Source organism: Suncus etruscus, chromosome 10 (assembly GCF_024139225.1).
Source record: "Suncus etruscus isolate mSunEtr1 chromosome 10, mSunEtr1.pri.cur, whole genome shotgun sequence".
Taxonomy (NCBI): Eukaryota; Metazoa; Chordata; class Mammalia; order Eulipotyphla; family Soricidae; genus Suncus; species Suncus etruscus.
This window is the reverse complement of record NC_064857.1, coordinates 75,687,479-75,831,657: the sequence shown is the minus strand read 5'-3', so window position 1 is coordinate 75,831,657 and position 144,179 is coordinate 75,687,479. Positions and strand designations below refer to the sequence as shown.

The window sequence follows — 144,179 nt, the reverse complement described above, 5'->3', positions numbered from 1 at the left end:
AGAAATATCCTGTATAGAATGGAAACCAGTTAATCCAACACTTCTAGAATGAAGAAACTTACAAAGGAGGAGCAAACAAAATATAATCTCTTTTGTGTCCTCCAAACTTTTGCAAGATGAGTGGTCAATAAAGAAGCTGCTGTACCAATTCTCAGAGTTAATGAACCCCCAACACAGCAAAGATGCAGAATCACTCTCTCATGAAACAGAAAATAGTTGATTACTTAAAGCTGGCAAGGCTTATAAAAGCAAAAAGGTTTTCATTCACTTTTCTTTCTTTCTTCCTTAAGAACTCCCCATAATCTCTTTTTATTCTACCTAAGTATTTTTCTATAAAAAAAAAAAAGAGAGAGACATTAAGGGGCCAGAGAGATAGCATAGTGGTAGGGCATTTGCCTTGCAAGCAGCTGATCCAGGACGAACGGTGGTTCAAATCCTGGCATCCCATGTGGTCCCCCGAGCCTGCCAGGAGTGATTTTTGAATTTTTGGTGTGACCCAAACACAAAAGAGAGAGAGAGAGAGAGAGAGAGAGATTAAATAATCTAATGTTTATAAAACTGTTGATTGCAAACATCTATGAAATCAGTTCAGTGATTCTTAATCGGTAGCTTTCTCTAAATAAGATAGAAAGAAATGGAATGAAATGGATTAGAATATATCAGAGCATCAATCACTGCAAGATAATTATGTTTCACACATGATCTACTTCCATTTATATATCTATTCAGATATGTATGAATATGAGTATTAGATTATAATATAAGTCGTATTTCTTACTGTGAGTTGTAGGACATTTAAAAGTAGCATGCATCCTGTGATTTCATCATATATGTGAGCACATTAAAGTTATGAGAAGTAAAGCAACTTGTCCATAGAAATAACCTTAGTGGCAAAGCTATATTTAGAATTCAACAGCTCTGATTCTATTCACAGTTCTTGGCACTCTACCAGCGAATTTTGTTGAAAAACAGAATTATACCTCATTTCTACCTTTAAAATAGCACATGCCTGCCTGTAAGATTTCTGCAACAATGCATTTTCAGTAACACCATTCTTCATCTTAAACAAAATTCTAAACAAAATAGAAGCATTGACCTTTGCGGAGATCTATGCCCGACAAACATGAAGCCAGAGGCAAAACCTGCAGGTATTTTATTTTTTACCTTGTAAACTTCCTCACTAAATATGACAGGAGGGCTTAGAGCCACAAGTACTATAAAATTCCTGTTAAGCAATGTAATTCATAAACAGGTCCTACTTACAAAATAAACCTTGCTCTCGTGTTTTCTCCTTTATGATCTAATTTTCTTGTCCATTCAGAGTTCCCTCACCACCCCCTGCCAGGTCAAAGATGACTTCGGCTGCAGTAGTGACCTTACTTTTCAACCAAAGAGAGCTTGTTATCAAAAATAACAATGTGAGCCTAAAGTTTACTATGCCTTTAAATTGCACAAAATTCTTTTAAGAGATAGAAATGAGAAGAAAGGCACATATAGCATGTTGAGTTAAGCTGTGTACTGACAAAAGTTGGTGGAATCGTGGAGGAGATAGATGTGGATTCTCTTTCATTTTGTTTTATTTCCTCTTTTAGATCATTTGCAAATAATTATGTCGAGAAAACCAGGCTATTTAAATTGAACTCCGAGCTTACTCCCAAAAAATGTATGCACATGTTCTGAAGCGTATTCTCTAAAACAATAATAGGCAAATGGGAAATACAAACTGGCAGGTGTTTCAAAGACAACTTTTATTTTTGCTTTGTTTATTCCCTTAGGGCAACTTTGTAAGCCATCATTTTTCTTAGAAGATGCCTTGCCCCTAAAGTGATCCACACACAGGCTGTAATAATAAAATGAAACAGATGCAATTCAGAATATATGTACAAAAAAATGTGGAGTGGACAGGATAGATTTTATAGGCTCTCATGGTGCTGACATGAGTGATGGGAAGACTTTCCTCTGAAATGTTGCTTTCCTCTGACTGTCACCTCCTTGGAAAAAGAACTACACAACTCGGTGCTCATCCAGTACTAAACTCGGGACCCTCAGAGCAATTGAATTCATTCACTTGAAGGAAGAACCGTTCAGAAATAATTCATTAGACTCTCATGAGCTCCAGGAAAGGAAACGCCTGCTTTAACCTTTATCTTTCATGTTTGCTTTTAGTTCTGTTTATTTGCTGAATGAAGGATTGTTGTCTAATGAGTTTGTTGCTTTGCCCCTATTACTTAAAATAGTTTTTGTCATATAGTACATGATTAGTAAATGTTTGCTGTTGAAAATCCCATTGTACAGTAGAGAAACAAGGCATAGAGAAGCGGTGTTTATTGTCTTTGGCCAACTTCAAACGGCTAAGATATAACAGAATCCAGATTTTTAAAAATGAGTTCACAAAACAGATATATTAGCTCATCCTCTTTTTCAGTGATGACCTGCCCCCAGCTATTTTTACATCTAGAGGACATTTTTTCCAAACACCCATTTTTAAGGTTGCCTGATTTTTTTTTCTCATTTAAAGGTTCTTTTCCTAAGAGACTATTTACATTCTGAAGATATAACAAAATAATCATAAACATCCCATTCATTTAAAAGTTACCACCACTAACATTTTGGTGTGTTTCAAAATCTCTGATAATTTTTATTACTATTATTACAGAATCAAAAGATATGGTATTAGGCATATTTTGTTTGGTTTAATATGATTTGAAGTTTTTGTTTGGTTGTTTTGTTGTTATTTTGGTTGGATTCACATCCACTGGTGCTCAGAGTGTACTCCTAGCTCTGTGCTTTTGCAGGGCCCATGGGATGCTATAGGGTTCTAGGGATTTAACTCGGGTCAACCATGTGCAAGGCAAGTAAGTACTTTACTGGCTTACCTATCTCTCCAGCCCTCACTATCAGGCATTTAGAGCTTATAACAAATATGACAGAGCATTGTACCCACATCTGGTGGGGGTTTAGGCCATACCCAGTGACGCTCAGGGCTTAGTCCTGGATATGCGCTCAGAAATCGCTCCTGGTTTGGGGGGCCATATGGGGTCATAGGCAATGCCCTATCTCTGCTCCACCACTCCAGCCCCTCTACCCACATTTTTTATATCTTTATTTAAACACCGTGATTACAAACATGATTATAGTTGTATGATTACAGTCATGTAAAGAACACCCCCCTTCACCAGTGCAACATTCCCACCACCAATTTCCCAGATCTCCCTCCTCCCCACCCTCCTACACCTGTACTCGAGACAGGCTTTCTACTTCCCTCATTCATTCACATTGTTATGATAGTTTTCAGTGTAGTCATCTCTCCAACTGCACTCATCACTCTATGTGATGAGCTTCATGTCCTGAGCTGCACCTACCAGCCATCATCTCTCTTGTCTCTGAGATACTGTTAAAAATGTCTTTCATTTTTCTTAAAGCCCATAGATGAGTGAAACCATTCTGTGTCTTTTTCTCTCCCTCTGACTTACTTCACTCAGCATAATAGATTCCATGTACATCCATGTATAGGAAAATTTCATGACTTCATCTCTCCTGATGGCTGCATAGTATTCCATTGTGTATATGTACCACAGTTTCTTCAGCCACTCATCTGTTGAAGGGCATCTTGGTTGTTTCCAAGATGTTTCCATAGAACAACATGTAGGTGAAACACTCCAGGACATTGAGACTAAAGGCATCTTTAAGGAGGAGACAGCACTTTCCAAGCAAGTGGAAGCAGAGATAAACAGATGGGACAATATTAAGCTGAGAAGCTTCTGCATCTCAAAGGAAATAGTGCCCAGAATACAAAGGCCACCCACTGAGTGGGAGAAATTATTCACCCAATACTCATCAGATAAAGGGCTAATATCCAAAATTTACAAGTTACTGACAGAACTATACAAGAAAAATACAACTAACCCCATCAAAAAATGGGGAGAAGAAATGAATAGACACTTTGAAAAAGAAGAAAGGCAAATGGCCAAAAGGCACATGAAAAGATGCTCAACATCACTAATCGTCAGGGAGATGCAAATCAAAACTACTATGAGGTACCACCTCATGCCACTGAGATTGGCACACATCACAAAAAAGGAAAACAAGCAGTGCTGGCGGGGATGTGGAGAGAAAGGAACTCTTTTTCACTGCTGGTGGGAATGCCGTCTACCCACATTTTTAAAAGCCCTTCCCAATAATAAGAAGTGTGTAGCTACCAATAATTTGCTCAATGCCTGTTAGATGCAGTGTTATATCAAAGTTTTATAATTGGTTAACAACATAATGTTATAATATATTATATCTTAGAGAAGTAGAGTATATCCTGATATTGTTCCCTATGGTCAAGATTCAGCGACTTTCCATAACCACTCATCCATGAGCAAGGTCCATTTTAAGAGTATAGTTAATTTGAAAACTTTATTAATACATTTAAATCATGTTGAAATGAATCTCTTACCTAAAAGAAGGATTGGGACTATGAGACATATTAGGAATGTCATAATATATCAGGTGACACTCATGCATTTCTCACTCCAGACACAATGTTTTCTCCATGTTGCTTTCTGTCAGTCTAGGATTCACTAGTACACAGGGAGGCACTAAGAATAATTTTCAGATAAATTTTGATGGTTTCCCAATTCTATTCTGAAAGTAGACTAATCAGCAAATTGGAAAATAAGATCTAGATCTTCAAGAATACTGAGTGACCAAAAAAATATGATAAAAACCTGGGAGGCTAGAGTAATGAGAAGGGCAGGAAGAAATAAATTTATGTTGTTCATTTCTAAACAATCAAATAAGGTGTCCATCCAATGAGTGAGAAGCCATGGGCAACTTTCAATGGCAGAGATTAGAATAAAACCCCAAAGTTCAATATTTAATAACTTGCCTAACCAAGAGGAACTGAAATTGCCTGGCTACATAATTGGAGTCAAGTTATAGGAAAATTGAACCAGTATGGAGATGTCACAGAAATAAAGGCAATAAGGTCAAGAGCAGATGACCTGAGACAGAATCAGACCTGTCGTCTCCAATTTTCTTTACTTTTTACCATTATCAGTTAAGCATTTTAAGCATGTGCTTCCAAATTGGTATTTTAGTATAATATATATTTCACTATATTAATATATTACAAACCATATGCACAAAATAGATGCCTTTGTAATGAGATGAACTATATTTAAAAATAAGTGTTAATATTCTTCTTCCACATGTCAATGAATCATTACATATCCTAAAATATATTTACTCTCCTATTTAGAAACCTGTAACAATGTATAATCCACAGAGTTCATGATTTTTAGCTATTATGCCTAATATTTTTCAAGTCCTCTGTGACTTAAGTTGACCTTGGCTCATAGTAGTTTCTAAATTTAATTTTTTTTGATTGACTACATCTAGATTTCTTTTTCACAAAGCTCTTTTTTATACAAAGACAATGCCCAAACTTTGAGGCAGGGTATCTCTCAGAAGCTTTACTCATGCCAGTCCCCAAGTAGGCACTTCTCCTTTCAAACATTAAATGAATAATTAGTTAGGTGCAGACATTAGGATTCAAAGAGGACACAGAAATAGTTGATCGAATCATGAAAAGAATCATCAAAACAGTCATTTAAAAAAAATATTTTAAGGAAACACTTTTTCCAAAATTTTCAAAACTGAATAAAATGTTTCAGAAATCGGGGCCGGGAAGGTGGCGCTAGAGGTAAGGTGTCTGCCTTGCAAGCGCTAGCGTAGGACGGACTGCTGTTCGATCCCCTGGTGTCCCATATGGTCCCCCCAAACCAGGGGCAATTTCTGAGCGCATAGCCAGGAGTAACCCCTGAGCGTCAAATGGGTGTGGCCCAAAAACCAAAAAAATAAAAATAAAAAAAGTTTCAGAAATCAAACAGTGTGGCACAGGTATGAAATTCATGCACACAACAATGGAATCAGATCAATGAATAAATCCAGACCTCTAGGGTTATTTGTTTTAGAGGGTGCTAGGACAAACTTGTCTCTATACTGTCTCCTGGCTGGAAACAATCAGAACAATGAGACCAACAAATATAGGTTAATATAGCAATTCCACACTGGCAGAAGTTGAGGCTTCTGGATGCATCATTAGGCAGCTTCTTCCAATTACTCCAGTTAGTGGCAAAAGGTTCTAATCTTTGGGTAATTGGAAATGATATTCCTGATCATGCTCCCAAGGTTCTAAGTTCTTTTTTGCAAAAGAAATAAGTCAACATTTCTATCTAATCGATGCTAACCCTTTGTCATATAAAATATGGCTCTGAAGAATGATATGTTCACTCAGTTAGAACCCACTGAAGTAAAGGCCTCTGACCCAGAGATACATTTATGTCTCCCAACAAGTTCCCTGCGGATGAGTATCTGACAATATAGTTCAAGCCTAACCTATCCCCAAATGAAGCAAAAATCAATAGTTTTGCTTCCTATCTCCTTCCAAGGAGTTCTTAGACTATTCAAACAGGCCGTAAATGATTAGAGATCAACAGGGTTATCACCTGTCGGCACTGAAGCTACATGTTATAAGGATTTTAGTCACACCCCCAACAACCACTGGGGGTAAAAGTCCCCAGACACAATATATTTATGCATAAATCCAAGCAATCAAACGCATAAAGTCCTAAACTGAGAAAAATAAAGAAAACACAGAGAGAAGCTTTCAGAAGCTTTTCTGCCCTCATTGGTCTTAAACCAAAGCGCATATATTCATTAACCATCCATATAGTGCCCACACACAAAAAAATGTTTTACTTTCTTTTATTTTGTGTTTGACATTTCAGGGACTCAATCAAATGTATATTTAATTCTGAAATACTCAAATAAATGTGAATGTGATACTGTTTTTAAAAACTGAATAAAGGGAATATTTTGATCAAGTTTCCCATCTCAAGGTGCCATTTACTTCACACAGGGAATAAAGAGAAGCACTTATCCCATAATTCTACAAGTCGTTCATGAAGAAATGCTTCTTGTTAATCCTATGCAAGAGAAATCCGTTGTTCCTGCACCACTGCTTATTCCAGCTCAATTATTTTCAAAGTTTGTCGACCATTATCTTTTATTCTCCTAGAGTCTGTCTCCCAAAATCTTCTCAATGTCAACTCTATTTCTGGAATCCTATGGGATACTGGTATGTTCTTTTTAAAGAGCATCATTACTTAGCAGCTACAACCAAGAGAGGCAAACACCCCATACTGTTCAGGAGAAGGACCTGGGTGCCAATAGCTCTACCTATAGATGATCTATTTTTAATTTTACAATCATAGAATATGTATGTATTCCTGCTAACAGATCCTTTTCTTTTAAGTATAAAAGTGAAAGAAAGTCATGAGAAACACAAGAACAGATTATCAAAGCCTTGCTTGGGAGCAGCTGAAACATAATGAAGTGAACCATTGTTATTCCACTCTTGGAATCACAATAAACAACTGGTTTATTTATTTATTATTTATTCAGAGAGGTAATACGGTGGTAATGCAAAGAATAAACAACAAAAGGAAAATTAATTTTACCTCTTCCTTAAAACAAAAACCAATAAATTTTAGACCTTGGGACCCTGATAGAAGTTAGTATAGATACAACAATAGGAATAGAGAAAGAACCGTATAAAAATACATTGGGGGGGCCCGGAGAGATAGCACAGCGGCGTTTGCCTTGCAAGCAGCCGATCCAGGACCAAAGGTGGTTGGTTCGAATCCCGGTGTCCCATATGGTCCCCCGTGCCTGCCAGGAGCTATTTCTGAGCAGACAGCCAGGAGTAACCCCTGAGCACTGCCGGGTGTGACCCAAAAACCAAAAAAAAAAAAAATACATTGGGGATAGAGAGATAGCTCAAAGGGATGGAGTTCATATTTGTATGCAGGAAGCCCAGGTTCTTTTCATTGTTGTTGTCTTTTATTGCTTTTTTATTGGGGGGGGGCACCTGGCAATACTCAGAAGTTACTTCTGGCTCTGCATACAGGAATCATTCCTAATGGTGCTCAGAGTACAAAATGGGATGCTGGGAATCAATCCAGGTCAGCCATGTGCAAGGCAAGTGCCTTACCTGCTGTATATCTCTATCTCTCAAGTCCTGGGAAATCCAGGTTCTATAGCTCATACTACATAGTCCTGTGTGACCCATAAGTACTAAGCTGGAAACTGTGGCTCAAAACTTTCTTTTAAACATATGAGCCCTGCTGGGGCCAAAGGTATAGTACAGCAGGTAGGTTATTTACCTTAGACACAGACAGCCCAGGTTCTATCCTGGTATCTCATGTGGTCTCCCAAGCCATGTCAGGTGTAATTTCTGAGTGAAGAGCCAGGAGTAGACCCTGAGTGTTAATGGGTTGACCAAATCCCTCCCCCAAAAAAGTGAATTCTCCTTATGAGAATCCTTTTACTAGAAGAGGCTTTCTGCCTTTTATTTTCTTTCCCCTAAATAAAACCTTATTCTGAAAAAATATTTTAGAAATCAAAATACAAAAACCTTCAGAGAATAACCACAATTTATATAATGGGAAAACTACATTATGTATTATTTATATAAAGGCCCAGTGAGACAAAAACAAGGTTCCTTCTCTTATTTACTCATCATTCTTAGTGAGGAAACATTTGAGTTTCTCCCACAACCCCACTATATTACTTTTGACAACTGTACACGATATTTTCAATGTATATTAAAACCAAGGTTGTTTTTATTTCAAAATGTGGGTTGGGTTATTCTGAGCTAACAATATCTGCCTAAATTTCTGAATTTAAGACTATCTCAAAGTCCCAGAGAGAAAGGTAGAGCACTGGTTTTGCATGTGGCCAACCACGGTTCGATCTCTGATACCACATGTGGTCCCTTGACTTGGTTAGGAGTAATCGCTAAGCATAAAGCCAGAAATAAACCCTGAGCACAGCAGGTTGTAATCCCCAAAACTATAAATAAATTAACTCATTTATCTATGATATATAGAATAACTGGACAAAGTAATGCAATGTATTAAATGAGTGATAACACAATCACCCTTAATCCCAGAATATAAGAGAGAAGGAAAGAACTTGAGTGGGGGAATGAGACACTGGTAGAATTAACCAGAAGAAAGCATCAAACCCAATCCAAAAATTAGAAGAATTGATGAACAGAAACTTCCTCAAAGAAGAAATACAGATGGCCAAAAGGACATGAAAAATGTGACACAATAGGGACATTAAAGAGGTATCATCTCACACCACAGAGACTGATTCACCTCAAAAAGAACAAGAACAACCAGTGCTGGTGTGGATGCAGGGAAAAAGGAACACTCATTCAATGCTGGGGCCGGATGTCAGCAGATCCAGCCTTTTTGGAAAACATTATGGTTATTCCTCAAAAAACTAGAAATTGAGCTTTCATATGGCCCAGCAATATCACTTCTAGGAATATACCATAGGGGTCCAACACAATGCAAAAATGCCATCTTGGGGCCGGGTGGTGGCACTGGAGGTAAGGTGCCTGCCTTGCCTGCGCTAGCCTAGGACGGACCGCGGTTCGATCCCCCGGCGTCCCATATGGTCCCCCAAGAAGCCAGGAGCAACTTCTGAGCGCATAGCCAGGAGTAACACCTGAGCGTCACAGGGTGTGGCCCAAAAAAACAAAAAAAATGCCATCTTTACTCCTTTCTTATTGCAATACTATACACCATATTCAGAATCTGTAAACAAACCAAGTGTCTGAGAACAAATAAGTGGATAAAGAAACACAGTGTAACACTATGCAGCTGTTAGGAAAAATGAAGGCATGAAATTTGTTTAGACACAGATGGATATAAAGTGATTTTTTGGGGTTTTTTTTTTTTTTTTGGTTTTTCGGGCCACAACCGTTTGATGTTCAGGGGTTACTCCTGGCTAAGCGCTCAGAAATTGCCCCTGGCTTGGGGGGACCATATGGGACGCCAGGGGATCGAACCGCGGTCCTTCCTTGGCTAGCGCTTACAAGGCAGACACCTTACCTCTAGCACCATCTCGCTGGCCCCTATAAAGTGTATTATACTGAGTGAAATGAGTAAGAGGGAGAAGGATAAGCATAGAATGATTACACTCATTTGTTGCATATGAAAAAAAGATAGAATTTTATTGATTGTATTAATATTCAAAGAGAGACAAGGGCCAGGAGAACCAGTCGATGATAGAAAGCTTGCCACAAATAGTGGTGGGAGTGCAATTAGAGCAAAGAAAGGACCACCATGGCAATGACAGTTAGAAATGATCACTCTAGACAAGAACTGGATGCTAAAAGGAGATAAAGTGATATGCTTGTTACCCCTTCAGTAACAATATTACAAAACACGGTGTCTAAAAGATAAAAGTGGGGAGAGAAAGAGAACAAAAATATCTGCCACAGAGGCAGGCAGGGGAGAGGGCTATGGGGAGGGTTGGAGGGAAATGGGACATTGATGGCAGGAAATGTGCTCTAGTGAAGGGTGTTAGACATGGTATATGACTTACAATGAATCATGAGCAACTTTGTTTTTGTTTTTGTTTTAGGGGGGGCCACACCCGCATTGCTCAGGGATTACTCCTGGCTGTCTGCTCAGAAAAAGCTCCTGGCAGGCACGGGGAACCATATGGGACACCTGGATTCGAACCAACCACCTTTGGTCCTGGATCGGCTGCTTGCAAGGCAAACACCGCTGTGCTATCTCTCCGGGCCCCCATGAGCAACTTTGTAACTATGTATCTCATGGTATTTTAATTAAAGAATTTATTTATAAAAAATAAATTGATCTGAGTAGAAGAAGAAACTGACAAGAAGTAATGGGGAGTAGGGTGCTTGGGTGTGGTACAGGAGTGGTCTGATCAATATTCTATATCCACAAAATCAACACACTGAAAGCCAGAGATCCAAACCACAACAACCAAACTTAAAGAAACTATGGTACATATACACAATGGAATATTATGCAGCTGTCAGGAGAGATGAAATTTTCCTATACATGGATGTACACTGAATCTATTATGCTGAGTGAAATAAGTCAGAGAGAGAGAGAAAAAAGCAGAATGGTCTCACTCATCTATGGGTTTTAAGAAAAATGAAAGACACCCTTGTAATAATAATTTTCAGACACAAAAGAGAAAAGAGCTGGAAGTTCCAGCTCACCTCAGGAAGCTCACCACAAACAGTGATGAGTTTAGTTAGGGAAATAACTACATTTTGAACTGTCCTAATAATGAGAATGTATGAGGAAAATGGAGAGCCTGTCTAGAGTACAGGCGGGGGTCGGGTGGGGAGAAGGGAGACTTGGGACATTGGTGATGGGAATGTTGCACTGGTGATGGGTGGTGTTCTTTACATGACTGAAACCCAAACACAATCATGTATGTAATTAAGGTGTTTAAATAAATTAAAAAAAAAAAAAACAAAAAACAAAAAAACAAATACCAAATAAATATTTTCTTCCCATATCAAAAAAAAAATGTGCCTGGAGGAGGGATGATACATAAAAGAACAAGTGCATGTAATGTGTTTCCTGCCACAAGTGTTAGGATTGGAAGAATCTTTCTGGTTCATCTAGTTGTTCCCTTTAGTGGGAAGTTCAGTGGAGTCTTATCCTGTTTGCAAGGTTCTGCATGGTAGTAGTTTTGTTTTGTTACTTTTTTTTTCTGTTAGTTGTTTTACTTATATACTTGCAGTTGGTTTAGTCTATATTTTTGAAAATAGAAACATCAGGACCTGGAGTGATAGTGCAGTGGTAGGGCGTTTGCCTTGCAAGCGGCTGACCCAGGAGAGATCTCGGTTCGATCACCAGCATCCCATATGGTCCTCCAAGCCAGGAGCAATTTCTGGGCACATAGCCAAGAGTAACCCCTGAGCGTTAGTGGGTGTGGTTCCCACCCAAAAAAAAATAGAAACATAAATGCATATTTTATGACTATTTTATTAAAATAACTTGGTTATTTTTAATGTACCTATCAAAAACACAGGCTGGAGAGGTAGGAACCTGGGGACACTGAGAGGTGGCAGTTGTGGTAGGTTGGTGCTGGAAAATAGTATGCCTAAAACTCAACTACAAATAACTGTGTAAGCCACCGAGTCTCAATAGAAAATAAAATTTAACAACGAAGAAGGTAACCTCCAGAGGTTAGGGGAGGGAAAGGAGCTCTCAGAATCTGGCAGAGCCTGGACACCAAGACCAGCCAAAGTGCCATTCTCCAGGGGGAAGTAGCAGCCCGCCCTCCTCTCCCCAACATCAAATGTCTCCCTCCTTTCCCAGTGCTACTCTATAAGCTTTTAATCTGCTCCCAAGGTCTTTTTACATTGAGTTTGGTATCTAATAACAAAGATGTGATCCTGGTTCTTTTTCCTAAGCCAAACATAGGGAAAATTCTATTAAAAAAAAAAAACTAAACTAAACCTTGTCTGCCTATAGAGGCTCCAATTCATGATTTACCAATTATAGAGAACTAGTTTGTGTCTGAGAAATCACTTCTAAGTTGTTGCTCAGTGTTCTGCAGGAATATATCTACTTCCCCTTGCAGGCTTTTACCACAAAACAGGATTGTAAAGGCTCAAATCAAACATAATACCCCTATTACTATTCATCAGGCTAAAGGGTCATTTTTCTCGAATTCATCTTTAGATGTCTTCTCTGCTAATTCAATCTCAGTGCAGTCCTAGGCTTCACAGGGATAAGAAGCAATAGACTTTCATAAGTTGGTAGATGAATGAAAAAAAAAAGTCATTCTAGAATGTGGACTTAGAGAAATTAGATCAAAATGGAAAAAAGATCTGAGGGAAATGGTCAAGTGTTCTTTAAGAAATGTATTAATAATGTGCCCCCAAACTACTATCTGTGCAATCGTTTCAATTTATGGCATATATGCCATCTCAAAAATTGGACTGTGAATCAACATTTGAGTCAAAGTCTATTTCACATGTACCTCAGGGCAATTTAAAGAAATAATTTAGTAAATTTCCTTGTACAGCAGAGACTCTTTTATGTGAATAATCACGTCCTCATTTTACATCTTCCAAGTTGGAGTTTTGTCAAGTTTGCTTAACACGGGCAAACTGCATCTTGGATTTCCTGCTAAGAGAGTGAAGGATGGAGGAAATGTTTGTACACAGGCTGCCTTTGCATTAGGTTCATGAGATGGTCTGGCCTACCTCTGATGGCTTCATAGGTGGACCAGGATTTCAGGATATAGAGGGGGAGAGGGAAATCTGGGATAAAAAAAATCTGGTGAAATGAAGACTGAAGAAAAAAGGAATGGGATGGAACAGGGGAGGGTACAAAGGAAGGAGAAAATAAAAAGAACTTTTTCACTGTTAACCACCTTTAAAGATGCTGTAGGGTATTTCGAAGGGATAGAGGGAGGAAAGAATAAGAAAGAAAACATTTAGGAGCTGGAGCAGTGGTGTAAAGCAATAAGGTGTCTGCCTTGCTGGCACTAGCCTAGGACGGACCTCAGTTCGATCCCCCCGCGTCCCATATAGTCCCCAAGCCAGGAGCGATTCTGAGTACATAGCCAGGAGTAATCCCTGAGCATCCCGGGTGTGGCAAAAGAAAGAAAGAAAAGGAAGGAAGGAAGGAAGGAAGGAAGGAAGGAAGGAAGGAAGGAAGGAAGGAAGGAAGGAAGGAAGGAAGGAAGGAAGGAAGGAAGGAAGGAAGGAAGGAAGGAAGGAAGGAAGGGAGGAAGGAGGGAGGGAGGGAGGGAGGGAGGGAGGGAGGGAGGGAGGGAGGGAGGGAGGGGGAGGGAGGGAGGGAGGGAGGGAGGGAGGGGGAGGGAGGGGGGGAGGGAGGGAGGGAGGGAGAGAGAGAGAAAGAAAGAAAGAAAGAAAGAAAGAAAGAAAGAAAGAAAGAAAGAAAGAAAGAAAGAAAGAAAGAAAGAAAGAAAGAAAGAAAGAAAGAAAGAAAGAAAGAAAGAAAGAAAGAAAGAAAGAAAGAAAGAAAGAAAGAAAGAAAGAAAGAAAGAAAGAAAGAAAGAAAGAAAGAAAGAAAGAAAGAAAGAAAGAAAGAAAGAAAGAAAGAAAGAAAGAAAGAAAGAAAGAAAGAAAGAAAACACTTAGAGCTAGAACAGGTAGTACAACAGGTAGAGTGTCTGTCTTGTCCTTGCCAATCCTAGTTCAATTTTCAGTATCCCATACAGTCCTTTGAGCACCACCAGGAGTAATTCTTAAGTGCAGAGATAAGTGTAATCCCTGAGCACTGCTTGGTGTGGCCAGACAAAAAGAAGAAAAAAAAAAAGAAATTATTTAAGCTAAAACTCTTTAGTTTTAATGCACCATAAGTCATTAGAATTTTGTCAGCATACTGACTAAGGAGACCTGTGTTGGGGCACTGAGTCTCCTGCCAGGCCACTGACTGATGGCAGTGCTGCTGCCCCAAGGGACAAGGATTGCTGGTAAGTTGTTTCTAAAAAAAAATGCTGAGGCCGGAGAGGTAACACAGCAGCGTTTGCCTTGCAAGCAGCCAATCCAGGACCTAAGGTGATTGTTTCAAATCCCGGCAATTTATATGGTCCCCCGTGCCCGCCAGGAGCTATAGATAGCCAGGAGTAACCCCTGAGCACCGCTGGGTGTGGCCAAAAAAAATGTTTAGTGTGTCTCCTCCAAAACTGAATCAGCATTTGGGTTCAATTCTCTTTCAAATGTACTCCCTGAATAATATATATATATATATATATATATATATATAGTTTGATAATATAGTTTCAGAATAATATATATAGTTATATATACGTATAACACATAAATAGTTTGAGATAGAAATGAGGGGAGAGAAGTACAGTTATGGCAGAGAAAGGCTCACCATGACAATGGCAGTTGGAAATGATCACTCTGGACAAGCTCTGGGTGCTGAAAGGAGATAAAGTGATATGTATGATACCTCTTCAGTACATAGCAAACCACAATGTCTAAAAGGAGAATAAAAGAAGACAGAGAAAAGTGTCTGCCGTAGGGACAGGCTATGTGTGTTTGGGAGTGTGGGAGGGTAGGTAGTAGGGAAAGTGGGGAAATTGGTGATAAGAAATGAGCACTGGTAAATGGATCGATTTGAAACATTGTATGACTGAAACTCAACCATCAACTTTTTAACTCTGTATCTCATGGTGACTTAATACAAAAATTCTAAAAAAGTTAAACATAAATGAACCCCTCTTGGCAGTATAAAGAAATAATTTAGTCAATTATATTTATCAGCAACTTGGAAAAATAGGGTTGAAGTCTTTCAAGGTCAACAAAAGTCTTGTGAGGGAAGAAAAATGACTGGGAAATAATAGGGAAACTCTGAGACTGTATTTCCTGCTGCTCATGTTTTCTTCTGTTGTACTCCTATGCCTACCCAGGTGGAAGTAATTCTGTGAGGTCTCAGCTTGCAGTTTTACACACATACACAGAGTCACAGGAAAAGGTGCATTTCAGCCAGGGGAGCTGAGCAGCTTCTAGAATCTTACTGAGCCAGCCAAGCTTCTTTTTCTCTGCTGCTTTCCCTGCCACTTTTATTAGCCAGAGATTAACATAAATCACCTGAGTCATTCCATATGTGGTGCCAGAGATAGAACCTGGGTAGGCCATCTAAAAGTCGTGTCCTTTTTTGGGGTGATTGTTCTGGTTTCCTCTCTCCCCCCACCCCGCTTTTTAAGTAGAAAGCTGCTAGGTTCTACCTTTAGACCCAGCCCAATATTAGAATTTCCATCAAGTCAGTACCACTACCTGAGGGTCAGGATCATATTGTAATAAGGGTACTTGTGCTAATTAACTCAGAAAAGGTGAAAGGAAAAAGGAAAGTGACTTTACAGTTATATGACAGCACATCTGCACTTCTGCTAAGAGGAATGAGATAGCTCTGTTTGGAGCAAGCAGTCAGCTACAGTGACATTTGCTGCAGAATTTTCATAGCGGCAAGGAAAAAGCAGAGCATGCTAGGATGGTCAAAGGTTTTAGCTTTGATCTCATGCAACAGCTTTCCACTGAGTTGTGCTATGCCCACTATTTCAACAGAATAAATGCAGTCTCTTATACTCTCTTCTTCTCTTGAGATATATCTGGAACAATAGTGAGGTATTGGATATGTAAGGCTTTTCTTTGAACTAAAGGCAAAGGGAATACATCAGCTCCAAAATACCTTTGACTCCAAGCACCAAATCTACTTTGAAACTAAGAGGTCATAGTTCTACATCTTTAGAAATATATTTACTTAAAAAAAAGATGGGGTCAATTTTCTAATAGCCATGTCCCCAAATAAAGGCATAGAAAAAAATTTCCCTGAGGACAATTTTCTATATCTTGATTTTCTCAACAGCCTAAGACAAATTCACAGTTCATATTGCTATTATAAAACTTCCATCTTCTCACAATCAGTCATAATAATCACCAAAATTTAATTTCCCCAATAGAAGTAAATAAGCAAAAAGCAAAAGATACTCAAAACCGAAGTATGGTCACTTAGAAATTGCAGGATGCTCTTTTCAAGCTAAATAGAAAATCTTGACATAAAAATATATATATATATATATATATATTTAATTAATATTGTCCCAATGATATGTTAGGGGAAAACTGAATATGAAAGCAAACACTTTTGCAAAAAGGCATGCTCTGCCTGTTAACTATGCATTTATTTCTTCTTGAAATCACCAATATGACGTATGTTTTGTACTTCTAGGGAAAGCTCAGGTTACACAAAACAATTTCTGATGCTAAATGCTCTTTCCATGTCTACAAAAATGTCTAGAAGTGAAACTCTAAGTGAAATCATTAGAAGAATATACATATTCACAAGGATACATATCATTATAATATATACTAACATGCCCTGCAGATGCTTATAAATATCAAAGCCATCGAGATAAAGATACTAGTACATAGTTTTTATGTTACCTTTCTTGTTAAAGAGATCTTTATTATAAAGCGTAGGCAAGCAGAGTGATTTGCAATAGATAGAACATAACTGCCCTCTGGTGGAATGATAGGATTAGCATTGCAGTCCCAGCTACTCTGATTCCTGTAATAGGAATTTGCTTACGACTAAAGGAATACTTTATTGCACTAGTGGAAAAATAAGTTTCCATCCTGGCTGGATATTAAGCCGTGCTAGGACAAAAACACCTATGGATATGTCTTTCAGAATAACTAAGTAGACTGCATTGTTTTGGATGAACTGAAGAAGGCCTGAGAATGAGCTCACCTCTGGGAAACCAACCAGCCCATATACTTTGTCGTGGAGGCAGTGTCCTTGAATCTGGAGGGGAGGAATATTTTAAAAACTGCAGGTACAAGTCCTCACTTAGCCACTCTTCTGAAGCATAGTTCCAGTCTCATATGAGGGTTTTCACAAACTGAGGTTTATTTATGGAAATGAGATACATTTTATTCAGGGGAGCAGATGATAGTACTATCTCAGAAACAAGGAAGCATGACATAAAGCTGGAGAAAGAAGTTCCCTCATTTATCTATCCATAGAACATCACAGCACTACATCATGAAGAGGATGTCCCACAAATGGTTAACATGAAGCAATGGTTGAGAAACAATTTGGATTGAGCAATGCATGACTTCAAGGGCACCAGCAGATGTTGAAACCAAGGTCAGATCCACCAAAAGCAGCACCACAAACCTTGACAAAAAGTGGCAGGATGAGGAGTCCATGAGAATGCCTTGTAGGGGGTGTTGAAAAGATTATCTTCAGAGCTGGGAAGTAACTCAAAGTGTTGGAGTGTGTGCTTTGCAGGTGTAAATCCAGGGTTGCCAGGGCTTACTGCTAGCTGTGTTCAGCAATCACTCTGGTCTTCTGGAATATTTGAGGTGTTAGAGATAGCCTGGGTCAGCCATGTACGAGGCAAATGCCTTACCCATTATACTATATCTCCAATCCCTAGAAATATTTTTAAGTCAGTTTCTTTAAACACGGTGGTTATAAATTTGTTCACAATACAGTCGTGTTTCTTTTTCAAAGTTACAAAGTTGTTCATGGTTGAGTTTCAGTCATATACTGTACAATGCCCTTCACCATTGCAAATATATTTCCTGCCACCAATGTCCCCAGTTTTCCTCCTGCCCTCCTGCTTGCCTTCTCTCCTTCCTGTTTCTGGGGCAGACACTTTTCTATTTTTCTTCTTTCTCTCTCTCTTCCTTTTTTTTTAAAATTTTATTCTATTGAAACAATTGTGATCAACAAAATTCTTCGTAGTTGAATTTGACATATACAATGAGTCAGGGCCCTTCCCACCACCAGTGTCAACCTCCCTCTACCAGTGACCCCAGAGTGCATCCTATACCACCACCCTTTGCCCCAGCCTGCCAGTATAACAATCCCCTTTAGATTGTTTGTTAATATTGTCCTCTTTAGATTGTTTAAGTTTAGGTCCCTTGATTCTATTAACTTCTATTCTATTGACTTCGGCTTGAATATTGAGTTCTGCCCTTATTTATTTCCCCACCAATGCATCCAAGATCACTTGGTCCCTGGACCCCAGTCTTTCTTTGATCCTTTCTTTTTAGTTTTACAGGAAAATGTAGGAATATGTGGGAAAATAAAGTAATCAATGTCCCAAAGTTCTATGAAAAAGGCAGGAGCCCCAATTTAAAAGATAATATATTTTAGGGGCTGGAGCAAGCTGTAGGGCATCTATCTGCCTTGCATTTGCTTACCTAGGATGGACCATGGTTCTATCCCCCCCGCTTCCCATATGGTCCCCCAAGCCAGGGACAATTTCTGAGTGCATAGCCAGAAGTAACCCTTGAGCATCACCAAGTGTGGCCCAAAACCAAAACAAAACAAAACAAAAAGATAAGATACTTTAAAAATCCAATAATAAAAAGGTGTGTATGGCAGGGGTTTGTTTGTTTGCTTAGGCACAGCAAAATATGGGGAAAATAGAAAGAAAAAACCTTTCACCTAAAAACAGGGAGACCTGGGGCTGGCGAGGTGGCACTAGAGGTAAGGTGTCTGCCTTGCAAGCGCTAGCCAAGGAAGGACTGTGGTTCGATCCCCCAGCATCCCATATGGTCTCCCCAAGCCAGGGGCAATTTCTGAGTGTGCTTAGCCAGGAGTAACCCCTGACCATCAAACGGGTGTGGCCCGAAAAACCAAAAAAAAACAAAACAAAACAAAACAAAACAAAACAAAAAAAAACAGGGAAACCTTACCCATGAAACATCCTGCCATAAGACTAACTACAGGCTCCTGGCATACTAAATTGTCTAATCCCAAAGTCTTTCTCTGTGGTCCCTGTAAAAGTTCTTCACAATCACAGTTGCCACAGTCAGGTTTCTGTAATTAGAGATCCTGGTTTCTGTACAGATCCTATGTCAAAGTCAGGGTGACACGGAGTATCTTCTGGTCCTAAAAGTATTATTTAGAGCAGAAGTGGAGATATTTGACTAAAAAAATATCAATCTTGTACACAATCAGGAATCTCTCAGCCATCTCATGGAATTTTGCCTAGTCATAACTCACCTATAAGCAACATAAATGTAGTGACTGATTAACCAGCAACAGTTTTGATGAACAGAGATATAAAGTGAAGGAAACAATGAAGGACAAAACTAGAGTTTGGTGAAGAAGAGAACAGCCTCAGGTACGAGAGAATTCAAAAAATCAAGTGCATGCTCTGCACCAAGGAGGCCTAGATTTGATCCCTGGCAGAACAAAAATCAGTGTCCAGTGAATCTTTCCATACCACATTTAATTACCTTCTACAGTGCCTTGCCAGAGTATAGAACTAAAGCATCTCTAAAATGCCTATTTGGTGGCAGGAGCAATTATACAATGGGAAGGGTACTTGCCTTGCATATAGCCAACCAGAGTTTGAGCCCCAGAATCCCATATAGTCCTCTGTTCACCTCTAGGAGTGATTCCTAAGTGCAGAGTCAGAGAAAAAATTCCTAAGCATGGTCAGGTGTGATCCAAAAAGCAAAAACAATAAACAAATAAATAAATAGCATACCTATTTTCATATTTTCTAAAACACAGAAAACAAACCACTTTTTAAAACTCATAACAGACACCAGTCTCACCTTCATTTCTCCTGCTAATTCTATTGTTTCAGAATTCATAAAACATCCGAATACCACAGAAATTATAAAAATCAAAACACTAGGTACCTGTAATAATTATATTCCTGTTCTAAGTTTTCTAAAGTAAGCATGTGTCTTTTAATATTCAAATTAAAAAGGCAAAAACATGTCTGATTTCCTCACAATTTAATTTTTTCCCAAAACCATTTTATTTTTTGTTATTTTTTATTTAAAGCATTGTAATTTACAGAGTTATTGATAGTTAAGTTTTAGATAGACAATGTTTCGGTACCAGTCCCACCATCAGTGTCAACTTTCCTCCACCAATGTTCTCAGTCAGAGTCCATCCCAAACCTCAACCCCGACCCAGACTGCCATCATAACAGACTTCTTTCTAAGTTTGGTTGTTAAATTTGGGGTCTCATTATTTCATTGTCGTTGACTTGTGTGGCTTAGATATTAAGTTTTGTCTTATCTTTTTGGTTTTTTTTTTTTTGGGGGGGGGGGTCACATCCAGCAGCGCTCAGGGGTTACTCCTGGCTCTACGCTCAGAAATTGCTCCTGGCAGGCTCCGGAGAGCATATGGGATGTTGCGATTAGAACCGCCATCCTTCTGCATGCAAGGCAAACACCTTACCTCCATCATGCTATCTCTCCAGCCTCAGTTCTATCTTATCTTAATACCACCAATACACGTGAGTCCCATTGGCTCAGATATTTCACATCTGACTTTCTCCTCTACCACTTAGTTTCTTTCCTTCTCCCAACCATTTTCATCAATGATTTTTTCATTTCTGGTAATTTCTGAATGACCATCTTCATTACCCAGGCCAGTCCTTCACATACCACATTCTTTATCTCCCCATTTTATTTTTATTTTTGGGCCACACCCAGCAGTGCTCAGGGTGTGCTCCTGGCTCTATGCTCAGAAATCGCCCCTGGCAGGCTCAGGGGATGGGAGGTTGGGATTCGAACCATCGACCTTCTAAATGCAAGGCAAACACCTTACCTCCATGCTATCTCTCCGGCCCCTATTTCCCCATTTTTAGTTTCCCCAATACAAACAGTGCTCTGAGTCACTTTCCTCACTTTCCTTTTACTGTCTCCTGTGAATGTCTTTCTTTCCACCTCCTCTGCCACTATCCCAGTTAACATCCTTAGGGCCTTATGCCTCAATAACTGTGATTCCTCTTAGCAACTTCCTGAAAATAATGTATCACCCTAATTTTAAAAACTGATAATCAAGAGCTGTAAGGACCAGTCCATGATATGAAGCTTACAACAAAAAGTGATGAGTGCAGTTAGAGCACTAACTGCATGACAACTACCTTGACAATGATAGCAAGAGAAATAGAATGCATGTCCTAAAGAAAGGCAAAGGAGGAGGGAGATAGGGAACTCTGGTGGTGAGAAACTTACTTTGGTGAAGGATAGTGTACATTCTATGACTTAAACCCAACTATGAACATTTCTGTAAACACAATGCTTAAATAAATTATTTTAAAACAAAATAACAATATTAATAATTTCTCAGTCCAGAGAGATAAGGGGCAAGAGTATAATGCTTTGCTTTTAAGATACCTGTGTTCAATACCCAGCCTCATGGTCCCCTAGATATAGTGGTCCAAAAGCAAACCCCCCAAACAAGTATTTACTTGACTTTCAGTAAATTACTCTACTCCATTGTCACTAGTCCTCTTTAGTTCTAAGTTAAAACTTCAAATGCTCCAGTCTGACAGTTAAATCTTCCCCCTTTCACTTGCATTCTCTACCTACTACATGCACCACCCATCTTCCTCTTCTGCACCTCCCTGACCCTCTGCTTTAAACAGAAATTTCCCTAATCATTCATTATACAAACTCTCTCATCTGCCATCTTCCTATTCATGCCCATCCCTTGCCTACACCACAAACTTCTCTCCTACCAAATCCTCAGCTTGAGTCAGGTCAAAGTCCAAGGTGTGACTTCTTCCCAATCTTTCTCCATGAAGCTGGCTCTTCTGAAACTAGGACATCTAAAGCCCACATTCCACAGGGACAATCTCCTTCAGCACCACCCTTTGCCTTATTCCTGCAGCACAATCCTAGACTGTACCCACATTGCAAAGGGAATGTTTCAAGTGGGTTATAAAATTAAAAAATCTTACTTAAAATAAAACACCTCAGCATAAATCTTCCTTTATCATGAAACTGTACATAACTGTCTCCACATGGGAACTGGATAATTTTTCTAAATCCCTCAACACCCAACATTAGCATTGCCTCTCATAGCAACTAAATACACTTGAAAATCAACTGGTCTTGTTGTTGACAACAAGCAAGATGGACTTGCCGTTTTTTGGTTAACACCAATCTACCCACTAGGCATGGGGAACCCATCATTTTTCTGGCTCCTTCACCACCCTCTGCTTTCCACATTCAAAATCTAGCCAGAATACATACCCAAACTCCTTCCACTTTTGTGGAACACCGACTCTTATCCTTCTTATCCCAGTGAGGAAGGGTTTCTTGGTGTTAAGCAGAGTCCAAAACAGCTCTATTAGATTTCAAATGTCTTTCCTAGAAGCTTTTCAGGAACTAACTCATGACAAATTAAAGTTTGTGCCTGATGACATCCCTTTCTTTTTTTAGCACATTCACTGTCTCCACCTTCTTCAAAACAATTCCTGAGTATCTCTATGTTGTAGTTGTACATCTGCTATTAAGTTGTAGTTATGTAAGGTGCTGTTGACCCCAAAAATGGCCACATTAGGAACTTAGTATTTGGCAGCAGAGGGATATGCCCCATTAGTGTCCTGCACACTTTCTAGGTCTCAAGAAATGCAACACATGCCAAGAGAGCAGAGAACAGAGAGTAGCTCATTCTGATGGGGAAGGTTCAGAAAAGAATTACTTAACCTGAATGATCAAATAAAAACTAGGAAGAAAAGGGACATGTAGCAGATAAGTGCACAAGAAGAAAAATGTTCTTTAAACATGATTAATTAAATTAAAGATTAATTAAACTGTTAGGATACTGAATCAAAGGATGGGACCACACAATTGGAGTAAAGCTGAACAAAACTTTAATTCGTCTACAGACAGCTCCAAACTGACTGTCAGCATTTGTCTCTCCTGTGAGACAATGCCCAAGGTCATTAATGAGATTATATATGGAGGGGATATAGGGAGGTTCTAGCTTTTTGATAATATTTACAATAATAAATAATAATAATAATAATTTACAATAATAGGCTGTTGTTTAGGGTACCTTCCTACTGCTCCTTGGTGTTATTTCCAGTAGCTTGTGGCAGTGTTAATGGAAACAGGCTTGAGAAAGCTTAACATGTGGCTTACATGTGGTCCTTACAAAATGGCATCCCTTCTTGTTCAGAACCTAAGAGAAGTCTAACAAGTGGTCCTTACAAAATGGCTTTCCTCCTTGTTTAGAACTCAGGACCCTACAAAAAACATAATAATACATTGGGTTCAGAGCAATAACATAGCTGGGAGGGTATTTGTCTTGCAAAGGGTCAACCCAGGTTCAATCTCCAGCATCACATATGGTTCTCTGAGCCTGCCAGGAGTAATTTCAGAGGGCAAAGCCAGGAGTAACCCCTGAGTGCTGCTGGGTGTAACCTAAATAAATAAACAATAGTAATAGTACAGCAGGTTGGGGATGTAAGGGTTCCACTTGCCATAAACCAACCCCTGGAGAACGGGTCTGAAGCAGGATCACCATAATAAACCATAATAAGCCAAGACAGTCAAAAGAGAAAAGACATGAGGATCAGGGGTTTTTGAGCTTTATAAACCAAGAGTGTGCCAAATAGACCTTTCTCTGCAATCTTTATTGACCAGGCTCAATCACATGGGGGGGGGGGGGAGGCAGAAGTTATTAACAGACAAAAGTACTTATCTCATGTTATTCAAGCCTCGTAGGTCTCTACATCTCAAAAGGGGTGAGTGAAGGCAAGATGAAGCTAAGGCAGAGTCTTTATTTTGGGTAAAGTGGGATGTGATCTCTGATGTAGCAACAGGGCACTTGCCTTTCACATGTCTGACCCAGGTTCAATCCTTGGCACTTCATATAGAACCAGGAATAAGTCCTAAAGATTGCCAGATGTGCCCCCCAAAAATGTTTTAATTAATTATTTGAGAGTATAAAGTTCATGCTAGGAATGAAGCCTGAAAACATGAAAATATAAACTACCTCTAGACAGCCTTGGCTAATGTACTAAGATGCTAGGGCTTTACCTTATAGTCAAAGAGAAATATAAAGATATGCAGCATTGAGGAATTACGTGAGTTGGGTTTTGTTTAGGAAGCATGTTAGTGCAGAGAGCTACAAGATGTATGTATCAAGAACTAAGGGCTACTTTTCTACAAGAAATTAATTGGAGAGCAAGTTCACAGTTTATATCTAAACAGATGTTTACACATAATGGATGAATAGAGTAGTTGTGAGTTTCGGGGTTTCTTTATAGGAAGGGTCCACACCTAATGGTGCTCAGGGGCTACTTTGAGCTTTACTAGGGGTCACTCCCAGCAGCCAGGCAGTTCCTGAGATGAAACTGGGCTTTCACAAATAAAACATTTGTTTAGCCCTTTGAGTTTTCTTGTATGCCCTGGAGTGGCTGTTTATCAGAGATTCTAAAGATGCTACAGCCATCCCTACCTAATTATCATCCATCTACTCACTTGGCACCTCTCCTACATGCTCTGTGTTACTACTGGTTGGCTTATCAGGAGAGAGAAGGAGTGATGGTACTGGAGATGGAGACACAGATGGAGGAGACAGAAAGAAAGAGAAGTTTGTAGGAAACTATAGAAGAGTCAGTTCTGGGGATGGTGGTGTCCGTCTGGACTTTGCTAAATGAGAAGGATCTATAGGAATTTCAGAAGGAAAGCTCTCAGTGTTAGAAGTCAGCGGAGAGACAGGGGTACTTTTAGCATCTGACAAGGAACTAGAACCAGAGAATGAAAGGACATCATGTAGGAAGGACAGCTAGCAAAACCAAACGGAATCCAGGAAGGTAGGAAAGGCCTTCCAGCAAGACCTTCCTGGAAGGCCGGATGGTGCATCACACCAGCTCTGAGCAACCACCAGCTCAGGAGGGGGAATCCAGGGGCACATTCCACATTTGGGCCCCAGAGCAGACTGTGAGTCACAGGGAGGGGTGGTGGCAGCATCGGGCTGCGGGGGTAGGAGGGCATCCATGTGAAGAGCAAGCCAAAAGGGCAGTTCCCAAAAGGGCAGTTCCAGATCAGAGGGCCCGGGCAGACATGAGGAAGCTGAGGCATGAACAAGTGTGGCCACGCAAAGGAAAAGGGGCAGGGTTAAGGGGTGAAAGGGCGGGCAGGACACTCAGTGAGCCAGAAGCCTAACTCACTCTATTGGGATGAAGGGGCATTTCAAAAAAAGACCCCTCTTCATTTCAGTGTGTCCTTTGCTTTATCTCTTTCTCTCACCCACTCCCCAGAGTCCCAGTGGTCCTCAAATTATGGCCCGCGGGCCACATAATGTATTTGTATCTGTTTTGTTTCTTCATTGCAAAATAAGATATATGCAGTGTGTATAAGAATTCAAAAAAAAAAAAGAATTCGTTCATGGGCCCGGAGAGATAGCACAGCGGCGTTTGCCTTGCAAGCAGCCGATCCAGGACCAAAGGTGGTTGGTTCGAATCCCGGTGTCCTATATGGTCCCCCATGCCTGCCAGGAGCTATTTCTGAGCAGACAGCCAGGAGTAACCCCTGAGCACCGCCGGGTGTGACCCAAAAACCAAAAAAAAAAAAAAAAAAGAATTCGTTCATAAGTTTTGTTTTTACTATAGTCAGACCCTCCAATGGTCTGAGGGACAGTGAACTGGCCCCCTGTTTAAAAAGTTTGAGGACCCCTGCCCCAGACCCTCAGACTTCCCTCTCCTATGATAACGTAATGAGAGTAGGGCTTTCACACTGGAAAGAAAAAGGCAAAAAAAAAAAAAAAAGCCTTTATGTACATAAAAGGAGACACACATATGCACACACATGTGCACGCACGCACACACACACACACACACACACACATGCATACAGGCACTCTTCTAGAAAGTAAAGAGAACTCGGTTAAGTGAAATGAAAAGACAACAGGTATCTGTCTACCTGGCAAGGCGCTTTGGAAGAGCTGTGGGACAAGCAAAGCCAGCTCTGAGATTCAAACAGAAAAAGTGAAAAAATTCAAACTACTTGAAAACAGAGCTCCTAGCCCTAAATTTCAAATTAGAGCCGCTTTTGATTGCAAATGTTGAAACTGACATGAAAGGCAAAGGATCCTCAAGAGGGTTGTTTCTGGGGGCCCCCCATCAGTGGCTCAGCGGGAGCGGGCGGCCCCCCCGCCACAATGAATTTGGGATGAAATCGAGATAAAGCTGTGATTGAAGCCCTGGGATCCAGCGGAGGGCAGCGGGCCTTTAGTTCAACTGCACAGACCCCTACAGGTTCTCCCTTAGTTCAGAGCCTGCGGGATGCCCGGCCTGCGGGATGAAAGGAAAGGGGGGACCGCTGCTTTGCTTTTGTAAAATCCAAAGGGCCCTGAAGAGGAAGCAGGCAGGCTGTAGCGCCAAGCGCTTTCATTAAAGCCTGCCTTCACAGAGACAAACTGTCGGTGAGTTTGCTGCCACTCCCAGCGCCCCGCAGTTAAAGGCTCCCAAGTCGGCCAGACCGTGTGCAAGCCAGCCTTGGCCTTGGAAATAAGCATCTTTCATTTCCCAGCACTCAGCCTAGAGGCCTACAAACCTGTCTGGGTGTCATTGCAGCTGGGAGCTCATGCCATGTCCCTCCCTAACCTGTCCTCTTGACTCATGCCTCACCTCAGAGACCAATTTTAAAGTCTCTTTAAACAGAATCATCAATGTGACTGTGGGGCACAGTGGAGGGATTGGAGGTGCTGACCTTGGAGATTATCTCCTTAGAATCCTTTCCTTGGGAAAATAAACCAGGATCCAGGACAGGAACGATGGCACAGTGGGGAGGGTGTTTGCTTTACACGAGGCCAACCCTGGTTGGGTTCTGGCATCCCATATACTCCTGGCCACTGCCAGGCGTGAGTTCTGAGGGTAGAGGCAGGAGTCAGCCCTGGGCACCACCAGGTGTTTCAGAAAAAGAAAAAAAAAAAAATAAGCCAGAATCCTTTTGCTTGCTTTGCAGTGTTTAGGAATAAAATTTAGGATTCCCACAGTCGAAGCACATGTTTTACCCACACCCCTAACCCTGATTCTGTTCCCAGAATCTTAAGGATCTACTTTTGAAATCTTATATTTTTTATTTTTAGGGAAAGAGTAACATCACACCCTGGCAGTGCTCAAGCCTCACCCCTAGCTCTGTACTCATAAATAACCCCTGGAGGTACTCAGGAGAACAAATGTAATACCAGGAATTCCAACAGCGCCAGCCATGTGCAAGGTAGGACCCTACCCACTGTATTATCATTCCAACCCCCGAAATTTTTGTTTTTAGGTGCATAGAGATTTGCTCCCATCAGGAAGGAAGGAAATCAAATGCATGGAACACACAGTAAGCTGGGTCTGCAAGTCTGATTCAGTGAGCAAGTCTCCAGGTACATTCTAAGACTGCAATAAGAAACAAGTCCCCCTGGGGCAGACAATCCAAACAGTCCCCCAGAGCTAGGATTTCTTCTCTAAATTTATATGTTCCAAAGTATTAACAGAAAATCTACAGTGTTACAAATAGGAAAAAACAGAATAGGCTTTGAAAAGACAATAACTGGATCAGCAATTCCACACTTCTACATATTTTATAAAGAGTATAAAAGCAAGGATTCAAAAAGCCATCTGCACACCTGTGTTCCCTATGGCACTAACTGCAATTGAGAGTGGTAAAAGCATATCTAACTGCCCAGTGACAAGTGAGCAAACAGCCAGAATTCAGTGTAGACACCAAGTGGAACATTACTTGTTTATAAGGATCAGTGGAAGTTTGCCATTAGATCGGACTAGAGGAAATCTTGTAATGTAAATAGAAAGAGAAAGACCAGATGACAGGAGGCATGTGGAGATATAAAGATGGGAACCCAGAGATCAGACAAGGGCTAGTCCAAATCCTTGGATTTGTATCAGAGATCTGAGGTTCCTGTAAGGATTGTGAGTGTGAATGGATAATGCTGCCAGTGCCTGATGCATTGTGGGAGGGATATTGACCTTTGGTGATGGGTGAGTGTCACCACTTTGTTTTGAAGAGATGTGACAAAACATCCCTGAAACATGAGCCCTGATGTGAACAATGTTCCTACAATAGCAATTCAAGTAATACAAAATAGAATAACAGCTGGCTCATTGGCAAAACATTATGGAAAGGGGTGTGTGTGTGTGTGTGTGTGTGTGTGTGTGTGTGTGTTTGAGAGAGAGAGAGAAAGAGAGAGAGTCCTTAAACCAGCCTAGAATTGCCAACTAGCTTTGCCCACCCAGGACCCTTCTGATTTCTAAGTGATTCCATTGCACTTAACCATCGAGCGGGGGCTCTATTATGTGGAGAGGGCTCTGTTACACAGTGCTCCAGAGGGAAAGCCCACCAGCCTTGGAGAAGCAGCCCCTTTCCTGAGTTTCTCCCCCCACAACCAGCGAGATTCTGAGCATGCAGGGGTTGGTGCTCATTGATTTTGCTGTAATTGTCCCAACAGGAAGAGAGCTTCCTTAAAGCTCTTCCTTGGCGCTGGTAATCTCTCCCCTCACCGGCAAAGCCAGGCTCTCTGGAACACAACCTGGGAAGAAGCTGAATTTACTAAAAAGTGGTAAGTCTGAGAAACATAATCTCAGATAAATCTCTTAATCCCTATAAACTATGGAAGAAGCATTTTTCAGCTTGTATATACATATAGATAGATATAGATACAAGATTGGACAAAAGTGGAGGACATGATTCTCAATCAAGATGCTTGATTTGATACCAGACAAAGAAACATGGAAGGTCATGAAACATTCATTATCTGAAGCTAAACCAGTGGTCCATCTCATAAAAAATTATAGTCGTGCCTTCAACTTTGTCCCCGACAACATCCATTCAGAATTTCAAGCTGTCATTACAACTGATAATCCATGGATTGGGCAGTGATCCAGTTTGCTGGGTGGCCTGGCTCTAGTATTAGATTGACAGATTTCACAGCAAAGAAATTCCCTCCTCTGTTATCTCTCACTCCATTAGAATTTCAAATATTTCTTCAGTGGACCCAAAGAGCATCATAATTATTTCCTAAAATTTCCTGTTCCCCCCACTGCACATGTCATTCAGAAAGTACCGCAAGAAACTAAAGAAAAGGAAAAAAATATATATAGATAAGTACTTGTTGGCCTGGGGAGATGGTTAAATAGGCTGAGTATATGCTTTGCAAGTTTAACCCCCAGCAATGCGTGGTCTTCTGAAGCACTGAACCGGGAGTGACTCAAACGCTAAACCAGAACACAGACCAAACACAGATCAAAAAAAGGTAAACACATGTTGAACAAATCCACCTGACTGTTCAATCTGAGAAATAGCCCCAATTAGATAAAGAGCCCCAATTCCAGTCCTAAATACGTGAAGATTACTTGTTTGGTGCTTGATTTGGGGGCCTCACTTGAGGGTAGTTCAAGCTTATTCCTGGCTCTACATGCAGGAATTATTCCTGGAGTGCTTTAAGGACAAATGAGGTACAGGAGATGAAACCCAGGTTGGCCATGTGCAAGTAAGTACCTTCCCCACTATACTATTTCTTCCACTTCTTTGTACCTTCAAATCTTTCTTTTTACAAGACCACACCTATTTGGGGTTTCGAAAAATAGCAAAGCCAATACCTGCTTCAAATTATAGCTACATGTAGAAAAATTGAGAAAACAAATTAATTTTTAAATATTAAAAAGATACAATTTTTACTTACCTTGTGTTTCAGTTTAATGTTGTTAGCTAAGCACTAAGTAATAAGGCATTATTTATCCTCTGGGATTGAAAGGTAAAAAAATATATAAATATGCCCAAACAGGGCCATAAAGTATAGCTAACTCTAGTCTCTGCCCCCCCCACCAAGCCCAGGAAACACCTTTAATCTTTTGGAATGGAAATAATGGCCTGACCTATTTGAAGAAGCCAATTGACAATAATATTGCTCCTGTAAAGCCTACAGGAAATTAAACATTCTCTACAGAATGCTTTCCCTCTAAATGTTGGGTCAATATAAAATAACCATGAGCAAGTAGAGAGGTTGGGAAAGTTGCAGAGGGAGGCTGTTATTTAGGACTAATCAGTGATCCTTAGCAGCACAACAAAAAGTTTGTGATTTTCAGGGCAGGTGTCATAGGACATCAGTTAAGGTGGTTGCCTTGTATGCAGCCAACCATGGTTCAGTTACCAGCATACCATATGGTCCCCTGAGCACCACCAGAAGTGATTCCTGAGTGCAGAGCCAGGAGTAACCCCTGAACACTGCCAATGGTGATCCGAAATCAAACATATAAAAAAGGTTTGTGATTCTCAACTCACCACAACAAATATGCATGACCCCTGATCATCGCATCAGGAAAGGGAACTGAAGAGAAACAACTTCATATTGTTTTGTTCATTTGTTGGGGGTGAGGTGGGGAAGAAGTTTCTCAAGTGTGCTCAAACTAGCGGTTCTTAGTCTATCAGGCTATATATATATATATATATATATATATATATATATATATATATATATAGCTATATAAAAGCTTTATTGTACTTGTGCCTCAATGATGCTGAATCAGGGGGAACCATAAGATACCAAGAATCATACCACACGAGATACCATACATAGCATGCACTACGAGAGGGCCACGAGAAAACTCTCTAACATATACTTTATCTCTAGGTTATTCCTTCTTTTAGGAATTGAAGCAAGTGACCAGTCAGACCACCGAAGCAGTGCCTGTGATGTACAGACTTAAACTACAGGCTCTATTCTTCGAACACATTCAACCTAACCAGCATTCCCTTGCTATTCTCCCCTCTCTTCTCACTACTTTTTTTTTTTTAATTCTATTCCTCTCTTTACTTTTTCCCCTTTCTCTTCTCCTTTTCTTTCTAAGGTATTTTCTCTTTCCTCTCACTGCATACCCCTCCCATATACCTTCCCCTGTCTCCCCTCTGGAAATCCAACTATCCCTTCACCCCTCAATTCCATCCAGATCTCCCACCATATTAAAACTCTTCACCCTCAATCCTTAATCTATTAGGCATCAAGGCCGACCTCCTACCCAACGAAACAGTACCCAGCACCCAGGCGAGGGGACACCCAGTCAAACCCACACCTCGTCTCCTGCAAGAAAAGACAGCCAACTCCCTGCGGACTCATGCTGTGCGGCCTTCCCTACCAACTCCCCCTAACGTGGACTGTTTCTTGAAACCGGATCTAGGTCCAAAAGTATCCCCAACGCAAGAACTCTTCCAAGACCTCCCTGCCACAAATTTTTACCAATCTGAAGAAGGTCAGGGGGTGGGATAGGAAGATGCCTGGGAACCCACACACCACAGGAAACACCCAAAAGACAATGGGAAAAACTGTACCTCCAACATAGGCATAAGACTGGTAATACACCACCTCTTTACCTACTCTCCCCCAAATGTAAGGTAGTCTTTTGCACCACTTTGGTCCCTTAAAAAACCTCACTAACTCACCTTAAATTTTTTTTTAATTTTTTTATTTTTTTTAATTAATTAATTTATTTTTTAAATGTTTGTCCTACATATACATTTGTGAGCGCATACATTTTTATTTCCTTTTTTTTTTTTTTCTTTTCCTCGCTTTTGGGTATGTGACCTGTTTCTGTTATCCCCTCTGTCCACCCACAAATACACAGACATTATAATGTAGCACCACTTCCCCCTGCAAAGGCACACCAAATAAAGGGGAAATCTTACATATAAAAAAAAAGAGCTCTTGTCTACTAGAGATGGGAACTCATAGTTGTTTACAAAACAGGGATATCTCCTACCTTGAAAATATGTCATGTGGAATCAACTTAGACCTCAGGTGATCAGATACCATTCATCCAGCCTTGAACCCTGGATCCCAGACATAGAAACGGCACAGTTCCTCACAACAGTGGCAAGAAACAAATCCCAGCCGGGACTGCCTTAATACTGCGGGGTCAACAACAAGGGCCAACTCTAACATGATTTCCTGACAATGAGGAAAATCTGAACATCCTGACCTCAGAGCAGATTAACCTACCTTACCAGCTAACGACAAGACACAACCAGAAGTCTCGGCACCCTTTGGTAGGTCCAAAAGCCAAGATCGTGATTTATAGTTGACTGGCTGCTAGAACTACGACCAGACGGTATACATCTTGGGACCAAAAAAAAAAAAAAAAAAAAGCCCTAGTTTAGGGTTTGAACTATGACCTGCACAATAACCAGGATCCCCAGTCCCAAAGGTCCGGCAGAGAAAATTGTAACGGAACAGGGCTTTTGGAAGCACAAAGAAAGATGCTATCCTAGGTGCCACCCTAGGATCAGGGCAAAGACCAAGATCACCAACCACAGAAGATGGTTTAAAATGATACGGAGGTAACAGAACCTCTAGAACCACAAAGACTGACTTCATCATAAGTCCCACCTCAGGAGCTGTGCAGATACTGAGACCTCTAAACACAGAACAGAAGTCTTCCACACACCAAAAAAAAAAAAAAAAAAAACCCACCACCGGGAGAGTAAAGGCTCCTGAGCAAAGTCTAGTGTTGATCCCATGACAGTATGCTCCAAGGACGGAGAAACCCCATATCTCTTAGGCCAAGTGAATTCCTTTTCGAATGACCCCACTATTTACTGTGCCAGGGCAGGAGGGAAAAAATAAAAATACAAAAAGCACAAAACCTTGGTTATTATCTATATATTTTTTACCTCCATTTATTATTGTTGTTATTATTTTTATTCACCTATCTATTTTGGTCGATTTCTCTGTTTGGGAGTGATTATTGAAACTGTCCCCAACCATACTTATATTTTCTCTTCCTTTCTTTTCTTTCGTTATGTGCTATGCCATGTTTCTCATTTCAAGACCATGGTGTGTTTTTTTTGTTTGTTTGTTTTTGCTTGTTTTGCTTTTTGTTGTTTGTTTGTTTGCCTGTTTTTTTTTTTTTGTGGTGCTTATCGATACAGCTCAAGCCCTCACTAGATATTTGACACTTCTTTTGGTACTGGTGGAGTGTTTCACCTTCTTTTTCTCCATCTCTCAAAACGATGATGAGAGCCTCTAGAAGGATTCCGCCCAGTTTCGGGGTATTAGATCCTTACCCCAGTTTATTACTTTTCTCTTTTTCAAACAAAACCACGCAACTTGAACTAGCTAGTCCTGCCTCCAGTTAGAGGGGGAACTAAGGGAGGCATCAAGACCAAACAGGTGCAAGACTACTAAGTTGTGGGTTAGATAAAGAGGGGACCACATATTCAAGCCGACCTGGGATGAGGGAAGAGGAAATGGGAGGTAGGACAGAAATGGAGGTGTAGGGAGGACAATTTGGTGATGGGAATCCCCCCTGATTTTATGTAAATATGTACCTAAAATATTATTGTCAACACTATGTAAACCATTATGATCAAAATAAAAATTAAAAAAAAAAAAAAAAAAAAAAAAAGATACCAAGAATCAAATCTTGATCAGGTGCTTGAATGAGTTCTAAGCACTATACTTATCTCCCATCCCATACTTTTTTGAAGTATTTTTTACATGTATTACTAGAGTGATTGATGACTCTCATACAGTTCAACTTACAGTGATTAGTATTCATACATTTGATTTAAACTAAAGGGTTCAATAGAAGGAATGATGGGCCTGAAAAGCATAATGCCAGTAAAAGGATTCAGAAAAAGAAAGTAAACATCTTATGATTTCACTTTGGAAAAGAAACAAAAGAAATACAAACTCAGGCCACAAGAATAAAAGAGTGGTTCCAACAGGGAGGAAGGAGAAAGGAAAAGTTGATTTGAGAATCTACTGTAGGGTGATGGATAGAAACTAGACTTCTGGTGAGAATAATGGACTATATACAGATAACACATCTGTACAGCAAAAATCTATATCATGTCATGCTTGGAAGCTTCTCCTGGCTCTGTTCCTGTTTTACTCCCATAGTGCTAGGGGACATACAGAGCAGGAGATCAACCAGAGTTGGCCACATACAGGCAAGCACCTCAACCCATGTACTATCTCTCCAGCTCAGGGTATAAATTGGATCCCCCAAATCACCTGCTCCTTTCTCCTCCCAGCACCACAGGCAGAACCTTGATTGTCCCCAGCAGCTGGACCACTTCATTGTGGTACTGCATTTCTGAACCCCCAAACAAATACTACTAGGCTAAGGATCAGCATGGGTAAGCCCAGGATTCAACAAACACTGCTAGAGAGACCTCTATGAACAGAAAAGGAAAGAAATTAAAGAATTCACTTCATGTCTTAAAAACAAAGAAATGTTTATTTGTAGAAATGCATGCAAATCTACTGAGGGAGGTAGAGAATGTTCTTTTTTAAGGTTACCCAAACATTCAAGAGGCTTTTGTATCACTTTTCACACTTTTTTCCCAGGGTAAGTTCAGGTGCAAGTGTCAGTATTATGTCAAGGACTGTGAAGATGTCTTCTTCTATAAGTTCAGGTAACACCATGAGTGTAGAATCCCCTGACATAATATAAGAAAGTAGAGTTAGTGGCATAGTGGTTTGTACCCTTCTACAAGTGGTTTGTACCCTTATATTACCTGGACCTGAATCCTCCTGACTCTACTATCTGCTGACTTGATAACTTGAGTTACTTTACCCTCATATGCCTTAGTTTTCTCATTTATAATTATTATCTTTTCACAATATCCCTGAGTTGTGGAACTCTTTAAGTAGCACCTGGAACATTCTGAGGCCTGTGCAATGCTTTGTTTGTGTATGTTGGATGTAGGTAGAAAAACTGAAATCCTTATGACTTGGAAAGGAATTTTGAGATAAATGATCAAGAATGCCCTCTACATCCATCAGTAGACCCTAACAATGTTTGGTATTTACAATCCCTCTAAGAGACAGAGGTAGTGTGTTCATCTGTAAACACAAATTTCTTATATAATTTCAGTACATATATAAACCCCAAGTAGTCCATGAACTCTAGACTAAATAAGAAACCTTGCCTCCAAAGGTTTTTCCTTTATATTTCCCCCATATCTTGTTGTGCCTATGCCAAAAAAATTTTTTAAATAAAATTTTTTTAAAAACCTGCCACACACACTTTTTCTTGATTGCATTTTTTAATCTCTTATCTTTTAAATTGGGGCTCCCGCCTTTTTCATATAACCTTGGGACAGGGATTACTTTATTTTACCATATATTCCCACATTTATCTATAAAACTAAGAAGAAAGGAATAAAGAAAGGCTGGGCTCCAGGACCTAAGTGGTCTCAGATGCATTGGTGGGGAAATAAATAAGGACAGAACTAAATATCCAAGTCAAAGTCAATGATAATAGAGTCAAGGGACCTAACCTTTAATAATCTAAACTTAAAGGTGTTTTTTTATACTGGCAGGCCAGGGGGCAAAGGGCGGTGGTATAGGATGCACTCTGGAGCCATTGGTGAAGAAAGTTTGACACTGATGGTGAGAAGAACCCTGACTCATTGCATATCTCAAGTTCAACTATGATATGAAGAATTCTGTTGATCATAATTGTTTCAATAAAATAAAATAAAATATTTTGTTTCTATAAAATAGTACCATATTTTTCATACCATAAGACCCATTTTATTCCCCAAAAATGCATTTTATGAAATGAATGCTGCCTGGAGCTGAAGGCTGAGTGCAGGGGAGGAGAGCATCTAAACACTATGTGTTTCTTAAGGTCAGGTTCATTTTATAGAGTAAAAAATACGATATTTAGCAATAATAATAAAAATAATAGAATGCTCATTTAAAAAAGGAAAACGAAACCTTACCTAAAGCGGAAATCAGGCTTAAAGTAAATATATATGCAATGAAACACAAGGAAGATTCATATAGATTATATGTCAGCATGGAAAAGGTGGTATCAAAATTTAAGGTGCTAGAGACAGAATTTTGAAAAACCCCATTCATGAATGCAATTCCCAACACTTTCTTGGATATAGGAACATTAAAATGTAAGTTAAGATGAGAGAACCAATATGACTGGTCCTTTTAAGAAGAGAAAATTTGGACTCAAGTGTATCAAGAAGAAAGATAGGGGCTGGAGAGATAGTCTGGAGGTAAGGCGTTTGTCTCCCATGCAGAAGGTCGGTGGTTTGAATCCTGGTGTCCCATATGGTCCCCTGAGCCTGATAGGAGCAATTTCTGAGCATAGAGCCAGGAGTAACCCCTGAGTATTTCCGGTTATGACCCAAACTCCCCCCCAAAAAAAATGAAATATAAAATGATGATACTGGAAGGAGGTCATCTGCAAGTCAAAAAGAGAAGAAACTAAGAATCCATCTGCTAACATCTTTAAAAAAAAAAAAAACTATTTATTTATTTATTTATTTTTGTGATTTTTGGGCCACACCTGGCAACGCTCAGGGGCCATTTCTGGCTCTGCACTCAGAAATCACTCTTGGTTCAGGAGAAGATATGGGATGCCAGGGATCAAACCCAGGTCTGTCCTGGGTCAGCTGCATGCAAGGCAAATGCCCTACCACTGTGCTACCACTGCTGACATCTTGATCTCAAATTTCATGATTCCTGAGTTTATAATAGAAATAATTGCTGTTTAAGCCCTTGGTATGGTGCTTTCTCAGAGCAGTTCTAGAAAAAAAAAAAATAGGCAGCATAATAAAAACAGGATGAGAACAGGAGAATACACTGTACCAAAGAATTGTTTTGCTTTTTTTGTGTGTGTGTGGTTTTTGGGTCACCCGGCAATGCTCAGGGGAAACTCCTGGCTCCATGCTCAGAAATTGCTCCTGGCAGGCACAGGGGTCCATATGGGAAGCCAGATTCGAACTGATGACCTTCTGCATGAAAGGCAAGCGCCTTACCTCCATGCTATCTCTCCAGCCCCTGTACCAAAAAATTAAAATGGTTGCAGAAAGAAGAAAATAATATATTGTTCCTTTGCACGTTGATGAGCAAAGATCTTGAAAGGAGGTGAAGACAAACAATTTTTAAGAAGAATTCAACTAAGTCCTTGTTTGGAAATATGAAACTATTATAGTGGGAGACTTTATAAATATCCAAGTAAGCCAGCAATAACTATAAACCTTTTCATATGTATTTGTGTCATAAAAGATGAAGACATCATAAGCAAGTAGATACAAGTATGAATGAAGTGGATGTAAGTATTTGTGGGTTTTTTTGTTTTTGTTTTTGTTTTTGTTTTTTTTTTGTTTTTGGGCCACACCCGCTGGTGCTCAGGGGTTACTCCTGGCTGTCTGCTCAGAAATAGCTCCTGGCAGGCACGGGGGACCATATGGGACACCGGGATTCGAACCAACCACCTTTGGTCCTGGATCGGCTGCTTGCAAGGCAAACACCGCTGTGCTATCTCTCCGGGCCCAGTATTTGTGTTTTTTTTGTTTTTTTTTTTTTAAAAATAACTGTGATTGTCTGTTGTGAAAAACCTGGATCAAGTTTGACTGGAAAACCAAGATTGTTTTACAATACTCATGTTATTGCTGAATGTAATTGAGATTTGGGGCATGGTTGCTGTCAGGACAGGCAGAGCAGACATGAATGCTGACACCAAATGTTAATTTTAGGAAATAATAGCCCAGTTTTGTGTGTCAACCTTAGTTGTGAAACCAGCATAGAAGCAGTTAAGAGATGGTCTTAAGAACAAATTTGCTGAACAGATTGTCAAATAAACACAGGACCCTGGTGGCAGCAAACATCCACTGTATCATCACATGCTATTGGTTGGAGGCGGAACTAGATTATACACCTTGTCTCTTGGACCCCAGAAAGAATCCAGTTCCTACTGGAAAAGCTATTAAAGTTGGGCCAGACAATTTATCCATTTATTAAACAGTGATGTGTGTGTGGGGAGTAAGAAAGGAAAATCCCAAAGCAATTTGCTCTTGTGCTAAATTCCCTGTACAAAGTTATGGAAAGCTATTTCCTCCATTGTTAGGGTTTGAGTTGACACCCGTGTTGGTGCTGAGAATTAAAGACCACCTCCGATAATGCAAGGTGCAAAAAGAAATTTATTCAATTAACTGAGGTCCGAGCCTCATCCAACTGAGGGAGTCTTGGTAAGAACCCCAAGTCAAATCTTCAAGCAGTTTATATAGAAATCACAAACAGCAACAGAACAATCATTTCATTATATAGATGTTTTAATTAATTACTGATTTTTCTGGCTCAACTTTGGTTGTCTAGGGATACTCTGATTCAAACTTTGGATGTCTAGGGACACTATGATTCGATCCTTGGCTGTCAATAGATACCCTGATTCAAATCCTGGCTGTCACTGGTTGCTCTGATTCAAACTTTGGTTGTTAGGGAGCCTTTTCAGATAGAACATTCCAAGCTCATTCAACCCCTACTTCCTTATTCCTGGAGGGCACCAATTTTGGTTTTATTTCAGAGTTAACCCTGTCTTTCTGTCTTCAGCTAGGAATGGAAAAATACACTTTACTAGGGTTTGGGCTTATCTTAGTCTAGAGTTTTTTGTTTGTTTGTTTGTTTTGTTTTTGATTTTTGGGTCATACCCCGTGGTGCTCAGGGGTTACTCCTGGCTCTACGCTCAGAAATCGCTCCTGACAGGCACAGGGATGCCGGGATTTGAACCACCGTCCTTCTACATGAAAGCCAAATGCCTTACCTCCATGCTATCTCTCCGGCCCCAGTCTAGAGTTTCTTATTATGGACTTGGGTGGGGGGTTGGATCTTGATTCTTACACAATCACATCAACCTCTTTTACTCTACATCTCTGCTACCTAGAGTAAGAAGGAAGCATCCAGGACTCCTTGGCCCCATTTCTGTAGAATAAAAGTAGGTGCTGACAACTGGAAATGGTAATGTACAATCATTGGAGACTCCAGGTCTCATGTTCCACATAAATATTTCTTGTAACTTTCCATTCCATCTGTCTCCTAATGCAAAGAGATGTTCCATAAACTGTGGAACTGAGGTGCCAATCATGGACAAGAGAAAATGAACAAATTGTGTGTGATCCCTGATGGCCTCACATTTAGATCACTAAAACCAGACCTTGCACAACAGTGTTAAATTGTATGAAGAACAGGTTTGCATGCCTCAGTGATTTTTATCAAACCACTGGTGTCAACACGATTCTGCCTGACAGGTCCTCATCTCCCTCACTACACACACAACACTGTGTCAACTTTCAGGCCAGAATGAAGCAAAGCCCAGTATTCTGCTCTGTGTTTTTGTTTGTTTGTTTGTTTGTTTTGGTTTTTGGGCCACACCCAGCGTTGCTCAGGGGTTACTCCTGGCTGTCTGCTCAGAAATAGCTCCTGGCAGGCACAGGGGACCATATGGGACACCGGGATTCAAACCAACCACCTTTGGTCCTGGATCGGCTGCTTGCAAGGCAAACGCCACTGTGCTATCTCTCCGGGTCCTCTGCTCTGTATTTTAATGAAGTTATTGTTGTTGATTAGAGAGAATAGAACCCAAGGCCTCACAAACAAGGCAAGTGCTCTCCCACTAAACTCCACAGCCACCCCACTTTTCTTGGCTTTTAAAAACTCACTTCCTCCATGAGTCCTTTATAAATTCTAAGCCCCAATCTGAGAGTCAGTTTGTCTGAGGGGTCAAGTTCACTAACTTGCCAGATTGCTTACACCTAAGGGAGGAAAAATCTGTTTCTCTGCGCACCAGCTCTTGTCTCTGGGGCAGGTTAGCCAATTTTGTCTCAGATTTAGACTTAGAACAGACTTAGAACAGGTCTGGAAAGAAGGTTCTTCATAGTACTGATAGAGAAGAGGAAAGATAAAGGAAGAAATCACAAATGCCTTGGGCTTAAGCCTGACCAGAATTACATAGCAGCTTTGGAAAAGAATCTGGACAAAAGTCAAAGTACAGAGAAAGCAACTTTGAAAGAGTTCTTTTAGAAACTCAGGGCTGTCTCCTTGACACCTCTGTCACCGACCACATTTCATTTTAAGTGTTCCAGGGACAATGATGAATGAGCTGGCAGTGCTCATCTTAAATTTTCTTGAATAAAAACAATTCAGAAACTAGCATGCCTTCATGCTTTACATTATTTTTAGAAAGAATGTAGCACTCAAGAAATATATTCAGTTGATGACTTACTCCCAAGAATACAGAGTTTCCCATTTTCCTGGCCTGGGTCATTACCTCGGCGGCCCAGCTGAACCTGAGTTATCTGACAGCCTGTAAAAAATGAAGGTAATGAGGCTACCTCTCCAACCCAAGGCAAGAGGAGAGAGGTGGTGGAGAATAAGCAGGCCATTTTCGCCAGATGCAGACTGCTGACACAGCAAGCTTTTCTAAACTCTACACTGGGCTTCTCTCTCTCCCTGGGACTAAGTCCTCTTCTTCTCTTGAACTCTGATATACATTTCTCCCTTAATTTTTTTCTTTTTGGGCCACTCTGGCTGTATTCAGGGCTTTACCACTAGCTCTGCACTCAGGGATCACACATGGTGGGACTTGGAGGACCATATGGAATGTAGGGATCTGATCCCATCAACTCCATGCAAAGAAAGCACAGTGCCCACTGTACTAGTTCTCAGCCTTCCCCACTTGCATTTCTTTTTAATGTTTTCTTGTCCTGCCTACTGTATTCCGGCCCCTAAGTATTTATAAAAGATAACAAAGCCAAAAAAAATTAGCCAAATGATCCAGGTTCAACACCCAGCACCCCATATGGTCCCCGTGAGCCCCTCCAGGAGTGATTCCTGAGCACAGAGCCAAGAACATCACCCCAAAACAAAAATAACAACAAAAATCTACTTTCTCTTCCAAGTCCTATTTTTCTCACCTCTTTTCATTCTTTTTTTTTTATCGAGTTCTTCTCTCAAGCTCCCTGTTTCACTTGTTTTGGTGGAGGCCTTGTTCTGGGGTTTTGCAGAAAAGTTGCCCCAAAGGTCATTCTGACATTGGTACAATCAATTCCCCTCTAGAACACTGAGGCACTTCCTCATGCTGTTCTTTGTGGTAGTATCTTAATGGACCCCCAAAATTCAGACTGACATGGACTCTGGCTACAGGCAGGGGAAGGTCTCAGCCTGGCTCTTATGCCCATCAGCTGTGTGGCCTGGTGGACAGACCTCAAAGACTTAGTTTTCTGGTCTGCTAAACATTGTTCCAGTCTGATGGGTAAACTCACACCCATATTTACACTGAGATAATGTAAATATCCAAAAAGGGGTCTACTGGCCTACTTCGAAGAATCCTTGTTTATTATTTATTATCCAATAATCAGTAAGATTGGATAAGCCTGTGTTGTGGAAATAAAAGTGGTTCTAACAAGAAACAGAGTAATATTATCATGTAATGCTGGTTGTCTGCCCTGTGCTCTGTGCTCATGGACAGACATGAGGCAGGAAGACCCAGCTTCACTGAAGTTCATCTTCCTTTCCAAATGCATCTCCATTACATGGTCACAAGGTTAACCTTGGGCTTTTGCACCCTTTTGTTTCCTTCCCCCTAGCCATTTGTCTCTTCACAAGCAGTTCTAAATGTAGTTGAATCTTTGGTGGGAAAAAAAATCTTTGGAAAGTATATCACTGAACCAGACTGTAGGTGTGCACTTAACAGTCCTGCCTACTCAGTTCCTATTATTTAATATCCTCTTCCATCATGAGATTAAAGAATGGTCTTACCCAAACCATCCAACAGAACAAAGAAATTAGTCTGCCACCAAGGAAAAAAAAATAAGACTGAAATGTATATAATAAGAAGCTCCTAGAAGATCAACTCCACATTTGATTGCCACTGATTGATATGTCCAACTGGAAAGCTAACACTTCACAGAGCTTACACATGGATAATCAGTAAGAAGCAACCCCCCTCCAGATACAGGAGTAAGCTCAGTTTTGTGGATCAGGGTTATGGGAGATAGTGCAGGCAGGAAACACTTCTCCCCATAATTTGTTCCATGCTAGGATGACCAGAGGAATTCTGAACGCATAAGATGGAAGTACTTAAGGTCACTCTGAATACTTGAAAAGAAAATGTTAAAATAAATATCAGGATTAAGTTCTTGGGGTTTTTTGTTTTTGTTTTTGTTTTTTTGTTTTTTCGGGCTACACCCATTTGATGCTCAGGGGTCACTCCTAGCTAAGTGCTCAGAAATTACCCCTGGCTTGGGGGAACCTTATGGGACGCCGCCGGGGATCGAACCTCGGTCCTTCCTTGGCTTGCAAGGCAGACACCTTACCTCTAAATAAACCTTAAATTTCTACTTTAGTGTGTTCTGTTCCTCTTCAACCCCCCAAAACGATGATTATCAAGCTGACAACATGATTATATTATAGTGGGTTAGATTACAGGACAGATGATGTCTTAACAGGGCTAAATTGTAATAGTCTGTGCAGTGCTCTAGGCTTACTCCTGATTCTGCTCAGGGAATCCTTCCTGGTGGGGCAGGAGGACCATATGTGGTACCAGAGATATGAATTGGCCACATGCAAGGCCTTACCCACAATATATTACCCACGACCTTACCTGTTCTCCATGCCAGAATATTCTGTACTTTCATTATTGTATTCAATCTTGAGCAGATCTGAAGGCACATGAATACAATTCACTGAAGCAAATACAACAAGCAAATGTTTACTTTATAGGAGGGTTAGAGCATTTTCTTATCATCCTGACAATATGTGTTTTCACCCCAGATATGCTAACTCTATTCTAGAAAAAAAATAGCAAATAGTCTCACTGAGTTGGTTAGCTATCTTTATTACTAGTCAAAAAAATTCTAAAAAAGATGTTCTAATATGATATAAAAGAATATATTTTCTTTTTAATAAAAAGAGCCTAAAATACTAAGGGAAAGGTAGGAAAGACTTATAGTTTTCTAACTGTAATAATTAAGTACTGTTGTTAAGGTTTAATGGAAAGCATTACTTTTTCTCTCCAGGAGGTAAAATGTTTTCAAGATTACTCAGTCTGTGTCCTCATTGTTTATTCTTACACCATTTATTTGCTGCAGATTAAGAAAAAAGAAAGCAATTAAGGTCTTAATTGTCTGATATAATTTGTGAGCAAAGAGCAACAGAATATGTTCTTGCTTAATTTTATAGGATGCAAGGAAGAATTTTCCCCATGTAAGAATAAAGTGGATGGAACTAGATTGATAGTACAGTGGCTATGTCTCCTTAAATGTGATTAACCTGGACTTGAGCCACAGGATGCAGCACTAACAAATAAACAAAGAAAAGGAATAAAGGTGAACAAGAAGGTTTTAGTACAATGGCAACTAAGGGCTAAAATCTGACCATTGATTGTATGGTCTAAATGGGAGTTGTCTCAAACACCCTTGGCCCCAGAGTATAGCAAGAAGAAAAGAAACTGAGTAGAAGGGCCTGGAGAGATAGCACAGCAGTGTTTGCCTTGCAAGCAGCCAATCCAGGACCTAAGGTGGTTGGTTCGAATCCCGGTGTCCCATATGGTCCCCCGTGCCTGTCAGGAGCTATTTCTGAGCAGACAGCGAGGAGTAACCCCTGAGCACCGCCCGCTGTGGCCCAAAAACCAAAAAAAAAAAAAAAAAGAAACTGAGTAGAAGAGGAGATACACAAATATGAAAGGATGGGAGCCAGGGGCCAAGTGGTCTCAGGTGCATTGTTAGTGTTAAAAATAGGACAGAACTAAATATCCAAACCAAAGGCAACAACAATGGAATCAGGAAACCTAAATTTTAACAATCTAAATTTAAAATGGGTCTGTTATCCTGGCAGGCTGAAGGGCAGGGGGGTGGTATGGGATGTACTTGGGGAATATTCATAGAGGGAGGTAGAAACTAGTGGTGGGATTGGCCCTGATTCAGTGTATGTCTGAAACTCAACTATAAAGGACTTTGTAAATCACAATGGTTTCAATAAAATTAAAAGTAAAAAGTAAAATGCTCCATTAAAATATATATAGATATATAGATAGAGAGAGAGATATTGTAAAGGAAAAGTTTCCCCTGGATTTGCTAACTGCCCTAATCACCTACCCCCCTTCACAATTCTGGGAACTTAAGTTTCCCCTAAGTTTCCTGACCGCCCTAATCATTCACCTCCCTTCACAATTGTGGGAACGTGTAAACCCAGTTATAGTTTAACTTTCTTTCTGTTCCTACATGGTTTTAACCTGGTCATGTTAACCCTGTAAGCTTGCACCTGTACCTTGCAAAAATGTGATTGAGCAAATGCCAGATGTCATGTACTTCCTAAAGCCAATCAATCTACTGTACCTTTCTATTGTTTGAAATACTATATACAGCTTGTATGCTCATGGCTCAAGGCTGGCAGATTCTGGCTTATGCTGGATTCTAGCACAGCCCCTGCATGCTTGTAAGAAAATAAACCCTCTGCTATTGCATGAGATTGTGGTCTTGGTGTCTTTGAATGGCGCATCATTCTCCTGGACTTAACAATATGACCACTGTAGGAAAATGTTGGATTGTGGAATTCCTTTGAGGCCACACCTAGTGGTGCTCAGGGCTTACACCCGGCTCTGTGCTCAGAGTTCACTCTTTGGGGACTATATGGGCTGCCAGTGCCAGTGATCAAACTATGTACAAGGCAAATGCTCTCCCATTTACTCAGGGATCACTCCTGACCAGGCTTGGGTAACTATTTGGGCTGCTAGCGATTAAACCTCAACCAGCCACATGCAAAGCAAGTGCCTTAAGCATTGCACTAATGCTCCAGACAAATGCAGAAACTACTCAGTAACACCAAACCTGACTTTCTGAGCCATAGAAACAGTGAGGATGTAAATAGACAGGGGTTTTTTTGTTTTGTTTTATTTTGTTTTGTTTTGGTTTTTTGGATCATACTCAGGGATACTCAGCATCTACTCCTGGCTCTGTACTCAGGAATTATTCCTGGTAGGGTTTGGGGAACCATATGGGTGCTGAGGATCAAACTCAGGTCAGCAAATGCAGCTGGAAACACCAAGGGCAGGAGAGCAGCGAGCAGCCGCTCTGGTGGTTCAGGCAGGTACAGGGGCAGCAACTGCATCCATGGCAGAGAAAGGGGAAACTGCCTGAGAGGTGTCAGTGTTCCAAGCAGTGTCTGGTTTGGGAATGTGCCAGTCACTTAGTAATGGCTGTAAAAAGTTAGGACAGGGTGATAGTACAGTGGGTAGGGCTTTTCCTTTCATGTGGCCAACCTGGATTAGTTTCCCATTATTCCATATGGTCCCCTGAGCTTTCCAGGGATAATTTCTTTTTTATTTTTTTTATTTTGGGGTCACACCCGGCAGCACTCAGGGGTTACTCCTGGCTCTATGCTCAGAAATAGCTCCTGGCAGGCTTGGGAAACTATATGAAATGCCAAGATTCGAACTACCGTCCTTCTGCATGCAAGGCAAACCCTACCTCCATGCTATCTCTCCGCCACCCTCCCCCCAGGAGTAATTTCTGAGTGCAGAGCCAGGAGTATCCTGAGTGCCACCAGCTGCGGCCCAAAAACCTAATATACATACCTAATATAAAAAAGGGAGAAAGGGGCCGGAGAGATAGCATGGAGGTAAGGCGTTTGCCTTTCATGTAGAAGGACGGTGGTTCAAATCCCAGCATCCCATATGGTCCCCCGTGCCTGCCAGGGGCGATTTCTGAGCATAGGGCCAGGAGTAATCCTTGAGCGCTGCCGGGTGTGACCCAAAAAACAAACAAACAAAAAAAAACAAAAACAAAAACAAAAAAAAGAGGGAGAAAAAAAGTTAGGAAGGGGCCAAAGTGATAGTAATGACTCAGGTTTGATTCCTGGCATTTAATAGGGTCCCCCTACGCTCAGAGCCAGGTGTATCCCCTAAGTGCTGCCATGTGTGTCCCCAAAACAAAAACAGAATAAGAAGCAGAAAAGACGGGAGCCAAAATTATAATACAGTGAGTAAAGCTTTTGCCTGTGGGGTGGACCTGGGTTTAATTCTCAGGACCTCATATGGTCCCCTGAGCCTGCCAGAACAGATTCCTGAGTGAAAAGCCAAGAGTAAGCCCTAAGCACCACAGGTGAGGCACCAAAAAGAAAAAGGAAAAAAAAATAAGTGGAACCAGAGCAATAGTACAGCAGATAGGGTGCTTGCTTTGTGTGAGGCCAATCTAGGTTTCATCCCTAGCACTCCAGATGATCCTCCAAGCACTGCCAAAAGTAATTCATGAGTATAAAGCTAAGAGTTACCCCGCAGCACCACTGAGATGCAAAAAGCAAAAAAGAAAAATAAATAAAAATAAAAAGTTTGGGGGACCGGGCGGTGGCGCTTGAGGTAAGGTGCCTGTCTTGCCTGTGCTAGCCTTGGATGGACCGAGGTTCGATCCCCCGTCGTCCCATATGGTCCAGCAAGCCAGGAGCGACTTCTGAGTGCATAGCCAGGAGTAACCCCTGAGCGTCATCAGGGGTGGCCCAAAAACAAACAAACAAACAAACAAATAAATAAATAAATAAATAAATAAATAAATAAATAAATAAATAAATAAATAAAATTAAAAGTTTGGATCTGGAGCTAAAGAAGTAGTACCAGAGATAGAACACTTTTTTTTTTGATATCTTTATTTAAAAGCCTTGATTACAAGTATGATTGTAGTTGGGTTTCAGTCATGTAAAGAACACCCCCCTTCACCAGGATAGAACATTTATTTACCTGGCAAGTGATTGACCCCAGCTTGATCCCTAGTACCATATATGTTCCCCCAAGTAACACTGGGAATAACCGGAGCACAGAAACAGGAATAGATCCCGAGCATTACTGTACATGTGTGTTTGTGTGACACAAACAAAAAGGGAAAAAATGTTTCAAGGTCCTGCCATGATACCTAGAGGAACACATCAGAAAGCCACTGAGGATGGCACCATCTGGCAGGCTTCATGACTCAAGAGACATAATCCATATAGATGGTCGTGAGATGCTTCCACAGAGAATGCGTCTTACATAAGGGAGGCTGAGTTGGATGCCCAATAATTTCAAAAACAAAACACAAACCCAACTGAGAAACTCTTCTGGAGTAGCGGTCTCCAGACACCAGTCAACCCTTCAAAACCAACAACTTAAGCCCCAATTCTAAGAGCATTGACTTATAAACTAGATCAGAGGACTATTATATGTTATCTGCTTAGTAATACACTGAAAAATGGAAATTACAAAAGGCTCAAATGACAGGTATTTGTCTGCCCCACCCCCTGCCCATTATGCTTTTAAATCTGCTCTCTGCACCCCTGCTAGGAAACCCTTCTCCCCAGGACAGTGGCCCAGCTACATTTTACAACCAGACTCCTCTGTAAATAAGTTCACAAAAAAAAAAAAAAAAAAAAAAAAAAAACAAAGTGGAAAGTTAATGCAAACCTAGAGATAAAAATAACTCCTGACATTCTGGGAAGCCACACTCCTGCATCCACCTTTCATAAAAGATAACTAATCTCAGGAGGGATTTCTCAGCACAAGAATTCACATGGGAAAGAACACGGTGTCCTGTAAAAGAAATTTCACTTTGCAGCCAAAAGTACAGGTGCCGGTCACACTGGACTGGTTGGACTCAATTTCATTGAAAAAAAAATGCAGAAAAAAAGCCACTTAGAATAGGAGAAAAGAGAATAGGTCCAAAAGCCAAGATCGTGACTTACAGATGACTGGCTACTAGAACCACGACCAGACAGTATACATCTTGGGACCAATAAAAAAGCCCTAGTTTAGGGTTTGAACTATGACCTGCACAATAATCATGATCCCCAGTCCCAAAGGTCTGACAGAGACAATTGCAACAGAATGGGGCTTCTGGAAGCACAAAGAAAGACGCTATCCTAGGTGCCATCCTAGGTTCAGTGCAAAGACCAAGATCACCAACCACAGAAGATGGACTAAAACGACACTGAGGTAACAGAACCTCTAGAACCACAAAGACTGACTTCATCATAAGTCCCACCTCAGGATCTGTGCAGATACTGAGACCTCTAAACATAGAGCTCTGATTGTATCACCCTGGACAGAGCAGAAGTCTTCCACACACCAAAAAAACACCACCGGGAGAATAAATGATCCTGAGCAAAGTCTAGAGCTGATCCCATGACAGTATACTCCAAGGACGGAGAAACCCCGTATTTCTTAGGCCAAGTGAATTCCTTTTCGAATGACCCCAATATTTACTGTGCCAGGGCAGGAGGGGAAAAAACAAAAATACAAAAGCACAAAACCTTGGTTATTATATATATATATATATATATATTTTTTACCTTCATTTATTATTGTTATTATTTTTATTTACCTATCTATTTTGGTCGATTTCTGTTTGGGTGTGACTATTGAAATCGTTGTCCCCAATTATACTTATTTTTTTCTCTTCTTTTCTCTTCTTTCGTTACGTGCTAGGCCATGTTTCTTATTTCAAGACCATGGCATGTATTTGGTTTGTTTGTTTGTTTTTGTTTTTTTTGTTTTGTTTTGTTTTTCGTTTGTTTTTTGTGGTGCTTATCGATATAGCTGGAGTCCTCACTGGATAATTGACACTTTTTTTGGTACTGGTGGAGTGTTTCACCTTCTTTTTCTCCTTCATCTCCCAAATCGATGATGAGAGCCTCTAGAAGGATTCCATCCATTTTTGGAGTATTAGACTTTTACCCCAGTTTATCTTCTCTTTTTCAAGCAAAACCATGCAACTTGAACTAGCTAGTCCTGCCTACGGTTAGAGGGGGAGATAAGGGAGGCATCAAGACCAAACAGGTGCAAGACTACTAAGTAGTGGGTTGGATACAGAGGGGACCACATATTCTAGCCGCCCTGGGGGTGAGGGAAGAGGAAATGGGAGGTAGGACAAAAACAGAGGTGTAGGGAGGACAATTTGGTGATGGGAATCCCCCCTGATTTTATGTAAATATGTACCTAAAATGTTATTGTCAACAATATGTAAGACACTATGATCAAAATAAAAATTATATTAAAAAAAAAGAATAGGAGAAAAACCACTTAGAATAGAATGAAGATAAGCCTCAAAGGCTCTGGGTGTTCTGGAAACAGAAGACACACATCTATCTCCCTCTGACTTTACTGACTTGAATCTCAATAATTCCCAGTTTTCTTTGGTCTTAATATGATATTAAACAGTATGTGTCTACTTCTTGGCTTAAATGCACATTACCAAAAAGGAAATCCATCAGCAAGGGCCAGTGAGATAGCACAGCAGGGAGAGTGTTTGTCTTGCATGCAGCCAACTTGTGTTTGATCCCTGGCATCCCATACAATTCCCTGAGCACTGCCAGGAAGGACATCATGTCATGTACATTATGAGATGCTTTAAAGTGAAATCAAAACTTTGGTCCTTCTGTGACACACATGCAAAAATAAATCATAATTCAAGTCATTGGGAGGTAATTTGCATGTGCTTTTAGAAAAATCGAATCTAACCAAAGCCAGATATTGGTAAACCATGGCTCCTAGCCCACTGCTCTGTCAACCTTGCTGAATGTGGTCAATATAAGCAGCTTCCTGTAGACTACACTGGGGTACACTTTGTTGAATGATTACCTCTATACCTTACAAGATGGGCAGGTAGAAGCTATGACAGAGCCAGAGATGGTACAGCAGGTAAGGTTTTTCCCTTGTATTTGGTTGATTTGAGTTTTCCTGCCATATAGGAAGTACTGCCAGGAATGATTCCTTAAGTGTAGAACTTTGAGTAACCCGAGCATTGTCAGTGTCATCCCCACACTAACCCCAAAAGCTCTGACATTCTCTGAAGACATGGAGGTTAGTGTTGTATCCTTCTGGTTCTCTCCGCAGAAACTTCTCACTTACTCACCACTAAGGAGACCTGGCAGAGGGATGACCTGTGGAGCAAACCATTGTCACGAGAAGACCTTGGAAAGCTCTGAGGCTTTAAAACACAAGTGGAACACAAGTGGAAGCCCCTCATGTCTGAAAAACACTTATAAAGTCACTGAAGACTTAGACATTTTTAAAGTCTCAAAATTTATTGCTGTACATCTTCGCATAGCATTTACTATGGGAATACTAATTGTGCAAATATTTTTGTTTTGGGGCCACACCCATGGTGGCCTCAGGAGTTACTCTTGGCTCGGTGCTCAGAAATCGATGCTGGCAAGGGCCAAAGTGGTGGCACTAGAGGTAAGGCATCTGCCTTGCAAGCGTTAACCTAGGACGGACCGCGGCTCGATCCCCCAGCGTTCCATATGGTCTTCCCAAGCCAGGAGCAATTTCTGAGCGCATAGCCAGGAGTAACCCTTGAGCGTCAAACATGTGTGGCCAAAAAAACAAAACAAAAAAAAGGAAGAAATCACTCCTGGCTAAGGGTACCAAATGGGATGCCAGGAATTGAACTTGTGTCCATCCTGGGTCAGTCATGTGCAAGGCAAATGCCCTACCATTGTGCTCCCACTCCGGTCCCCAAAGTGCAAATATTTATTTTGAACTCTGTAGCAGTTGAGATAACAAATCTTTTGGATATCTCTTGAAGTCATTTAGGAAGATCTACATTGCTTCATACTGTATTATTTTCAAAATTCAAACAAGTTATGTTCGAAGAAATGACATAATGCTTTCTCAATCTTGTTTCTAAAACAGTAACACACACCTTGGAAGCCACTGGGGACATTCCATTCCTGGGTAAGACATAACATCTTGCATTTTCAATGGCAAGACTGTCCATTCACAAATTCATTCAACCAATGTCTTTTATTGACAAACTGTGATATGCCAGCCACTGTGCTAAGCTCTGAGGATGAAAAGATGCTATTGTTGCTTTCATGGGCACTTGCAGTCTAAAAGGAGAAACAGACATGCAAAAACCATGTACAATAAAATGCAGTCAAATGTTTCTGGGGAGGGGGGATTTGCAAGTGCAGTGGGAGATGGGAGATGGGGGGAAAAACTGAGTGGAGAAAGCAGGAACAGTGTCAAAGAGGAGGCTATCATGACGCTGAGCCTGAATCAATGATCAGAAACCTGCCTTAATTACAGGCAAGCCAAGATTGATTTAGGGTAAGGAAACAAGTAGGTACCAAGACATGGAGGCCCAACAGAACTTTTAAGGAGCTGGTTTTATTTTTCTTGAGCCAGAGTGAAATGGGGCAAGTGGTAGAATGAACAAGGCCAACAGAAAGGTGTGAGGTCTTGAAGAGATTTCAGAATTGTACCATTTAGTCAACAAGGACCAAATAAATACTTTGTGCTGGCACCAGGTTTAGCAGTAGTGTTTGATCCGGTCATGAGATACACATCTTCACCCTCAAGAACTTACAGCCTAGCAGAAGCAAAAGGTCCACAGGTAAACCAAACAAACTGAGGTTTCAACACTGTGTGCTGAAGTAGAAAGTCAAGTGTGGGGCCCAGAGAGACAGCACAGCGGTGTTTGCCTTGCAAGCAGCCGATCCAGGACCAAAGGTGGTTGGTTCGAATCCCAGTGTCCCATATGGTCTCCCGTGCCTGCCAGGAGCTATTTCTGAGCAGACAGCCAGGAGTAACCCCTGAGCACCGCCGGGTGTGACCCCCCCCCCCCAAAAAAAAAAAAAAAAAAGAAAGTCAAGTGTGAAGCGACAGAGTAGTTATGAGCGAGTACCGGTGGGAAATGGTGTTCCACTGACGTAGCACAGGGCTGGGAAAGGCAGTCTGCTGCCCAGGGAGCACCCTTGGAACCAGGTCCGAAGCTCAGCACTCACATATGGGAGCTCCCCTTCTCCTCAAAACCCTCTGAAGTAGGTCTGATTATTCAGACTTCACTGATGGTCAGGTTCCAGGAGAGGAAGATGCCTGATGAGTCATATAACTGGCAGACTAGGATTCAAAAATGATTTCTCTTCGTGCCCAGGCGCTCACTCTCATACCAGATTCTGAACTACACACAAAAGCAAGAGGGGCCCTGAACTAGGTAATAACATGGTCACTGAGGCTGGGCCCAGCTGTTGATTCCATGGGGGTGGTGAAGAAGGGTGGAAAGGGATTGGGAAGGGAAAGGAAGCTGCTGAGTGGGAGGCAGTGGCTGAAGGTCCAGTCATAGTCCTAACACAATTGGGAGTACGTTGGGGCAAAGAAAAGGACTGTGCTGGGAATCCTCCTGAGCATCTGTGATGGACAATAGAATGAGAGTGGTTTTTCTCCAGAGTAGGTGTGAAATGGTGGTGGGTTTGTGGGCAAGATGGAATAGAGATCATTTGAAAATTAACATCCTGTGGGTGTATCTGAAATTGCAGAAGGGGCCCCATTTAACAGCTTTCACACCTTGTTCTCCACCTGAATAAAGCAACTAAGAACAGAAAGCCAAGTTGTGTGTGTGTGTGTGTGTGTGTGTGTGTGTGTGCATTGTATTTTTGCTTTTACAAATGCAATTTATAAAAGTGTGTATGTTTTGTGAGCGTGTTTTATAAAGAGACTAGAGGATTACCAAAGTGAAATAACCCCAACTGTCAAATCGGGAACTTTGGGGAGCCAAGGAAAAGTTCGGGACATTCATTCCAGACCATTTCTTTAAAAGAAATTAGCATTTGCTTCCCAGACACCTTACCTGGACAGTCAGCCTCCACCAAGAGTTACCACCAGTCTGCATGTCTATCCAGGGCCCATTCAGGACCCTGGTAGCCTGAGGCTTAGAGCAGAAACGAGGACTTCCCATAGAGTGTGACTTATATGTGGTTTGGCATAAGGTCAGACAGCAGACCCAGCCCAGCCTCAACCCAGCCATTCATATTGTTTCGACTATTTTCCTTTCCTTTTTTGGGAACTGGAAAGGTACCAAAGGTAGTGATAATAAATGGTCCTAGAAGAGTAGAGTGATACTCTACTCCTAAAGAATTAATCCCATCTTTGATCACATCATTTCTGGGTCTAACGTTAAAAGAACCCGGCACTAGAGAGAGGTGCATGAACCAACCTGCCCCATAAACAGTATCTTGCTCTATCGTTCAATTACTTCAGTTTGCCACACTTACCATCACCCTCTTTTCCTTGGCATCACATTGTTTGATTTTTAAAACTTATATACTAATTCTAGGCTGTTTGAGGAATCAGACTTCAAGGAATTGAAGGGATAATGAAGTTGCACTTATGAGGTTCAATGAAAAACAAAAATGTTTGTTACTACTCTGGAAGCTGGGTTCTGATTAATAAGGTGTTACAGTCTGGCTAGAAGCATTAATAAATAATAATAAAGAAAATCTGCCTAGAAGCTACTCCCTAAGGCAAATGGCCTGACCTGAACATATACAGAAGTAGCAAGTGAGTGGAAATGAGAAAACTTTAATGTTCCTGAGAAAATAATAATTAATAATAATAATAAAAATTGGATCTCTAATAACATCCAAACAGTACTTGTGCACCTAAGTCATATCCAAAAAGAGAAAAACAAAACACACCATATTTTTACAGAACTAAAAAAAAAAAAAAAGTATTATTTATAGGCACAGAAAAAATAATTACACATGCTAGATAACTCAGAAATCTGGTGAAAGCAGCACAATCCCACATACTGTAGATGCACCACTCTTTTCTGCCACCTCTGGCTCAACCCAAAGACTGCGGGGATGGTGGGAGGAAAGTCAGGAATCCTAACATGGGGTCCTTGGCTGTGTGTGCTCCTTGAAAGAAAGAATTCCAACCAGTCTGTGAATATAATCATTTATTTTTCTTTACAGTGATGATGGAAGAATGTACAGGTGTCCTCTTTCCATAAAGTATAAAAATCTATTTATATACAGTGAAGTCACAATAATCTTAATTTGGGAAATTTATTTGGTACTCCTGGTCTGTTTCTATGAAAACCCTGGGGAAAAGCAAATCATTCGGGTAAGTGCTACATAACCAGTAGACTGACTGCACCTGGCATCAAAAGCTCAGCCTCTTCTTAAAGGTCCCGCTTGCTATTACAAAAACTGAATTTTAAGTCCGAGGACTCAAAATAAACATTTTTTTGAATAATAGATATGTACATCAAAAATACATCTAGAAAGGCATTGGTTAGTGCTATTAAAAGCTCTATGTGCTCGGGTACATTTTTTGTTTTTTTTTTTGACAGGCAAAACCCAGTAGAAACATTTTTGTTGTTGTTCAATTCTAGGAGTTTGCTCTTGGGGAAAGTCATCCAAAGTTACCTGTAAAAAAAAATAAACAAATGTAAGTGACTCTGGTTCCTCAGGTGAGAGATCAGTGGAAATAAGAATTCAGATGTTGGCTTCAGGGGCTGGAGAGATTGCACAGCAGCATTTGCCTTGCAAGCAACCAATCCAGGACCTATGGTGCTTGGTTCGAATCCCAGCGTCCCATATGGTCCCCCGAACCTGCCAGGAGCTATTTATGAGCAGATAGCCAGGAGTAACCCCTGAACACTGCAAGGTGTGGCCCAAAAAACTAGATGTTGCCTTCAAACACTTCAAACCATGTTTCTCAGACCTCAATCAGCATTTTGTGAAGAAAAAGTGCTCAACATACCCTCTCATTGTTTCAGAGTCTTCTTTTCATAATAACCTGTAACACTCATTTCATTTTCCAAGTTAATGAACAGACATTCATACCCCTTGGTGTGCTTATGCAAATATTTGGTCTATAATTAACTACACCTATATCAACATAAAAGAAAAGTCAAAGGCCATACAAATGAAAACCTGGTAGGTACAGACATGTACAAATATATGCCAGTATCATACTAATAATTAAATTTACTTTTGAAATGTTCAGAACATTAAGAGATCACAGCTGTGCTTTTGCAGTCTTTCCTATTGTTCAACCAGATTGAACAATTTTCAACCAGGTTGAAAATTATTCTGTGCGGCTGAGAACAGATTGTGTGTGTGCATGACACGAGACCACACACTGAGAGTGCAACACCTTAGTTTTTCTGGTGAACTGTCTTTAGCAATCATTTAAAATGTCTGCTAACATGGGCACTTCTCTATAAATGCAGGCTCTTAAGTAACATGGCCAAGCTTCAAATCTTATTATACACATTTGAGGAACTAAAGGTCCACTTGATGAAAACAATCAGTCATGCCTGCTGAGGTTGGTATACTAAAAGACCTACATGGAACTGCAGTTTCTAGATTCTGTCTTTTACCAACCACGCAAGCTTGAACGTGGCAGACTCTTGATCCAGCAAAGTGGCTCCTGTCAAAGGTTACTCTCACCAGCTAATCAGGGTAAGGTGGCAGGACTCTGTTCATTCCAGACTTTAGGAGTAAATGGGGCTAAATCCAGTTAAATTTGACTTCTGATAAACAATATTTCTTACTCTTCCATATTTGGTATAAAGGCCAATCTAAAGATGTCACTCTCAAGTATAAAAAAACCATGTATTTAGTATGCATCTTTCCCTTACCCCAAATGCCAAAATAATGGCTACATGTATTAAGAATATAAGCAGGGCCTGGATGACAGGACAGCACAGAGTCTGTTTGCCTTATATGCAGCTGATCTGAGATCTGTCTCCAGCACCTCATCTGATCCCCTGAGCACCACCAGGAATGGTTTGTGAGCTTATAGCCAGGAGGCAGGTGTGGTCCCCTACCCCACTCCCCAAAAAAACATAACTCAAAAAAAAAAAAAAAACCCCAAACAAACATAAACTCCAATCAATCAACATTAATTTGCTATTATTAGTCACTTTGTCCCAGCTTTATATGAGCAAAGGGCTACCTAGTCCCTACAACATGCACTTGCCTATCTGAATTAGGGTTTCACCTTGCTATCAATCTACCACATACCTGTGATGCAAAGAAGAACCTAATAAAGTCTCTAACAAGATGAACCTGGACTATGAAAAATCTGTTTTCAGTCTGCAAAGTTTGCAAAAGCTTCAGAGATTAGAGGAGAAGGCCTTGAAGGACTTTAGAGATCAGGACCCAAGGCCTTTGGACCAAAAAAACACTTGCAGCCTTCCCTGGGGAAGACGCATAAACACACATAACCAGTGAAGCCCCTTGAACACTTCCTTGCCGGAATGGAAACAAGATTCTCCATCCACAAGCATCCTCTGTCTCCAGAAGAGAAAAGGGTTCCACAACACTGCACTTGATTTAAACAGATCTGCAGGGTCAGGACACCGAGACAGTAATGTCTAATCACTGTGTGTTTAAGTCGAACACACATTCGTCTCATTCCTGGAGCAGAGAGAGGCTTTTCAGAAAAGTCTCTTATGGGAACCAAAAAGAGTTTCCCCCATCAAACTCACGGCCCCTGTACTCAAGACTTTGTGGCTCAGGTGAAAACCATCCCGTCACTGACCCCGATACGCACCACCTAATCAAGTCTCTTCGAGTGCATCTCAAACCTCCCCCTTTTCTCTTGCTCTACACACTGGCTACAACACCACTGGCCTGGTAAAACCACCAGCATCTCTTGCTGGGCAACAGTAGCCTCCTAACCTAGCCAGCCTTCCTGCAACTACGCTTACCCTGCCCCAATCCTTTCCTCACAACAGCCCAGGCAAAGTTGTAAGCTAGTAAATATGATTGGACACTTGCCATGGTTCTGAGTGCCATGATCAAAATCCTTAACGATAACCCACAGGCTGAAAGGTAAAGTTCTTCTCTCATAGATGTTCCCGCCCACTAGCTTGCAAGCACACAGCTTTGTCCCTTAAAGGGACCCTAGACTCTAGCACTGCTCTGGAGGGAGCACTTTCCAGCAGCCCCTTTCTTCCACAGGCTGCATGACATCTGCCATCAGCTCTCCCAGCACCTGTCTTATTTCCTCTCCTTCTACATCATAGGTGTTGTCACCCAGTTATGGGGGCATTTGTTTGACAGACACTATGGTAAGTCTTGTGAGTCAAAAGTGTCCGCTGCTGCAAGTGGCTCTGAAGCAAAAGAAAGACTGTCAAGGATGAGACCAGAAAGGGCCGGAGGAAAAATCTACAGATACCACCAGGGGGCAGAATTGTCCTCCATGCCTGCGCATTCTCTCCAGGTCTCTTTTCTCTCCCGAACCACTTTGTTCCCTCTAAGCTTTGGCTTCAAAAGACACAAACAGCTGGTTTATAGATGAAGGAAAGCAAGGAAGCCTGTGGAACAAACACAGTGGACCAAGCTGAGTACCAAGACACCCACGTGACCCCTTGGAGAGTGGCACGGCATTCTCCAAAGTCAGGTGGAATAGGGGTTATGAAACTCGCACATGGGATCCATATTTGTACTTTTTGTTTTATTTCATGGTCATACTTGAGGATGCTTGAAGGTTATTCCTGACCTGTTTGGGGGTCATAAGGTGTTGGGAATCAAACACAGTTCTGCTACATACAAAGCAAGCTCTGTGTGCATTGAGTCTTTTGAGCAATCACTCCAATCCCAAGACTTGCCTATCTATTTTTTTAATAAATTATTATATTTTGAAATGTCCTTCCTATTCTCCCTGTCATCTAAGCCAGACCAAAAAAAGAAAAGGATTAATTTTTCCTACTTTGTGGCCAAATCTTCAAGTAGGGGGCAAGACACCTATCAAAGAACTGCAGAGAGAGACTACAGAGAGCACAAGGGTCAAAGGGTCACATGCTTCATCACAGGAGCCCAGGGTGAAATCCTGGCACTGCAACCCAGCAGCACCTAGGGCCCAAGCACTGAACCACTGCAGGCCCAACCTGGAGTGGCCAAGAATAGCCCAGAACCCCCTCAACAATGCTTAGGAGACTCTCCCCAAAATTAAAACAATAAAATAAACTGAATCTTTTTTTTTTTTCTGGTTTTTCGGGCCACACCGGTTTGATGCTCAGGGGTTACTCCTGGCTAAGCGCTCAGAAATTACCCCTGGCTTGGGTGATATGGAACGCTGGGGGATCGAACCACGGTCCTTCCTCGGCTAGCGCTTGCAAGGCAGATACCTTGCCTCTAGCGTCACCTCGCCGGCCCCAAATAAACAGAATCTTAATCTGTTCCCTGCTTTTCCATGAGGACACCTGGGAGATTTTTCTACCTGGAATTAATAAAGGCAGGAAACCCCTGACTCGTGGCTACGCTGCAGAGTGTGAAATACTTTCTGGCATCATTAGAACAAAAGATGCGAAAGCTACACGTGCTCCTTAGATCCAGAACAGGGCCAAACTCCACACAAACCTTTTTTTTTTTTTTTTTTTTTTTGTTAAGTTTTTGGGTCACACCCAGCAGTGCTTAGGGGTTACTCCTAACTCTATGCTTAGAAATAGCTCCTGGCAGGCTCGGGGGGCCATATGAGATGCCGGAATATATACCATCGTCCTTCTGCATGAAAGGTAAACACCCTACCATCATGCTATTTCTCTGGCCCCAAAACTCCACACAAATCTATGCAGAAGGTTGACTCCACCTATGACTCCACCACAGAGACAGGCTACCAGGCCAAGAAGTGAGTGAACTGACTTTTATCCCAAATCTGTCCCTTTACCTGATCATATTTTTAGGATTCATCTCCACTGTCCATTTCTATATCCATCTCTTCCGTGTCGGCCGCTCGGGACAAGATGTCAGCCATCAGGGCTTCTTCCAGTTTCTTCCGTACTTGCTGCACTCGTTCTTCCTGTTTCCTTCAACAACGAAAGAGCAAAAGGACACCAGTAAGTGGGATATGGCCTCCAAAATTCATCTTAAAAATCTTAAAAATTAACAAAAGGGGGAGGTGTTAAGAGCATTTATGTAAAGGTTGCTGCTAATTACTCGGGAGTTGAGCCCAAAGAGACTCTGCAATAGTTAGTATCCCACCGCTGTGGAATCACTCACTCTAGTGGCCTGGGCTTCAAGTGCAAGAAAAATCCAGGGGGTGAAGATTTGGAGCTAAGGCTATAAAGATCAACTGCTCTCCAGCCGAACTGAGAAGTAGCTTTTAGCATGTACTGAGACTTTCTCTGTGGCCTCTAAATTGTAAGGGGAACCCAAGAAGAGCATTATTAAAGATGAACCATTTGATGAAAGGTCAAAGAGGATATTGGGATGCACTTTCTACTTATACATAGGACAGGGCCAGAGAAGCATTTCTAAGATGATTCTTGCAAGTCATGGAGTCAACAGAAACTCAAGCGCAGAATCCAATGGAGAACAAAGGAAAGGGAAAAAAACTAATGGGGAAATGTTCCAGAAAGCAGAATCAACAGATTTTCATGACATAGGATCAGGTCATCACACTGTTTCTCCCACTACTGATCTTGTCTCTGGCTAAGTGACACAGCTTATGGCAAATGGCTTAGTGGTTTCCAGCTCCTAATAAGGGAGCTGCCTATCTACCCAAAAAGCCTCTCAGACCACAGGGGAAAGCTGGAAAGCAGACCTTAAGTCCAGCCATGGGTGCTCTTCTGCCTTGGCATCCCTGCCCCACCCAGGAAAGCTGACAGCAAAGTATCTGTGCCATGTAGTAGGAAGAATTCTAATACATTCCCCAGAATGCCCCTTCCCTCTGACTTAACTACACTGCTTTATGAGCCCTTCCCCTTAAAGATGGACAGCATTTATGACAATGACAGGCAGTCAGTGAACTTCCATGATTTGATCCTAGTCAACTGATCTTGAGTTAATCAAAAGAATAAAAGATAAGTGATCATCAAGGGTCTGACCCACTGAAAAAAAAAAAGGAGTTTAAGAGGGCAGGGGGCCTTTTCTGAAGGAGGCTGTAGTAGAAGAATATGTGCAGAGCCAGAGAGCAAGCAAGAGCAAGGAGGTACTAGTCACCATGTGCAGGGACCTTAGTACTCCAGCTACAAATAAGTGAATATAGCAATAATCCTAGATTAGAAGAAGGCCCCAAGCTCCAGAAGGGACTAGAGTTCAGCCAACACTTTGATTTCAGCAGAGCCAGAGAACTCAATAATGCCTAAGTTAGATTTCTAAACTACTGAACAGTACGTTATAAATGCATGTTGTTTGCAGCTGCTATGTTTGTGAAATTTTTCATTCATTATTAGAAAATATGGCAGAAAATATTTTGACATACTTAGGGTTGAAGCGATAGCACAGCTTGCTCGCCTGCATGTGGTTCAATGCCCAGCATCCCATTTAATCCCCTAAGCACTGTCATGATTAATTCCTGAGTACAGAGCCAGGAGTCAGCCCAGAGGATGGTCAGGCATAGCAAAAAAAAAAAAAGGGGGGGGGGGGAGTAGCTCATTGATGCCCAGATCCACATAGTGATCTGAGCATGCTGGGGGTGGCTCAAAAACTTTAAAAGATTCCTATATTTAAAAACCTTTTCATGGCTAGTTTTTATGGGCTCTAAGAAAAAAACACTAATATAAAGTATTTCAAATTTACGATTCAAAAGTGCCATCTGCTGGTTTTGTCTAGGAATTATATTTAGGTTAAAAAAACAACACTGATTTACACACAGAGGACTGAAACAGTGAAATAAACACTGTCCTATTTTTAAAGAAAATGCAATGTATAGAGTATCATTATAAGGAAATGATGCTGGCATTCATAAATCCCATGAAAAAAATTCCTTCTAGTCTTACTATCTGGCATAGTTTTACTTCTCCTGAGCCACGATTTGCTTATATTTTACAGAAGTATCAATCTGAGTTATGCTTTTCTTTCACTGTTGGGTGCTAAAAACGTAATTTATGGGCTGACTGTCTGGCTCAGTTTGTAGCACTACAGACACTATGATAAAAATCCAGTTTGTAGCCCAGCCTTAAAGCAAATCAAAGATGTTAATCCATGCAACTTGTGTCCCTTCCTCATCCCAGGCTCTGAATTTTTGCTTTCCCTTTCTCTCATCTTTGCAATTTGCTTCTCATTTTGCTTTAGCATTTAGATGTGTATGTGTGTATGTTTATTTGGCATATCAGTGAGTAGGTGTGGATCTTTGAAGACACCTTCAATCTTTACTTGAAACCAGTTTTTATTTTTTAACGTAAATTTTTATTTCAGCACCATGATTGCAAGCACATTTGTAGTTGGGTTTCAGTTATAAAAAAAAACACCCCCCCCATCACCAGTGCAACATTCCCACCACCAATGCCTCCCTCCTCCCCCACCCTTGCCTGTATATGCCACAGGCATTCTACTTCTCTTATTCTTTAACATTGTCATGTTAGTTGTTAGTGTAGTTATTTCCCTAACAGATTTCACCACTCTTTGTAGTGAACTTCAAATTGTGAGCCTGTCCTTCCAGCCCTTCCAGTTAACTCTATTGTCTCTGGGCTTTATTACAGTAACTATCTTTAATTTTTCTTTAAGCCCATAGATGAGTGAGACTATTCTGTGTCTATCTCTCTCCCTCTGACTTATTTCACTTAACATAATAGATTCCATGTACATCCATGTATAGGAAAATTTCGTGAATTCATCTCTCCTGACGGCTGTATAATATTCCATTGTATATATGTACTACTGTTTCTTTAGCCATTCATCTGTTGAAGGGCAGGCATCTTGGCTATTTCCAGAGTCTGGGTACTGTAAATAGCGCTACAATGAATATAGGTGTAAAAAAAAATTTTTGAATTGTATTTTTGTGTTCCTAGGGTATATCTCTAGGAGTGGTATAGCTGGACCATATGGGAGTTAAATTTCCATTTTCTTGAGGAATCTCCATATTGTTTTTCGCAAAGGCTGGACTAGACAGCATTCCCACCAGCAGTGAATAAGAGTTCCTTTCTCTCCACAGCCCCGCCAGCACTGATTGTTCTTGTTCTTTGTGATGTGTGCCAGTCTCTGTGGTGTGAGATGGTACCTCATTGTTTTGATTTGCCATCTCCGTGATGATTAGTGATGTGAAACATTTTTCATGTGCCTTTTGGCCATTTGTATTTCTTCTTTAAGGAAGTGTCTGTTCATTTCTTGTTAAGTTCTGTCAGTACTATATATATCTAGATATTACCCCTTATCTGATGGGTATTGGGTGAACAGTTTTCCCATTCTGTAGGTGGCTTTTGTGTCTTAGGCACTATTTCCTTTGAGGTGCAGAAGCTTCTCAGCTTAATATAGTCCCATCTGTTCCACCTGTTTATCTCTGTTTCCACTTGTTTGAAGACTGCTGTTTCCTCCTTGAAGATGCCATTAGTCTCAATGTCATATAGTGTTTTACCTATGTGTTGTTCTATATACCTTGTGGTTTCAGGCATGATATCAAGGTCTTTAATCCATTTGGATTTGATCTTTGTGCATGGTCTTAGCTGGGGGTCTCAGTTTGATTTTTTGCAAGTGGCTAACCATTTGTGTCAATATCACTTGTTGAAGAGGCTTTCCTTGCTTCATTTGGATTTCTTGCCCTTTTATCAAAGATTAGTAGATTGTATGTCTGAGGAATATTCTCTGAATATTCAAGTCTATTCCACTGATCTGAGGATCTGTCTTTATTCCAATACCATGCTGTTTTGATAACTATTGCTTTGTAATACAGTTTAAAATTGGGAAAAGTAATGTCTCCCATTTTCTTTTTCCCAAGGATTGCTTTAGCTATTCATGGGTATTTATTGTTCCAAATGAATTTCAGAAGTGTTTGATCCACTTCTTTGAAAAATGGCATGGGTATCTTTAGAGGGATTGCATTAAATCTGTACAATGCCTTGGGGAATAATGTCATTTTAATAATATTATTCCTGCCAATCCATGAACAGGGTATGTGTCTCCATTTCCGTGTGTAATCTCTTATTTCTTTCTTTTTCTTTTTTTTTTGGTTTTTGGGCCACACCCAGCGGTGCTCGGGGGTTACTCCTGGCTGTCTGCTCAGAAATAGCTCCTGGCAGGCACGGGGGACCATATGGGACACCGGGATTCAAACCAACCACCTTTGGTCCTGGATCGGCTGCTTGCAAGGCAAACACCGCTGTGCTATCTCTCCGGGCCCAATCTCTTTATTTCTTGAAGTAGGGTTTTGTAGTTTCCTTTGTATAGGTCCTTCACCTCTTTAGTTAAGTTGACCCCAAGATATCTGAGTTTGTGTGGCACTAATATGAATGAAATTGTTTTCTTTTTTGTTTGTTTGTTTGTTTGTTTGTTTTTTTGGGGGTCACACCCAGCAGCGCTCAGGGGTTACTCTTGGCTCCACGTTCAGAAATCACTCCTGGCAGGCTCAGGGGACCATCTGGGATGCCGGGTTTTGAACTAATGGCCTTCTGCATGAAAGGCAAATGCCTTACCCCCATGCTATCTCTCCAGCCCCAAAATTGTTTTCTTAATGTCACTTCTTCTCTATCATTACTAGTGTATAAGAAGGACATTGACTTTTGAATGTTAATTTTGTAGCCTGCCACTCTGCTATATGAATCTATGGTTTCTAGAAGCTTTTTGGAAGAGTCTTTAAGGTTTTCTAAATATTATATCATGTCATCTGCAAACAGTGAGAGCTTGACTTCTTCCTTTCCTATCTGGATGCCTGTGATATCTTTTTCTTTTTTTTTATTAATTAAAAATATCTTTTTTTTTATTTAAACAACTTTAATACATACATGATTGTGTTTGGGTTTCAGTCATGTAAAGAACTACACTCATCACCAGTGCAACATTCCCATCACCAATGTCCCAAATCTCGCTCCTCCCCACCCAACCCCCGCTTGTACAGGCTTTCTATTTCCCTCGTACTTTCTCATTATTAGGATAGTTCAAAACATAGTTATTTCTCTAACTAAACTCACCCCTGTTTGTGGTGAGCTTCATGAGGGATATCTTTTTCTTACCTAATCGCCAAGGCAAGTACTTCCAGTAATATGTTGAATAAGAGTGGTGAGAGAGGGCAGCCTTGTCTTATACTAGATTTTAGGGGAAAGGTTTTTAGTTTATCTCCATTAATAACATTTGCCATTGACTTGTGGTAGATGGCCTTGACTATATTGAGAAAAGTTACTTTCATTCCTATCTTGAAGAGGGTTTGAAACTAGTTTTAAAGGAGATACATACATCTTTAAGTTGAGCAACTTAAATGTGGTAAAGTTTTCAAGACAAGTAAATTACACCTTGAAGAGTGGGGCCGGAGAGATAGCATGGAGGTAAAGCGTTTGCCTTTCATGCAGGAGGTCATCAGTTCGAATCCCGGCGTCCCATATGGTCCCCCGTGCCTGCCAGGAGCAATTTCTGAGCCTGGAGCCAGGAATAACCCCTGAGCACTGCCTGGTGTGACCCCCAAAAAAAAAAAAAAAAAAAAAAAAAAAAAACCTTGAAGAGTACAACCGAACTTAACGTAGCGATCTAGGATCTGCTTTAGAAAGAGATTGGAATGCAGATAAAAATGTAGGAAGCTATCACCAAAGGTACAATTGAATGCAAGGGATTCATTTTTGGGGGAGTGGGAATTTGAACAGGGAAGCTGGTCCATTCTTGAAGGTGTTCAGAGCTTATTTCTAGTTCTGTATTCAGGGATCACTCCTGTTAGAGACCATATGGAATGCTGAGAATTGATTCCCAGTCAGCCACATGTAAGGCAAATGCCCTACCTGCTGTTTTATCTCTATGGCATCCTGAATAACAGGAATTTTTGTTTTTGTTTTTAGGCCACACCAGGTGATGCTCAGGGGTTACTCCAGGCTATGCACTCAAAAATCACTCCTGGCTTTGGGAGACCATATGGAACTCTGGGGATAGAACCCAGATCTGACCTGGGTCAAGGCAAAAGCCCCACTGCTGTGCTATCCCTCCGACCCCAATAAAAGGGATTTTTTTCATACTGAACCCTGATGGTAAAAGACACGACAAAAACATGTACAGGTACAAATGACTTGTCCTTCATGGCACCTCTACCTTCTGTGGTCATGTATTCATTTTAAGTGTCTAATTAAGTGTCCTCTTTCCATTTATTTCACAAAACTCTGTTTAAAATAAAAAATGGATCTGGAGATAGTTCAGCGAGTTAGTGTTTGCCTTCCTTGCATGTGCCTGGACCCCACCTGACTACTACCAGGTTGAGTCCCCAAAACAAATAAAACAACAAGTAAATGATTTGGAAGGCCAGAGAGATGGTCCATATGGTACAGCTGGCCTTGCAAGAAGCCAATGTAGGTATGATCTGTGATATCACCTCAGGTCCCTCCAGCCACACCAGAAGTGATCCCCGAGCATAGAGCTAAGATTAAGCCCTAAACTCTACTACATATGATCCAAAAAATAAGAAGGAAAAAAGACTTTGGGACACAGGTGCAGGACTGCAAGTACTTTGGCGGTAGGTGTGGTATTAAATCATGTTTGTAAGAAACTCTCATAAAAATATTGTAAATATTTGTAAATAATATTGTAAATAAATATTGTAAAAATAATATTGTAAATAAATAAATAAATATTGTAAATAAAACAAAAGGGGCTTAATGTTAATAATTAATATTAAAATCTTAACAAAAAATGATTCAGTACTTATTATATGAACCACTAAACCTTATAGGCAGTAGTATAAAATGTATCAAAGGTTGTAAAAATTACATTCTGAAGGTCTGTAGGGCTGCCTTACCTAATGTCGTCATCCGTGACAATGAAAGCTTTGCAGAGGGGTTGAGAGGTGTTAAGCCAAACAGCTGGATTCTTTTCCACAGCAGCGGAGACTTGCCCTGTGATTGGTGCAGAGCTTGTGTGCAAAGCACTAGCAACAGCAGATAAAAGTGTTTCGTCATTATTACCAGGACCAACTCCTGCAAGTCAAAAAGGCATTTGGTTAAAGGAAATGTAGAGCCATGCTGAGCAAACCTGATGCAACAAAGATCTTTAGACTCATTTGTGGCTATGTTTAAAACTAACAAAGGATGACATCAGATCTATTAAACAGTGACTACACACCAACAAATTAGTATTAAAGAAACAGTACCAATGTTACTTGGCATTTTAAGAATTCAAAATACATGTTTCAAGGCTTAATCTTTTTTAAAAGTCATCTTGCATTTTGTCAAGTGAGATCAATTATTTAAATGATCTAAATCCTATTGATAGCCATTAATTTGTGACTCTAGAAAGAGTAGTGGATTGGGGCTGAGTGATAGCACAGTGGGGAGGATTGTTTGCCTTGTCCATGGCTGACCTGGGTTCAATACCCAGCAATCCATAAGGTCCCCTGCCAGGAGTGATTTCTAAGTGCAGAGGCAGGAGTCAAACCTGAGCACCGCCAGGTGTGGCCCCAAAACAAAAAAAAAAAAAAAATAAGAGTACTGGTTTAGTTTTTTCCTCGGCATTTAACATTAATTTCTAGCATTAATTTCTAGATCTCCCTCTTATCTTTTGTGTTTTTCACGTATCAAATGAAAAACCAGTGCAAGCATGCCATACCTGCAACTTGAAGAGCTTAAAAACAGCCAAGTTCAGAAATTTAGTAAACATACACCTTGATTATAGGTATAAAACTGGCTTCCACAGCCACATTTACACACATCAGTTAAGTCCTAAACTTACTCATTCAATTAAAGTGATTATAATCAAGAACGTAAAGAATGAGACATTTTAACTATCAGCTATCAGAATTCTTTTTTTTTTTTTTTTTTGGTTTTTGGGCCACACCCGGCGGTGCTCAGGGGTTAGTTACTCCTGGCTGTCTGCTCAGAAATAGCTCCTGGCAGGCACGGGGGACCATATGGGACACCGGGATTCGAACCAACCACCTTTGGTCCTGGATCGGCTGCTTGCAAGGCAAACGCAGCTGTGCTATCTCTCCGGGCCCAGCTATCAGAATTCTTGAATGAGCCACACTATTTCAAGATGGAGAAGCGAAAATTCCAGTAAGTGACAAATAGTGCTTCTCTTGAGCAATGCGTGAACATATGAGAGCCGCTGAAATCTCCTGGAGCCACGTGGCCTGTGTTATGGGCCAATGTCAACTCTTGGCATCGGCAGTCTCTAAAGGGAGAAGCTAAAGAAGAGCTACTAGCTGTTCTCTTGCTTATGAAGAGAAAAGAGCGAGCAAACTGCTGAGGCCAGAAACTGCTTTAAGCAGGTAAGTGGGAGCTGCTGGAACTTCAGGGCAGTCAGTTCTAGGAGCGCAGCAACTCATTTTAAACCTAAACTTTAGACTGCAACTTAAAGCCAACATTTTTACACTGAAAAGAAAATAATAATGATGATGATGATAATAGTAAAACTAATAATAATAATAATAGTATAAGGCAGCCCTGAAACATGCAAGCCTGTCATGTAAGCTTACTGGGGCTACTAGGAGGTCTAAGAGCTACATCATCAGGAAGGAGTCAACTCCTTAGTAAAGATTAATCTCAGCTATTTCTGGCTCTAGGGCCCCTACCACAGAGCCTGGCACACAGCAGGTACTGCTCGACTAGACTTGGATAATACCTTGAAGACCTTTAGGGAGTTCCATGGTTTTTATAATTTGCTCTGTTACATCTGATGCACTAAGTCCTTGTAGCCTCTTCTCCCAGAAAAGCTGAAAGGCAAAACATCACTGTTAATAAATACATTCTCGGAACAAGCAAGTAGCGCATCGATGGTGTTGAAAAGGAAACTGCGATCGTTTCCATAGTTTTCTAATTTCCCCCATGTAAGGCCAAATGATAGTCCGGAGGTGAATTACTTCAATACATCATCATTCTTTCAAATTATATTAGTCTAAAAAAGAAATTGTTAATTGGTTATTCTGTTAAGTTATTCACTTGTTACAGCATTATAGATTGTTATATCCTACCTACTATATACTGTTCCTTATAAGATACCATCCCAAAAAAACTTGAGTTTTTGGAAAACTCATTTGCATTTAGAATTAAGAGGTGTCATTTATCAGGGAAAAGAAAAATAATGATATATGTATATATTATCAGAGAATAGAAAAAAAGGCATATCATATGCCCTTTGATCCAATATCATTAGATAAAGTTATTCCACATTCCAGAATTGTGCAATTAGCCCTTCAGGATACTCTAAGGGGGGTAAGGGGGTGTGTGAGAGACTCATTGTTGATGGGACCTTTTTGGAAGCATCTTACTAAGTTCAAAGGCAAGTATTTAAATTGCCCAGACTCACCTCTGGGGGCAGCAGAGAGCACAGAAAGGCTCCTGATGCCCAAAAGGGCAAGAGAGGCAAACTGACTATTCAAACACAACAAGGTCCACAACAATCCTGTTTTTATAGCATCTTACAATATCTTCTTCTAAAGGCTACTCTCTCCTAGTAATGGCCACTTCTCGCTGTTAAGTCATGCCTTCAATAGCGACTCACTAATGTCCTATCCAAGCTGCACTTACCTCTGGGTGCAGCAGCAATAAGACAATGTCTTTCTTTGCTAGGCCTCTCCATGTAGTACAGTCCCACTACCAACCCAACAAAAAGATAAAAGATAAAAGAATTCTTCGGACTCGCCTAGCTATCTATAATTCTGTTTCGCAGCAGGTACTGAATGATTTTGGTGTGAAGGGCGAAGATGAGAGATGCTGGACTCTGCACAAGGCGGTGAGAGCATGGCCCAGAACAGAAATCTCTATTCTTGCTGGATGGCCCTGAACAAACTCAGAAGTTTACAATTTGTCATCTGTGAAAATAGCAACAGCTATCATTGAAGAGAATGGGGAGGAGAGTGTTTAAGTAAGGCAATGCATACAAAGTGTGTCAGAAGGAGGAAGGAGGTTTCTTATATTTGGGTGAATTTTGGCCACCGGAGAGAAGGCTTAAAAGTTTCAGACTGAGTTTGACTTCCAGATATATAAGAAGTATCAGATAATTACCCAGCAGACAAATGAGAAGATAAAGTAAAATCACCCTATTTATGGCACCGAAGTAATCTGTAGGGTTCCTGACAGTCTTCATGCTAGCAACAAGAATAATCTGCATTGATTAAAAGGCTTCGCTTTGCTTGGATGACTGTGCTGTGTGGTACCGGCTCCATTCATCCCCGCACAAATGACATCAGCAGGACATGTGATCAACATTCATGAGGCCAGGGACTTGCTAATGATCACAGGGGCCAGACCAGAGGAACTACTAACTGAATGTGATAAATGTCCCAAGAAACCCTGCCTGCTTTCTATTGTTTTTTTTTTTTTTCCTCTCTTGGGAAATACATTCTTTAGCGCTATAAGGAAAAAGAAAAAAAAAGAAGAAACAAAGAAAACACAAACCATTTAATGCCTAACAAAAACAGTATTCAGAATAATCTGTGAAGGTAAGTAGCCAGTGTGTTGCCTCTCCCCTAGGCAGTTGCTGGGGAGAACTTTGATAAGCAGGACCAGCAAGGCCCAGTTCAAAAATGAGAAAGTGAGGCCCACTGAGTGCACAGCTTCATGATGGCAACGGCAGCACATCCAGCTAGACATGGGGCCCCTCTGAGTGTGTGGCAATGATGGTGCTACCACAGACACAGTGCAGAAGTGGTGAGGACAAGACAAGGCCTCAGGCAATGCTGTGAGATCATTCTACCCCAGAAATGCTGAAGAGGACAAGGAGGATAACAATGGAAAAGCACCAGCCTGGGCATCATATAAGAAATGTAAAATTTCTCCCCTTAACTCCTTGGTAAAATGATACCCACACATGCCACCACCCCGTCTCTGCTCCTGTCAAGGGACAGGGAGAGGACCACAGCCAGGGTTCTTTAGGGAAGAGCAGAAAAGGGTGAGGAGGGTGGGAAGACCCAGAAAGAAAGCACAGGCGTAGGGCAGAAGCCCTAATTTTGTTCTATTTAGAGTTCAGTGGATAACACTGAGAGCTTCTCATTAAAGAGTTTCTGAGACTGCAATTTTCTTGTTATTTTTACTCATTTGATTTACATGTTGTGAGAAGAGCAAAGCCCTTAGAAAACCTCAAAAGGGCCCACGGGCTTGTTTCCAGAACTGAAGGGAGGAGAGTCTGGGAACAGTCATTTCTGTTCTGTCAGCGATCGGGAGGGATGGGGGAAAAAGTAGGGGACTCAGGGGTTTGAACCCCATGGCTTGACCCCAGAGCACCACAGGAAGTGACACCCCCAGCAAAGAGCTGAGAGTAGCCCCTGAGCAGTGCTGGGTGCAGCAGAAACAGTCAACCAAAAGCCCAGAGCCAACAGTCATGAGCTGGAGCTGTGGGTCTGTGTCCAGACTGACATTACCTGCTGGGCAAACTCTGCAGCAGCCCTAAGCCTGCACCACCCACTCCATGCCACGTGCACACCAACTATGAAAACGCAGAATGTGTCTGGGCGTTGCCACATTGTTCTGGGCACACAGGGGTGGGGAGAAGGGCGCAAGATCAGATTCAGCTGAGAAGCACTGATGCAGAGAGGGAGGTGGCGTGAGCAGGAGCCCAGTGGCATCGCTGAGCCATAAACGAAACCACGCCCTTGGCACCTGCCAGCCATGTGGCCAGCAGCATTCCCAGCTTTCAGGAGTCTCTTCTCCCTCCTCCTTGTTCCCCAACTCTGATTACAGACTTTCTAAGAGGCCTGGAACTAGGTGTTTTGTCACTGCCCAACAACTAGGACAGGAGAGAGGGACCCAACATGGAGCAGAATATGGGGAAAACATTTTTTTCCTTAAAAAAACAAACAAACAAACAAAAAAAACACTGTGGTTACAAAGTTGCTCATGATTTGGGTTTCAGTCTTGCAATGTGAAGGTATCTTTCACCTGTGCATATTTCCTGCTATCAATGTCCCCAATTTTCCTCCCACCCTCCATAATAGGTATTTTATTCTCTGTCAGTAATAAAAACTGCTATATTGTACTTATTATTTCCAATACCATTAGCTGGCACATATGTTTCTTGGGCCTGTGCACATGTCATCGCATCTCTCCTCCTGAATGTGAATTTTCTGACTTTCCTATTTTCAAGTGAGACTGTCCACATACACTCTTTCTGGAGAAGCCCCTGTTCTCTCTTGAATGCATTGCTCTCACTCTCACTCTCTTTTTTATCCTCTCCATCCCTTATCTCCTTCCTCAGTCCCTTATAATAAAACCTGATTTTAATTAAAATATAAACATATTAGGGGCCCGGAGAGATAGCACAGTGGCATTTGCCTTGCAAGCCGCTGATCCAGGACCAAAGGTGGTAGGTTCGAATCCCGGTGTCCCAAATGGTCCCCCGTGCCTGCCAGGAGCTATTTCTGAGCAGACAGCCAGGAGTAACCCCTGAGCACCACCGGGTGTGGCCCAAAAAAAAACAAAATGAAAAAAAAAAATATATATATATATTAGCTGAGTATCAGCTCCAGACCCAAGAAGCAATAGCAAACCTGATGCATGGGTAAAAAAACAGGTGCTCAGGCCTAAAGGTTCTGAGGCTTTCAAATGATCCCTCCTCTTATGGCAATTAGGCAATGAGGTAGAACATGTCTCTGAAGTCCCTTTGGTGTGAGGCCATTTAGCAAACTGTCATGTCAACACTACAGCCTGAAATGCCACTGGCAGAGGACCCAAGACCTATCGGCAGGATAAGCGAGGGCCCTACTAAACCATCAATTAATCCCTTTCACTTCAGGTTTCCTGGATACCTTTACCCTCCTTTATTCACTTCCTTTTCTTTTTTTTCTTTTATTTATTTATTTATTTATTTATTTATTTATTTATTTTTGGTTTTTGGGCCACACCTGGCGGTGCTCAGGGGTTACTCCTGGCTGTCTGCTCAGAAACAGCTCCTGGCAGGCACGGGGGACCATATGGGACACCGGGATTCGAACCAACCACCTTAGGTCCTGGATCAGCTGCTTGCAAGGCAAACGCCGCTGTGGTATCTCTCCGGGCCCAATTCACTTCCTTTTCTTTTTTGCACTGTGCAACCCACTTCAGTGCCTATAGCCCACAGGCAGGTGACCCAGCCAGGCAATGGTTCGGGTCGCAGTTTGCTCTGGCAAAGGACACTATGAGAGGCCCAGGGGACAGATCTGCCATAAATCCAAACCCGTGCAGCTTTATTTGCTTCCTACCCTACAAAGATTAAATCGTATTTCCTATCTCCCCTGATCTTGCTATCATTTTGCCAATCCCTTCTCTTCTTTTCTGCCGAAGTGACACTTTCCAAAACCACACCTAATGTTTTTATTCACACTATTTCTCCCTCAAGCTTTATCACTTTCCGAACATTTCTATTTCTTTCCCCTTCCATTCATTCTTCTCCATCTCACCTGAAAGTTCCTCCTAGTATTATTATGTTAGCATTGACCTACCCTCTGATCACAAATCTGATTTCCAATTAAAGCGTTCTTTGGCAAACTACTTGTCTTTTGCAAAAGTCTGCTTCTTTATGATGCTTTGGGGGGATTCTGTACTTTCCCATTACAGCTATGCAATAAATCACCCCTTCAAATACTTATTTCCCAAAAAAGAAAAAGACCATAAGCACTTTCCTCAGTAAAAATGAATATATAGGGGGTTAGAGAGGTAGCATGGAGGTAGGGCAAACGTTTGCCTTGCATGCAGAAGGACAGTGGTTCAAATCCCGGCATCTCATATGGTTCCCCAAGCCTGCCAGGAGCGACTTCTGAGCATAAAGCCAGGAGTAACCCCTGAGTGCTCCCAGGTGTAACCCAAAAACCAAAAAAAAAAAAAAAAAAACAATATATAAATAAGATGTCATCTACCTTTTTTTAGAGTGTGTGAAAGTGCAAATACTGTCTAAAACAGAAGAATTACTTTAATTTTTTCACCTATTTTAGTGGAGGGACAGGAGGGTTGAATTTGTGCCTCCTACAGGCAAAACATGTGCTCAGCTACCCTGAGGCATCCTGCCAGCCCAATTTCACCATTTTTAAGAGTTTTCATCTCCATTCTACTTCTGCTAGAAGAATCAAGACGCATTCATGGCATTCTGATCACTGTGGATAAATGTGTGGCCAAACAGAGGGGAGTGCAGGGAAACAAGAATGGTTTGCAAGTTAAATGCTTTATATCTGACTCAACCACTAATAAGTAGATGTGCTGTCTTAGGCAGGTCACTTAATCTCTGGACATATTTCACTAGTAAAACAGAAATACTAATAAACTGCAATGGCTATCTAAAAAGATTACCAAAACACTTTTTTAAAAAAGAGCAATTTAAAATATAAACTTTAACTGAATTTCACAGAATGTTTTTGTTAGAATAACAAATGACCATCATAAGACTTACTAAATTTAATAGAAACCAAATGATATGTCACTCTCTTACTATAGCAAAAGTCAAAAAATCTGCACTTTATATTCACTAACTCATGAGTAGCTAAAATTATCTGACACTGGGTTAGAGAAAAACATTTCCTAACCAGAAGCAATTTTACTACTTAAAATCATGCCCATATATTATGAGAGTTGTGAATTTTTGATCTACAAAGCCAAATTAACCATGTCTGAAAATATCATGTCAAATATGAATCAGTTCTGGAGCTAGAACAATAGCACAGCAGATAGGGCATGTGCTCTGCATGCAGTTAACCCAGGGTTGATTCCCATCATTCCATATGGTACCCCAAATTTGCAGGGTGTGATTTCTGAGCACAGAGCCAGGAGTAACCCGAGTGCTGCTAGGTGTGCCCCTCCCTCCAAAAAAACACAAACCAGTTCTTTCTCTTGCCTAGGAAAGCTAGTGAAGAAAGAACTCCCAAAGGACCGGAAATTATTATGTAAAGAAAAGCTGATTCACCTGGCACAATCTCTTAAGGCAAAAGATAATAACTTGAGCATTAACTTCTTCCATCCTAAAGAGGATGGAGAATAAAGCAAAAGGCCTAATTAACTGGCATTAGGGTTCGTGATACAGCTGCACCTGCTTCATCAAGAATACACTCTAGGGGCCAGAGCAGTGGTGCAGGGTGTAAGGTGTCTGCCTTGCACACGCTAGCCTAGGACGGACCTCTGTTTGATCTCCCGGCGTCCCATATGGTCTCCCAAGCCAGGAGTAATTTCTAAGCACATAGACAGGAGTAACCCCTGAGTGTCACTGGTGTGGCCCCAAAAAACAAACAAACAAAAAAAAAACAACAATAACAACAAAAAGAATCCACTCTATCCTGTGGGCAATATCTGCCAGAAAGTACCATCACCCTCTGCTGACTAAGAATGCATTCGTGACATTTACAGCTCTTCATGTAAACCTTCTGCATACTTTCAGCTATAAAAAGAATATTCTGGGGTCAGAACAATAGCACAGCAGGTAGAGAGCACTTGCCTTGCATGTGACAGAACTCAGCATCCCGTATGGTCCAGGAATAAGCCCTGAGCACCACTGGATGTGGCCCAAAAACCAAAAATCTTTTCTTATGAATACATGGCCCATATGAGGACTAAGATCTGCTCTTTCTCTGCTCTTATTAGTCACATTTCCTCAGACTTATTTACCCAATGTGTTCTTTCCTTATTAAAACAAGAAGATCTATGAGGGCAGCATTTATGTCTGACTTCTGTGCTTACACACCACTTGGAATGTAATAAATAATCTATACTATTGGTGATTTAAAAACCATCTCAACTACAGCAACACTCATCTCTGATAGAAAGGTATCATTTATTTTACAGAAGGCCATTCAGAAAACCTTTCTTGATAGGCCAGAGAGAAGCAAAGAAGACACTTGGCCTCTTACGCAGGTAAACTGGGCTAAATCCCCAGCAGTACACAATTCCCACATTTTTTTAGGAGTGATCCCTGGTGCAGAGCCAAGAGTAAGGCCTGCGTAACACTGGGTAGGTCCCATGCTACAAACCCCAATAAAAGAATCTTTCTTGAAACCAAATTCAATAATATGAATAAATGCATCATTTATGGAGATCAGTAAATACCATTTCCTTTTAAATAGCAATAAACCAATATATGGTATAATTTAATGTTGAACAACCACTAGAACTAAAATCAAGTTATAAATCCTCAAAATTTCAGGAGCATGAACTGAAATGGAAAACCCAGATCATAGGACAAAAAGAGGAATACCAGAAAGTTATTAATTAATATTAAAAATATGCCATGATAGAATTAAGAGCAACACATAATAAATGTCAATAAATGTAAGAGCTGGGGCCGGGTAGGTGGCGCTGGAGGTAAGGTGTCTGCCTTGCAAGCGCTAGCCAAGGAAGGACCGCGGTTCGATCCCCCGGCGTCCCATATGGTCCCCCCAAGCCAGGGGCGATTTCTGAGCACATAGCCAGGAGTAACCCCTGAGCGTCAAACGGGTGTGGCCCAAAAACCAAAAAAAAAAATAAATAAATAAATGTAAGAGCTCATATCATTTTTTTAAAAATAAATCATAGGAACTAGTAAAATAGTGGGGGAAGGGGGTTTAAGGTACCTGACTTAAATGTGAGCAACCCTGGTTCAATGCCTGGCACCCAGAGCCCATGAAAGCATCAACAGGTGTGGCCCTGCAAGCCCCAAACACCAGGTACTGTCCGAGGCCCCAGTCCTACCAGAGGGGCCCAGCAAGAAGCACCTGGCACCACAGCACCTGAGCAATTGCATTGTCAGTTAGTTCATGGAACTGCCAATCCAGTGGGCCAAAATTCCTGGGAAGGACCCAGATACCTCCTAAACTCTGCTTGGGAACCCAATGTTATAAAAAAAAAATAACATTTTATTTAAGAAACATATCTAAACGGGACCAGAGCAGTGGTGCTAGAGGTAAGGCGTCTGCCTTCCAAGCACTAGCCTAGGACGGACCACAGTTCAATCCCCCGGTGTCCCATATGGTCCCCCCAAGCCAGGAGCGATTTCTTAGTGCATAGCCAGGAGTAATCCCTGAGTGTCTGTCAATGGGTGTGGGCCAAAAAACGAAACAAAACAAAACAAAAAAGAAACATATCTAAAGACAAAATGACCCAGGAAGCTAAAAAAAAAAAAATAGCAAGTGGGGCCTAAGAGTGTTTGCCTTGCACGTGGCCAACCCAAGACAGACTCAGGTTTGATCCCCCAACATCCCGTATTGTCCCCAGAGCCTGCAAGGAGTAACCCCTGAGCACTGCTGGGTGTGGCCCAAAAACCAAAAACAAAAAGGGCAAGCACATGTAAGTATTATGAAAACAAAATTCCTGTTACAATATGATTAATCCAAGATAAAAATGTCAAAGTGGACAAAGATAATACTGTATAATGAATTAACTTTTATAAAATAAATGTAAGCAATGAATTTTATGATAAAATTAGAATCAATATTTCTAACAGGATGGGAATAGGTATGGACATAGTTCAAGATTCCTTGAGAGAACAGAGAGATGGCACAGCAGTGGGGCGTTTGCCTGCGTGCAGCTGACCCAGGAGAGACCGGTTAATTCCCAGCATCCCATATGATCCCCAGCCTGCCAGGGGCAATTTCTGAGTGCAGAGCCAGGAGTGGCCCCTGAAGGCCACCAAGTATGGCCTGAGGGCCAGTCAATCAATCAATCGGTCAATAAATAAAGTTAAAAAGACTCATTGAGAAAATTCTGAGATATTTTAATCTACCTTCCATTGTATTTAATGAACATCAGAAATAAAGGGTGTAACACTGATATTAGAAATATTAAAAAGCCCTAGAAAATATTATAATATTTATCCTATTAAATTTATCCTATTAAATTTATTATAACTTTATCCTACTAAATTTGAAAAATATTGGGGGCCGGAGTGATAGCATAGTGGCAGGGCATTTGCCTTGCACGCACTAACTTGGGACAGACCTGGAATTGATACCCGGTATCCCATATATTGCCCCAAGCCTGCCAGGAGCAATTTATGGGTACAGAGCCAGGAGTAACTCCTGAGGGCTGCCGAATGTGGCCCAAAAACCATAAAAAGGAAATTATAAAATACGCAATTTCCTAGATTAATATTCTCTCAAAACGAAATATCTAAGAACTAGGAATAGCTATCCATGTACTATTAAATAAACTAAATATTCTTTAAGATTTTCAATACAGGCTTTTTGGCCAAGATTAGGGGAATATGTGGGCTCCGGCTGCCCCCCACAGCCTTCTCTCTCCTTCCTCTGGACCCCAGGGTTATCCCTGGCCTCCTGCCCAGAGTGCCAACAAGGTAGGTGCCAGGGAGGACTTTAAAGGGGACCCCAGCCTCCCCCCACCCCCCACCCTGCACAAGAGGGGCCTGCTTGAGGAAGTCGATGGCAACTTTCCTTCCCACTAGTCCCCATTCTCAAATCACACAGGGGTGATTTATATAGATTAATAGGATGTCATAGAGTTTAATCCACTTTGCACTATACAGAATGTAAAATACTGTCCTTCCTCCTTTGGGTCACCACCTTTAGGAGCATTCCTAGTACTTTACTCACTCATCCCACCACCTATTACCCCACATTTAACCCTTTATACTATCAGTTCTTGGCTCCTCACAAGCAGACCATTATCCTGCTCAAGCCAGCTGTCAAAGAGCTCCCAAAGTGGAAAAACAGAGTCTCAGACTTAGAAGAAATCAATACGCTGTTGCTATTGATCTACTTTCAGCGGCCTCCTTTCCTCCACCTCCCTTTATTGCGTGCATGTGCTTGCTACCTTACTCGGTTCTGATAAGTCCCCACTCAAACACATTTCCTGACGTGGGACTGCTGGGAGAAGTTTTGAAGACTCCAGAAGGCCAACTCACAGACCAAAGTCCTGTCCCGGTGCTAGAGAGATAGCATAAAGATAAGATGCTTGCCTTGCATGCAGAAGGTCAGTGGTTCGAATCCCATATAGTCCCCAGAGCCTGCCAGGAGCAATTTCTGAGCATAGAGTCAGGAGTAACCCCTGAGCGCTGCTGGGTGTGACCCAAAAACCAAAAGAAAACAAAAAACAAAAAGAAATAAAAGGGACATGTATATCTCCCTTGAGTATCTTAAGTGTATTCCCTTAACAGCTATAACTCTTATTGAATATTTCCTTATATAGTGACAATTTTACTCATTGTTTTTGTTTTGTTTTGTTTTGTTTTGTTTTTTTGCTATTTGTTCAATAGGGAATTCTGTAAGAAGAGCCTCTCTGTTTAGAGTTCATGTTAGAGCCAAGTTACCGGGATTGTCGGACTTGTTCCCTCGGCCCCCATATCACCAATAATACCTTGTGGTATTGTCCCCCTTTTGTTTAGTCACATTAAAATGAAAAAAATATTACATATGCAAACAAGTTCTTAGTTAAGAGAGATGGGAACACAACTTTTGTAATGCAGTGAGGGCTTTACACCCTGAACATGGTCATAATGACTTGGCTCAGGCCTCATAGGAACAGGCATTGCCCATATACCCCTGAAGCATGGATACCATCTACAGAAACAGCCACAATTGTCTATAACATCACCAGGAAGCAAACCTCTACCAAGCAAGACCCTACCACTTCCTTGGCATGAACTTACTCTAAAGAGGGTTCTCTTAACAACCAGATGACTTAGTAACAGCAACAACCTGCTTGCAGGGAAGGGCTCTCCTCATTGCCCGCTAATGGTGAGGTGAATCTGGAGGGCGCTCAACATCATCCTAACTTAGATGAAGAAGATGCACGGAAAGCAGAATCTTTAACTACAGAAATCTGACACCAACAACAGAGAATCTTCAAAAAAAAATTTACCATGACCACAGAGAATGAATCAGGGGCTGGACATCCTAGTATGCCTGGAGCCCTGAGTCGGACTTATATCAAAAAATGTCAGGGGTAAGGTCTCCTTGTACTTAGGCCCAGGTTTTTCCCTTCCATTTCCTTCATATTTTGCTGGGCCTATGCAAACAACATTTGCCACCTACACCATTTTTGGTTTTTTTTTTTTTTTTTTTTTTTCAGATTTTGGTTTTTTTATTGGGTTTTTTTTTGGCGGGGGGGTGGGAGGGTTGGGTCACACCCGGCAGTGCTCAGGGGTTACTCCTGGCTCTACACTCAGAAATCGCTCCTGGCAGGCTCAGGGGACTATATGGGATGCCGGGATCCGAACCACCGACCTTCTCCTTCTGTATGAAAGGCAAACACCTTATACCTCCATGCTATCTCTCCGGCCCCACCCACACCACACGTTTTTACTGTATTCTTTTTAACTCTCATCCTTTAAAAAAAATAAATAAGAGCTTACTAAACTTTCTGCTAGTGCTTTAATGAGTTCATTGGTCATTCAATAATTTTCAAAAATGTACTTGCCACTGAACATTTTCTTTCCTTTCTCTCCTATCTCTTTAGTTTTTCTTTCAATTTTCTATTTTTTTTAAATCAGGTTGATTTTGGTCTTCCTGAAACAACTGTATTATGATCAGTTATATCAACTATGTGATGCATTTTCATCAATAAACAAAAAATATTAAAAATTAAAAAATAATAATAGGGCCCGGAGAGATAGCACAGCGGCGTTTGCCTTGTAAGCAGCCGATCCAGGACCAAAGGTGGTTGGTTCGAATCCCAGTGTCCCATATGGTCCCCCATGCCTGCCAGGAGTAACCCCTGAGCACCACCGGGTGTGGCCCAAAAACCAAATAATAATAATAATAATAATAATAATAATAAATTTTCAATTAGAAATTTGTCAACATCTATCAAAGAACCAAATGTATACAAATTTTGTTCCAGAGACTATTAAAAAAGAAATGACCTTCCACCTTATTTTACAGCATAAGTAAAATCCACTAAAGTTTGAAAAGATTATAAGATAAATCAGTCTCTCCTATAAATAAAAATAAATGCAAAAATTATCTAAAATATACTAATTTCATATAGACCAAATCTAAACAGAGATGAAATACTAATACCTACTGACTAAGATTGACCTAATCAAGAAATTCAACTAAGATTGACCTAATCAAGGAATTCAAGTTGTTTTAGGGTATTTGGGGGGGGGTGAGTTGTTATTGTTGTTAGATCACACTTAGTGATGCTTGGTAAGACCATACGGGATGCCAGGTTTGCCACATGCAAAGCAAGTTTTTCAGGCCAGGAGTGCTAACCTCCACCTCCCAAAAAAAACCAATGTTATCTACCACATAAACTAATCATATAGCTAAGATTGAAAAATTAGGGACCGGAGAGATAGCATGGAGGCAGGGCATTTTTTTCCTTACATGCAGCAGGACGGTAGTTTGAATCTCAGCATCCCATATGGTCCCCCAAGCCTGCCAGGAATGACTTCTGAGCAAAGAGCCAGGAGTAACCCGAGTGCTGCCAGGTGTAACCAAAAAAAAAAAAAAAGATTGAAAACTTAGGGGCCGGAACAGTGGCGCGAGCGATAAGGCATCTGCCTTGCCTGCATTAGCCTAGGAAAAACTGCAGTTTGATCCCCCAGTGTCCCATATGGTCCCCCAAACCAGGAACGATTTCTGAGCACAGAGCCAGGAGTAACCCCTGGGCATCGCAAGGTGTGGCCCAAGAACCTCCCCCCAAAAATTAAAAATTTAAAAACATCATTTAACTTGGTAGAGAAAAGGTTTATAAAATTCAAAACCCATTCATAAAAAACCATTCTTAGTACTGAGAAGTAAATTTGGTGGTAAGGGCATCCAGTAATGCTCAGGACTTATTCCCACTTTGAGCTCACTCCTAGAGGCGCTTAGGGACTGTAGGGAATGCTGGGGATCAAACCCAGGTTGGCTGTGTAGAAGGCAAAAACCCTACCAGCTCTACTCTCACTCTGGCCCTAAGAAGAGTTCTTACTTCATCTGTGAAAGGGTGTTTACCAAAAAACAAACTCTAAATAAAATCATATTTAATAGAGAAATATTAAAAGTCCCCTCATTGGGGCCAGAAAGATGGCACAGCAGTGGGGCATTTGCCTTGCATGCAGCCAACCCTGGAGGAACCTGGTTCGATTTCCGGCATCCCATATCGTCCCCCAGTCTGCCAGGAGTGGTTCCTGAGTGCAGAGCCAGGAGTAAGTTCTGAGTGCTGCTGGGTGTGGTCCAGAAATCAACCAATGAATCAATAAAGTTAAAAAAAAAAAAAGACCCCTCATCAATGACAAAGATATATTGTTATCATTTATATTTGACTACATTGACTTGTTAGTCTAGATAATTGGAAACAAAACCCAAAGGTTTAGGGACCAGGAATGTAAGAAATCCATCTCATTTGCTGATCACTTACTTGTTTTTGTATGGAGTCTAACAGACTGATTTCTTAACAGTGATTTTAAAAAGGTAACTAAATGTAATTAATAAAAAAAGAACTATTTCTACATACCAACAACTGACAAGTACAAAATAAAATTAATTTTAATATCACATAAAGTAGCATTAAAAAGACTGAAAAGGCTATAAATCAATTGAAGATATATAAGGTTTTTAGAAGTAAAACTATAAAATCTTAATGGAGGTAGATTAAAGATGAATGAATTGTAAGATTAATATTGCCAAATATATGATAATTATCCCCTAAATTGGTCTATAGATTTAAATACTAATGAATTTTGAAGATTGCACAATCTGAGTTTTAAGTTTATGTAAAAATACAGGGCCACAGGGCCAGCAAGGTGGCGCTAGAGGTAAGGTGTCTGCCTTGCAAGCACTAGCCAAGGAAGGACCTGGTTCGATCCCACCCCCCCAGTCCCACATAGTCCCCCCCAAACCAGGGGCAATTTCTGAGCGTTTAGCCAGGAGTAACCCCTGAGCATCAAACGGGTGTGGTCCGAAAAACAAAAACAAAAACAAAACAAAAAAAAATACAGGACCAGAATGGTGACGCTAGAGGTAAGGCGTCTGCCTTGCAAGCGCTAGCCTATGACAGACCGTGGTTCAATCTCCCAGCATCCCATATGGTCCCCCCAAGCCAGGAATGATTTAAACACATAGCCAGGAGTAATCCCTGAGAATCAACAGATATGGCCCAAAAACAAAAACAAAATTTTATGTAAAAATAAAAATGGCCAAGCTTACCAAGACAAACTTGACTCAAGAAAAATAATAATAAAGCTGGAAATCATAATTAGTAGCTCCCAAGAGTAACAGCAATTTAAGAAACTGTGGTATTAGTAAACAATAGAAAACAGACCAATGACATAGAACAGTGCTTGCAGCAAAAGAGACAGTAGGAAAAAGAGACCAGTGAAATGAAATGGAGAGTTCAAATATTAATTTTACATTTCAATGGTTATTGAGCACACCAACAAGAATGGCAAATAGTGCTTGGTCAACTGAATATTCATGTGAAAGAAAATTAATTCACCTCATTTCATATATAAAAGTCCATTCCAGATGACTTGCAGCTTGTAATGCAAAAGTCAAACAAAGTTTTCAGAAGATGGCTTAGGAAAATATACCATAGCCTTGGTTTAAGCATGTATTTCTTTAAATGTCACAAAAATATAAAGAAACAGATTGGTAAATTGAAGTACGTTCTTTATCTTTTGCAAACAGGTAAGAAGTATTATACACTGAAAATATTTTGAAAACATCACTATATAGCTCACTTTTGTTTTAGAAGTAAACATGAATAATGTAAATGCTGACTAAATTAACTTTAAAAAATGATACAACTACAGGGGAAGCTTAAAAGCACAGAGAACAGTGTATTAATCTGCTATTGCAGGAAGTTAAAAATAATGTTTAAAATCAGCACATATATAAGCAGAATAATAAACATTATTTATAAATACAGAGGTAATTATAAAAGGAAATCACCAGAATTCAAAAATAAATCCTTCTGAAAATAGGCATAGAAGAAACAAAAAGTAGAAACCTATTAATTTTAATAAGATCTGGAAAAGAAAATAAAGTCAGTCAGGCTAGAGAGGCAGCACTGACTTGCATGCAGTTACATTCATTATCTGAGATCGTACTTCAAATCCCTGGCACTACCTACCACATAGCGTCCTCCCTACCACTTCATGGTTCACTCCTGAGCACAAAGCCAGGAAGAGATAGCCCTTGACCACTGCTGGGTGTGGCCCCAAAACCAAAAAGGAAAAGAAAAATAATCTTGTATGGGTCCTATTGATAGCAGAGGTTAAGAAGCTTGTCTTTGCAGGCCCTGATTCAATCCCCTGCATTGCCTATGGTCTCCTGAGCAGTCATCACTGACCACAGAACTAGGAGTAAACTCAGAGCATACCTAGAACCAGAGATGTAATCCCCAAGCATAGACAGAGATTACCAAAACAACAACAACAAAAAATACTGAACTGACCATTAATATGTTCATATTTCAGTCAATGATTTCATTCTCCCAAAACCTAAATTCTAATTCTAAGTCTCTCCTCAATCACTGTAGCTTGGTCAATAATTTTGTCGATTATTTTACAACTAGAATGAACAAATCTTATCAGTTACCGTATTTGCCGGCGTATAAGACGACCCCCTAATTTTGCAGTTAAAACATAGGTTTAGGCCTATATTCGCTGTATCAGACAGAACATTCCTGTGCTGCAACTGTATATACCACAGTGAGCCAATCACAAGCAAAGATTCAAAGGTTATACTGTAATAGACTTCCTCTCTGACTCTGGCCAATCTGAACAGACTTTTTACAGTGTAGATTCAGGTCCAGAACATTGTCTAATTTGCATGCATAAAAAGCCTGCTTGGATTGGCCAAGTTAGAGAGGCGGTCCGAGCAGCCTTGCAGTGACTGGTGCAGGATCGAGTTGGAAAATTCGTTTTATGGCAATATTCAGACAATTTTCGTTTAGCTGCATATTGAAACATTTTTCAGGATATACTCGGTGTATAAGACGACCCCCGATTTTTGGTTGACTTTTTTTTGTTTGTTTCAAAAGTCGTCTTATACGTCAGAAAATACGGTATGTTCTAAACTTTAAATTTCTTCAATGATCAGCTACTTTTAAGTCAATCTAAATAACCAGACTCAGAAGTCCTTGTCATATTTCTTGTTTTTGATGAGCATATACCCTTTTACCCTTGGCTTTTTCTCATTGCGCTTACCTTAATAAGCTGTATTATATATGTACGTACTTGTAGGTTTCCCTCTAGTACACTAAACAGTGATGGAGAAACTTTGTCCTGCCCCAGGCCATTTGGATATTTATAGCATTATTCACAAGCCATATGAGAAAGCAGAAAGGCCGTGGGCAGCCGACAAGAACTGCAAGTATCTGTCCTTCTGGTGTAGGGCCAGACCACAAGTTCTATGTCTGGCTCACAGCAGTATGGTACATGTACACACACACACACACACACACACATACACACACACACACACACACACACACGAAATGACATGCAAGCACCAAGTTGCAAGCAGTGACAGCCTAGAATTGTCTGGCTCACAGCAGTATGGTCCATGCTTAAGAAAATCACACACACACGCACACGCACGCACACACACACCACCACCACACCACACACACGAAATGACCTCCAAGCACCAAGTTGCGAGCAGTGGCTCCAAGAACTGCCAGGTATGCCTCCCCCACATAAAAAAGGGCAGGGGAACAAGAAGACAAGAGGTAAATTAATGGAGTAACAGGGCCGAAGCAATAGCACAGCAGTAAGGCATTTGCCTTACACACGCCAACCCAGGCTGGACCCTGCTTCGAATCCTGGCAAGCCATATGGTCCAAGCCTGCCAGAAGCGATTTCTGAGCTCAGAGCCAGGAGTAACTCCTGACCGCCACCAGGTGTGACCCAAAAATAAAAATTAAAAAGTAATGGAGTAACAGAGATAGCATGTAACATGACCAGAGCATGTGACAGTAGCAGTAGGAAGATGTAGCATGTGATAAAAAATCCGCAGGAAGAGGTACAGACTTCAAGATGAGGGAAAAAGCTATGCAAGACTGGGGCCGGGCGGTGGCGCTGGAGGTAAGGTGCCTGCCTTGCCTGCGCTAGCCTAGGACGGACCGCGGTTCGATCCCCCGGCGTCCCATATGGTCCCCCAAGCCAGGAGCGACTTCTGAGCGCATAGCCAGGAGTAACCCCTGAGCGTCACCGGGTGTGGCCCAAAAAACCAAAAAAAAAAAAAAAAAGCTATGCAAGACTAACAAAAGCCTAATTCTCTATGAGTTTGAAAATCACATTTAGGTGTACTGAATTTACCCTACAAACAAACAGAAAGTGTTTTCATGAGAATACGCTTCTTGCTTCAAATCAGACAGACCTTTGGCTGCAATGAAGAGTGAACTAGAGAATACAACAAGGAGCAGAGCAATAACATGGTACTTGGCCTATACTTGGCACAGGCAAGCATTTAGGAGGAAGTGTCAGTAGGACACATTGGCCAATTATATATTTCAGTGAAAGCTGAGACATTAAGAATGATCGGATGATGAGTCTGACTTAAGGGGCCAGGGGGTATCAGTTCTTTCACAGTTCCTGCAAGAAAGGGGGTTTTGACGAGGCAAGGCGGGGGGGTGGGGGGGGGTCAATGAAGTCAGTTCCTGATGCTGATGAGCCTTCACTCCTCTGACAACTCAACCTGAGGAGAAAGATGTATAACTGGCAGGCTGGACACTAACATGGGAAATAAGGGTGTGTTTGCCCAGCACAGCAAGGGCCTGCTTGGATTCCTTGTGTTGCATATGAATCCCTAAGCACTGCCAGTAAAAGTCCCTGATCACAGAGCCAGGAGTAAGCCCTGAGTACACCCAGCCACACTTCCCACCTCTTACAGCTAGGATATAAATTTGAACATTGTTAACTATAGATTAAGCCCAAGGAATGAGCAACATCATCAATAAAGGGATTACATGGGAGAATAAATAATATGCCCCAGGAAAACCCAGATTTTAAAAGACTGATAAAGAAGAGCCTGAGAGTGAGAAAAAATATATGGAAGAAAACCAAGCAGGCAGACAGTGTCACAAAACTAGAGTGCTGCAGAAAGCAAAGAAAGTCATTCACTGGTACTCAAAGTAGCAGATTCAGTCATTTAAGGACTGAAACTTTCCTCCCAATTTAACAAGGAGCATCAGCACTTTGGAATGAGAACAACTCTGTCACAGGGGGGGACAAAATCCGTACTTCAGGATGTGAATACTGAGTAAGAGGCAGAATCAAGGCATACAACTCAGAAGTTAGGCTGAAGGAGAAGAGTAGAAATTCTTAAAACGAATATAAAGTGATTTTTTTTTTTAATGATAGGAAAGATTTGGGTACATTTAAACTATCTTTTATTCTTTTAGGGGGCCTAGGGACCACACCCAGCTGTGCCCAGGTGTAACTCCTGGCTCTGAACTCAGGAATTACTCCTAACAGGAAATGGGAAATCCATATGCCAGATGAGGTGCTGAGACTCAAACCCAGGTTGACCATATGCACCTTAACTGCTCTCTATTTCATGAGACCCTATATTTAAACTCTTTTTAAGAAGTAGCCAGTTTAGATAAAGAAATTGAAGATGAAAGAAAGTACTTGATATAACCCACTTAAATAAAGTCTATGAGAAGACAAGAAGAAACTGCATTTGGGGAGCAGATTGTGGCCAAATGTAGATATGTTCAAACTTAGTTCAACATTGTATCTCTTTGATCTAAATCCTCTAATTAGGAGGAAGATGGGGGGCACTGGTGGTGGGAAGGTTGCACAGGTGAAGGGGGGGGGTGTTCCTTTTTATAACTGAAACCCAACTACAAATGTGTTTGTAATCAGGGTGTTTAAATATATTATTAAAAATAATAATAGGGGGTCGGAGCAATAGCATGGAGATAAGGTGTTTGCCTTGCATGCAGAAGGACGGTGGTTCAAATCCCAGCATACCGTATGGTCCCCCGAGCCTGCCAGGAGCAATTTCCGAATGTAGAGCCAGGAGTAACCCCTGAGCGCTGCTGGGTGTGACCCAAAAACCAAAAAATAAATAAATAAATAAATAAATAAATAAATAAATAAATAAATAAATTGATTAATTAAATAAAAAATAAATCCTCTAATCAATTCTCAGTTGCAATATTAGACACAAATACTTTCATCTGTATGTCTTCACAAGAATTCAAATAAGCACAAGTTTAAAATAAAACAAATTTAATTTCACATTAAATTACTAAAATAAAATTTCATACAAGATAAATTGAAAGTTGAAGACATATCATTTGGCAGTACTTTTTTTTTTGGTTTTGAGACCACAACTGGCAGTGCTCAGGGACAGTGCTCTTGCTCTGCACCCAGAAGTCATTCCTGGCAATCTTGGGAGATCATACGAGATGCTGGGGATTAAACCCACATCAGCTGCATGCAAGGCAAATGCCTTATCCACTTTGCTATGGCTTCGGCCCTGGCAATACTTTTTTTTTTGGGGGGGGGGGGGTCACACACGATGGTGCTCATGGGTTACTCCTGGCTCTGAGCTCAAAAATTGCTCCTGGAGGGGCTGGAGAGATAGCATGGAGGTAAGGCGTTTGCCTTTCATGCAGGAGGTCATCGTTCGAATCCCAGTGTCCCATATGGTCCCCCGTGCCTGCCAGGAGCAATTTCTGAGCCTGGAGCCAGTAATAACCCCTGAGCACTGCCGGGTGTGACCCAAAAACCACAAAAAAAAAAAAAAAAAAAAAATTGCTCCTGGAAAACTTGGGGGTCCTTATGGGATGCCGGGAATCAAAACAGGGTCCGTCCAGGGTTGGCGGCATGCAGGGCAAACACCCTACCATTGTGCTATAGCTCCGGACTCAGGCAATACATTTTTGTGGGGGCCACACCCAGCGGTGCTCAGGGGTTACTCCTGGCTGTCTGCTTAGAAATAGCTCCTGGCAGGCACAGGGGACCATATGGGACACCGGGATTCGAACCAACCACCTTTGGTCCTGATCGGCTGCTTGCAAGGCAAACGCCACTGTGCTATCTCTCCAGGCCCAGGCAATACATTTTTAACCTGGCATAATATTTTCTTTTTATTGTTTTGTTTTGGGGTCACACCCTGTGACACTCAGGGGTTATTCCTGGGTATGTGCTCAGAAATCGCTCCTGGCTTGAAGGACTATATGGAATGCCGGGGGAATCAAACCACGGTCCATCCTAGGTTAGCATGTGCGAGGCAAATGCCCTACCACTTGCGCCACTGCTCCAGCCCCTGGCATAATATTTTAAAAACCTTTTGGTAGGATCAAGAACAAATGTTTCAGCAACCATAGTCCCAGGAATCTAGCCCAAGGAAACAAACATAATTATAAAATATATATGAAGTAACATTAATACTTGAGAATATGCAATAGAATATTTACTATAATAGTAAAAAATGAGAATAAGAAAGTGACTAAATAAATCACAGCATAGCAGATTAATAGCTGTGCTATAATAGTTATAGTTAATAACAGTAGAATTTACTTTTCTAAATCCTATTCAGTTTACAAACCCACCATGACCCACATTTTATCAGGATTTCCCCAACTTCATGGCCACAGTAACATCTCTAACTTCTTTAACATTTAGTTTTTGTTTCTATCATTTTAGTTCTTTATACATGGCTTCGAACTAACATCACACCATGATGTCCTACAGGAAACATGTCATCAATTTCCTGTGCCATGCAGCCAATTTTAATCTAGAGGAAAGGAACATTATGTCCTCCACCAGACTCTTTGTTTTGACGTGTCTATTTCTTAATCCCTAAAACATTATAATGAGAACATATTAGAAATACTGTCAACGGTTAGCAGCAAGAGGCAAATGTTGCTAATATGAAAGGAATGAACTTTTTCAGGGATAAGTGAATGCTGAAATACTTTGAAAACTTCTCACACAGTATCTCTAAAATGCATATAGTTTTGTTTTTTGTTTTCTTCTTTTTTAGCCACACCTGGAGATGCTCAGGAGTTACTCCTAGCTCTACACAAAGGAATCATTCCTGGTGATACTCAGAGTACCATCAGGGGATCAAACCCGGGTCAGTCACATGCAAAGTAAGCGCCTTATGCTCTGTACAATCTCTCTGTTTTATCACTAACCTGGAATTTTTTTCTACCTGTTTTTAAAGACTCATTCTTTGTATTGACAAAGAAAAAAAAATTACTAGTAAGCTCAGAAGAAAGGGAAAATAGAGAGTACTGTTAGTGGGAATGTAAACGAGAACAGCCAAAATGAAAAATAATACAGACTTCTCTTCAGAGAAGTAAAACTAGAACTGTATATGAAACAATTACACTTTTAGGTATTTAGCTGAAGGAAAACAAAATGCTGCTTTGAAAAATTGTGGCATTATTCCTACTAATAAGACAGTGAAACTACTTAAATGTTCACTGACATATGAATGTGGGCAAAGAAAGGTGGTCTGTAGAACATTCACTCATAAAAAGGAAAACCTGCCATGTGATAAACAAATGAACTTTGATGATATTATGCTAAAAGAAGTGTCACAAAAAGACAACTATCATGTGATCTTACTATTAATAGGAGGACTCTGTTCTCTGTTTTGTTTTGTTTGAGGGTCATACCTGGCAGTGTTCAGAGGTTACTCCTGGGTCTGCACTCAGGATCTACTCTGGCAGGCATGGGGAACTATATGGGATGCTGAGGATAGAACCAGATGGGATGTATCAAGGCAAACACCCTACCACTGTACTATCATTCTGGCCCTGTAATAAAGAAACCCTTAGGAAGCTAAAGTCCTAAAACTAAAAACTAAGACAAGAATGATAGCTAATAAGCAGGAGCAATAATACAGCAGGAAGGGTATTTGTCTTGCACACGGCCCACCCAGATTCAGCCCCCCACATCCCATCTGATCTTCTGAGCCTGCCAAAAGTGAACCTCAAAAGTAGAGACAGAGTAAGCTTGAACACAGATGAATGTGACCCCAAAACAAACAAAAACAAAAATAAAAATTTCATAAATTTGGGGCCAGAGAGAGAGCACAGCGGTAAGGCGTTTGCCTTAGACGCAGAAGGACAGTGGTTCGAATCCCGACATCCCATATGGTCCCCGAACCTGCCAAGAGCAATTTCGGAGCATAGAGCCAGGAGTAACCCCTAACTGAGCGCTGCCGGGTGTGACCCAAAAACCAAAATAAAAAAATAAATAAATAAAATAAAATAAATAAATAAATAAATGAGGTGATGAATAATAAAAAAGTAGAATCTTCATATACTGAAAGAAGTCATTTCTATCTAGAAATTACTCACAATTCCACATGAAGAAATGCTCCACATCACTAATCATCAGGGAGATGCAAATCAAAACAACAATGAGATACCACCTCACACCACAGAGAATGGCACACATCACAAAGAATGAGAACAAACAGTGCTGGCGGGGATGTGGAGAGAAAGGAACCCTTATCCACTGCTGGTGGGAATGCCGTCTAGTTCAACCTTTATGGAAAGCAATATGGAGATTCCTCCAAAAACTGGAAATCGAGCTCCCATACGATCCAGCTATACCACTCCTAGGAATATACCCTAAGAACACAAAAATACAATACAAAAATCCCTTCCTTACACCTATATTCATTGCAGCACTATTTACCATAGCAAGACTCTGGAAACAACCAAGATGCCCTTCAACAGACGAATGGCTAAAGAAACTGTGGTACATATACACAATGGAATATTATGCAGCTGTCAGGAGAGATGAAGTCATGAAATTTTCCTATACATGGATGTACACAGAATCTATTATGCTGAGTGAAATAAGTCAGAGAGAGAGAGGAAAAACGCAGAATGGTCTCACTCATCTATGGGTTTTAAGAAAAATGAAAGACATTCTTGCAATAATAAATTTCAGACACAAAAGAGAAAAGAGCTGGAAGTTCCAGCTCACCTCAGGAAGCTCACCACAAAGAGTGATGAGTTTAGTTTGAGAAATAACTACATTTTGAACTGTCCTAATATTGAGAATGTATGAGGGAAATGCAGAGCCTGTTTAGAGTACAGGCAGGGGTCGGGTGGGGAGGAGGGAGATTTGGGACATGGGTGATGGGAATGTTGCACTGGTGATGGGTGGTGTTCCTTTTATGACTGAAACCCAAACACAATCATGTATGTAATCAAGGTGTTTAAATAAAAAAAAAAAAAAAGAAATAACTACACTGAGAACTACCATAACCATGTGAATGAATGAGGGAACTGGAAAGCCTGTCTAGAGAACAGGTGAGGGCGGGGTGGGATGGAGGGAGATCTGGGACATTGGTGGTGGCAATGTTGCACTGGTAAAGGGGGGTGTGCTTTACATGACTGAAACCTAATCACAATCATATTTGTAATCAAGATGTTTAAATAAGAAAAATAATTTAAAAAAGTCAAACCAGATTTTTCATTTGAAACTATACAGGCAAGAAAAGAGTGGAATGACAAATTCAAACTACTAAGTGAAAGAAAATTTTCAACCTAGAGTTCACTACCCAGCAAAACTCTCATTTACATTCAAGGGAAGGTTAAAAACATCTTCAGACAAATTTGAACTCTTAAAATTTGTGATATCCATACCATCCCTAAATGAACTACTCAAAGAGCAATTACAAAAACCAAATCCCAATTGTAACGACAATACTACACACTATATACGCACACAACAGCCCTTTTTGTCAATAGATTCTTTAAATGCCAAGAATTATATTCTCCCATCATGAATACATACAGCTTTTTAGATTGAGCAGGTGTCGAAATAATTGCTCTTATAGCGGTCTATAATAATGTTCTAATGCTTTTATCAACAGAAATAGGTGCAGAATGCATTTGGAAGTCATAGATTTCCACTACAGTTTTTACTGTAAGTAGTTTTAATGCCTTAATTTTACTATGTCTATAATAATTTCATGATATTTTGTCCACAGTGGTACTTGGAGATATAGGTTGGTCACCCCGGTTACACATTGCAATGTTATAGTATATTACACTCAGAAGACAGGACTCATTATAATAATGTCCTGACAAAAATTCTAATCTATTCATTTTATACTTGATTATGACTGCTAATATAATCTAATGTTTATGTCCACAAATAGCAATAAAATATGCAACTGCATGCATAAACTCCTGTTACAGAGCTCATTCATTGAATATGTTATTATAATCTGTTTTCAATTGTAGTAGTTTACCATTATACCAGAATGCTCATGATTTTTGAATACTTTTAGGAAACAAAACTGGATCTTTAAGACCTGCCAGATGATATTTCATGGTGTAAACTCCTCTTACAGTGCTCATTATCATATCACTTAATTTTCTAAACTTGAAAATTATGATTGTTTTTAAGAATGTTCTATACACAATCTAACTTACAAAGTCTTTATTAAATTTTACCCTCACCAAAAAAAAAAAAAAAAAGAAATTACTCACAATTCAGTTAAATTGAAGAAAACTCTTGGGAATGTTTTCACTATCTGGCTGGAAAGGGGCGTTTCAAGGTTCTTATTATTTTTATAATATCTATCCGTGGAGGATCCCGCTCCAGATCACTTTTAATTTAATGAAATAACAAACCCTCATCAACTATGGCTGGGTATATATAAAATGGTTGTATATAAGATGACCCTACTAGAGCCAGGTTTTGTAAATTCCACCTCTACTATATCATTTTAATGATAGGCAAAAACTGGTGTTGAATTTATTAAGTGTACTATTTATAAACCCAAGTTTGTATTTGTAAACAAAATGAGGACATTCACAAAGAAAGGAAAGTGCAGTTAGAGAAGGTCTAATATGGAAAGACATGCATGGCATCCCTTCATTTGCAGTAGTACAAATCATAATGTCACAAAAGAAAAGAAAGAGAGGGGAAAGTGAGGAGAGAGAGGGGGGGGGAAGTGAGGAGAGAGAGAGAGAGGGGAAAGTGAGGAGAGAGAGAGGGGAAAGTGAGGAGAGAGAGAGAGGGGGGAAAGTGAGGAGAGAGAGAGACGGGAAAGTGAGGAGAGAGAGAGAGAGAGGGGAAAGTGAGGAGAGAGAGAGAGGGGAAAGTGAGGAGAGAGAGAGAGGGGAAAGTGAGGAGAGAGAGGGGGGGGGAAGTGAGGAGAGAGAGCAATACACAAAGAGAGAAATAAATCGCCTGCACCAGGGGCTGGCAGTAGAGAAGAGAGCAACAGGGAGAATAAGAGGGAAACTGGGGACATTGGTGGTAAGAAATGTGCACTGGTGAAGGTGGTTGTACATTGTATGACTGTAACTTAATCATGAACAACTTCATCTGCTGGGGAAAAAAAACCTGGATTATGAACAACCTTGTAACCATGGTGTTTAAAATGAAATACAGAGGGCATTTTAAGGACCAACAATAAGAAATTGACAATTTATATACCTTACAGAATCCAAATTAGACTGCTATACACTACAACTGGAAACAGTTTACTATGTAAGACAGAATTATTATTACTAATCCTCATCTAAATGAACTGATTCAAACAAAAGCATGCTAGAGCCTACATTAAATTCCAGAAATCTAATGCTAGTTGAAGTCCTCAAAATTCAACATTCTAAAATCCAAAAATGTATTATTATGCCACAAGCTTAATATATTAAAAGAAGATATGGTTAAAGAATAAAAATATTTTTGCTGGAGCTAGAATGACAGCACAGCACTTGCCTTGCACAGTCAACCCAGGTTGAGCCACGGCATCCTGTATCATTCCAACCAAAAATATCCTGAGTGCAGAACGAGGAGTAACTTCTGAGCATCAATGGCTATGCCCCCCCCCAAACAAAGCCAAACAAAACAAAACAGCCAAAGACAAAATATTTTATCTTTAAAGGATTTCAAAAATATAAAATTTCATTATCTAATTTAATGGTTTTTAGTCATCACTGTGGACTGTTGGCATACTACTGGTATAAAAATTGGTATGCCACTAACCTAATTTATTTACTTTATGATTAAAAAAGCTCCTCCACTATTTGGTGATTTCTATTATCAACCTAATTCAATAAAGTTGTCCAGAAGGTAGAAAAATTAGAAGAATCATTTATACCTACAAAATTTTTGCCAAGTATCTCAATAATTATAACTGCATACAAGTCATCTATCAAAAGCATTCATGTACCATAATATATCAAAATGTAATTAAAACTAATACCTTTCCTGTGCTCACTTTGGCAGCACATATACTAAAATTGGAACAATACAGAGAAGATTAGCATGGCCCCTGCACAAGGATGACACGCAAATTCGTGAAGCGTTTCATATTTAAAAAAAAAAAAAAACCTAATACCTTTCCTTTATCAAAAAATATACTGAAATAGTTAGGATGATAGATCATAATTTTATAGACAGTATATACCTATCTATATATATAAATTGTCTTTATAATTTCTCAATATTTCTCCAAAAGTCTTGTCCTGAGAAGCCAAACATTAATTGCCTTAATTCTTATGATGACTACAAAGAAGGAATAAGAATAATGTTTACGTGGATAGAGCATTTGCCTTCCATACTGCAGAACCAGGATCAATCTCTCTACTACCACATGAACACCAAATAAATATATATATATACTACAGTTTTTAAACTGTCACTAAACTGAAATCCAGAAAACAATTAAATTTTACTCCACAAATCTGCCACTCCAAAATATACAGATTAATAGATTGTACTGATTTGGCAAAGAAAAGGATAAAACCTATTAAATACTATCTGTTCTCAGTAAGACAATTTCAATTTCCATTATGGAACTAAAATTACTTGTTATTTCACTTGATCATGGGGGCTTTTTTTTAAATGCAAACAGCCTTATCCAATTACATACCTTTCAAAATTTCAATTAATAAAATTTATAAGGAAACTATTTGAAAAATCACCAGCCCTCCTAAAACAAAGGTTAAGAAGTTCAAGAAATCTGAGAAAGTATCCAATCAAGGGATGGCTTTATCAAGGTCGGCAGAGGTGAGAATGACAGGATTCCTTTCCTGCTCTCGTCAAAGTCCTAAAATGGTGGCTGGCTTTGGTGACTGGCTCTGAGGAAAGGAGCAGGACAGAAGGGGAAAGCCTCACACTGAAAGCTGAATGGCCCAAAGAAAACCTAGATGGTGATAAGACCCTAAAGGCACATGCAGGTACGCATCGTTTACATTGGATGTGATACACTTACATGGCCCCTGTTGAATCTCTTGGGGACCAACAGTAAAGCAAGTTTAGAACTTCAAATCTTGAGACATCTATAGCAAGATGCTGATCCAATGTGGCTCCAAATATCTTCTGTTTTCCTGGCTCACCTGAAGAGGAAAAAACACTACAGAGGATGTGGGAACTGAATTTCTTAATGTAGCTTCTTCTAGAGCAACTGTCTGAAAGTTTTGGCCCAATCCTTTACGAAGTATCTGAGAGATGAGCTTACTCGAGGGACTTGTGAAAACCAAAATCTAAAATGAAAAAAGGTGGAGTGTGCAATCTAAAAGGGGAATGATACAGAGCAAAAGAAATTCTTCATCAAGGTTTCAATCTGTGAGTGAGAGGAGGCAGGGAAAGGAGAAGGGAAAAAATTCTAGAATATTTCTCCCTCCAGTCCCTCCCTCTAGTTGCTACTTCACAAAGTACCTAAAATTTTGTTAAACCACCATTAGGGAGAAATAAGCAAGATTACTTGGAAAGTGAAAGTGTTTTGTCAAGACTCCCTCCCCTGGCAATGTGGCATTACTAAAGGGTAGGGAGGTCTTTCAAGGTAATACTTTTGTTTCTAAGCAAAGATCCTGCTGAAATACAACTTGAAGTAATAAAGAAAGAGGAAAATAAATTCAATGTATACCAAAAATGTAAGCCATAGGACAATATACCATACTGACAAAGTCTAACTGTTTTTCAAAAAGGGAAGAGGAGTAGCTTTCATGTAATAAGAATTCAAAACAAAAAGTAATTCCTAAATAACAGAAAATAATTAAACCAAGCAACATAAACTGTAAGATTCATCCCCATAAGAAATACTAGTGATAGAAAATAATCTCTAAAACACTATTAGCAGAACCAATTTTGATATATACTATCACACAAAGGATAAAAATGACACCCGCATTAGTTTAAAATCATTTATAATTAAATCTATTTTTCTTAAAACATTTTTCCTAAATGTTATATTATTAAGTTATTCTCCACCATTCATAAGAATATAAGACAACTTTCCTAAAACAGAAGACAATTTTTATTCCAAATATATTCCATATAACCAGAGTGTATTTGAACTATCTGGCAGAAATACCAGAACTTTCTAAAAAATAAGATTGGAGAACCAATCAGGTCCTTACCTGACGTGGCTGTTCATTCATTCGTTGGGGGTCCGATTTCACTTTATTATTAGGATGATTTGTGACTTTGGTTACTGGTTGTTTGAAAATTGATGCTGTTTGTCTAATTGGCAAGGTTGTATTCAAGTCTGGTTTACCCTGTAAATATAATTGGATTTTTTTAGTAATTCATATGTAATTATTAATTAAGCATCCCTTTATTGTTTTAATTTAGTTCCCATGAAATTACAAAGTTACTCATGATTGGGTTTCAGGCATACAATATTTCAACACTAATTCCTTCAAACCAATGCCCCACCCACTTGTATCCCACTCACCAATCTGCTTCTAAGAGAGGCATTTTGTTTGTTGTTGGTGGTGTCGTTGTTAATGTAGCTTCTACACTGCAATTTCCACTACTGTTGCTGGCAGGGCTTCCTATGTAACACTTTGCCACCTTTCAGCATCTCCCCCACTTCCTGACTGATCACTTCCCTCCACTGTAATTGCTTTCCCTTCCCTAGCCTATCATCCAGTCCCAAGTGGCAAAGCATCCCTTACTTTAAATCAGATTATTCCAAACCTATCAACGTCTAAAGTATGTTAAATACTCTATAAAAATACATTATGAGCTCCTTATATATAAAAAGTTTTCTCTGTTTCAAATATAAAGAAAATCTCAATACAGAATGCCTAATTTTATTAGAGAAGTAATGAAAATAACAATTTTTAAACCAACAAATGTTTGAGTTCATGTTTTCTTTGCTCAGGAGTCCCACATTTTTTTTACAACACCAGGTTCTGAACAAACCACAAAATCTCTCATCAATGCTGAGAGTACAATCCAAGGCCTTACACACGTGCAAGCAAAGAGTCACCACTGAGTCATATCCCTAACTCTAAATCAACACCTATGTTTAAGGATTGGGTATACAAATAAGAATATCTAAAAATCACCATCAAACAGCAACTGTTTCAATATTTTGAACAGGAAAAGAAAGACATACTTGGAAAACATTAAAATATAAACAAGTGGGCCAGAATATAGCATGCTTAGCATGCAGCTGACCCAGGTTCGATTCCGGGCCTCCCATAAAGTTTCCTAAGCACCGTCAGGAATGACCCTTGAGCACAGAGCCAAGAGTAACCCCTGAACACTACTGGGTGTGGCTCCCCCTAAAAATAATAATAATAAACAACAATCAGCTAGAGGGAGGCCCAGGTCTAAATAAACCACAAAAGCAACCCTCCATTTTACATAAAAATTAAGCGATGGAAGCTCAAATTATATAAATTCACTCAATGTAGAACCATATAAAGGTATGCCTTACTATTATATTCCATTTGTCTTGAAGAGACTTAAAAAGTAAAGCTGCAGATAGCCTAGCAACATACCTACCTACTTAATCAACCTATAAATAAAATGTAAATGAGGTATAGAATTGCTGCCATTAAGTTCCTGGGAGAGAGAGGGCACAAGGATAGGAGAGGAGAGGGAACAAAGCCCAGTTTGATCAATGTGTGTCCTGATCCTGGAAAAGATATTAGAGGGTTCCACAGAACAGGATTTGGATGGAGGGGTCATTGTGATTCTGGAGGGAAGCAGTCAGCCCAGTGAAAGGATGTCTTCATAGGACTATCATTAACAGAATAAATCACAGTTCCCCTCATTTCTTTTGTTGTTATAACAGATTATTTTATTAATGTCATCCTAAACATTACATAAATACAGCCTGTGTTCTACAGTATCAAACATCATTCCAGTAAGAAGTTCAAGAGTAAGGCCAGGGATGTAGCTCAGTGGTCCAGTGCATGACTTTGCATGTGAGACCCTGGGTTCAATCCCCAGCGTCACAAAAAAGAAAAAGTTCAACATAACATTTGGGCTATTTTGAGAAATATTAATACTTTGGCCTTTATTACATCAGCTGAAAAAAAAGCAATTCAAAGAATAATTTTCATCTCCTGCTATGATTAACAAAACCAAGTAGAAAAATAAGAGTATTTTTAAAAAAAGTAAATTACTTCTTATAGGACTTACTCCTATTTTCTTCACTACATTCATATACAAATTAGTCATCTATTTAACATGAGAAATGGTTTTCACCTACAATAGGAACTCAGTAAATATCTGCTGAATGAATGATCTATAAAAATGATTTTACTATTTTTATTTGTGCTGTAGGGAAGTTGTTGTTTCAAGTAACAGCAATAGTAAACATACTGAAGTTCTTGTTTGTGACAATTATATACCTACAGTGATTGTTACAAATACTACCCTTCATAGCTAATAATAAATTGATATGCATTTATCAACATAGGAAAAATTTTACCTTGCTGCAAAATTAATTCTAACAAATAATTCTCTGGGCTTCAAACATTTGCAAAATGATCAAAGCAAGGAGGGGGCTGCCGGGATGCTCAGCATGGAACTTATGAGATTTAGTTAGACCTGATTCCACCCCAAATATCTAATGTCACCAACTTTTGCTTTTCCTATTTTTGTTTTGGGGTGTGTTACTTAGTGCCATTTAACTTTTTTTTTTTTTTTTTGGTTTTTGGGCCACACCCTGTGACGCTCAGGGGTTACTCCTGGCTATGCGCTCAGAAGTTGCTCTTGGCTTCTTGGGGGACCATATGGGACGCCGGGGGATGGAACCTCGGTTCGTCCTAGGCTAGCGCAGGCAAGGCAGGCACCTTACCTCCAGCGCCACCGCCCGGCCCCGCCATTTAACTTTTTAAAAGAATCAAAATGATGGTTTTCCTGAAAAGTTCCTATTTAAAATCATCTTTCTGATTTTGTTTTTATTGCCTTTTTGGTTTTTTGGTCTCGTTCATTTGTTTTTGTTTTTGGTGTGGTTATGTGATTTGCCTGCAAGTTTTATCTGTGTCCATTGAATCTGCTCTGAGAACAAAGTTCTTTTTTTTTTCCTTTTTTGGCCACACCTGGTGATGCTTGGGGGTTACTCCTGGCTTTATGCTCAGAAATTGCTCCTGGCATGGGGACAATATGGGACGCTGGAGGATAGAACGGAGGTCTAGGTCTAGGAGGTCTAGGTCTAGGTCTAGGTTTAGGTCCTAGGCTAGCGCAGGCAAGGCAGATGTCTTACCGCTTGCACCACCACTCCAGCCCCATGAGAACAAAGTTCTTGCACCTCTCTTGGCCCCACAGTTCAGTCTCATCATGCCATCTTCCCTGTTGAATGCCCTATGTCTAAATGGAAAGCCAAATTATAGTTTAGGTCCTAATTAGCAAGAAGGATAAAATGCTACAGCGACTATTTTAAACAAGTTTTTTAAGTGTATGATGGGTGTCATGAATTAGAAAGAGAAAGGGAAGAGTTAGGGAGTAAGGGCCCAAAGACAGGAATTCATGGGCAGGTGATGAAACACAATGCTGAGCATCCCCTCATTTTTGAATGTGCTGCTCCTCTCACTACACTATCTCCTACCTTCAAGAGCTATGTTCACCCACCAGTACTGTTTCTCAGGTACTTGGTTTCCTGATCTTCATGGACTTTCAAATATTATGTTTTGTTTTGTTTTGGGACTGCACCTAGCAGTTACTCTGGTTACTCGGGGTTACTCCTGGTTCTGCACTCAGGGGTCATTCCTTAGAGTGCTCAGGGGACTACCTGGGAAGTCAGGGACTGAACTCAGGTCAGCCACCTGCAAGGCATATATATGCTCTACCAACTGTGCAATGACTCCTGCCTCAGAACTTTTCAAACTTTTTTACTTAGATGTGTACAAATTTGGTTGACACAACAAAATCACCTCTTAGGAAGGCTTCTTCTAGAAAATGTGATATACAAGTTCACACATGCCTGATTCATGTTTAGAGCATTCTTAGCCCTAAATGAAGCCACCCACCTAGAAGATAGTCAATATTCAATTCTGAAGAAGCTTAACACATAAAAATACCATAATAAACTCTTCCTGTTAAGAATCAGTTAAAAATCCATCTGAATCACTGCATACTGCCCTGTTTGGTTTCAAATATTTTTGTCCTTCAAGAAAGAACAGCATGCCCTGCTGGTATTAGAACAAAGAATGCATCAACAGACATCTAATATATTGCAACTGCTTTTATAAGCAAACACAATTATGTCTATAAAATTCTCAGTGTTACAGTAGATGACTGGAAGCAGCAGGAACTAATCTAAAACTGTTCTAAACTCTGAATGTGGAATCCACAAAGCATGAAGGGAAGCATGAAACAGAAAACTACAAAGGAAAGATGAAATTTTTTTCATTAAACTTACATTTTCACATTCTTGCAATAACAACTTTCAGACACGAAAGGAAAAGAGCTGGAAGTAACAGCTCACCTCATGAAGCTCACCACAAAGAGTAATGAGTTTAGTTAGAGAAATAACTACGTTTTGAACTATCCTAATAATGAGAATGCATGAGTGAAATAGAAAGCCTGTCTAGAGTACAGGCAGGGGTTGGGTGGGGAGGAGGGAGATTTGGGACATAGGTGATGGGAATGTTGCACTGGTGATGGGTGGTGTTCTTTACATGACTGAAACCCAAACACAATCATGTATGTAATCAAGGTGTTTAAATAAAAAAAAAAACTTACATTTTCATTAAACTTACTTACAATGAATAAAACTAGAAAATGCATAAAATATTCAAATCTACCATTAACTTACATTATTAATGAGTCACTGGCACAAAATAAGAGATTACTCAAGAGCATGCTATTACTCTTAACTTGACCTTAGTTTTTTGTTTGTTTCTTGGAGATTTTTTATTTTGTGTACCACACCCAGCTACGCTCAGGACACCCACTTCTGGAGAAACTTGGGGGACTAAACAGGATCCCTCATCTGGGAATCAAACTGGGCTGGGCCTTATGCAAGGCAAGTGCCAGGATCACTATAACTCATTCTGCCCCTCATTCTGCCCCCCCCCCTTTAACTGACCTGGAAAGCTGTTAAGACAAATAATTTTTCACTAGTTAATTTTGTTCTAAAACAGTATCACATTAAGTTTAGCAATCTGAAAAGCTGGACTAACTGGTTTTTCCATAAACTCACAAAACAATAAATTTTATTACAGTTGTTCCTTGAGGACTGCCAATGAATCACTGTTAATTCATACCAGTTGTGCATCAGTGTCTGGTTTTGGTTTCTTTCATTGGGGGTGCTATTTGTTTGCTAGGGGGACTATGCACCAAGATGCTCAGCTATTATTCCTGGTGGTACTTAGGGGACCATATGGATACCAGGGATCAAACCAGGGTCAGATGAATACAAGGCAAGCCCCTTACCCACTGCACTATCTCTCCACTCTGATTTTCTTTTTATTAATTACCACTCACCATAAATTTAGGAGCTCTAAAGGATACTTTTTAAAGAGGACCACAATCAAATATTCTTTGAACCCTTTCTTTTCAATCTAAGAAAAAATGAGGGAGATATTTTTTAAATTTTTGGTGTTTGGGCCACCAAGCATGCTTAGGGGCTACCCGTGCCCTGAAATTGCACAAAGAGATCAAGTAAAATTTTAGACAAAATAATTTTTTTTGTTTACTTTCCTACTAGTACCTAAGAGAAATCCCTTCAGTGTAATAGAAACACAATATATATACATATATTTAATATATATAAAATATATGTTATAATATATATTAAAATATATATGTATATATACTCTATGCAATGCATTATATTTTCTATAAATTGTATTTGTACTTATATGTTACATTTTGTAAATATTTATTGTATGAAATACATTATAATGTAAGTTATATATTTATTTTTATATAAATATGTGTATTTTATATGTTATATAAATATATATTTATATAAAATATATACATGAAAACAACATTTTTTTTTTTGGTTTTTTTTTGGTTTTTTTGGGTTTTGGGTCACACCCGGCGATGCTCAGGGGTTACTCCTGGCTGTCTGCTCAGAAATAGCTCCTGGCAAGCACGGGGGACCATATGGGACACTGGGATTCAAACCAACCACCTTTGGTCCTGGATCGGCTGCTTGCAAGGCAAACGCCGCTATGCTATCTCTCCGGGCCCAACATTGTTTTTATTTAAGGACCGGTCTTTATACTGAGATTTATCAAGGATTGGAAACTTGCAGTTCTTAGAATAGGAGTTTGCCGGATTAATTTCCAAGTTTCTTAGGGATGTCCAGGGGTTGCTCTGTGCAGTGCTGAGACGGAACAGAGATTCCTTCGTGCACTGTGAGCTCTCATGCCCACTGAGTATTTCAAGAACGTCATGAATTTCCATGAAATTGCTTAGAGAGGTCCCAAGGTACACCAGGGCAGCCCTAAAGGACAGAGCCTTACTGTGCCAGAACAGCACCTCACTGCTACCAAGACCAACAAGTACTGAACTATCTAGTCCAGGCAGCTGGATGTGAATCCCAGGAGTGGCCCAAGGCCCCTGTGAAATGCCCAGGAGATCTACTGGCCACTAGAAATCCTTTCATGGCTTTGAATGCAAGATTGGAACAAAATTAAATATCCATCCTATTCCAACTGTTCATTTTTTACAGATTTACCATCAAGAAACCTTACTCACATATATGAATGAACAGTGGGACTGGAAAGATAGTACATACATGCATGCATGCAGTCAACTCAGGTTCTATCCTTAGTACCCCAAATTGTCCGACAGCCCCACCAGGAGTAATCCCTGAGCAAAGAGCCAGAAGTAAGCCCCAAGCAATAGTGAGTGTGGCCCAAAAAGAAAAAATAAACTGAGTAAAAAGAACTTTATTGTGCAATTGTTCCAACTTTTAAGTTGTGTCAAAACACCACAGTGAGCAATCAATAGCTTAATAATCAACATCACTAAATTTGGCTGCAATGACTTCTACTAGATATTTTATAGTTAACAAGTCTCTCATTTTATCAGCATCATCTCTGATACTTAAAATTATATCTTAGAACATGGGGCCAGAGTGATGGCACAGCAGTAGGGTGTTTGCCTTGCACACAGCTGACCCAGGACTGAACTCAATTTGATTCCCCCACCCCCCCCCACACACACACCCGCATTCCATATGGGCCCCTGTGCCTGCCAGGAGCAATTTCTGAGTGCATAGCCAGGAGTAACCCCTGAGCGTCACCGGATGTGGCCAAAAAAAATAAATAAATTACATCTAGAACAAAGAGCACTGCACAGGGTGAGCGCAGACTCTGTGCAGGAGGCTCGGGAGTACTGCTGGGTTTGGTCCCAAACTATTGGAGATCAAACGATGTATATCATTATAATATTGGAGATCTACGAGAAGTGTGCTCCTTGTGGTTGATAAAGGAGGGCACAAATGGGGAATTGGGCCATTCAGGTTCATTCTCAGATCAACTAAAGGGCACATGTGCAAGTTCAAAGATTCCAGAACATTTCCTTTGAACACACTCGTCTCATATAAAGTCTTCACTTGGCATAGTGTGAACACCATGGATTCATATTTTACACACACACACACACACACACACACACACACACACATAAAACCACTCTTTTCAGCCTTGCTTGGGAATAAACATTACATGACAGTTCATAATTTTACATATTCTAATAATAAATAGTCTCAAGGACTCATTTCTAAAATGCAAGCAAAATCTGTGCTTGATTTGATTATGATAAATTGAACTATATTTCTTTCGGTGTAAAATAATGTCACTCTACCCACTCACGATGTTAAAATGAAACTGCTGTTTCCAAGTATCACTCAAGCATCATTTCAATTTTGTGGCTTTGCATATAACATTTAACTGCAAGAGAAGCCCAGGCCAAATCTGAAAAGAAAAGGCTGTCTTTGTGGAAGGTCAATTATCTCCTCTGGAGTAACAATGAGGATAATAGAATGACTATTCTTAAGCTTCTTAACAAAGACCAAACTAAACTAATCTATCTAGGTGCAGCAGCTTCCATTCAGTCTGAACAAATCCTGGTGTCTACAACCAGCCTATGAGTACTTGGCTGGGAAGAGAATGAAAAACCATACATTTTTTTGCCATAAAACATACATCTAGGCATAGTGGGAATAGAATATGATGAGTAAACTGGGTTAAACTTTGTACCATCTTGACACATAAATTCTGAATAAACAGCAGCTCTATGATTAGTATTAACCTGACACTGAACATACTAATGAAATTTAGAAACTTGACCTATTGAGCATTTCCAGAAGGAAAACTATATCCTGAGTTCACTCAAGGGGGAATGGACACCAATTTCAAAGATCCTCAAAAAAGTACTTTTGTCATTTTTCCAAAATATGTACTAAAGCAACTATTGCGTATCTTTACAGAAACATCAAAAGCCAACATGCGCAATGCTTTAGAATCGTTCAGGGCTTATTTATTTTTCTTTAGATCTAATTCACACACCATAAAATCTACCACTTGAGAGATTTACAATTCAGTGGTTTTGGTAATAGTCACAAAAACTACGATATCTCCACAGACTTTAGCAAAAGCTAAGGAAAATTTTATCTGGGTTTTAAATTTTGTAGTGAAAAATCCACTTACTAGAATATCCTTATGTGAGGGAATGATTTCTTTTTAAAGACCAAGAGGGTCACATTAAAAATGAGTGGGTGTGAATTTGGGCAAAATGGAGAGAGAACAGGAGGAGACATGGCTGGAAAAGCTAAGATGCAGGGCAAGCTAAGGATAGCATGCATAAATGGTTAAGATTGACCACACATGTGGTGGATAGGGCATGAATAAAGCTGATACTTCCTGGAAAAAAAAAGAGTGGGTGTTATACTGAGCTGTTAAAAAATGACTTAAGAGCATTCAGCGAATTGCAATCCTAGAATATGGGAAGCCTAAACCAGCAAATGCAATCCTGCATTTTTTGGGGTAAATTTGATCAATCTCACATGCCAACAGATTGTGTAGTAGAGCATACTTCTGCTTAACCCTACTCCCACCAACCCCAACCACCATAGATTTCTGGTCGCACTGCAGCCAGGCACGGGCAAGCACCGTCAACTCCAGGGGTCCAAGAGCACAATCTGATGTGCAGCTCCCACAAAGACAACTAAAAGTACAAGCACCATGGCCATACATTGTGCCAATAAGGCCTGGTCATCAAAGTAGTGAGAAAAAAAGAGAAAAAAACAAATATGAAAATAATTTAGGTCCCGAAGAGATAGCACAGCAGAGTTTGCCTTGCAAGCAGCCGATCCAGGACCAAAGGTGGTTAGTTCGAATCCCGGTGTCCCATATGGACCCCCGTGCCTGCCAGGAGCTATTTCTGAGCAGACAGCCAGGAGTAACCCCTGAGCACCGACGGGTGTGACCCAAAAACAAAAAAAAAAAAAAAAAAAGAAAAGAAAAGAATTTAAAAGAATTTCTCTTTACAATTATTTGTAGAGATGAAGGGTTTAAATTCTCCTCAGTAACAAGTTCTAAAGAGTGTGGTTTGAAAGAATGTCAATTGTTTAGTAGAAGGATGTTAAGGAACTTAGGGCAAAAGACGTAAATGACTTTCCATTAGCTGCCAAAAGCAGCTCTGCTCAACTAAGGTCACCTACCATATGGGACTCATTGTCGCATTGTCACGAGGTTGGCAATGGCTGGGTGGTCATGATCTCAGAACTGTGTAAAAGCATTCAAGTGGTTTTCTGTACACAAAGCTTAATTTTCTCGCTGACCCAGAGTCTACAAAGCTCTTTAGTTCTTAAGAGCTTGTAAAATGGAACCAAGGCTGAAGTGTCAACATAAATCTGGCATCTAAAACCAGGCTTTCTGTCTACACAACTGACACAGCCAAGAGAGGGTGAAGAAGGAAGAGAAGGGACCTGGGGACAGTGGTCGAGGGATGAACACTTAACACAAGGACGGTGCAATAGAGCTATTTGCCTGAAACATTAGTTCTGCTCTACACCACGACACCTCAGGAGTAAGAAATAAAACTGCAAATTCCAAAAACACAGATATTTGTTACCTCCAACTTTACATACTCAAAACTAAATTTGTACTTTTTTTTTTCATTTTGGGACCACACCAAGGGTGCTCAGCAGTTTTATGTGGCAGGGCTTGCAGGGACCAAATGTGGTACTTGGGGACCAAAGTCAGGGTTCCTGTTGCATCTAAAGCATGACCTCTAGATCCTTGAGCTCTCTCAAAATTAAATTTGCTTCCATACAAAAATCCTTCTCCTAAAACAACCTCAGTCTGGCAACTTAACCCACCTACTACAAAATTAAGGGTTCGTGTTTGGGTTTTCTCGGTTGGCTTCCGCACCCAATTCACCTGCAGTTCCTCTCTGAAAATTCAGTTTTCAGAATGAATTGGGGTTGGTGCTATAGTACAACAGGTAAGACATCTGACCCTAGCAACTAGGGTTCAATCTCTGGCACCTCATATGTCCTCCCAAGCCCACCTGGAGTGATTCCTGAACGCAGAGCCAGGAGTAAGACCTGAACACAAAAGAAAAACCAAAAGATCTAGCATCTGTCCACTTCACTCAGACCCGTGTCTAGGCCACCACTCTTCACTGGGCTACTACAACAGTGACTTGCTGCTCTTGTTTGTCCATATCCTTTCAAAATAATGGAAACTTGTGCTCCCGTGTAGCTCACTGGAAAGGAGCTGACTAATCCCTATAGGACTCAAACTCTAGAAATGCTAGATTTATGGTCTGTGACCTGCTCTTCCCATTCTCTATTTCCAAACACATAGAGGAAGATCAAAAGAAGCCATTTATCACCTAATTTCACTTACCAAAAGAGCATTAGCATCTTTAGGAAAGATGTTACTTCCTCTACAAGTCAGGAATGTTAGGAGGAAGGGTAGAAATCTGTTTTCAGTTTGAAAGGATTCTAGGAAGGCTTAAGAAAAAGGCATAAAGGGGACCGAAGAGAGATCATGGAGGTAGGGCATTTGCCTTGCATGCAGATGGACAGTGGTTTGAATCCTGGCATCCCAGATGGTCCCCTGAGCCTGCCAGGAGCAATTTATGAGCATCAAGCCAGGAGTAACCCCCAGAAGCGCTGCCGGGTGTGACCCGAAAACAAAAACAAAAGGCATAAAAATAAAATAAAATGTGTTAACATGGGGCCTGCAAGGTGTCTGCCTTGCAAGCGCTAGCCAAGAAAAGGACCACCAAGAAAAGGACCACGGTTCCATCCCCCGGCGTCCCATATGGTCCCCCCAAGCCAGGGGCAATTTCTGAGTGCATAGCCAGGAATAACCCCTGAGCATCAAATGGGTGTGGCCCGAAAAACAAACAAAAAAAAGTGTTAACAAAAGAGGCAATTCTTACTGCATACTCTCAATTCTGACTGCATACTCCACCATGAGCTAGTCAGAGAATACTCCCAAGCAGGGTCCTTCAGTAGTGGTGAACATAACTGTGCAAGCACATTAGGCCAAGCAGTACAATACTCCTCCAAGAGGAAAAAAAATCAGTTCCAGAGACCTTGAACCATAGAAATTAAATAAATCCTCATTTCTAGCAAAGTTTTCTCTTGTCCTTCTGAAAGAGCATTAAATTTTTTTCAGATACATTTCCCCTTGAAAATTTGTAGACTATCCACTTCACAGAAAATGTTGCACAGGACTCAAAGATTTCTGGAGGTTCTCATCAAGCATGAACTTTCAAGTGAGATACGCTCCTAATTCTCCTTGATTCCTTCTAACCTGGCCTCTTAAACCTTAAAGAAAGAAAAAAATTACAGTTATGCTTCTGAATGGACACACGAAAATAAATGACTATTAAGAAATTCTTCTGGGGCCCGGAGAGATAGCACAGCGGCGTTTGCCTTGCAAGCAGCCGATCCAGGACCAAAGGTGGTTGGTTCGAGTCCCGGTGTCCCACATGGTCCCCCGTGCCTGCCAGGAGCTATTTCTGAGCAGACAGCCAGGAATAACCCCTGAGCAATGCCGGGTGTGGCCCAAAAACCAAAAAAAAAAAAAAAAGAAAAAAAAAAAGAAATTCTTCTGGGCAAGTGGCAAGCCTTAGACTGAAAACATTTTTCATGGAAACCCCATTTCGGTATGTATAAATTAGCAACTTAAATAATTAAAAAATATCTTACATTTAAGAGTTCAGGCTTCTGAACTTTTGCTTCTAAGCAAAAAATGTTTTTGCTTCTAATCTCCTATTTACCAGAAACTTTCTGGGATTCTAAATGATTTCTGGTTCTCAAAGTTGGTTGTCTAATGGTAACCAAAATCCTTTTTAATTTTGTAAATCCAGGCGTTGCTAATGTTCATCTCTCATGGCATTTATCAAGATTCTCTTTCCTAATAAAGAATCTTAAGCTACATTCATTCTTGATTCTCCTGCTACACTCCAAGAAGTTCCTTTCCTTGTGTTTTCCCCTTACTTGCCTGTTTCCAAAATTAGCTTTAACAACCACTATTATAGAAGTTTCTAGAGTATGTCAAGGAGTCTCAGGAACTCATAACAAACTTTTAGAATTGCTTAAAAAAAAAAGGTTACTGTAAATAAAAGGAATAAAGGCTTACACTAAAAAAAAAAAAAAAAAAAAAGACAGACATTAAAACTCTTGGGCCAGAGCAATAATATAGTGGGTGAGGTACTTGCCTTACATACAGCTAACCCAGGTTCAATCCCCAGCATTCCATATGGTCTGCCGACTCCACAGGAGTGATCCCTGAGCACAGAGCCAGGAGTAAGCTCACAGCACCTACAAATATGTTCTACCCCCCCAACCCCCCAACCCCCCACCACCACCACACAAACCTCTTCTATCTAAATTTTGTTCATATCCATCAAATCCCAAATTAGTCAAACCAGTTTTCAATCATTTTCTTCTCCCTTCTTTCATTGAGCACTAAGAACTAATTTAACACTTTACCATTATCTCCTGCTCTGGTACAACCGGAAGTCCTCATTACTCTTTTGAACTATACAGCCCAAACTACTCTCCCTATTTACACCTTTTTCAAGTCTATACTGCAATCATTTTCTATCCAATACCCACAATGACCCTCACCATCTTCTCTGATAACTGGAGTTTCTCATCAAATTGCACTGCTACTACCCAAATATATCAGACCTCTGCTATAATTTGTTTTGTGGAGGATAATTAAAATAAGCAACATTCTTGGTTTGGTTGGGTATTAGTTGAATGCCATGGGCACAGTCATACAGAATTCAAGGCTATATTGTGAATCACTACAGCATTCTACCATAAACCAATACACAGAAAATAAATGGTAGATTTAAACAAATGAGTCCTTTTAAACAGGCTATGAAGCAAATAGTCCAGGAAGGAAGCCAACTTGTCATGCATGCAACCAACCCCCATTTGTTCCCCTGGGTATCGGTTAGGAGAAGCTCCCACCAAGCATACAAGCATAGGGGCCCAACGCTCACTCCTAACATAGAATATATAATGTTATTCCCAAATATATCAAATCTACGTGATCATTATTTTTTCTTTTGCAGTGCTGGATCTCAAACACATGACCTCACACATGCATGGCAAGTGCTCTATCAATGAACACTCTCAGTCCAGATGTTTTGTTTCGGGGCCCATACCTGGAGGTGCTAAGGGCTCATCACAGGTGCGATTTGTAAAATACATATCACATTAATGTTACAGAACTTAACTAAATTATAAATACACCCATGTTGTCAAGAGCTAAAAAACATAATCACGGAACCAAAGCGGTGGCATAAGCAGTAAGGCATCCGATGCCTTGCGCATGCTAGCCTAGGACAGACTGCGATTTGATACCTTAGCACTCTATATGGTCCCCCAAGCCAGGAGCAATTTCTGAGTGCATAGTCAAAAGTAACCCCTCAGTGTCACCAGGTGTGGCCAAAAAAAAGCAAACAAACTTAATTCATGTTAAATAAAGTAGGATAAATACAGGTTTTCACTTAAATTACGTGGTATTTAGAGTAACTGCATGAGGGAATACAATGATTTAAAGGGGAGGATTGCCTGGAATATTCTTGGTCCCAGAGCAAGATGAGAAGAGAAAAAGTGGAGGGAAATAAACACAGATGTGAAATAATGAAAGCAAAGGGATTCAGTACACTGGTGATGTTAAGGAAGAACAGAGCTAGATATACAAACCTCTAAGTGAATGACACTGAATCAGTTAACCCAAACAAACTTCAAAAGGTGCCTGGCAAGATGGCAGACTGGGAGGGAGATGAATCCTGGGAACACTGGTACAGGGAGGTTGACCCTGGTAGTGACACTGATGCTGGAACATGTATGTCTAAAACTCAACAATGAATAACTTTGTAATCACGGTAAAATTTTTAAATTTTTTAAATGGCACTCTTCAAGAAAATAGAACTTGCTAAAATTTTATGGATCTACATGAAATCCCTTCCCTCCCCAAAAGTCAAAGCAATCCTGAGAAAAAAGAATGGAGGAACTGCACTCTCCAATTTCAAATCTGACCACAAATCTAGTAATCAAAGTAGTATGTTAAGAGAATCAAAATAAAAACAGATAATGGAACAGAACTGAAAGTAAGAATTAAATCCACCTATACATGATTTTTTTGTGTGTGTGTGGTTTTTGGGTCACACCCGGCAGTGCTCAGGGGTTATTCCTGGCTCCAGGCTCAGAAATTGCTCCTGGCAGGCACGGGGGACCATATGGGACACCGGGATTCGAACCGATGACCTCCTGCATGAAAGGCAAACGCCTAACCTCCATGCTATCTCTCTGGCCCTATATATGATAATTTATGACAAAGGAACACATGCAAAAGATTGAATTGGATCAGTATCCTACAGCCCTACAGCATGCACAAAAGTTAACTGAGATTACTTTGAATGTAATGTAGGTGCGGATGTCAGGCCTGAGATCATCATATATATACTCAATCTAGACATAAAGCTCCATGACAATGACTTCTATGATGTTTCCGGGGGAACTGTCTCCAAAGCAAAGCAGAAAAAAGAAAGAGGGTTAAAATCAAGCAAAAAACTTCTGAACAGCATGAGAAACCATTATAATTAAGAGACATCCAATTGAATGAAAAAAAAAATGAGTCACACAACAAACACCTGACAAGAGAGATTAATACACAAGATACACAAAAGAAACTCACAAAACCCAACAATGACAGAAAAAAAATCCCATCAATGGGCCAGAGAGGTGGCACTAGAGGTAAGGCATCTACTTTGCAAGCACTAGCCTGGGATGAACTGCGGTTCAATATCCGGCGTCCTATATTGTCCCGCCCAAGCCAGGAGCAATTTCTGAGCACATAGCCAGGAGTAAACCCTGAGCATCAAATGGGTATGGCCCAAAATATATATATCCCATCAAGACACGGGGAGAAGAGTTGGACAGGCACTTCACTGAAGAAAACAAAGACATTCCACAGACAGAAAAAAAAATTCTCATCACTACTTCTCAGGGAGATGCAAAACAAAATGATAAGAGTGATTTTGTGTATGAGGAGTGTTAGTGAACTCTATAATACTAACTGCCTAGACTATTTTTGTAAATGATGATTTATGGAGAAGGTCTCTTAGTATGAAGCAGTCTGGCTGGTCTGGAAGCAGAAAGTGCACACAACTACCTTACACTTTGCCCTACCTCTGCACTGATGCCTAACTACATTTCCTTGGGTACAGGATACATGCATCCTCCCTTTCACTGCTACTGGAGACTATTCTGTGCAGTCTATCTCCCTTCCCTCTGCTCCAGGACACTGATGAATCCTTTTTTCCATGCTAATCTGAAAGAATGTTCTTTTCCTATAAACTTCAGTAACCATTAAAATAACTTTTTTAATTTTTGAAACATAATTCAGTCCAATAGTTTTATCTCTAAAACAATCCAAAAAATTTCTAGCAATTTCTAGATATATAAGTTCCCTAAGCACGTTACATTCTGAGACACTGCATGTTTTCCTAACCACTTTTTACCTACACATGGAAAATTTCTTTTGGCATTGTATTGTTAATTTTTCCATCTTTTATTAGGTCATAATTTAGTTTAAGACCACACCAGCAGTGCTCCGCATTGACATCTGGCTCTGTGCTCAGTGATCACTCTTGGTGAGCTTTAAGGAACAAATGGGGATCGAACCCAGATCAGCTGGAGCCAAAGTACTCTGAACTATGGCTCTGGACCCAATTTTTTAATCTTTTAAAACAAATCATAATTAGGTCAAACTAGCTTATGTAACATTTTGTTTCAAATGCATATGGTATTATAAATGGACACCTTTATACACCACACATTGAAAAGAGAATGCTTCACAAATATGCAAGCCCTCCTTGTGCAGGGGCCATGCACTCATCCCTCTGTCATTCTAGCGTGAGTCCATGTACTGAGGAAGCAAGTGGCACTAAATTCTTATCCATCCTACAGAATTTCACCAAACCTTAAAAAAAATCCAAGCTTGCATAATATTTAGCTCTCCAAGTGAAGATTTGTCATATTTACATGTTGATGGACAAAGCTCTAAAAATGCGCAATCTGAGACGGGAATGACTAGAAATATGTGGCTACTCCAATTTATTTTATCTACAACTGAAACTTCAGTCACACTAGCCACAGAGCAAGGACTGGAGAGCACTTCTCGCTGGTAACTAAAATGTTTCCATCATTAAAGAATTTGCTAATGGATAATATGCTACTGAGTAAGTTCTCAGAAAGCTGTTTAAGTATCAACCCAATGTTGGGAACTTCAAGTCTTCTCTAGTTGTTTTTAACAAATCTTTTGGTTTATTTTCATTAATCTAGTGAGTGTTTCAACTCTTCTTTATTAACAGGAGAAATGAATAAATTGGCTAGAAATACTTATGGCAGTAGCAAGAAAGTCATTAAGATATAACTCAGAATGGAACATTCAAGGTAAGACAATAAGACTAAGTTTGAGAAGGACATGAATAAGTACTATAAAAACAGCAGGAAATGTTAGTCAAAAGTTAATTCCCCTGAGCACATCCACCCTAAAATAATAGGGTAATAAAGATCTTTGCAAAGATCTTTAAAAGAGAACTTCCCAACCATATCTTAAGATAGTATCCCTCCAAGTAAAGCTTTAACATGGCATATGTTTAAAACCACAATTTATAATCAATAATTGTAAACTATAATTTAACCTTTTCAAATTTTACTAATTTTTTTTCCACGAAGCAAACATTTCTTACATTACTCAAGTTCTCATTCTGCCAGGTTCAACATAACGATCAGAACAAAAGATCTTCCCCTCACAGTTTCCACATACGGAGATAGTAAAGAGTCCATGGTCTCCATAGAGCTGCCAAATGCCTGACCTACTAGGCTAAGTGGCATGCTATGCTAGTAACTGATTATAACTCACTGTCGATTGTTACTACTAGGTATTTGTAGCAACCTGGTAGTCTCACTCCCCTTATTCTATCTAACCTGAATGCAATTTTTAAAAATATCTTTTCAAAATGATTATTATGTTTTAGTTTCCCTGGAAAAGTTCCCTAATTATATTTTGTTTTATGGGTCACACTCAGCTGTCCTCAGGAGTTACTCCTAGCTCTGCACTCAGGGGTCACTCCTGGTGGACCTTGAGGAACCATATGTGATGCTGAGGACCAAACCCAAACTGGCTGTATACAGGCAAGTGCCTTATCTGCTGTACTTTCACCAGCCCCAACCCAGTGATTTTAAATTCACTAAATAGGAAAAAACTTCAAGATTCCAGTGTCTAATGAATCACTGATTTCCTTCTTGAAGAGAGCAGTCTTCTACTAGATAAGGGCTTAATTTTTTTCAACTTGCAATGCCTTTTCACCCAAAAAAATGAAACACAAGCAAATGCTGCTAGAAATACTTTGGCCTCACCACACATTTGATTTTGATTTTTTGGTCACTATCTGTCCAGAAACCTTTTACTGCTGCCAAATTTTTCATGATTCCCCCAATTGTTACGCAATCCCATATGAGGCCATGACCCACAATTTAAGAAGCTAACCAATGGCTAAGATATGCTGACTTACTACTCTCCAAATGCTCTTGGTTTTAATTCAGAAAGGGATATAGAATTCTCTTCTAAGAACTCCTAACACTATACCCCAATATATCCTTCTGGGTATTATGAAGGCAAATATTTTTTTCTCAAATAATTTGAGGAAAAATAAAAATCACTCATGAACACACTGGCAATTTCCCTACACACACATGAAAGCCGTAAGCACATTAATGTGTCTGACAAACGGGTATTTTCTCCAGAGTCAGGGGCCTGTGACTGCTAGATCCCCACTGGGATAATACTTCTCGTTAGGGAATCTCAGCTTCAGGATCTGTGAGAGGGAGACAGATGACTCACCATTATAAACATTCTGCAAAACCAACTTGACTTAGCTGCTTGCCAATCCCTCTAACTGCCAATATTAATTGGCCAAAAATGTTTTTTTACTTCATAAAGTTGCTCTTACTCCAAAAGAGCTTATTTTTGAAATCAAACCTCCATTTCCTGACTAATTAATATCAAATGGTGCAAAAAGCAAGGCCATGCCCCCCCAAATTCTAACATAAAGACTTTCAAAATGATATGTGGCATATGTATTTATTCAACAAACATTTATAGTCACCACAGACTTCTGGAATTGGGTGGACATTAAATAAAACAAAGATAAGCAAACATTTATTATGTACCTACCTTGTAGGTCTGGACCACAAATACTAAGACTCAGTCCCTGCCCTCACGGAGCTCAGTCTAGCTGAAGCAGACAAGCTTCACTAATGCAACAGTGAAGCAGGAGGGAGGCTGTACAGAAGAGCCGGCTGAACTGGATGGAGAATGCAGGGCATGCTTCAGAGATGGAGGCAATGGAGCTGGGCGTTGGATGGTAGGAGCTCACCAGATGGAGGGGAAGGGGGGAGCGCATTCCAAGCACAGCAAACAGCACATGAGCAAGCAGAGCCTCAAAGCACAAGCCATGATGCAGGATGACACGCAGAGTCCAGCGCAGCTAGAGCAGAGGGTGCACACGAACTAAAGAGATGAATCAGTTGTAGGTTTTTAATGGGTAGTAACTAGCTTTGGGAGAGTGTCTGCATAGCATACTTATGCATAGTTCAACTGCGATTCCTGGTAATGGCAGGCTTTTTTAAGAGCACTGCTTTCAGTTTTTACAGATATTTGAGCCCCTTTTAAAGGCAACTCAGCGGTAAGTTTCCGATAAGCAAATCTTTAATTTCCCCTCTAAATACTGAAAACCTAAAAATTAACTAGATAGTAATTTAGTAATTTTCTTAAGTGAAACCTCACCACTTTTATTGTCTCTATAACACTATGACCCTAATTTTGCTAAGACAAGCTCCCTCTATCCTCCCACTCTTACTTGCAAATAAATTTACTAAAGAACTGTGATTTAAGTTATTGATCACCAAATTTTAGGACTATCATATTTAACACTAATCCCAGCACCAGTGTCTACTCCTTTCACCAGTGTTCCTACCACTCAACACCCAAAGTAGGCTCCTAGTTAAGAACCGAGACAACTTTAGCCTTCCCTTCCCACTCTGACCTCAACAATAACTGCCAAAGTAGCAAGGAAACCAATGCAAGACTATCAATGCAATATATGATAATGCATCTGTCCTACACACCAATTTTTAAGAATTAAACTACTTTAATTAAACTGATAAGGTAAATTCTGAGACCTTTATTAGTAGACCTGAGACCCTGTAGCCTTTAGAAAAAATAAACAGGAGGAAGTGTGGTCAAAGGAATAGCAAGTATGGTCTCCCCAAGAGCCCCACGAGAAGTAATCCCTGAGCACAATCACATGTAAGCCCTGAGGACCACTGAGCATTGCAAAAAAAATGCAGGGGAGAAAGACAGTTTTGGTCTGACTGGCTACCAGGCAACACTGTTCACCAAGATAGGTTGGTGTTTAGGGAGGTCCAAAAGGGAAAGAAAAGAAATTAACGTGGTCAAACACTTCACAAGATTCATGTAAATCCTTAATAATCCCTCAGAGTCATACTACAGGAAATATTTTCATGCCTTAATTTGACAAATGGGAAATCTGAGTCCACAGAGGTTAAGACAACAGCATGAATGAATAGTGGCAAAGCCAGTACATCAAACCAGCTGTCCTACACTGCTATGCAAACTTGTGGTTCCTAAAATGAACAAGGTACTCCACTCCAAAAGGCAAGCAGGTGAAATCGGTCAGAGTCCACAATAGAAAAGTCCTTGCTGTTCCCCTTCCAGCATTTTCAATCAGTGCATCAATGTGGGTACCACACATGTACACAAATAACCGAAACATAGAGGAAGAAAAATTAAGAAAAATATGGATAGAAAAAAATTAGTTGCCCTTCAGGTAAAAAATAAAAACTTTTCTTGGTGAAGATATTGGGAGCCTTATGTTTTTTTGTGTTTGCTTGTTTTAGATTTTTTTTTTTAAAGGGGACACACCTAGCAATGCTCAGGGCTTACTCCTCTGGGTTGTGTGTTCAGGCATTCCTTCAGGTGGAATTCAGAAGACCATATGGGGGCCAGGGATCAAACCTGAATCAGTCACACGGCAAGGCAAGTGCCCTATCCACTATGCACTCTCTCTCCAGCCCAGATATCAAAAGCTTTAATATAATTAAATTATTCTAACAATTTGAATATTATCGTCTGTGAGGCACAGTTCCTGTACAGTGGCACTATCAAATAAGTAGATCAATTAAAAATAAGAGCCAGCAGAAAATTCTCCAATCAGTAAACAGGGATGAGATTCAATCATAAAAGTCATTCTCCTCAGCAATATCAAAAGTCCAAATAAAAACTGGCCATTCAAATCTTAACCTTCACTATCAATAGGGAAGAATATTTGCCACATTAAAATTTCACCTCTTTTTTGTGTAAAAGAAAACTACTTTAACATAAAAAGGGGAGGAGAGTACTAGCATCAATAAATGTATCTTTTAGGGGCTGAGGATGTAGAGGGTGAGAGCATTTGCCTTGAAGGTGCGAGACCCATGGTTCTATCCCCGCTGAAATGCACACGCACATGCACACAAACCTTTTGTAAATAGTGCCAGGGGTCCAAAAGTGTGAGACCTACTGGTCTAGAAAGATAGTGACTTTTTTTTCAACTGTGCACGATTTAAAGTCTATGTTAAGTTCTGCCCATTTCCAAAATGTTAATTATATGTACCGATCAAAACACTCTGCAAGGAGTCCAAAAAGAACCTGGGGATAATCAGACAACCAAAATGACAGTGACAGAATCAGAGTATAAGGAAAGTACTGAAAAGGCTCAGAAGTGCTATCCATAAATTAGCTGACCTTATTTTGATTGAGAGTATCGTTCCGCAGTCTCTGTTTGTTCTTCTGTAGTTTACTAGGCATCATCTTTCCAGTTCTGAAGTCAAAACTGCTAAGGTCAACAGTGTTTCCCAGGTACCTGGCCAACTGCGGTTTGCTTCTGAACTTCTTACCACTCGGACTGGAAAAAAAAGAGAACATCAACTGTACAAAAGACCACAAATAAACCCTCAACTTCTATATAAATCTCTTCTGCATGTGTTTCCTTCTATTCCAAACTATTACTTTACATGGTAATTGGAAAAAAAAATGTTCATGCTTTTAAGAAATTGAAACGTCCCTGTAAATGCTTTTAGCATCCCCTACTATCCTGGAAACCCTGGGAGCATGCAGAAGAGGGCCCTACAGATAATCCCACTAGTCACTCACCACAAATTCCAACATGAACTGCAGATAAGCTTCAAATCTTACCAACTTTCTTCTACAGATTTGTGAAATGCTACTAATTTTTTTTCGTTCGGTACTACAAAACTTCAATGCTGAAAACAGGCAGAAAGAACTTCTGAAGTAATTCTTTCAAAGCCCAAGCATGGACAGGGGCTGGAGGAATCGGAGCATCTGCCTTGGAAGTGCTGATCACCAGTACAAATCCCCTAGACACAAGCTGAGCCTGGGCCTGCAGCCACGCCATGATTTCAATGCCAGGGCTGTGTAAAAAACACAAAGAGGGGTGTGTCCCACTGGACACCAAACTAGAATGATGTGTGAGCACATCTGGCACCAAAGGCCTAACTTATATACTTCCATTATGAAGTACGTGTGCGCCACAACCAGGCAGCATGTGTGTGATCCCTAGTCATCACACCACCAGCAAACAACAAGCGCAAGAGAAGGAAAACATAAAGTCACAATGTCTCCATAGAAGTAGAGGAATCTATGTTACTGCTGGGCTACCTATCTAAAGTCAAACACAATAGAAAAACATTACTCAAATGTTAATATTTAGGGGTCGGAGAGATAGCATGGAGGTCAGGCATTTGCTCTTCATGCAGAAGACCGGTGGTTCAAATCCCGGCATCCCATATGGTCCCCTGAGCCTGCAAGAGTGATTCCTGAGCATAGAGCCAGAAGTAACCCCTGAGCGCTGCCGGGTGTGACCCCCCCCAAAAAAGTTGATATTTAAAGTAGAAAATGAATGTAAGGATTTTAAAATATGTTTATAAAATAAATATATAATATATAATGCTGTATATAATATGTATTTATATGCTTATTTAATACAGTATCACAATATATAATATGTATATATGCATAACATATAATACATTATTATATAATGTTTTATTAGTAAGTTTCTTTAATAGCTTTCACAATGTTTTTCTTTTTTTGAGGGGGACTGCACATAATGGAGCTTGAGATTCACTCCTGCTTTTGCACTTAGGATTGAGTCCTGTGGGACTCAGAGAATCATAAACAGTGCTAGGGATGGAACCTGGGTCAGTCATATACAAAAGCAAGTACCCTACCCACTGTACCATCACCCCAGCTCTAGTCCTTCAGTTGTATATTACCTTAGAAATTTATCAGATTTACTTCTTGTAAGATATACCGTCAGGTTGGGAGGAAAAAAATCACTAAAGTGCCATAAATATACAGAAGGCTAAAGGAAACTAGTGGGGGGGGGGGGGCTGGAGAGACACAGCAAAGGGCTGAGCACATTTGTATGCAAGAATCCCTGACTCAACCTTACACTGCACAGTCCCCCTGTCAACATCCGAACACCCGAACAACACACTGAACCATCAGCAGGGTTCAGCAGATCCCTGCTCTTAAAGCAGAGCCAAGAAGTAGTCCTGGAAACCCCTGGGTGTGCCCCCAAAACCAAACTAAAAGGAAATAAGAACATTAGGGCCCAGTAATGCCGTGCTGCTTAGCATCTGTGGTACCAGGCCTTCTGCGATACAAGGTATGCCAACAAGATCTCTGGATATCTCCCTGGACTTCACATTTTTCCCCAACTTTTTACCATCCTGGGAACCCCAAATTCCGATCTAATATTAATGTTACCTTGGGGCCGGCGAGGTGGCGCTAGAGGTAAGGTGTCTGCCTTGCATGCGCTAGCCAAGGATCAGGACCACGGTTCGATCCCCCAGTGTCCCATATGGTCCCCCTAAGCCAGGGGCAATTTCTGAGCGCTTAGCCAGGAATAACCCCTGAGCACCAAACAGGTGTGGCCCGAGGGGGGGGAAAAAAACGTTACCAGGAATCTGAGTAGCTCAGTGGTAAGCACTAGTTTTCCTGTAAGGGGCCCTGGGTTCAAATCTGAGGGGGGGGGGGGAGTCAGTGTGTTCACTGGGTTTACACTGGAGTTCCACTAACAAATTTACTGTTACCAATATAGAGTCACATTCAGGTCACATAAAGCTTTATATTTCCAGATGAAATAAGCATAAGCGGGCACGGAGAGATAGCACAGCGGTGTTTGCCTTGCAAACAGCCGACCCAGGACCAAAGGTGGTTGGTTCGAATCCCGGTGTCCCATATGGTCCCCCGTGCCTGCCAGGAGCTATTTCTGAGCAGACAGCCAGGAGTCACCCCTGAGCAACGCCGGGTGTGACCCAAAAACCAAAAAAAAGAAAAGAAAAAGAATAAGCATAAGCAACAATCTAGTATAAGACTACTGAATCCTTAAAGCTCAGTGAAAATGTAATGTATGAAGCTGTGATCCTTCAATCCCTATTAGAAATAATGGTTCCAACCAGAAAGTTCTACTTCATTCCAACAATTCTTTTATAGTTTGGGGTCCACACCCACCAGTGCTCAGGAGACTTCTATGCAATGTAAGGGATGGATCATGGACATTCTGCATTGCAAAGCATGCCCTCAGCCTGTGTGCTTTCTCTCCGCTCTCAGTACAACCCTAGATAAACTCCCTGAAGCATCAAACAACTAGAAACTACCATGCCACCTTCACCTTAGTTTTGGGGGTCATATTCATTGGTATCTGGAAATAATGTGCTGGGAGCTGAACCGATGCTTCCGCATACAAAGAATGAGCTCCAGTTCTTTGAGCTATCTCCCCCATCACCACAGTGTCACTTTTTAAAACTATCAAATATATATATATATAACCATCAAACATGATTTATGTAGTGCAAATTATTTGTAGAGTATGGCTATATAGCTGCACAAAGTGACTTTTTTCATAGCAAGAAACTAGGTTGAACACTAAATAATAAAAATTTTTACTTGCAGACAAAAGAGAATGGTAAACTATGGTTTTTCTGTTGTTGTCTGTTTGCTTTTGGGCCACACTAATGTACTCAGAGAGCTTACTTCCTGCTCTGTGCTCAGGAATGCAAGATAATTAGCACCTTACCTACTGTACAATTTGCTCCTGTCCTAAATTCTATGCTTTCTTAGAAATCTGTACTACATAGAATTTTTAAAATTGATGGGGCCAGAGAGATAGCATGGAAGCAAGGCGTTTGCCTCTCATGCAGAAGATCGGTGGTTCGAATTCCGGCATCCCATATGGTCCCCTGAGCCTGCCAGGAGGGATTTCTGAGCATAGAGCCAGGAGTAACTCCTGAACGCTGCCGGGTGTGACCCAAAAACAAAAACAAAAACAAAAACAAACAAACAAAAAAAAAAGCTTTTAAAATTGAACTGAAAATATTCTTATTGTTATCCTATTACAGAACCCAAAAAATGAAGTACTATAAGACCCAATTAATTTGAAGACTGTATGACAGTAATCCTAATAGTAATAGGAACAATACTAATATAACACATATAATTAATTTAAGCTGGAATAGCCATAAAAATATTTCACATAATAAGATATTCAGGTTTCTCACAAGCAAAACCTAAACCTCATAAACTATTCAACTTCAAAAACTACACATAGAGGGGCTGGAGCGGTGGCACATGTGGTAGGGTATTTGCCTTGCAAGTGACTAACCTAGGATGGTTCAATCCCCCAACATCCCATATGGTCCCCCAAGCCAGGAGCGATTTTTCTGAGCATAGAGCCAGGAATAACCCCAGAGCATCACCAGGTGTGGCCCAGAAACCAAATAAATAAATATATAAACAAACAAAAATATAAACTACATGTCCGGACCATAGCAATAGCATAGTGGTAGGGCATTTGCCTTGCATGCGGCTGATCCAGGATGGACCTCAGTTCCATCCCTGGCATCTCATATGGTCCCCCAAGCCTGCCAGGAGGGATTTCTGAGTGCAGAGCCAAGAGTGATCCCTGAGCATCACTGGGTGTGCCCCCCCCCCAATAAATAAATAAAAATACTACATGTAGGCCATCACTCCAACAGAAAAGTTGCTCAGCTCTTCCACACCAGTAAAGATAATGGCTGCGATACTTCCCAGCTAGTCTGGTCCCAGTTAATACCTGTGGAATACTTAAAAAAAGGATGGGGGGGGGGGGTCCCCTTCCTGCATGAACTATGGCAGTAAACACTACACCCTACACCCTCTGACTGTAACAACCTGCTTCACATCTTAACCTTAACAAACTGCCAGGCTGCCAAATATGTTTCAGAATTGTAAATTCTGGACCTAATGAAAACCTCAATATTTTCTGTATTGTCAGCTTAATACTACCAACAGGAAGATATAAAGTATCTCCCAAGCTCAGTTAGCCTAAATAGCAACACAGAAGGCTCAAGGAGCAACAACCACAGCCCAATAAATCTTTGGATTTATTTACTTTAGTACCACTATGGAGAGATGTAACAATCATTTCAAATAGACCTGGGTTTAGCTAAGTTTTGATGATTCCATTTGCCTTTGTGTTGTAATAAGCAATACGATGCAAGTGATCTGGTTTTGGCATTGGGTGGGAGACTGGGGAGAATATAAAGGGAAGGTCACAGTGGTGATGGAATTGGTGTATAATGCCTGTAACAACTCTATTAAGGACAACTTAATCACAGTGTTAATAAAAACTTAGGGGCGAAATTACATGTATAAGGGAAGGAATATAAAATGAAGGATCCTCTGAAAAATAAGATGATGATTCTCAATCAGTTATCCCACTAAGAAGATCTCATTTACAATTATAAAAAAAAAAAAAAAGCTGGACTGCCAACAAATCTCCAGATGATAATACAAGCAACTTCCAGTGCTGCCAGCGGGATAGCATAATGGGAAAGTCTCTTGCCTTCCACAAGGCCAATCTGGATTTGATCCCTGACCAGGAATGACAGTTGTGTGTCCCCAAAACAAACAGGAAAAAAAATGTATATATACCATATTTTTTGTACCATAACATGTACCCCCCCCCAAGATGGGGGGATGTCTGTGTCTCATGAAAAAATGCAGCCTGGAGCTGAAGCCTGAGTGCAGGAGAGGAAAACATCGACTAACCACTTCACATGCACAGTGTTACACCCCCTTTATTGCACAGACATATCACACAATATGAGCAATCTGGCTAACACACTTTCACCATTACATATAAGAGCTTTTGTTTAAAACTATTTGACCACTGCTGTGACTTTTTTTTATATATTAACAAAAAAGTATTTAAAATTTTTTATTTTCTGATGTAAAAAAAGTTAGGTAAATGTATTTAACCAGCTGTGGTAATATACTGTAAATATACTTCAGCCTCACACTTAGGCTGGTTGTTCCCAACTGATGTCTCCTGACAGCATCTTGCATTGTACCATTTGCTTTAGAATATTTTTTTTCTTGTTTTCCTTGTCTAAAAACTATGTGTGTTTTATGGTCAGGTGCATCTTATAGAGGAAAAAATACAGTATATATACAAGCAATTTCCACCAAAAACGATAAGCATTGCTATTCTTGCTAGAATGCTAAGTAAGAGAGTCTTTCGTTTGCTTGTTTGATTTGGATGCCACACCCAGTGGCACTTGGGGTGACTAACTCCTGGCTGCACTCAGAAATCCCTCCTGGAAGGGCCAGAGTAATAGCACAGCAGTAGGGCCTTTGCCTTGTATGCAACGACCAGGGTTCAATCCCCAGCATCCCATATGGTCCGAGGGATTTCTGAGCACAGAACCAGGAATAACCTGAGCACCACTGGGTATGCCCCTTCCGCCCCTTTTCCCCGAAAAAAGAAATCACTCCTGACAGGCTCAAGAACCATATGGAATGCAAGGGATCAAACCAAGGTAGGCTGTGCTATCGCTCTGGCCCCAACAAAGCCATTTTTTGAAAGACTCAATTGAGAAATTTCATTAATCCTGCATCAAGAAGTCTCTTATTAACCAGCTGATATACCAGATAACTAGTCAGAAAACAGATTAACTAGAGCCTCATTATGCCTTTACTCTGCAGAACAAAATATTAGAGACAAATTTTAGAAACTCTTCCCCCCAATTTAAGGAACTCCACCTAGAACTGAAAGTAAAAAGCTATACATAGTAAATGATTGCAACTTAACAGAGCCTAAAATAATTTCTGTACTTACTGATTTTACAATCAAATGGAAAGAATTGGTCAAGATCAGATATACTCTACCAAAAAACTAAATTAGCAAAGAAAAATAGCAGAAATTTTGACAACCGCCATATATAAACAACAGGTGGAGTAACATATGGTATCCAGGTTCAGAGAAAGCATAGAGTAACGAGCAGCACAGAGTAAGGTCCCCTGGGCAGAGCCAAAGAATGATGCCACACAGTTAGAAGTATGTCCTGAGCAGCACTGAGTATGACCCCAAAACTGAAAAAAATAGAAAACTGGTTTCCAGTCATTCATGCCAAATTGCTGCACACTGTCTTAAAATTTTAATTTTTTTTTTTTACGTTTCCCACCCCCCCAAAATTTTAATTTTGTAGAGCATCGATATACGATAGCTACAAAGAGCAAACACAATGCTGTCTGCACTACAACGATCAATGATGCAATTTTTCTTTTCTATAACTGCTGCTCCATAACCATTTTCTTTTCTGTAATTGCTACTTTCAGTGCAAAGTACCAATGGCTACTCCAGGGATTTTAAGACGGTTCTTTGCAGGAGATGGCTAAAGGGCAAGGCCCAAGGGAATGGCTATCAGGAATTCTGCTGGCAGAGAGAACATCCACACTGAAGCAAAATGGCCCAGGAAGTGGTGGGAAGAAAAGCCAGTCAGTTTCCCAACTTCCTTGGCATATTACCATCCCTTTTCAGGAAATCAGTGGGTGCCTCCCCGGAAAAAAAAAAAAAAAAAAAAAAAAACGTTCTTTATGCAAACAGGCAGAAAGCACCCTCCCCAATTGCACCCAGGCACCCACTCCCCATCATTTTCAGCACCTCTCCACCAGGGAAACTATGGGAAAACCAGAGTAAGAAAAAAAGAAAATGCAGTCACTGGAGTCCCATTCTTTTTCCCCCAAAATGACTAAATAATTTGTCTATTGTCTACAGTGGCTGCTCTGGATTCTGGTCTCAAACACAGTAGGAGAGAATGTGAGGAGTGTGAATTTTATTCTAAAAACATTTGAATTATAGCATAAAGAAATTTTTCTAAACTCTAATAAAGGGTATTAGTCATTTTCAATTTCCTCTGCTACCAGTATTTCATGTTCCAACACACACATACACACACACACACACACACACACACACACACACACACACACACACTCACACAAATTCCTCCCAATCTGGTAGCTACGTCAATCCTGAACCAACTTCTACCCAAGGAACATCCTTCAATGAAATCTTCTTTGTTTTTTGTTTATTTGTTTTGGGGCCACATCCAGAGGCGTTCAGCCATTACTCCTGGCTCAGAAATCGCTCCTCGAAGGCTTGGGGTACTATATGAAGATTGAACCCAGGTCTGGCCCAGTTCGGCCTCGTGCAAGGCAAATTCTACCGCTGTGCTACCACTCTGGACTCTTAAATAAAATTTTCAAACATGTATTACAACTCCATAGGATATTTAAGAACAAATGCATCACTTGAACTGTTTCCTCTCAACTGATTTAACCTGTTTAAAGCACTTCCTTAAGTATCTTAAGAGATTTTTAACCATACTTTTCCCCCAAAAGAAAATTATACTTGAAATCTGACTTTCTAATCTAAAAAAGTTTAACTGAGATACCGGAAATACAGAAAAATGGTCACTTTAGTTAGTAGCATTTGTATGTATTGTCACTCTATAAAGGTGCCTGTAACCATCATTTCCTAAACCAAACTATCATATGCCCACTAATGAAGACCTGCTTCTTTCTAGTCAGTGTTGAAACTGCACCCTGAAGACAGACCTCTCTGCAAGATGGAATATTTTTTATGTTACCTTAACAAGCGTAATAGGACTGTTAAAGCAAACCATGAAAAAAAAATCAGTCTGAGCAAAGGCTAGTACAGCATCAAGTATGTTTCTAACAAGATGAACCGCGAAAACACCTTACCTCCTACAATCCAAGCCTCCTGGAGGCAAAGAAACAGCACTTAAGGCAGTTACACTGCATGGCTCCCCACTCACCACACCATCTATGACTAAATAGTCTCTGAGTTCCACCGTGGGTGGCTCCAATCACCCCTCCACCCCCCAAAAAATGACCCATCCTGAATCCTTTCCTTTGATCAAGTCAGTTTTTATTTCCTCCTATCTAACATATCTCTCTTTTTATCAGTGACTAAATCCCGGTACTAACCCCTTTGCAATCACCTTTGAATCCATCCTTTCTATTCTATTGCAACAGCTTTCAGGGGTCTCAAATTCAATTTACCTGTGGGCCGCAGGAGGCAAAGTCGGGGTGATCCTTGAGTGCAAAATCTGTAGTAGTAAGCCTTGAACATTGGGGGGTGTGACCCAAACAACTAAAACAAAACAAAACAAAAAAAAGATTCCTCTAGGGCAGGGCCACAAAATGTTGTACGGAGGGCCATTTGCGGCAAGTTTGAGACCCTTGGAGTCTTAAGTCAAGTCTTAATCACCTCAGGTCAAAATCCCCAAGACCAGGAATCTGATAGATTAGTCTCAAAGACTAAAAGAAAGACTTTTTCTTTCTAAACTATATTCCAGTTTAAAAATGGTTAGGCCTTCATGGACTTTCACCTGTTCGTGAAAGGGAGCCAAATAACTAACCTTCTATATCAGATTCTTTATATTTAGCCTCCTCTTAATCTTTCAACCTCTATTTTGTACCCATTTTACCCTGTGACCTTTGCTCCGGTCAGACTGGTTAAATGACTCTACTCAAAATGATTGACTGTTAATCAGACTTTTGCAAATAGTATCTTTTACTCGATCCAGAACATAAATCACTAACCCTAATTTTCAAGAATAGAAATACCAATTCACCTTACACCTCATTCCACAAAGTCTGAACAAAACTAATTAAAGGAAAGTAGTTCCTTCTTTGGCACCACAGCAATTTTTTCCTGTTTTAGCAAACTGTTCAAGGGGTTGAGAGCGTTGTTTGCAGGAGGTCCAGGCTCAATCTCTGGCACCACATGGTCCTCAGCACTGAGTTGGATTAGCCACTAAGCACTCTCAGAAGTGGTCCCAGAAACAAATACTATAAACTCGATAAAACTTCCGCAAGTTTAAATTTTGCTTTATCTCCCCTTGGGTCCCGCCCAAAAGAAATATTTATATAGAAGCATTTATAAATATAATGAAGACTAAGTGTGTCAAGAGTAGTCGATCGGGTTATGGATGAAACAGACTGATAATTATTTGGCGAGAGAGAAAGTAGAGAGGTTAAGGAGCGAGCCTGGCTTGGATGCAACCCAGACCCAATCCCTGTTCCCCCAAGCACTGCCAGCAAAGAGTGTCGAACACAGAACAAGTAGTAGCCTCTGAGCACCTCTTCTGGGTAGTATCCAAAACCACCCTCCTCGAAAAAACAATTGAGGCTGGGTTCTTGGTCATTTTTTGAATTTTATACTTTTGAAAAGTTCCTTAACAAAATGTTTCAAAACATTAAAGTATGTAAACTGATATTTTTAATTGGAAAGTTATTTTTAATATAAACATTACAAACAAGTAAGTCTGAGTTATAAAAACAATTTCTTTAATAATGGAGAGGAGGGGCAGAGATAGCATGGAGATAGGGCATTTGCCTTGCATGCAGAAGGACGGTAGTTCGAATCTCTCGAATCGCTCGAGCCTGCCAGGAGCGATTTCTTAGTGTAAAGCCAGGAGTAACCCCTGAGCGCTGCCGGGTGTGACCCAAAACCAAAAATAATAATAATAATAATAGGGCCCGGAGAGATAGCACAGCGGTGTTGGCCTTGCAAGCAGCTGATCCAGGACCAAAGGTGGTTGGTTCGAATCCCGGTGTCCCATATGGTCCCCCGTGCCTGCCAGGAGCTATTTCTGAGCAGACAGCCAGGAATGAGCTCTGAGCACTGCCGGGTGTGGCCCAAAAACCAAAAACAACAACAACAACAACAAATAATAATAATGGAGAGGAAGAATGACAACATTCTTTTTGAAGTATCTTAAGAAAAAATGCATTTATAATCTTCCTACTGATAAAACATTCCAGCTTTCTCTTTAAGATATATATTTAAGTGCCAGAGCAATAGAGTGGTATCACAGTGGGAAGGTGTTTGCCCTACATGCAACCAGCCTAAGTTTGATCCCCGGCATCCCATATGGTCCCGAGTACAGAGCCAGGAGTAGCCCTTGAGCACTGCCAGGTGTGGCCCAAAACCACATAATTAATTCAAATTCTGTATCAGTCATTTTCATCCCATAAACTTTATGATATAAAAATTATATATGAGCAGTTTGTTAATAGTAACAAACTACAATGGCTAAGAAAAAAATAAAATCACAAAATGACATACAAAAATGTAAAACTTCAAGTGGGAGTAAAAAGGCAAGAGAACAAGCTGTGGATGAGGAAGGGCCAGGTGCCCTACCCAGCACCACAGTTCCTCACTAGACTGACCAGGTGTCAACAACAACAACAACAAAAATGAATATGAAATTTTATTTAACCTCATCCCACTGCCTTAGGGCCCTGGGGAGGAATGGGATGAGAGAAGACACTGGTTGTTTTGACTGAGTTGAAGACTAGACACTACTATGGAAACGTGAGAAATAAATGTCTGGAAATAACTGAAAAATATAAATGGTGTTGGGGTAAAGAAATAAAAGAAAGCATTAAATGACAAAACAAGATCGGCCATGAGTTGATTACGGTTAAAACTGGCTAGGAGTCATTAAAAAAAACTTTATTTACTGGTGCAGCTCATGACATGAAGCTCACCACATAGAGTGATCAGTGTAGTTAGATAAACAACTACACTGAGAACTATTTTAACAATGTGAATGAATAAGGAAAGTAGAAAGCCTGTCTCAAGGTGTGGATGGGGTGGGGAGGAGGGAGATCTGGAAAACTGGTGGTGGGAATCTTTCACTGGTGAAGGGGGTGTTCTTCACATGACTGTAATCATACAACTACAATCATATTTGTAAATATCTGTAAGTAAATATTTGTAAATATTTTAAATAAAAATAATTTAACGATAAAAACAACATAAAAATTTTATTTACTTTTATTTTTATCTTTAAGCTCTGCCATAATAAAATATAAACAGAAATATATTTCCCCCCCCCCCAGAAAAATAGACTAAGCTATGGAGGAGTGAGCAAGGCTCTGAGGCCTCCAGAAGACCCCCCTTTTAAAGAGATACAAACATCAACATATATATTAAAGATAATTTTAAGCACATTCTCCCTTGCTTTAATCAATTCTTAAATCCAGAAGGCAGAGAGGAAGAGAAAACAAAAGATTCATTCCAAGAAAGAAATACCAGACAATAATTTAAAATCAGGGCAAGAATAAAAGTTCAAGGGAATTCATAAACTAGAGAGTCTGATGTTTTATAAGAGAGAGGGAGGGAGGGTGGGAAGGAAGGAGGAAGGGAGAGGGAGAGAGAGAAGGAAGGAAGGAAGGAAGGAAGGAAGGAAGGAAGGAAGGAAGGAAGGAAGGAAGGAAGGAAGGAAGGAAGGAAGGAAGGAAGGAAGGAAGGAGGGAGGGAGGGAGGGAGGGAGGGAGGGAGGGAGGGAGGGAGGGAGGGAGGGAGGGAGGGAAGGAGGGAGGGAAGGAGGGAGGGAGGGAGGGAGGGAAAGGAAAGATTAATAAGTGGCCAAAGAAAATAAAAAGTTCAACAATAAACAAATGTTTTAAATGACAAAAATAAGTGCTCAGGGGATGGAGCACTGCTTTGCATAAAGGATCTCTACACCACATGGTCCCCTGAGCACTTCCAGGGACAATCCCTGAGCATGGAGCTAGAGTAGCCTCAGAGAACTACCTTAGGAAGCAGCCAAAAAAGGAAAACCTTTAAAAAATTATGTTCACACTGAGAAAAAAAAAGGAAAATAAAAATTATGTTCTTGACCATCATCATCATATATCACTCAAAACTGTTCCTGATGAAGATTAAGTGTTCAATTTTAAACTCTAATCTTGAATTATATTTTCTATTATTTATATTCACACACAACTTGTGTACCAAAACAAGCATGTTTGAATTTATAAAATTAAAATGTAGAAGATCCAGGTAGGGGGCCAGAGTTATAGTACAGTGGGTAGGGCATATTTGCCTTAAACATACCACTGGCTTTAGTCTCTGGTATCCCCTATGGTCCTCTGAGCCTGCCAGAGGTATAACACCTGTGTACCACTGGGTGTGGCTCAAAACCCCCCCAAAAAAATTCTTTTTTTTCTTTATTTTGGTATTTGGTTCACACCCAGCAGCACTCAAGGGTTACTGCTAGCTCTGCACTCAGAAGCTATTCCTTCAGGCTCTTGTGACCATATAATCCAGGTCAGCTGCATGCAAGGCAAACACCCTTCCCACTGTCTATCACTCCAGCTCCAGATATTCAAATTTTTCACTCCCTTTCCTTTCAGTGTATTTAAATTACGAGAAGCTTTGGTATCAGAGCAATAGTACAGCAGGTAGGGTGTTTGCCTTGCAAAATAATCAACCAGGGTTTGAACCCTAGCATTCCATATAGTACCCTAAACCTACCAATATTGATTCCTGAGCACCAAAGCTAGGTAGGAGTAAACTCCCAATTCAGCTTGGATGTGGCCCAAAAATCAAAAACAAAACAAAAAAATATGAGACTTCAAATTTAATTTTATGGGCCGGCGCGGTGGCATTAGAGGTAAGGTGTCTGTCTGCCTTGCCAGTGCTAGCCTAGGACGGGCCGTGGTTCGATCCCCCCGCATCCCATATGGTCCCCCAAGCCAGGAGCCACTTTTTGAACGCATAGCCAGGAGTAACCCCTGAGCATCACCGGGTGTGGCCCCAAAAAATAAATAAATAAAAATAAACTTAATTTTATAATTTTAGTCGTTTCTTAGTAGGAAGGACAAACAGCAATAAAAGATAAACAGCTAAAAAGGAAAGTGATATTCCTAATTAAGGAGTAAAATAAGTGAAATAAGACTTGCTTGATAACATTTCTAAGTCACCAGGCAAGTCTAAGATGGGAAACATGAGTGGAAAAGTTACAAGTTTCTACTAGTCCCACTATAAAATCCCAGACAAAACAAGCACTGTCACCTCTTTTAGAAATCACCTGCTTCAATCCCGTTAATTAAAATAGTGAATAAATGAATTCACAAATGCAATTTTTACTATCCATTTCTACTGAAGACTATTTTTAGCATGTATATTTATCAATTCTTTTGGGACTACACAGCTTCCTTTACTGAAGAGGTTATGTGGTTCGAGCAGGTGAGACTTCACAGCAAATTCTAGTAATTAAATGTGCACTGTCGCACCATCACAAAAATTTCTCTGCGGATTCCAGTCAGTGATCTACCTCACTTTGCTCGCAGCCATCCCAGGTATGATCCCTGGCACCGTAATGGTCCTCCCTCCTAGCTCCACCAGCAGTGATTGAGGAGTAGGCTTGAGCACCGCCAGTTGTAAACACTCCCAGAAGAAAAGGGAAAGGCAAACATTTAAATTATATAATAAACAATAACTACTACATTTCTTTTCTTTCCTCAGCTAATAAATTCGTAAAACTTGGACTGAATCAGGAAGCAAAAGTACTCTAGGTTTTTTTTTACAGTAATCATTTTATAAGCAACATTTGCCCAGCATATTACAACTTGACTTAACTGTAATTTAATGGAATACTAATTTTTTGTTCAAAAAAATATTTTTGGTTTTTGGGCCATACCCGGTGGTGTTTAGAGGCTCCTGGCTCAGTGCTCAGGGATCACTCCCGGCAAGACTAATTTGTTTACTTAAAGTTTTTTGAAAAATTGCTTTTGACTTAAGGGGGGGGGTCACATCTGGCAGGGCTCAATGCTTCTCCCAGCTCAACACTTGGGGGTGATTCCTGGTAGTGCTCAGAGGGTCCTTACATGTTAGGAGTTCAAATCCAGCCTGCTTCATGCACATCAGCCCACTGAGCTAACTCCTGAAGGAAAGTGCTCCCATCCAAGCAATGAGACAGACCCTAGACTAGACAGATGCAGGAGCACAGGAGTAGGCAAGCACTTCTGAAAAATATGATCAGTTATATGTCCCAGAACAGAACATTTGATTTACCACGATTTCTCCTTTTAAATGTCTAATAGTCAAAAAAGAATAAAAACTGCTTCTGCAACACCCTCAACTTTAATTATGAAAATTTGAACCTGACATTACTACTGGACTTAATATTTCCACTCATTTCATCCCAGCACACCACAGGATAATCTGCAGCAATGGCTAAAACACCATTAAGATTTTTACAATGGGGGGGGGGGGGTGCAGAGCAATAATAGTACAGCATGTGGTGGACCAGTACGACCAGGCACCCAGGGGCCTAACAAGATGTGATCCCTGCACTCAAAGCCAGGAGTCAGCCCTGAACACTGCTGGGTGTGGTCAAAAACAAAAAGGATTTTTTTTTTTGGTTTTGGTTTTGGGTCACACCCAGCTGTGCTCAGGGGTTACTACTCCTGGCTCTATGCTCAGAAGTCGCTCCTGGCAGGTTCAGGGGACTATATGGGACGCCAGGATTTGAACCACCGACCTTCTGCATGCAAGGCAAACGCTTTACACCTCCATGCTATCTCTCCGGCCCCAACAAAAAGGATTTTTACAATACCAACTGCACGGCGGGGAAAGCAAGCTTTACAAACACGAATCCCTCGTTCCATGGTTCCAGCCTGAGGACTACATGATCTCCTGGGCACTACCTGGTCTCCTGAGCACAACCAGGAACCATCCCCCAGGGAGCACTGCTGGGTGTGGCTCAAAAACAGCCCTTTTAACCTCTGTCCAACTATGTTACTATTAACATGCCACTCATAATTTTATGGGCCTCAACTGGGCTGTCTAAGTCCTCTTTTTTCCAAGTTAAGGTCATCTTTTTAGTTTCTATTCAAGTGCCTATTTTCATTTCTCTGATCCCATTGTATTTTCTTGTTCAGATATGGCTGGCTGGGTGCAAAGACATAATTTTGAAGAATCAAAAATATTTCTGGGACCAGAGAAATAGCACAGCGGTAGGGCGTTGGTAGTTCAAATCCCGGCATCTCATATAATCCCCCAAGCCTGCTAAGAGCAATTTCTGAGCAGAGAGCCAGGAGTAACCCCTGAGCACTGCTGGGTGTGGCCCAAAAAGACAAAACAAAAATAAAAAATTTCCAGTACATAGACTCTATTACACTGAGTAAAATAAGTCAGAGGGAGAGAAACAGACACAGAATAGTCTCATTCATCTATGGGTTTTAAGAAAAAATAAAGATAATATTGTAATAATGCCCAGAGACAGGAGAGATGAGGGCTGGAAGAACTGGCTCACAATGTGAAGCTCACCACAAAGAATGGTGAGTGCACTAACAACTATGACAATCTTAAAGAGTAAGAGAAGTAGAATGCCTTTCTCGAATACAGGCAGGGGTGGGGGTGGAGGGAGGGAGCATTGGTGGTGGGAATGTTACACTGGTGAAGGGGGGTGTTCTGTTTATGATCGAAACCCAACTACAATCATGCTAGCAACCATGGTTCTTAAATATTTTATATTAAATATATATTCCAACTACAACTAAATTTTTAACAGTTTACCAAGACTCTAGTTCTACAACTCAAATTGTAATCGAAATTGTGGCCAGAGATAGTACAAGAAGCTTGCATAAATGGTCAGTCATACTTCAAACCCTGGCACTGTGTACAGGGGGCCCAGCACTTCCAAGAGTGACACAACAAAAAGCCAGGAGTTGTCCCTAGGCCAATCCTAGGACAAAACTCAAATCCTTACCCATAATGTCCCTTTATCCCCCTGAATCAGAATGTTTTAAAAAGGCAACAAGTTTATGGCTAGATCTCAAACCATAAACTAGGTGTTTGGTTTTTTTTTTGGTTTTTCGGGCCACACCCGTTAGATGCTCAGGGGTTACTCGTGGCTACGCTCAGAAATTGCCCCTGGTTTGGGGGATCGAACAGTGGTCCTTTCCTTGGCTAGCGCTTGCAAGGCAGACACCTTACCTCTAGCGCCACCTCGCCGGCCCCGATATCTTTTTAAGTCAGAGATAAGCTACTGCAGATTTTTATCCACCACCCCAAAAAAAAAAAAAAAAAAGATTTGGGTGGGCTTTTTTTTTTTCCAAAAAAATATTTTAAAGTGCAGATTAACTAAAATTAAAATTAGGAATGGCAGATAGCAAGTAAAGCAGGGCCCGGAGAGATAGCACAGCGGCGTTTGCCTTGCAAGCAGCCGATCCAGGACCAAAGGTCGTTGGTTCGAATCCCGGTGTCCCATATGGTCCCCCGTGCCTGCCAGGAGCTATTTCTGAGCAGACAGCCAGGAGTAACCCCTGAGCATTGCCAGGTGTGGCCCAAAAACCAAAAAAAAAAAAAAAATTACAGCTCAAATAATGGCTCAAATGAAAAGCAAGAAACTTAAGAAACCCCACAACAGTTTCAACACTTTTATTGAAGCACATGCCTTTCAAAAAACACACTCAGGAGGGTAACAAACAAGTGCCACTGCACTATCAGGAATCCTGACAGAAACAAAATTACTATAGGGACACTAGGCACACCTCACTATCTTTCCTTAGAACAAACTGGGCAATGTAGTGTTGGCCACCAAATACTACCAAAATCTTGAACTAAGGCTTTGTCATGAATTTAAGATTAGTCCAGTCAGTTAGTGTCAGCCACGCCCTACATTAGCAGACAGGCCAGATTCATTTAAATTAATCTCCCCAGAGGCAGGCTAATTTAGGAGTCAACATTATTAATATCTGTGTGAATCAGGTGCAGGTGTTCACATAGGCGATTTAACTAAGCCCACCCGTTTACCAACATGCTGAGAGTTTGTGAGATAATATTTTTTTCTCCATTTTTTTTGTTGTTCTTGTTTTTGTTTGAGGGGGCTACAGGAGGAGTTGCTCAGGGTTTACTTGTGGCTGTGCTTGGGGACCACTCCTGCCAGGCCGAGGGGACCAAATGATTGAACCCAGATGGGTAACATGTAAGGCAATTACCCTACCCTTTTTCCTATCTTCAGCTCCATGTCAGTAGTATTTGTTGATGCTGCTGGTTTTGTTTGGGGCCACACTAGGTGGCACTCAGGGGTTACTCCTGACTGCACTCAGAAATCGCTCCTGGCAGGCTCAGGGGACCATATGGGATTTGAGGGATCAAACCCAGGTCAGCTCCTGCAAGGCAAACACCCTACCCGCTGTGCTATCACTCTGGCCGACCAGGCCAGTAGTGTTTTTAAGAAATAGTTGGTTTTGAGTTTTTTGGGGTTTTTTTTTTTGTTTTTGGACCACACCCAGCAGTGCTCAGGGGTTACTCCTGGCTCTATGCTCAGAAATCGCTCCTGGCAGGCTCGGGGGACCATATGGGATGCTGGGATTCGAACCACCGACCTGCACACAAGGCAAAAACGCCTTACCTCCATGCTATCTCTCCGGCCCCCAAGAAGTTGTTGATGTGGCTGCCAATATGAAAAACAATGGCACAGTAAACTAGAACATTTTACAGAGGATTCAACTTTACTCATAAGTGAATCTCATAATTAACTGAAAACTAAAGTCAAAGTAAATGCTGTATCATGTTATATAAGTATCACAAAGGCCAGAACATAGCTTAAGTGAGGCCCTGGTCTTGAACCCAATATATATGGGGGGGGGGGGGGGAGTTATAGCACTGCAGAGTAGCCTTTTGTAGCTAGTCAATAAACAATAGACAATACTCCTTCCTGAACTAAACTCATGTGCCACAAATAAATTCAATCTGCTCTATCTTATATAAACAAGCAAATGACAAATCATGTTGCCTGTTGTAGTGTTTCATAAGAAACAAATTTAAAGGGCTGGTGAGAGAGTGCAATAGGCAAGGTTAGCCAGGGTTTGATCAACAGCACCTCACAGGGTCCCAGAGTCCTGCGCCAGGAGTGATCTCTGAGCAGAGGCAGCAGCAGGCCCTGAGCATCACCAGGTGTGGTCCAAAGACAAAAATGAAAGAAAAAGTAGAGAAATTATGAGTCAATGGGCTTGATATACACCTTACAATTATTGTTTTAGGAGCCCAGAAGATAGTTTAAAGGGCTGGAAAACACACACAAAGCAGCAAAACCTTGTGTGCCCCAAACACCGCAAATCCCAGAAGGTGACAATGAGTGCCAAGGTGACAATGAGTAGGCGTGAGACCCTGATGGGCATGGCAGACACTTAAACATACAAGGACACACACAGATGGAGACAGACACACATGGATGGGGATGGACACATGCACATAAACAAGCATACATACACACACATCACAGTGTTTTAGAAAGTTTGTTTTACTTAGATTTAGTCTGTTTGCCTAATACAAAATCCACTTTTTTTTGTTTTGTTTTGTTTTGTTTTTTTGGATCACACCCGGTGGTGCTCAGGGGTTACTCCTAGCTGTCTGCTCAGAAATAGCTCCTGGTAGGCACGGGGGACCCTATGGGACACCAGGATTCGAACCAACCACCTTAGGTCCTGGATCGGCTGCTTGCAAGGCAAACACCGCTGTGCTATCTCTCCGGGCCCAAAAGAAAGAGACTGGGCTCTTTTTTTGTTTGTTTGTTTTGTTTTTTTGGGCCACACCCATTTGATGCTCAGGGGTTACTCTGGCTAAGTGCTTAGAAATTGCCCCTGGCTTGGGGGGACCATATGGGATGCCGAGGGATCGAACCGTGGTCCTTCCTTGGCTAGCGCTTGCAAGGCAGACACCTTACCTCTAGTGCCACCTCACCGGCCCAAATCCACAGTTTTAATTAAGAAGTCACTGTCGGGGCCGGGCGGTGGCGCTAGAGGTAAGGTGCCTGCCTTGCCTGCGCTAGCCTTGGACAGACCGAGGTTCGATCCCCCGGCATCCCATATGGTCCCCCAAGCCAGGAGTGACTTCTGAGCTCATAGCCAGGAGTAACCCCTGAGCGTCACCGGGTGTGGCCCAAAAACCAAAAAAAAAAAAAAAAAAAAGAAGTCACTGTCAAAGAAAAGGCAGCTGGAGTGATAATTCAAAATGTTGAAATAGGGGCCTGAGAGATAGCATGGAGGTAAGGCGTTTGCCTTTCATGCAGGAGGTCATCGGTTCGAATCCTGGAGTCCCATATGGGCCTGCCAGGAGCAATTTCTGAGCCTGGAGCCAGGAATAACCCCTGAGCACTGCCGGATGTGACCCAAAAACCACAAAAAAAAAAAAAAAAAAATGTTGAAATAAACTTGCTTTGAATGCAGAAGGCCCAAAATCAATCCCAAACACTAACTACACAGTCCCCCAATCAGCCAGGAGTAAGTGATTCGGAAGCACCCAAGTATGAGTGGCCCTTAAGAATTGCCAGGTATATGGGGCTGGAGAGATAGCATGAAGGGTAGTGCATTTGCCTTGCATGCAGAAGGACAGTGGTTCGAATCCTGGCATCCCACATGGTCCCAGAGCCTGGCAGGAGCGATTTCTGGGCATAGAGCCAGGAGTAACCCCTGAGCGCCGCCAGGTCTGACCCAAAAAAAACAAAAATAAAAAATAATTGCCAGGTATGATCCCAAAATAAAAAAAACGTTAAGCTAACATAACGAAATAAACACCACATTCAAAAAAATAAAATAAAAAATTCATGGGATCGGGAGATAGCATGGAGGTAAAGCGTTTGCCTTGCATGCAGAAGGACAGTGGTTCGAATTCCGGCATCCCATATGGTCCCCCAAGCCTGCCAGGAGCGATTACTGAGTGTAGAGCCAGGTGTGCCAGGAGCGATTACTGAGCGTAGAGCCAGGAGGAACCCCTGAGCACTGCCAGGTGTGACCCAAAAAACAAAAAAAAATAAAAAAATAAATAAAAAAATAAAAGGTTCACAAATTGAAGTTGTACCATAATCTGATTTTCCAGATACTGAAAGGATAACAAAAAAAGCTTTGTTAAAAATCAAAACTTCGTTTGAGCAAATGCGTCATCCTCAAACCAAACAAACCATATCCCAGGAGACACATCATCAGGAGGGAAATTCAAAGTTTAAACATTCCACTGACAACTGACTAGTCCCAATTCCTCAAGGAACTCAATTTCAGACACAGTATTCTTGTCCAGAGTAATTGCTACAAGACCTAGATAAGCATTTTACAGAAAGGCCATGCAAACAGCCGCTCAGAAAACAAAGAACTGTGGAGGTGTGAAGTGGACTTAAGTGAAGGGCTCTAAATGATAACAAGTGAAGTTGTTATTCCATTAAATTCCTTAGTCTTACTGAAGTAAATTAACACCTAACAAGGAGGAAACCCTAAGACAAACCTCTTTGTACAAAAGTTTAAAATGCTTTCCATTTGCTTGCGTGAAATTTCAAGGTGCATGGTCTCCAGTGGCAAACTAGGTTTTTAAGGCAACTGCACTTACTTATTGAAGTGACCAAGTTTACTGAACTTAGTCATTTTGAGCAAGCATCAGGAATAGGATTGGATTTGAACCTATCAACAGCAGTCACATTTGGGGCTACATATGAGTGTATAAATACATATGCACACAAATATAATGTGTTTTTAACCTTTAAAATTTTGGAGTTTCTCAATTCATCCACATCCTTTTATGTGAATATATTTCCACACATTTCCCCGAGGGGTAATTATTAACCATTTGTGGTAACATGGGGGGAAAAATCCATCCTGACAATATCCCAGTGGCTAAATTGGGGGGGGGGGGGTCCTAAGCCCACATCCTGAAGTGCTCAGTGGTTAGTCACTACTGACTCAGAGGCCATAAGGTGAGAGATCTGGGTGGTGGCAGCAGGCAATGGCTAATTTTTGACTGAAACTGCCACCAACACCCAAATATACTCCTTGCGAGGGCGGGGGGAGGGGGTAGTTGGGGGGGGGGAGGCTTCCATCAGCCTACAAACCTGACCTTCCAAGTCCCTGAATTTAACATGTTTACATTCTTTTCTATAAATGGGATGACTTAGGAAAGTTACTAAACGATAAGGAAATTCCACTGATAGGAACAGTCACAAACGCTGGCTTGAGCACGCTGGGTCCCACAAACTAAAGGCTGGAGAGAGAGGAGCTTGTGAGTGCAGGATTGCGAGATCGCAGGAAGAAGCCGAAAACTGAAGCTCTGGATGTCAGACCAGACACTTGCTGGTTATCAAGGGCCAGACAATTAATTCCTGGTCCTAAGGGGATGTCCCTCTGCCTTGCCCAACTCAGCAGCATCCCTGGCCTCTGCCCACTAAGATGCCAGCAGCATCACCCACTGCCGAGCAAGACTGACACCTTTCAAAGATCCCCAAACTTGGATCCCTGGGGAGTGGGGGGGGATGGTCACGACTACTTTTCTTTTGCTTTGGGGAGGGGGGGTAGGTCTCAGGGTTTCACCGCCTCCTACAGTTTCATTTTCCAATGAAATGCAACCCAACCCGCTCGCTGGAGAGCTTCAGGCAGGCATTTATTCCCAAGGCAAGGCAGGCAGGCCGCTTGCCAGGGAAACTGAGGCTGGAACCCCATCAGTTCCCCACCTCCCACCCCACCCAGCACATACATGTGCGTGATCTGATAGATCTGATAGATCCAACACTATGATGATGATGATGATGATGATGATGATGATGATGATGATGATGATGATGATGAAGAATTGGGGGAACAGGCAGGCGGGCCAGGAGCCAATGGCCAAACTGGGTGTTGCAACTAGCTAATTGCACCTTCGTTTAACCCTTTCGGGGTAAGGGGGTGGGAGGGCTGATGATCCAAAAAAATAAATAAAGTAAAATAAAATAAAATAAAATAAAATAAACCCACGTTCCCCCACAGGGGGGCACTTTCGACTCGACACAGGGCAGGACGCCCTCCTCTCGGGGAAACCTCACGATCCCCGCCGGGAATGGAGCACGCGGGCACCTCCTTCCACGCACCCGCCGGCCGGCGGGGCCGGAGACCCTTTGACCTTTGACCCCCCGACCCTTGACCCCTGACCCCGGGAGCGGTACCTGAAGTAGTAGACGTCGCTCTTGCCGGCGCTGAGCCCGGATTTTCGGATCACTTCCTCCTTCTTCCATCCGGGGGGGAGCGCCGGGCAGTCCATCCTCTTCCCGCTCTCCGCCGCCCGGGGTCCCCGCGGCCCCGGCCCCGCGCTCCCCGACGGCCAAGGGACCGGCTCCCGCCGGGGGGCGCCGCCGCCGCCGCCAACGCCTCCACCGCCGCCGCCGTCGCCAGCGCCGAGGCCGCCGCCGCCGCCAACGCCGCCGCCAACGCCGCTCGGGGGACGGCCGCGGCCCCGACCCCGGCCCCGGCCCCGGCCCCGGCCACGGCCACGGCCTCGGCCACGGCCACTGGCGCCGCCGCCGCCGCCGCCGCCGCCCCGGCCCGCCGGCTTCCACCGCCCCCGGCCACGGCCGCCGCCGCCCCGAGCGCCCTCCCTGCGCGCGCCGCTCACCGGGGACGGGGCGAGCGCGCTGGCCTGGCCCCCCTGCTCTATGGCGGAGTCGCCGCTGCCGCCCGCCGCGCTCTCCCCCTCCTCCTCCGCCTCCTGCTCCTGCTCCGGGCAGCAGCGGCCTCCCCCCGGGTGCGCGCGCATCCAGCCCCCTCCCCAGCCGGCGCGCCGCGGCTTCCGCCAGCCAGCCCTGGAAGCCCGGACCGCTCCGGAGCCGCCGGCCCCGCCCGGCAAGCGCGAGCCTGAGCGGAGAGCGCGCGCGCGCGCGCGCGGAGCGGCCCTCCCTCTCTGCCTCCCTCCCTCCCTGCCCGGGCCGGACGTCCTGGACACGCCCCCTTACAGGACCACCACGCCTCTGGGTCCTCTGAGCGCCGGGGCCGGCAGTCTTGGCCACGCCCTCCCTCGCCTCCGGGACACGCCCCTTCCTGAAGGACACGCCCCGCCCGGCCGCGCCCGCCGCTTCTCAGGCCGTCCGAGCGCCCGGGTCTGGCCGTCTTGGCCACGCCCCTCCCTTGAAGGACACGCCCTCTCCCCTGAGCGTGTCGACACGCCCCCTTATAGGACCACCACGCCTCTCTCAGGTCCTCCGAGCGCCCGGGCCCTGCCGTCCTGGCCACGCCCCCTCGCCTCCGGGACACGACCCCTCATAGGACTCGCCCCGGCCCCACCCAGCCAAGCCTGCGTGCCTCCGCCTCTCTCTCTCTCAGGTCCTCCGAGCGCCCGAGCCCGGCCGTCTTGGCCACGCCCACTCGCCTCCGAGACACGCCCCCTCATCGGGTCCACGCCCCGGCCCCACCCGCGGGGTCGCCGGCCGCGCCCTTCCGGCTCCCGCCCCCGCCCCGCGCCCGGAAAGCGGTGTTGCTGGCTGAGGAATGGCTGTGCGGGCGCAGCCTGTTTGTTGCCTTGCCATTTTTTTGTTGTAATTTTTTTGTTATTTTGGGGTTTTTTTTTGTTGTTGTTACCTTGCTTTTAAAAGGGGGGCACTGGTGATAGGAATGTTGCACTGGTAGATTGGGGGGGGTGTTCTGTTGATAACTGAAACCCAACTACAAACGTGCTTGTAATCCTGGTGCTTAAATAAAGATGTATAATAAAAAATAAATTACAAAAGAAAGATCTGTACTCATGCCATACATAACAGTTCAGTTGAAAAATTAAACGAGGCCCGAGAGATGGCCTGGAGGTAAAGCGTTGGCCTTGCATACAGAAAGATGGTGGTTGGAATCCCATGGGGTTCCCAAAGCCTGCCAGGAGCGATTTTTGAGCGTACAACCAGGAATAACCCCTGGGCACTGCCGGGTGTGACTCAAAAAACAAAAAAAATTAATTAAAATTTCAAAAACAGGGTTTTTTTCCCTCTCACCCGCGGTGTGATTGAGACCCCACGTTTGTGCCTTCATCCCCCCCAAAGAATGGGCAATCTCTTAGCTAACTCCTAGAGAATGAGATAGACCCCCCCCCAACCTGCGCCCACCTCCCACTTGCAAAGCTGACAATCCAGTGTCGCCCTAAATGAGTTGAGTGTCACCGTCCCCCAGCCACGTCCTCTGGCTGAATTGAAAGGCTGTATAGCCAAAGAAATGATGGCTTGGAGCCTCTTCCTCCAGTTCGACCACTAAATTCTTCTACTTACCAGAATCCCTGAATATACCTAGAGGGGGGTTTTTGGGGTGAGGGGTGTTTGGAGAGACCACACCCGGAGGTGCTCAGGGGTTACTTTTGGCTCTAAGCTCAGAAATCGCTCCTGGCAGACTCGGGGACCATATAGGATATTGGGAATCGAACCCAGGTCCCTCCCGGGTTGGCCACTACCGATGTGCTATCACTCTAGCCCACACCTAGGGTTGTATCCAATTCCTTAGGTCTTTCTTCAACCTGGACTTCCTTGTCTCGGACACGTTCCAGTGACATTTGACTTGTTGCCAAGTGCTGCCTTGCTTTGAAGGAGACGCTTAACACAAGCCTTTAGTTCTTCAAGCAATCCTATAGTCCTTCGGAAGCATTCAGCAATTGTAAGCAGAAAGCATCAGACTAACCGGGAAAACTTAAATCTGAGAGAAGAATTCTTTCCGGATGCTGTTTAATATTTACTGGAATGTGTGATCAAAGTTCATTTGAATATTCAGAGGTAGGAGAGAACAGCTCTGACTCCATGCAGACAGGAGATCCAGTTGAAACAGGGTTGACCCCAGAACACAGTAGGAAGTAGGCCCCTGACACCTCTGGGTATGGCCCAAAAAAAAAAAACACAAAACACCTTCACCGTCCTATAAAAAGTTGGGACACTAGGGGCCAGAGAAATAGCATGGACGTAGGGCGTTTGTCTTCCATGCAGAAGGATGGTGGTTCGAATCCCGGCATCCCATATGATCCCCTAGGCCTGCCAGGGGCGATTTCTGAGCGCAAAGCCAGGAGTAACCCCTGAGCACCCAAAAACAAAAACAAACAAATAAACAAAAAGTTGGGAGACTGGAGGCTGAAAGACAATACTGTGGTTGGGACACCCAGTTCATTCTCAGCACAACATGGTCTCCAAGCACCTCAGGGTGTGATCGGAGAGACCCCAGCACCACAATGATGATCCTGGTATTTCCTGGCACTGCAGGGCACCCGAGCGGCATAGCAATCTAGACCCGTACATTGAATAGAGAAGAGGAGCCAGATTGGTAGCAGAGCAGGTAGGGTGTTTGCCTTGCATCTTGCATGCCGCTGACCCGGGTTTGATTCCCTGCATCCCATATGGTCCCTGAACCTGCCAGGAGTAAATTTCTGGGGGGAGTTCTTGTTTTTATAACTAAAACCCAACTACAAACATGTTTGTAATCATGGTGCTTAAATAAAAACTTAAAAAAGAAAAAAGGGGGTTGGGCGGTGGCGCTAAAGGTAAGGTGCCTGCCTTGCCTGCACTAGCCTTGGACGGACCGCGGTTCGATCCCCCGGTGTCCCATATGGTCCCCCAAGCCAGGAGCAACTTCTGAGCACATAGCCAGGAGTAACCCCTGAGCGTTACCGGGTGTGGCCCAAAAACAAAAAAAAAGAAAAAAAAAAAGAAAAAAATTTCTGAGCACAGAGCCAAGAGTAACCCTTGGGTGCCACCAGTCGTGACACATGTGCCCCCCCCCCCCAGAAAAAGAAGAATGGAGAAGATCTGGAGGGCCTCTGGACTCATGGCACCCTGGGAATTTCCCTCCCCCTATCTTGAAATTTTCAAAAAGCTGAAGACCAGAACTATATTAATATAATTTATCATACCACTGATCAACAGTCTTCAGTTTATGCACAAAGGACCTAGAAGTTGAGGGACAAGTTTAGTGTACCAAGAAATTACTTCACAGCAGAATATTGGAAAATTCACCGGTTTTTTATTTCTACACTAAAGAGTTCATACACATCAGCATGTCTGTTTCCAACCTTAGACTTGTTTTAATGCCTGATTTGAACTAGGTTAAGTTATAGCTTTCTCTAGATCTGAGGTCTGCCTAGTAGACCTAGGAAAGAATGAGAAATTGTAGTCCAGATCTAAGGTGATGGTTTGTTTCAGAGACAAACTGTTTTCTCTCTTCTTGCTTTCTATCATTGTCATTGTCGTTGACGTTGCAATAAGCAAAAGTTCACGCCCACGGCACCCACATTTGTTTTAACTGATGTGCTCATAGGGGTTCACACATTAGATTGCCATGTTGCACGCTTGATTTAGTGCTAAGGCCAACATTTAACACTCTTAGTTTCAGTTCCTCACGTATGTCACACTCCTGTTGAGGTACACAGATATGATGAACCTTGCCAAGAATTGCCATCCTAGTCACACGTGTGCCAGGAGTCACACTTCCTAGTCATGGCACTCAGACATTGCACATATAGTGCAATGTCTGAACAGGTGCGGTGTCTGAGTTCCTTTTATGTGTGTTGCTCCCTGCAGGTGCTCACCATATTATGTGGTGTTTTACATAATTCTGGCAGTCAAAAGTTTCTTATAGCAACGGAAGCATACACAGCTGAGCTACCAGGATTGTCTTTGAAGCATGTGGGAAATAGGGGAATCAAACTCAGGACTATATTCTTGCATAGGAGGCACTGTATGCCATAGTGCTATTTCTCTGGGCCAGGAGATAAGCATTTAGAAGTTATCTTTTGAAAGAAAGCCCTGAAGAGTAATAGCAGCAGCAGTAATAGTAATAGTAGGGGCCAAGGAAATGATACAAGAGGTTGAAATGCATATTCTATGTGCACAAGGTCACAAGTTCTAACCCTAGCACTATGTGCAAGCCCTTCAGTGGACATACCTTTGATGAACCCCAATTATGCTGGGCCTAGGAAGGACAACATCATTGACCAAGCACCAAACTATCAGGCCTTACAGTCAGGCCTGGTACTGTCAGGAGCTGCCCC

At 41.2% G+C, this 144,179-nt stretch overlaps 1 protein-coding gene and 2 non-coding genes across 3 annotated transcripts; 1 reads left to right on the top strand and 2 right to left on the bottom strand.

Annotated features, from left to right (window-relative positions):
• Window positions 1-53,653: 53,653 nt before the first annotated feature.
• On the bottom strand, window positions 53,654-139,949 carry MBD2 (methyl-CpG binding domain protein 2). Its single transcript, XM_049782155.1, has 7 exons — window positions 139,348-139,949; window positions 116,951-117,110; window positions 95,750-95,887; window positions 67,191-67,281; window positions 65,371-65,548; window positions 58,396-58,534; window positions 53,654-54,140 (listed from the first exon to the last, which is right to left on the bottom strand). The coding sequence occupies exons 1-6, from the start codon at window positions 139,932-139,934 to the stop codon at window positions 58,408-58,410; spliced, it is 1,281 nt and encodes a 426-aa protein (XP_049638112.1). The 5' UTR covers window positions 139,935-139,949; the 3' UTR covers window positions 53,654-54,140; window positions 58,396-58,407.
• Window positions 71,586-71,723, bottom strand: LOC126021052 (small nucleolar RNA SNORA42/SNORA80 family). Its single transcript, XR_007499668.1, has one exon. It is a non-coding gene; the product is annotated as a small nucleolar RNA SNORA42/SNORA80 family (small nucleolar RNA).
• Window positions 93,599-93,705, top strand: LOC126021444 (U6 spliceosomal RNA). The gene has a single exon (XR_007499959.1). It is a non-coding gene; the product is annotated as a U6 spliceosomal RNA (small nuclear RNA).
• Window positions 139,950-144,179: the final 4,230 nt, after the last annotated feature.

Coding starts and splice junctions, on each gene's coding strand:
- MBD2 (XM_049782155.1), bottom strand. CDS start 139,934: ATGCGCGCGCACCCGGGGGGAGGCCGCTGCTGCCCGGAGCAGGAGCAG. Junction 95,888..116,950: donor ATACTCTCAATCAAAATAAG/GTCAGCTAATTT, acceptor TTATATTTACAG/GGTAAACCAGACTTGAATAC. Junction 65,549..67,190: donor ACTCCCTAAAGGTCTTCAAG/GTATTATCCAAG, acceptor TTTGACTTGCAG/GAGTTGGTCCTGGTAATAAT.